We start from the raw sequence: 144,179 nt of genomic DNA, 5'->3' as shown, positions 1-144,179 counted from the left end.
TTTTGTATTCATCCTTCTAGAATATAAATAGTGATATAAAAATCAAATAAACTTACATTCACTTTGTGGGAGTTCATTAAAGAAACAGACACGAAAGAAGGGGGGCACATGGGTATGCCTACTTCTTGCCTGAATGTCTTACCACAAACTTTACAAAATGTTATCAAAGAGGAAGTCAAACATTTCACATATTGTTTTTCTTTTGGGCATTTGCTTTCATTTTGGACAAATTGGCCTGAACCTATGAAGTATATACTGAAGTTCTTCCTTAACTTTGTTTTGGGGTAAAGTGGTGTACATTGTTGAAAAATCAAATGCTTTTTGACAGAATTGAACCTGGTTCTTTTCTGAGATGGTAGAATGTCAAACAAATCTTTTTAGTTTTGAAAATCCACATGGTATTAATACCACTTGTCTGAAATACTTTCTTTGAATATAAGGAAACTCCTTCTTTGATTGTATTAAGGATTACGGTTAACCGTTGAGACAGGGATTTGGTGGTACATTTGCTGGACCCAGCAAAATATATCTCTTTGTATGGATTTTTATGGAGCCTCTAAATCAAGTACAAAAGTGGAATTCCGTTCCGTTCGACATTCCTGTTCACAAACATCCGTGACGTTATGTATCAATCCACAACTGACGGATGGCATTGCCTCAGCTCATCGTGTCATGTTTCTGTTTATTCCTGCTATCTTTATTCAAGATGAGATCGATCCCATGTATTCTATTGGTCAATTTGTTCAGCAAATAAAAATATATTGGTACTGAGTATGATTGAGGAAAAGGATGTGACCATGGACCGGCAAATCAGGAACCGAAAACCTAACATTGTTGCAATGGTTGTTTTGGTGAATCCAGAGAGTTTCAAACTAAGATTTTATCGTTGTGATATTATTATTCGGCGAAACAGTAAATTACAAAGTATGAAATTTAAAGAATTGAACGTCGTTAAACCCATCCAAGCTGACGTTCAATTCTTAAAAGAATTCACACAAAGTACTAAAACATTGATACACGAACTTGACCAACACATACAATATCAATTTTCTATATGTCCTTTATATTGCTACTCTATTGTCCAGCTACGCACATTCACGACAGACTAACGGGATCAGGTGGTCAGGCTCGCTGACTTGGTTGATGCATGAAATCGTATCTCAACTGCGTGGATCGATGCTCATGTTATCAATCACTGGATTGTCAGGTCAAGACTCGATTATTTACACATCGCCGTTATACAGCTGGAACATTGCTGAGTGCGTGTTAAACAACAAACAAATATTCGCAACATGAAGACTCCACAGATGTAAAGACTCAAACCAAAGTCTGCCATTGAGCCAAATAGTTTGAACCGATGATGGCGTTCAATTAACTATATCCCTAAAAAGCCAATGATAATACATACCCTTCTCTTCTGTTGTTCTTTGACGAGAGTGGAAGGGTTGGCCTTATGGAGGAAGCTATACAGTTCGTTGGAAACATGCCCTAGTTTACTCTGCCTCACAGGGTTGGTATTGCAGATGGTGATTGTTGGAAACGGCAAGGGACTGAACCCCAGGCTGACGGACGTTTGTTTAGGCCAACTGTAGTAGATCTGCATCAGGTAGGTCAGGTGATAAGACAGCATTGCCAAGGACGTCATGAGGAGACAACTCCAGATTATCCTGGCATACCAGCTCCTTGAGGTACTCAGGAAAGATACACCTTGCATAGATGTTCTCTCTGCAAATCGCTTCACAATAGAGCGAAGGGACTTCCCATTGGAAACCTGGTCGCATACATCTATCGCCATTGTGTCGGACTTAAGTTCCACTGACTCGAACAGGCAAGGCAAAGCTGTGTCAGACACAGCGGCTTCACCCGATATTCCCGATATATATAGTACCTTTCATGCACGGATAGTGCTCGATAAATTAATAAGTCGATGTTGTAAACATAGGATCTAATAGTAGTACCAAACGTTTAATTACTTTCAATCATTGTCATTATCCAGGCATTGCTAATTGAGATCGTGTTGCTGTCGATTATCCGTATTTGCACAATGTATAGTCTGTCACGATTATGGGTGACACATGTTGGTGTTAAACCCAACATTGATATTCTTAACAACGACGACGTAAATTGATTATTTACCGAGTGCTCGAGTCCCGCCTGTAATGTTCTGTTTTTGTCACACAAAAGTTTTAGACAACGAGGTACTCACACGGTCGCTATGTTTACAGCATATCCTGCTGAAGCTCTGCACCAGATACATAAACATGCATTAATGTGTTTGAATCTTACATTACATTGTTAAATATTACATTAGGCACCTCATTGATGGTTTTACGTTTATCGACAATGTGCATATTTATACAACGCTAAATCCACAACCTAAAAATTACCTGAACTTTTACCCCGATCGATGGAACAATTTGCACTCGATTTCATTCTCAGCTCCATGAGCGGTATAGAAGCCAAGCTGATTATCGGCGTTTTGGGGTTAACAGTCACATTATCATCTCATCCAACTGGGTACTGCTGGTTGACCAAAGTCATAATTCGAACAAAGTCACTTGCCAAAGGAGACACCACATGTGCCACATGTAGTTCAGCGTATGGCAGGACCGAAGCCCGAAACTGTCAGTAGTCAAACAGCCCAACGCAGTCACCCATCCAGCTACTCTCCGTGACCTACATTGCTGAACGTCACTTGATTTGTAACCTGTCCGCTGTGCACGGGACCACGTGCAACCACGCACATGCATTTATTAACAACATTATTATTTCTTTTATTGATAGCGTCGAATAAAATATGAAAACTAAACCAATGACACATCAACGGAGGCATTCAGAGCAGGGCATAGTTGACGTGGTCAGCGGGGCCGGAAGACTTTCCATGATTCAGATACATAAGTATTGTGAGCGTGAGCGTGACTAAATAAAAACTGATTCATTGTCAGATATGCTCGAATGAACTACTGTGTGAGTGAATTTGGTCAAATGGCCACTATTTCCATTCCGTGTCATCTTAATGGAGGAATAAAGGTAACCTAATGTATACTCCACTCCAGACATACCTATAATTCATACCTGGTTCTATATAGCTGATGTATACCCCACACCAGGAATAACTATATTTCATGCCTTGTTCTATATAATTAATGTATACTCCACTCCAGGCATAACTATAATTCATGCCTTGTTCTATATAACTAATGTCTACTCCACTCCAGGCATAACTATAATTCATACCTTGTTCTATACAGGTAATGTATACTCCACTCCAGACATAATTGTAATTCATACCTGGTTTTATATAGCTAATGTATACCCCACTCCAGACATAACTATAATTCATACCTGGTTCTATATAGCTAATATATACCCCATGTCAGGAATAGCTATAATTCATACCTTGTTCTATATAGCCAATGTATACCCCACTCCAGACATAACTATAATTCATACCTTGTTCTATATAGCTAATGTATACTCCACACCAGGCAAAGCTATAATTCATACCTGGTTCTATATAGCTAATGTATACCCCACTCCAGACATAACTATAATTCATACCTTGTTCTATATAGCTAATATATACCCCATGTCAGGCATAGCTATAATTCATACCTTGTTCTATAAAGCTAATGTATACTCCACTCCAGGCATAACTATAATTCATACCTTGTTCTATATAGCTAATGTATACCCCACTCCAGACATAACTATAATTCATACCTTGTTCTATATAGCTAATGTATACTCCACACCAGGCATAACTATAATTCATACCTTGTTCTATATAGCTAATGTATACCCCACTCCAGACATAACTATACTTCATACCTTGTTCTATATAGCTAATGTATACCCTACTCCAGGTATAACTATCATTAATACCTTGTTCTATATAGCTAATGTATACCCCACACCAGACATAACTATAATTCTACCATGACATTGACGAATGCTTGATTCTGATTGGTTCAAAAGAAGTTTCCTTTTTGCTACACAAACTTCTTTCAGATATACTAAGAATTTTCACAAAAAACGTGCGTATGAATACATAGATAGCCTACATATCGATTAATAGAAAATTGCTGCCGATCGATCACCCCCATATGAACTGTAAAACATATCTATATTTCCACTAAAACACGCTGGGTCTCTAATACCAGCCAGGTCTCTAATACACGCCGCGTCAAGGGCTCTCGCAAAATTAATAATGGATTAATTAATGGATCTGAAAGTCCATCAGAAAACACTCCCCTTCGAAAGTCCATGAAAACAATGTCCCAGCTGAAGTGACAACTTATCAAACTTGATGAAATTCATTTCACGATCCACTATTTCTGTGACACAAATGTTTAAGTTCTGTCACTATTTGGCTTTTGATCCGTGAAATCTTAGATTTAATAAGTCACCCCATGCTGATTCTTCGTTTCAAAATATCCGGCTCGTCTGCAGCCTAAAAAGCGGCTGTTCAGTCATACTCAGTCACATTGGTCATAATATGGATATACCAGCAGGCTCGATCAATCCCAGATAATCTACCTGTTAATGTTGAACCACATCATAGATCAGGGTGGTCATCTTGCTTCATTCTATAACTCGTTACGGAGAATGTAAACACGGATTGTCAGCCAATGACAGCTGTGAGGTGTGAGTAACCGTGATGTAGGTCAAGTTCTGCAACATCCAAGTTCGGGGTGGAGAGGCATTTATTTTTATTTTATTATTGTTTACTGGGGATAATTGCTAACTAACTAATTACACTTACACATGTTTAATGTATAATAGAATGTTAACTCATAACGTTTGCTGTAGAAATATATTCGTTGAGCATTTTAAAACCTTTTTCTATTACCAGTCACCCCTACAATAGAAATGATGGGATGCTCGATTTCCAAGAAATCACCTCTCTCACAAAATTCCGAGAAATGACCGTCAGTCCACAGTGTACACCAAAGTACAACAGTTTGGTAGAAATTAAAACATCTCTCTTTGGACTAAGTTTGGAGTGTTATTTGTCAACTTATTTTGAAAAACTATGTGTTTTGAACACTTTTTATGAACTACTTACGACTATGGTGTTTTTAATCTTGATACCTCTCGATGTTTTTACTCTAGATACCCCTTTAAAATTATAATAAAGAGGTATCTATTCTACACTCGGACTACATCAAATTTAAAAACACTGTAGGTTTATCTCCTATTCATACCTCGTTATATATGAACTGATAGTCCAGGGAAGGGAAGTGTAAAGAGACGTGCAAGGGAATGTGTAAAGGATGTGCAAAGAGGAGTGTAAGGGGAAATGTAAGGAGGTGCGTAAAGGATGTGCAAAGAGGAGTTTAAGGGGAAATGTAAGGAGGTGCGTAAAGGAGGTGCAAAGTGGAGTGTAAGGGGATGTGTAAAGGATGTGCAAAGAGGAGTGTAAAGAGAAGTGTAAGGGGGTGCGTAAAGGATGTGCAAAGAGGAATGTAAGGGGATGTGTAAAGGATGTGCAAAGAGGAGTGTAAAGAGAAGTGTAAGGGGATGTGTAAAGAATGTGCAAAGGGGAATATAAAGGGAAGTGTAAGGGGATGTGTAAAAGATGTGCAAAGAGGAGTGTAAAGAAAAGTGCAAGGGGATGTGTAAAGGATGTGCAAACAAGAGTGCAAGGGAATGTGTAAAGGATGTGCAAAGAGGAGTTTAAGGGGAAATGTAAGGAGGTGCGTAAAGGATGTGCAAAGAGGAGTGTAAGGGGATGTGTAAAGGATGTGGAAAGAGGAGTGTAAGGGTGTGTGTAAAGGATGTGCAAAGAGGAGTGTAAAGGGAAGTGTAAGGGGATTTTAAAGAATGTGCAAAGTGGAGTGTAAAGGAATGTGTAAATTGCCGTGATATTGCTGGCATATAGTTAAAAGCCGTGTAAAACCAACTCACTTACACACTATAGCAAAGCGACCGGACTGTGATGGAAGCCAGAAGTAGATCCAAACATGGGCTAAACCTGACATAAAAATAGTCATGCAAGGCGCTCCCTGATCAGTGTGAGTTTTGTATTCAAGAAGATCCGGGGTAGAATAGGTCTTCAGCAAACCATGGTTGCCGTAAAAGGCGACTATGCTTATCGTAAGAGGCGACTAACGGGATTAGGTGGTCAGCCTCGTTGCCTTGGTTGATGCATGTCATCGTATCCCAGTTGCGTAGATCGATGCCCATGATGTTCATCACTGGATTGTCTGGTCCAGACTAGATTATTTACAGACCGCCGTCATATAGCTGGGACATTGCTGAGTGCGGCGTTAAACAGCAACAAACAAACATACAAACCAAATCCATTTCAGAAGCTGTAGTATTAGAAAAGTCAGCCTTCATTATCCAGTATTCTGTCAGTTTCATCAAAAATAAAAACAACAAACTGATATCGACTATTGTTCACAGACACATATTCCAAAATTTAAGAAATAAATCATCCTATTTTATTGAGAAAATGCAGGTGCCTGTTGTTCAAGCAATGGTGGCAACAAGAGACGTGATAGATGACGGGTGATGAGAACTTGAATGACGGGTCTCAGAATGAGACATTTTACAAACGCTTCAATGCACAGCATCCCTACAGGCTGATAGAAAGTACGATCTGGCTCGCCAAGTATTCGGAAGGGTTGACATTTGGTCAAGCTTGGGATGATGGCATTGCGTTTCAATTTGTCTAACGATTATTTCTAAACATTTTGGACTAAGAAATAGTGGTATCCGTTTTAAAAATAAATAAATATGAGATGGGTGTACATTCGAGGATCAACTCTTCAGGATTTCGGGGACAACAAATCGTCCCCAGGAGAGAAGATGATGTAAAGAGTTACCCCCCCTAAAGCAATTCTCCGTTGATCAAGGTATCTTTGCCCAGGGCTTGAGTTTTGTTTCGTTCTTAGAGGTTATTGATAAACCGGGTTCTTGAAGGCTACTTTGTATGTTCTGTCTCTGAGTGAGTGAGTATGGTTTCACGCCGATTTTAGCAATATTCCAGCAATATCACGGCGGGGAACACCACAAATTGGCTTCACACGTTGTACCCATGTGTGGAATGGAACCCGGGTCTTCGGTGTGACGAGCAAACGCGGTAACCTATTTAGCTAGCCCACCGCCCTTTTCTATCGGTGAAGTGCACTACACAAAGAAAGGTATTTCTCGAAACATTAAACCTTTTTACTGACGTCTATATTGTCACAGACCCGTGAAGATCCGGGGTCTTCAGCAAAAGTCACATTTAGAGTCACAGAGCCTGACCACCCAATCTAGGAGTCGCAGAGCCTGACCACCCAATCTAGGAGTCACAGAGCCTGATCGCCAAATCTAGGAGTAACAGAGCCTGATCACCAAATCTAGGAGTCGCAGAGCCTGACCACCCAATCTAGGAGTCACATAGCCTGAACACCCAATATAGGAGTCACATAGCCTGACCACCAAATCTAGGAGTCACAGAGCCTTGACCACCCAATCTAGGAGTCACATAGCCTGATCACCAAATCTGGGAGTCACAGACCCCTGACCACCCAATCAAGGAGTCACAGAGCCTGAACACCCAATATAGGAGTCACAGAGCCTGATCACCAAATCTAGGAGTCATATAGCCTGACCACCAAATCTAGGAGTCACAGAGCCTGATCACCAAATCTAGGAGTAACAGAGCCTGACCACCCAGTCTAGGAGTCACAGACCCCCTGACCACCAAATCTGGGAGTCACAGAGCCTGACCAACCAATCTAGGAGTCACAGACCCATGACCACCAAATCTAGGAGTCACAGAGCCTGATCACCAAATCTGGGAGTCACAGAGCCTGACCACCCAATCTAGGAGGAACAGAGCCTGACCACCAAATCTAGGAGTCACAAAGCCTGACCACCGAATCTGTGAGTCACAGAGCCTGACCACCAAACCAAGGAGTAACAGAGCCTGACCACCCAATCAAGGAGTAACAGAGCCTGACCACCAAATCTAGGAGTCATAGAGCCTTACACCAAATCTAGGAGTCACAGAACCTGACCACAAAATCTAGGAGTCACAAAGCCTGATCACAAAATCTAGGAGTCACAGAGCCTGATCACCCAATCAAGGAGTCACAGACCCCTGACCACCCAATCTAGGAGTCAAAGAGCCTGACCACCCAATCAAGGAGTCACAGACCCCTGACCACCCAATCAAGGAGTAACAGAGCCTGACCACCCAATCAAGGAGTAACAGAGCCTGACCACCCAATCAAGGAGTAACAGAGCCTGACCACCAAATCTAGGAGTCACAGAGCCTGACCACCCAATCTAGGAGTCACAGACCCCTGACCACCCAATCAAGGAGTCACAGAGCCTGACCACCCAATCTAGGAGTCACAGACCCTTGACCACCCAATCTGGGAGTCACAGAGCCTGACAACCCAACCAAGGAGTCACAGAGCCAGACTACCAGATCTAAGAAGTCACAGAGCTTGACCACCAAATCTAGGAGTCAGAGCCTGACCAACCAATCAAGGAGTCACAGAGTCTGACGCAGTATTAGTTTATACCTATATATCTATGTGGTGGGGTGACCTTGTGGTTAAAGTGTTTGCTCGTCAAGCCGAAGACCCGGGTTCGATCCCCCATATGGGTACAAAGTGTTAAGCCCATTTCTGATGTTCCCCGCCGTGATATTGCTGGCATATTGCTAAAAGCGGAATAAACAGACCACGGCTTTTCATTTTATTCCACACTTACATTTTTTGGAGTTGGCGATTCGCAAACCAAATTTAGAAAACGCCCAGCTATAGCCTTACGTTAAACGTAGTATGACTATAAAGCGCTGACTTACGTCCTTCGGTATGTGTGTCATATGTAGTATTGTTCTACAAGGAAACAGGCAGGTCAGCTTGCATCTCTCCATGTGAATTCACTTACACCATTCAAGGAAACACGTCAACAACATGTGTTTGTGGTGCAATGTCATGCTGTAGGCGCCACATTACACCATACGACGCAAGATACCGCGAGATGCGTTACCCGCTGAGTGAGTGAGTGAGTGAGTGAGTCGTTGTGTCGCACAACGTTATACAAGCCATTCACAAAAAAACATGAAAGAATGTTAAGCAAACATGAAAATTTATTCAGGTAATTAATAATGATTAGAGACCTTTTAGACCTAGCAATATCTTCAAATGAGAAAATAATGATAATAATAATGATAATAATAATAATAATAATAATAATAATAATAATAATAATAATAATAATAATAATAATAATAATTTCCAATTGAGCTTGATGTTCCTGACAAAAGTCAGTTCACAAAAGATATATACCGGGTCATGTACATTTTAGATAGTTCAAGGATATCCCGTATTCACATATATATGTTAACAAAATACTTCTGGAACATAAATACTTATTCTGTAAACATATTACGATACACGGAAGACACACACGTACGTACTCGACCGAAACCTTCCTCGTGACACTGTCCCTCACTTTGAAACTGAAACACGTAGGAGTCACAGAGCCTGACCACCCAGTCTAGGAGTCACAGAGCCTAAACACCCAATCTGGGAGTCACAGACCCCTGACCACCCAATCAAGGAGTCACAGAGCCTGACCACCCAATCTGGGAGTCACAGACCCCTGACCACCCTTTTCAAGAAGTAACAGAGCCTGACCATCCAATCAAGGAGTAACAGAGCCTGACCACCAAATCAAGGAGTCACAGAGCCTGACCACCCAATCTAGGAGTCACAGACCCCTGACCACCCTTTTCAAGGAGTCACAGAGCCTGACCATCCAATCAAGGAGTAACAGAGCCTGACCACCCAATCAAGGAGTCACAGAGCCTGACCACCCAATCTAGGAGTCACAGAGCCTGACCACCCAATCTAGGAGTCACAGAGCCCGATCACCCAACCAAGGAGTCACAGAACCCTTACCACCAATCTAGGAGTCAAAGAGCCTGACCACCCAATCAAGGAGTCACAGAGCCTGACCCCCCAATCAAGGAGTCACAGACCCCTGACCACCCAATCAAGGAGTAACAGAGCCTGACCACCCAATCAAGGAGTAACAGAGCCTGACCACCCAATCAAGGAGTAACAGAGCATGACCACCAAATCTGGGAGTCACAGAGCCTGACCACCCAATCTAGGAGTGACAGGCCCCTGACCACCCCATCGAGGAGTAACAGAGCCTGACCACCAAATCAAGAAGTCGAAAGACCCCTGACCACCCAATCAAGGAGTAACAAAGCCTGACCACCCAATCTGGGAGTAACAGAGCCTGACCACCCAATCAAGGAGTCACAGACCCTTGAAAAAACCCATATGTTGACAGTGTCTGAAGTATCAACGTACACATTCGGCAAAAACACATATGTTGACAGTGTCTGAAGTATCAACGTACACATTCGGCATAAACATATCTGTTGAAAGTGTCTGAAGAATCAACGTACACATTCGGCAAAAACACATATGTTGACAGTGTCTGAAGTATCAACGTACACATTCGGCATAAACATATCTGTTGAAAGTGTCTGAAGTATCAACGTACACATACGGCAAAAACACATATGTTGACAGTGTCTGAAGTATCAACGTACACATTCGGCAAAAACACATATGTTGACAGTGTCTGAAGTATCAACGTACACATTCGGCAAAAACACATATGTTGACAGTGTCTGAAGTATCAACGTACACATTCGGCATAAACACATATGTTGACAGTGTCTGAAGTATCAACGTACACATTCAGCATAAACAGAGTCTGCAATATCCACATTCACATACAAACAGACAGCGTTGCCAACACTCACGATAATGGAGCTTTAGTTGACATATACAGTGACAACATACACCATACAATAACATCATATAGAGGACAGGGTCTGCATATAGAGGACAGTGTCTGCAATATCAATATACACATTAAAATATACAGTAAACTATGGTTATAACGAACTCAAAGGGACTACTATTTTTAGTTCGTTATAACCGTAGTTCGTTATAAGCATATATACAGCATAACTACAGCAAATAGTCGGGACTAAAAAGTTAGTTCGTTATATCCGTCAGTTCGTTATAAGCGTGTTCGTTATAACCGTAGTTTACTGTACATCATATGGAAGACTGTGTCTGCTGTATCCTGATAACATGTGAACAATTTAGAAATCCATGGTGTATGTGAGTTGGAATTAACTATTCCAGTTACATCACGGCGTGTCAGCTTAATGTGGGAGGAAAGCCCGAAGTGATGCAGGTCTCAGAAGTTTACCACTTCGGTGAAACCCACGAGCACGGGTATGGTGCTGACAAACCTAGAAACATAAACGTGGCGAACCGGGATTCGAACCCACAATCATAGGTTTCTGGCGCGCCCAAGGGACGCAACTCTGCACAGCGAATCGCGGCTCCTTAGACGATATGTTTTTTATGGTTCGAGTTTCGTTTGGAGGGGAGTATCGTTGTTTGACAGGATCAGTTTCTAACATTCACTGTGCTTCCTTTCCTCACATTAATATTACGCTCACTCAGCAATACTTTTGTTGAGGCTAAATGTCATCTCAGAGATGGTTTATCTTTACTTTAAGTATAACTATCCTCCATGACGCTATCCTTTTTTTTTAACCACGACCATTCCTGAAATACCACGACAGACACTACCATTCTGTCACGATTGACCTTATCCCAATGTTTGAGACCCGTGAAGATCCGGGGTGGAATAGGTCTTCAGCAACCCATGCTTACCGTAAAAGGCGACTATGCTTGTCATAAAAGGCGACTAAAGGGATCGGGTGGTCAGGTTCGCTAACTTGGTTGATGCATGCCATCGATCCCAATTGCGTGTATCGATGCGCATGATATCAATCACTGGAGTGTCTGGTCCAGACTCGATTATTTACAGACAGACGCCATACAGCTGGAATATTGCTGAATGGCGCGTAAAACAACAAACCAACCAACAACCAACCAATCTTTGAAATCAGCCTAATCCTGAAATACCACGGTTGACGCTATACCAATGTTTAAAGTACACCAAGTCTTGAAAACAATACCATGATTGACCTATCCTACTGTTTGAAACAGGTCCAAACCTTTAAACATAACGACGAATGACACTATCCCACTGTTTGAAACGGGCCCCAAACTGAAAAACACTATGACTGACGCTATTCCACTTTTTAAAAGGCGTCCAATCCTGAAATATCACGATTCGTGCTGACCTACAGTTTCGGTCTGGAGGTTTTCTGAGGCCCCTTTGTGAGTGATATCCAAGACGTGTTACATCCCACATACATATTACGAGGCACCCTTTCTATTAAAACTGTCACATTAATTATATTTATTTAAGAGGATTCTGGGTTGTCGTTATCCTTATTCGTAACGTGGGTCTTGTGGCTGGGACGTTGTGCAGAGTTGCGTCCCTTAGTTATGCCTCGATCCGCTTCAAACTCACCAAGGGTCAATGACCTTCGTCAAGGTAGACGTTCTTGGCACATGAAGCTGACACAAAAGGATATAAGTGAAGCACTGTTCAAAGCACTGTTCGACATTGCCTTATCGTAAGACTAAATATCACATTAAAAACTCGTCGACACATAACACATACCATTCATTCACTCTGTCACATTGGTATTAATATGTTTAGACTTCCACTCATGGCTCCACATTCAAATTCTATACCCTAACGTGATTGTGGGAAAACGTGTCTGAGATTTAATACGTTGTCAGATACCACAACCAGCACCGTAACTTCTTTCAGTGGCATTTAGAAGTTGGTGTGATGAAGTAAGACAAGTTCTATGGATGAACAACTTCTTTATTACAATTAGTGCGACGTTTCGGTGTAGAGCCTAACACCTATTAAGCAAGTGCTTGACCGAAACGTCGCAAAATTGGATTAAAAAAGTTGTCCATCCATAGAACTTGTCTTACTTCATCCAGCACCATGTCGGAATGTGAAAGGGATATATGGACAGTGGATGTGCTATCCAGTGCTACGTGTTTGGAATCTTGTGCTTTACAAACCCTAGTGTCTTGTAATAAGAGTCATCGAATGTGGACTCTCCGTCAAGCTCACGCTTAGTCCTGCTAAAGTACCACTCGTCCATGCACTGGAGGGCGGCCGGCTGGTAGTGCAGGTGAAACTTGTTGGCAAACAATTCCTTCCTCTCGGGGAACTTGGCCAGATCTCCTACCCCGAATATACAAATTTTTCGGACATACTTGCCCTGACATTCTCCACCAAATATCTTCCCCCCTTCCCACACCTTGTATCGGGCCAAGAAGGGTTTCTTGACAAGATCCGTCTCAGGCTCACCTGAAAAGAGAACGTCACACTATGTATAATGTTTGGTAGGCGACTGATGCCGGTGGTGGAATTGTGAATGGAACGGGCAGACGGGGACAACCCGGGATCAGTAGGTCCTGGAACGAGTGGAATGGTAACAGTAGAGGTCCCAAGAAGGGGAACCAGGGTAGGGGGTGAAGTTTTTAGAATGAGAACCAGTATTGGGGAAGAAGTCCTAAGTCCGAGTACTAGTATATGAGGGGAGGTCCCTGGAACAAGTACCACTATATCAGGAGAGGTCCCTGGAACAAGTACCACTATACCAGGAGAAGTCCCTGGAACGAGTACCACTATATCAGGAGAAGTCCCTGGAACAAGTACCACTATATCAGGAGAAGTCCCTGGAACGAGTACCACTATATCAGGAGAAGTGCCTGGAACAAGTACCACTATATCAGGAGAGGTGCCTGGAACGAGTACCACTATATCAGGAGAAGGAGTTGAGGTTACAAAATGTTATCAGGGTAGGAGTTAAGGTCACAAAATGTTATCAGGGCAGGGGGAGAGGTCACATAATGTTATCAGGGTAGGAGGAGAGGTCACAAAATGTTATCAGGGTAGGAGGAGAGGTCACAAAATGTTATCAGGGTAGGAGGAGAGGTCACAAAATATTATCAGGGTAGGAGGAGAGGTCACAAAATGTTATCAGGGTAGGAGGAGAGGTCACAAAATGTTATCATGGTAGGAGGAGAGGTCACAAAATATTATCAGGGTAGGAGGAGAGGTCACAAAATGTTATCAGGGTAGGAGGAGAGGTCACAAAATGTTATCAGGGTAGGAGGAGAGGTCACAAAATGTTATCAGGGTAGGAGGAGAGGTCACAAAATGTTATCAGGGTAGGAGGCGAGGTCACAAAATGTTATCAGGGTAGGAGGAGAGGTCACAAAATGTTATCAGGGTAGGAGGAGAGGTCACAAAATGTTATCAGGGTAGGAGGAGAGGTCACAAAATGTTATCAGGGTAGGAGGAGAGGTCACAAAATGTTATCATGGTAGGAGGAGAGGTCACAAAATGTTATCATGGTAGGAGGAGAGGTCACAAAATATTATCAGGGTAGGAGGAAAGGTCACAAAATATTATCAGGGTAGGAGGAGAGGTCACAAAATGTTATCAGGGTAGGAGGAGAGGTCACAAAATGTTATCATGGTAGGAGGAGAGGTCACAAAATGTTATCATGGTAGGAGGAGAGGTCACAAAATGTTATCATGGTAGGAGGCGAGGTCACAAAATGTTATCAGGGTAGGAGGAGAGGTCACAAAATGTTATCAGGGTAGGGGGAGAGGTCAAAAAATGTTATCAGGGTAGGAGGAGAGGTCACAAATTGTTATCATGGTAGGATAAGAGGTCACAAAATAATATCAGGGTAGGAGGAGAGGTCACAAAATGTTATCAGGGTAGGAGGCGAGGTCACAAAATGTTATCAGGGTAGGATAAGAGGTCACAAAATGTTATCAGGGAGGAGGAGAGGTCACAAAATATTATCAGGGTAGGAGGCGAGGTCACAAAATGTTATCATGGTAGGAGGAGAGGTCACAAAATATTATCATGGTAGGAGGAGAGGTCATAAAATATTATCATGGTAGGAGGCGAGGTCACAAAATGTTATCAGGGTAGGAGTTAAGGTCACAAAATGTTATCAGGGCAGGGGGAGAGGTCACATAATGTTATCATGGTAGGAGGAGAGGTCACAAAATGTTATCAGGGTAGGAGGAGAAGTCACAAAATATTATCAGGGTAGGAGGAGAGGTCACAAAATGTTATCAGGGTAGGAGGAGAGGTCACAAAATGTTATCAGGGTAGGGGGAGAGGTAAAAAAATGTTATGAGGGTAGAAGGAGAGGTCACAAAATGTTATCATGGTAGGATAAGAGGTCACAAAATAATATCAGGGTAGGAGGAGAGGTCACAAAATGTTATCAGGGTAGGAGGAGAGGTCACAAAATGTTATCAGGGTAGGATAAGAGGTCACAAAATGTTATCAGGGTAGGAGGAGAGGTCACAAAATATTATCAGGGTAGGAGGCGAGGTCACAAGATGTTATCATGGTAGGAGGAGAGGTCACAAAATATTATCATGGTAGGAGGAGAGGTCATAAAATATTATCAGGGTAGGAGGCGAGGTCACAAAATGTTATGAGGGTAGGAGGAGAGGTCACAAAATATTATCAGGGTAGGAGGAGAAGTCACAAAATGTTATCAGGGTAGGAGGAGAGGTCACAAAATATTATCAGGGTAGGATAAGAGGTCACAAAATGTTATCAGGGTAGGAGGAGAGGTCACAAAATGTTATCAGGGTAGGGGGAGAGGTCAAACAATGTTATGAAGGTAGGAGGCGAGGTCACAAAATGTTATCAGGGTAGGAGGAGAGATCACAAAATGTTATCAGGGTAGGAGGAGAGGTCACAAAATGTTATCAGGGTAGGAGGAGAGGTCACAAAATGTTATCATGGTAGGATAAGAGGTCACAAAATGTTATCAGGGTAGGAGGAGAGGTCACAAAATGTTATCATGGTAGGAGGAGAGGTCACAAAATGTTATCCTATAATGATGGAAGATAAAAAATTGCTCGTTCTGAAAAAATAATATCGGTTGCGCCATCATTCAGAGAAAAAACTTCAAGTCTTGGCGAGCTGATGTATATGTCGTTTGGGAAACGTACCTTGGTAGGTTCCTGGTATTTTCAGATGTGGATTATGATTTAGTGTTGCAAAGAACGTCTCGTCTGGAATTTTGGTTCGTTTCAACCACGTGAGGAGGTCATTAGCTACGGGGTCGTGAACGATGTACTCCACATACTGACGGTTAGCGACGATGTGTACGGCTCCCTTTACTGCCCGGATGTTGTGAGGAGGACGTCCGGCGTTGCCCCATCGGGACTTTCGATCTGGCACTCTGGTTAAGAAGAACACACGACTGCACACTGCATGACACTGACTGTATAACGCTGACGGTAAATATCTAATTCAAGACATTTGAGGCTAGAAGTGACACGGTGTTTCATTTCTTCTTGTCATGGTTGCTAAGCTCTGATATCTACCAATACATAGCAACGAGTCCCTCCTTCAGTAACGTTTTATCTAGAATTTCAATTCCGTAATTTCAAGTTCCATATACGGCTGTTGGTTTGATTAATCCAAATGCAGTTAACTACGTATATAACGAACATATTTTTTGGTTCCGACCATTTGCTGTTTATACATGTATATATGCTTAAAGCAAACTACGTTTATATTGCAATTGGTTAAAAAGTCAATCATATAAAACAGATATAGTTTTAGGACCATGTTATGACCGATGTCATTACCAACAGGGTTAGAAATAACCGAGGTAAAAAAAATCGTATGTGCACTAGTGAAATATCATTTCTCGCGCACCAGGAATGACGTCATTTGACAAATTGTTGTGCATTTTTCTAAAGGAGAGCTTAACGGATTAAGACATAACGTGTAATAAGGAAATATATATTACACTCACGTGTGTGTCATACTGATTTTACGAAACATAAAAATTATGTATTACCCACGTTCTGGTTCGGGAAATACAAGAATTCTGACACTCGTTTCGTAAAATCAATATGACACACATGCACGTATAACAGTCTCTATATGGTGGCGTGTTATGGTGAGATGAGGTGAGGTGAAATTGGGTTTAACGTCGCGTCCAAGATTATATAGCGACGTGCATGCACGTGTGTGTGTGTGTGTGTGGCTGCTTGTACTAGTCCGGACTGATGCCGATATATAGTTCTAGCTCACTGAGATACCATGCCGCAGTTTAACATGAATACCCCACTCAGACACAGTATACTGACTCCGAGCCGACCAGTCCTTGTTTCAGCCCCTTAATGCCGAGCGCCAGACAGGGTAACAACAAGTACCATCTGTTAACGTCTTTTGGTATGACGCGTCCGGGGATCGAACCCGGGACCTTCCGCTCTCCGGGCGGACGCTCTACCACAAGACCACGGAGGCGGCTGTGTCGTGTTATGATATGTAACACATGTACATTAAACTGGACTTAAGGTATGCAATACGTTATAACTTTGTGATGTAAACCATTATACTATACAACACTGATACATGTATTCCTCCATTACCATGATAAGGGCCCAGATTCGATTCCCAGCATGTGTACAATGTGTGAATCGAATGGTTACCCAACCGTGATATGGCTTTGGCATTGCTAAAGGCGGCGTTAAGCCCTACTCACAGCGTCACCTGCATATAAATAAACGCGGCAAAACTATTTCCATAATTATATGAAATATCTCCATAAATCACTCACATAAGAGTGAGTGAGTGAGTGAGTTGTGTTCAACGCCGCTTTTAACAGTATTCCAGTTATATCACAGCTTAGATTCGGAGGAAAGCCCGAAGTGATGCAGGTCTTAGACGTTTACCACTTTGGTGAAACCCACGAGCACGGGTATGGTGCTGACAAACCTAGAAACATAATCGGGGCGAACCGGGATTCGAACCTACAATCATAGGTTTCTGGCGTGCCCAAGGGACGCAATTCCGCAGAGCGAATCGCGGCGCCTTGGACAACTGGACCACTAAGGTTCCCAAAACTGTAAAGTGTCAATATTGTCTTACCTTTTAACGGTCCCTTCAATGTCATTGGCGCCATCGTACGCCTTGAGAATCTGGACTAGCTCCATGTTGGTCTTGAGAGGGAACTCCTGCCCCGTGAGGTTGATAAGATAACGCCACTTGTGTTTCAGCAGATCCTGCATGCACACCAGCTCTGGTTCCAGGACAGTGAACTTTCCCCACCTCACAGCCACCGACCGGGACGACAGGAAGACGTTGGGCAGACACGTGGCCAGTGAGGTCACTGAGTCACGAACCCCCGAAGAGGACTTGGCATCGACGTGGATGCAGTACACGTTGTGAGGACGGTAGATCGCTCGAAGTAAGCGTTCGAACTGCTCGAAGTCTTTGTACATGAGAACAGTAAATGCTATGGGGAATTCAGCCTCGGTTTTCGAAACCTCTTGTATATAGAGCCTCTTGGATAGGAAGTCATTGCAGCTTGTACCGAGAAGTGAATATTGTTGCTCGGTTTCATTACTTCTTGTAACCAGTTTCGCTCTTGCTATTTCTTCTTTGTCACCTTTGAACAACTTGCTGCAGTTGACCCTTCCCGGACTCATTACGGTGACCAGCCTCGGTGGTGGGAGGATATCCCAGACCGACAGTCCGTATATTAGGAACACACAAACTGATGACGTCAGTGATGCCAGAAGGAGACGTCTGAATATTCCCCCCGGACCCATCTGTGATCTGGAATTGGTCAAAGTATAAGGCTGGACGTGTTGCTTAAGAAGCATTACCTCTTTATAACGGCGGCAGAATATTTAAAACTGCTGAGAAATAATTATGCTTATTTTATAGCACAAGCACAAACACACACACTAGCACAAACACACACAAATCAACAACCAAACACACACAAACACACACACACACACACACACACACACACACACACACACACACACACACACACACACACACACACACACACACACACACACACACACACCACAAACGTGCATACACGTCTCTAGGTGCAATCATCTTGAACGCGATGTTAAACCCCATTTCTCTCACCTGACCTCAGAATGTCGTGGCATCGGTAGCCAACTTTCATTGGTTGTCGTTGCTCCTGTAGTGCGCTGATTGTGTACACTGTCAAAATGCGCTCTTTCTATAACTACAAAAGCTCTATCTTCCTTTAAACTTCGTCAGTTGATAATCCATGTATAAGTTATAAACATCAACAACAAATTGTAGTTCGCTTGAAATTACGTCCTACGTCACCATCTGTCAAAAGTAAATATACTCAAGAACATGAAGTGTACGGAAGCCCTTCAGGACCACTTGTTTTTTTGTTTTTTTTTATCTTGAAATGTCAACATAGCATCAGTAAGTTGAAATTTCAAGATGCTATGTTGAATTTTCAAGATAAATACGTTGAAAATTCAAGTTTAAATCTTAAAATTTCAACTTATTATCTTGAAATTTCATGTCCATTATCTTGAAATTTCAACTTGGTATCATGAAATTTCAACTTAGTATCATGAAATTTCAACTTAGCATCTTGAAATTTCAATTTAGCATCTTGAAATTTCAACATAGCATCTTGAAATTTCAACTTCGGATAAATTTCAACTTAACATCTTCAACTTTCAACATAGCATCTTGACATTTCAACTTAGTATCTTGAAAATTCAAGATAATAAGTTAAAATTTTAAGATACAAACGTTGAAATTTCAAGTTATATTCTTAACATTTCAACTTATTATCTTGAAATTTTAACCTTACTACCTTCAAATTTCAAGGTGAAAAGATATAAAAACAAATGTCCCTTAAAGGCTTCGGTATGGTGCAGCTGTAAAAGCTGAAAACCAATACCGATTACAATGGTATGGAGAACATGCCAAAGCAAGGCTAGCTTAATGACGTGTTATGCATATTAGAGTATGAAGAAAGTGACACCTCATATGGTCTTATCAGTTTATCTCTTCTAGGCAATGAAAATAATTTAATTTCACAATAACCTGTGTGAATAGCACAACAGCTGATAGGCAGAATTTTGGATTTGTTTAAAATTTATTTTTTTAAAGCAATAAATTCTGTATTCAAATGTTTTAAGTTGGTACACGGGCTCGAGGTCACGGGGACCCTTTGAGAAAGTTATTGAAAACTCTTGATAACACACCGTTTGTAATTATGAACAAATATAGGTACACCAAAAGCTTTCAGCGTATGTCGGTATAAAGCTGTTAGCAATATGAACACAGCCTGGGCGTAACGAGTCACGTGTTTTTAGGTTGAAGAAAGACCCTGGTGTGAAATTGAACAACAAAGTCAATACCGTTGATGCAAACATACGAATATTGTGAATATCAATATCATTAACTATAAAAGGAAAAAAAACAGGATGGACATCCGAGAGAGATGAGAAGGTGAAAGGTGTGTGGTAGAGAGGGGAGGAAAAGGAGGCAGGTATATGGTAGAGAGATGAGGAGAAGGTGACAGATATGTGGTGGAGAGATGAGGAGAAGGTGACAGGTATGTGGTAGAGAGATGAGAAGAAGGGGACAGGTATGTGGAAGAGAGGGGGGAGAAGGAGACAGGTATGTGGTAGAGAGATGGAGAGAAGGGGGCAGGCATGTGGTAGAGAGATAAAGAGAAGGGGACAGGTATGTGGTAGAGAGATGGAGAGAAGGGGGCAGGCATGTGGTAGAGAGATAAAGAGAAGGGGACAGGTATGTGGAAGAGAGGGGGGAGAAGGAGACAGTATTTGGTATGTGGTAGAGAGATGGAGAGAAGGGGGCAGGCATGTGGTAGAGAGATAAAGAGAAGGTTGCAGGTGTGTAGTAGAGAGGTGTGTAGATGGGGACATGTATGTGATAAAGAGGTGAGGAGAGGGTGACAGGTATGTGGTAGAGAGGTGAGTGAAAGGAGACAGGAATGCGGTAGAGGGATGAAGAAAAGGTGACAGGTATGTGGTAGAGAGGTGAGTAAAAGGAGACAGGTATGTGGTAGGGAGATGAGGAGAATTCGACAGGTTTCTGGTAGAGAGATAAAGATAAAGGGACAAGTATGTGGTAGAGAGGTGAGTAGAAGGGGACAGTTATATGGTAGTGAGAGGAGGAGAGGGTGGGAGGTATATGGTAGAGAGATGGGGAAAAGGTGGCAGGCATGTGGTAGAGAAATGAGGAGAGGGTGACAGGTATATGGTAGAGAGATGAGGAGAAGGTGACAGGTATGTGGTGGAGAGATGGAGAGAAGGGGCAGGCATGTGGTAGAGAGATAAAGAGAAGGTGACAGGTGTGTGGTGGAGAGATGGGGAAAAGGTGGCAGGCATGTGGTAGAGAAATGAGGAGAGGGTGACAGGTATATGGTAGAGAGATGAGGAGAAGGTGACAGGTATGTGGTGGAGAGATGGAGAGAAGGGGCAGGCATGTGGTAGAAAGATAAAGAGAAGGTGACAGGTGTGTAGTAGAGAGGTGAGTAGATGGGGACAGGTATGTGGTAGAGAGATAAAGAGAAGGGGACAGGTAAGTGGTAGAGAGATGAGGAACAGGGGACAGGTATGTGGTAGAGAGGTGAGGAGAGGGTGACAGGTATGTGATAGAGAGATGGAGAGAATGGGGCAGGCATGTGGTAGAGAGATGAAGAGATGGGGACAGGTATGTGATAGAGAGGTGAGGAGAGGGTGACAGGTATGTGGTTGAGAGAAAGGAGAAGGTGACAGGTATGTGGTAGAGAGATGAGGAGAAGGAGACAGGTATGTGGTTGAGAGATAGGAGAAGGTGACAGGCATGTGGTAGAAAGATGAGGTGAAGGTGACAGGTGTGTAGTAGAGAGGTGAGGACCAGGGGACAGGTATGTGGTAGAGAGATTAAGAGAAGGGGACAAGTAAGTGGTAGAGAGATGAGGAGAAGGTGACAGGTGTGTATTAGAGAGGTGAGTAGAAGGGGACAGGTAAGTGGTAGAGAGGTGAGGAGAAGGAGACAGGTATGTGGTAGAGACATAAAGAGAAGGGGAAAGGAAAGTGGTAGAGAGGTGAGGAGAAGATGACAGGTATGTAATAGAGATGTGATTAGAAGGGGGCAGGTATGTGGCAGAGAGATAAAGAGAAGGGGACAGGTAAGTGGTAGAGAGGTGAGTAGAAGGGTACAGGTAAGTAGAAAAGAGTGGAGGAGAAGGTGACAGGTATGTGGAAGAGAAATGAGGAGAAGGTGACAGGCATGTGGTAGAGAGATGAGGAGAAGGAGACAGGCATGTGGTAGAGAGGTGAGGAGAAGGGGATAGGTATGTGGTTGAGAGATGAAGAGAAGGGGACAGGTAATTGGTAGAGAGGTGGATAGAATGTGACAGGTAATTGGTAGAGAGGTGAGGAGAAGGGGACAGGTATGTGGTTGAGAGATAAAGAGAAGGGGACAGGTAAGTGGTAGAGAGGTGAGGAGAAGGAGACAGGCATGTGGTAGAGAGGTGAGGAGAAGTGGATAGGTATGTGGTTGAGAGATGAAGAGAAAGGGACAGGTAATTGGTAGAGAGGTGGATAGAATGTGACAGGTAATTGGTAGAGAGATGAGGAAAAGGGGACAGGCATGTGGTAGAGAGATAAAGAGAATGTGATAAGTTAGTGGTAGACAGATGAGGAGAAGGTGACCGGTATGTGGTAGAGAGATGAAGAGAAGGGGACAGGAACGTAGTAGAGAAGTGAGGACAAGTGACAGGTATGTGGTAGAGAGATAAAGAGAAGGGGAGAGGCATGTAGTAGAGAAGTGAGGACAAGTGACAGGTATGTGATATAGAGAGGTGAGGAGAAGGGGACAGGTATGTAGTAGAGAAATGAGTAGAAGCGGAAAGGTATGTGGTAGAGAGATGAGGACCGGGGGACAGGTTTGTGGTGAGGATATAAAGAGAAGGGGACATGTAAGTGTTAGAGAGATGAGGAGAAGGTGACAGGTATGTGGTAGTGGAGATAAAGAGAAGGGGACAGGTAAGTGGTAGAGAGATGAGTAGAAGGGGACAGGTAAGTGTTAGAGAGATAAAGAGAAGGGGACAGGTAAGTGTTAGAGAGATGAGGAGAAGGTGACAGGTATGTGGTAGAGAGGTGAGGAGAAGGGGACAGATAGGTGGAAGAGAGGTGAGGAGAAGGGGACAGATAGGTGGAAGAGAGATAAAGAGAAGGGGACAGGTAAGTGGTAGAGAGATGAGGAGAAGGTGACAGGTATGTGGTAGAGAGGTGAGCAGAAGGGGACAGATAGGTGGAAGAGAGATAAAGAGAAGGGGACAGGTGAGTTGTAGAGAGATGAGTAGAAGGGGACAGGTATGTGGTAAAGAGATGAGGAGTAGGGGACAGGTATGTGGTAGAGAGATGAGTAGAAGATGGCAGGTATGATGTAGAGAGGTGAGGAGAAGGAGACAGGCATGTAATAGAGATGTGATTAGAAGGGGACAGGTATGTGGTTGAGAGATGAAGAGAAGGGGACAGGTAAGTGGTAGAGAGGTGGGGAGAAGGTGACAGGTATTAATGGTAGAGAGATAAAGAGAAGGGGACAGGCATGTTGTAGAGAAGTGAGGACAAGTGACAGGTATGTGATAGAGAGGTGAGGAGAAGGGGACAGGTATGTAGTAGAGAAGTGAGTAGAGGGGGAAAGGTATGTGGTAGAGAGATGAGGACCGGGGGGCAGGTATGTGGTGAAGAGATAAAGAGAAGGGGACAGGTAAGTGTTAGAGAGATGAGGAGAAGGGGACAGGTAAGTGTTAGAGAGATAAAGAGAAGGGGACAGGTAAGTGTTAGAGAGATGAGGAGAAGGTGACAGGTATGTGGTAGTGGAGATAAAGAGAAGGGGACAGGTATGTGTTAGAGAGATGAGGACCGGGGGACAGGTTTGTGGTGAGGAGATAAAGAGAAAGGGACAGGTAAGTGTTAGAGAGATGAGGAGAAGGGGACAGGTATGTGGTAGTCGAGATAAAGAGAAGGGGACAGGTAAGTGGTAGAGAGATGAGGAGAAGGTGACAGGTATGTGGTAGAGAGATGAGGAGAAGGGGACAGGTATGTGTTAGAGAGATGAGGAGAAGGGGACAGGTAAGTGTTAGAGAGATGAGGAGAAGGGGACAGGTAAGTGTTAGAGAGATGAGGAGAAGGGGACAGGTAAGTGTTAGAGAGATGAGGAGAAGGTGACAGGTATGTGGTAGTGGAGATAAAGAGAAGGGGACAGGTAAGTGGTAGAGAGATCAGGAGAAGGGGACAGGTATGTGGTAGAGAGATGAGTAGAAGGGGACAGGTAAGTGTTAGAGAGATGAGGAGAAGGGGACAGGTAAGTGTTAGAGAGATGAGGAGAAGGGGACAGGTAAGTGTTAGAGAGATGAGGAGAAGGGGACAGGTAAGTTTTAGAGAGATGAGGAGAAGGTGACAGGTATGTGGTAGTGGAGATAAAGAGAAGGGGACAGGTAAGTGGTAGAGAGATGAGGAGAAGGGGACAGGTATGTAGTAGAGAGATGAGTAGAAGGGGACAGGTAAGTGGTAGAGAGATGAGGAGAAGGTGACAGGTATGTGGTAGTCGAGATAAAGAGAAGGGGACAGGTAAGTGGTAGAGAGATGAGTAGAAGGGGACAGGTAAGTGGTAGAGAGATGAGTAGAAAGGGACAGGTAAGTGGTAGAGAGATGAGGAGAAGGTGACAGGTATGTGGTAGAGAGGTGAGGAGAAGGGGACAGGTATGTGGTAGAGAGATGAGGAGAAGGGGTTTGTAATTGGTAGAGAGATAAAGAGAAGGGGGCAGGTGTGTGGTAGAGAGATGAGGAGAAAATGGCAGGTATGATGTAGAGAGGTGAGAAGAAGGAGACAGGCATGTGGTAGAGTGATGCGGAGCAGGTAAGGTAAGTGGTAGAGAGATGAGGAGAAGGTGACAGGTATGTAGTAGAGATGTGAGTAGAAGGGGACAGGCATGTGGTAGAGAGATAAAGAGAAGCGGGCAGATAAATGATAGAGAGATGAGGGGAAGGAGAGAAGCATGTAGTAGAGAGATATAGAGAAGGAGAAAGGTATGTGGTAGAGAGGTGACAAGATTGTTACAGACATCAGAGGATGAGGAATAGACTCACCAAATGATGGTACACTTGTGAACGTCTGTGAATGCTCAGAAACTCCACTTTAATGTACGAAAAGGCAGAGTACCACAAGCACATCACGTCTCGCAGTCGGAAAATCCAAAACCACGGGGAGAGCCAGGCATCTACTTAAATACATTACCGCACGAGCGGCAGGGTAAGGGTCGAATCGGTATAGTAATAGCAGATGCTATGGAGAGGGGAGGGGAGTGATGATGCGGCAGATGTAGCCATCATTTAACGGTGGGGGATAACGATAAGATTTAATTGAAAAAACACCTTCAAGGGGCGGGGATAAAAATATATAATACAAATATAACATATCTGACATAACTCATCATAGTTGGACAATTATACACAGTGCATAATGTGGTATAATTAATAACAGCATTTATATGTATAAAGTAATTTGTAATGGACAAGTAATTGAGGCCTTGGGCTTTTATCGATATAAATATAGTGTTGCAGAGATTTCTTGAAAAAAAATATTTGTGTTTCGAACTATTGAATCATGGCACAAAAAATGCAGATTTAAAACCCCCCAAACATATTAGAGTTTTAGCTTTGTGTCAAGGATGGGGTGTACGGGCCGATGTGTCAGGAGTGGGGGTACGCAGCCGATGTGTCAGGAGTGGGGGAAGGGAGTTGATGCGTAAGGGGTGGGGACACACAGCCGATGTGTCAGGAGTACTGGTAGGGAGTTGATGTGTCAGGGGTGGGGGCACAGAGCCGATGTGTCAGGGGTGGGGGTACAGAGCCGATGTATCAGGGGTGGGGGAACGAAGTTGATGTATCAGGGGTGGGGGAACGGAGTTGATGCGTCAGGGGTGGGGGTACAGAGCCGATGTTTCAGGGGTGGGGGAACGGAGTTGGTGCGTCAGGGGTGGGGGGTACAGAGCTGATGTGGCAGGGGTGGGGGTACAGAGCCGATGGGTCAGGGGTGGGGGAACGGAGGTGATGCGTCAGGGATGGGGGTACAGAGCCGATGTGGCAGGGGTGGGGGTACAGAGCCGATGTGTCAGGGGTGGGGGTACAGAGCCGATGGGTCAGGGGTGGGGGTACAGAGCCGATGTAGCAGGGGTGGGGGAACGGAGTTGATGCGTCAGGGGTGGGGGTAGGGAGCCGATGTAGCAGGGGTGGGGGTACAGAGCCGATGTGTCAGGGGTGGGGGTACGCAACCGGTGTATAGGGGGTGAAGCTACGGATCTAATGTAGGCGAGCCAGTTTGTATCCCATGTTCATGTAAACTATGTATTGTTTTGTTACGTGTGCCTATGGCCACATTAACAGGATAAACTTCATGTATATCACATAATCTCTGAAGAAAGACATGTCTAGGTAAAAGGTTATTAGCAAGATAAACATGACTTTGTCAATTATCGATTCATAAACATAAAAATCTTTGGAAATACAACAGTTACATTTTCAATTAAATGGTGACGTTTACGTACACTGTAACACACTGAAAATGCATATTTGAATTGTTTTTAATATTGGGTTTATTGTCCACAAACATCAAATTTAGTTGTTCTGTGTAGCCATGCATGAAGTGATAACACACAAGTCGTGGTCGTTCGGGTTCGAATCTCGTTCGATGCGTTACTTGAGCACAAAAACACATCATGTTTAATGTTTGAAAACATGATTATGCGTTTTCATTGTGTCTCAGTGTATAACAGTATTAATTTGCCCCTAAGCATCCAAACCAACAATCAAAACACAAAACCAACTTACCTAAACTAAACTAAACTAAACACAAAGCCAACTTAACTAAATAGCTAAATATATTTTACATACACAACAAATATTGCCGTGTATTATTTAAAAAAAAAATCAAACTTTCTCAAATATTGTTGGAACTGTAAACGGCAATGTTTGACATTGTCACATTGAAGAAATACATGTGTCAAATTTTCTCCTTTTTGGGGGGTTAAAATGTCTTGCGTCAGTACCTCCTTTATTCCATCGTCAATATGTAATTTCTAGTGTAAACTGTTCAGTGTATCTACATGTATTGAAATTGTAACAACTTTACATGTTTTACACATTTTCTCTTCTGTGGGAAGAATTTCCCCCAAGTAAAAGAAAATCACTAAATGGGTTTTGTCGCTCATTAGAAACGGCTGATCATGAGATGCCATCAGCTGCCACCAGGTTATCAGAACAACCTTTAGATGCATAATTATATTAAAGACATTATCGTTATTTCCCGCGTCATAAATATTGCCAGCACACACAGGCAGCGACCATTCAGCCACTGAATAGTTGGTTGGTTGGTTTGTTGTTTAACGCCGCACTCACCAATATTCCAGCTATGTGACGGCGGTCTGTATACAATCGAGTCTGGGCCAGACAATCCAGTGATTGACATCATGAGCATCGATCCACGCAATTGGGATCGATGACGTGCATCAACTAAGTCAGCGAACCTGACCACCCGATCCCGTTAGTCGCCTCCAATGGGCCACTGAATGGAAGTCCGACAACTGGTAGCCTTGATCAGGTACTTTGTGTACTAAGCTCGTTAGTGTGGCAATAAGGTGATTTACTCTGAGCGTGTGCGTTCGAGTCCCAGATGGGACTCCACCAAAAAAAGTACAAGCATTTGTACTTTACTAAGAAAGTATCATCCCTAATATAACATATGTAACACAACTCAATTAAGGGATTGTCTGGTTGATAGTCCTTTTATTTAGAATGTGTAGCAGTGCTAAGTCTGCGTCCTCTGCGACCTGGGGTAGCGTCTCACATGAACACAAACGACAGGGTGTGAAGCTGATGTCGTTTACAGAGCATATGGGTGTTGACAGTATGTATGTACGTCAGCCAGATTTGGTTAAACCCGTGCTGGTAACGCCGGTGGTGTACTACGACACACACACGCACGCACGCACACACACACGCACGCACGCACGCACGCACACACATACATATACACACAAATACATATACGCACGCACGCACGCACGCACACAAATACATACACACACACACACACACACAAAATACATATACGCACGCACGCACATAAATACATATACACACACAAATACATATACCCACGCACGCACACACACAAATACATACACACACAAATACATATACGCACGCACGCACACAAATACATATATACACACACACACACAAATACATATACACACGCACGCATACAAATACATATACACACACAAATACATATATATACGCACGCACGCACATAAATACATATACACACAAATACATATACGCACGCATGCACGCACACAAATACATATATACACACACTCACACACACAAATACATATACACACGCACGCATACAAATACATATACACACACAAATACATATATATACGCACGCACGCACATAAATACATATACACACAAATACATATACGCACGCACGCACGCACACACACACAAATACATATACGCACGCACGAACAAACGAACGAACGCACGCACACAGACGCACACATGCACAAATACATACACACACACACACACACACACTCGGCAAGCGTTGCAGTGACATATCTAATGTATCCATTGATATCTCACATGTCTCTGTAAACTCCCATATGATGACCCACTCACGGAAGTCCACAACAGATACTAGTATGTAATATACTCGGAACTGAAGGTATCCGTCCTCAGGAAATAACACTCACGTGAAGCTGTGTCAAAGAGACAAGAGATTGGACCAGGGACGCGCTGGGGCAAAGAGTGCCGTGACACAATGCAGTGTGACAAATATCATGTCATAATAATAATAATAATAATAATAATAATAATAATAATCATAATCATCATCATCATCATCATCATCATCATCATAAAAATAAAAATAACAACAACAACAATAACAACAACAACAACAACAACAATAACAATAATAATAATAATAATAATAATAATTATTATTATTATTATAAATGGTATTTAACTAACTGAAAGGCAACAAGGTCATACAACCTTACTAAGTAACTAATGAAGAACTAATCTCAATTAAACGGCATGTCCATATTCAAAACTATATTATCCTGCGACATATGTAAAGTGAGTGAGTGAGTGAGTATGGTTTTACGCCGCTTTTAACAATATTCCAGCAATATGGCGGCGGGGGACACCGGAAATGGGCTTCACACATTGTACCCATGTCGGGAATCGAACCCGGGTCTTCGGCGTGACGAGCGAACGCTTTAACCACAAGGCGACCCGACTGCCCACACATATGTAAAGACATACAAGACGTGATTAAATGTAAGCATGTTTTGGATGTGTTTAAGTCCTTAACGGAATAAACCGCCTCCGTGGTTTTGAGGTCCGGGGTTCGATCCCCGGCCGCGTCATACCAAAAGACGTTAAAAGATGGTACTTGTTGTTACCCTGTCTGGCGCTCGGCATTGAGGGGCTAAAACAAGGTCTGATCAGCTCTTCAGGTGTAATGTAAACTTTAACTTACATTGTGGTCCTAGGCGACGCACAACCGAAGTATTTGTGGCATCATAATGTCTGTGATGTAATTATTCCCCCCAAATAAGTGAAGACTGCTAAATACAATGTTTATTCCTAATACAGGATATTTACCATCCTCAAACACACTCACGTGATAACCTCTCTCTCTCTCTCTCTCTCTCTCTCTCTCTCTCTCTCTCTCTCTCTCTCTATATATATATATATATATATATATATATATATATTGAAAATGTTCATGCGGCAAGAGTGGTCTGATTAACCTAGTAGAATTAATGATTCATACGTTAAATCAAACAGAGAAGCAATAGAAAGTATATCGAGTTTGTTTTTTATGCGACTTGTGGAGAGCGTGATGAGCTTGTAGGGACCTGGTTGGTGCGTGACGTTGACGTTTCTGGGACGTGTGTGCCATCTGACAGTAGACTGCGCAGCGGTAACAGCCTCGTGTGACGGGGGCCCTACCGTGGGGGGCGTAGTGTAATGCCAGGTAGCTCCCCCGTACACACAGTGGGTCGCATCTGGCGGGGCCTAACGACATGTGCAGGGACCGTCTGACCGCAGGAGGGGAAATACGGACGTCATTAGCCCCGCCAACACACCATGTGTTAATGCGTGTCGAAGTGCATGTACATTAGTATGGGGTTGGAAAGAAGGCTGAAATCCTGCTTATGTTCAAGCAGTTTAGCGTATTATTAGAAATACAATTTCGGAAACATATTGACCACCCCTCGTTATTGACCACATAAATGTAACGACCAAAGTAAATTTTAATACCTACATACATAGATAAATAATTATTTAAAAAGGTATGTCTTCCGTGATCTCTCTCTCTCTCTCTCTCTCTCTCTCTCTCTCTTCATATATATTTCTACGATTCATTAAGTCAATGAAGGCGTCATTTAATGTCAAAGTCTGTTGTCATTTTGTTTACATTTCGTAGTTTATCGGAAACCACGCGAAGTAATAATTATTTAAACTTGAGCAACAAATACAAACTCTTCCGTGCGCGAAATACATACATGTCGGAAAGCGCAAGTTGAATTCCCAATTTAAGTAAGTACAAACTCTGCGTGACACACATATGTGTCTGGTCAACACATATGTCTTGTCACTGCCAGGCTGCATCTGAACTTTCTCAGCTATTTTGTTGAAACAATTTACAGATCAAACACGAAAATTTAAATGTCATTTTGTGGTATTCGAGGGGAAACGTGTAGGTCAAAGGTCCTAACATGCTCGGGGGTATGGGTGGCCCAATCGTCTAAGGCGCCGCGATTCGCTGTGCAGAGTTGTGTCCCTTGGGCACGCCCGAAACCTATGATTGTGGGTTTGAATTCCGGTTCGCCCCGATTATGTTTCTAGGTTTGTCAGCACCATACCCGTGCTCGTGGGTTTCACTGAAGTGGTAAACATCTGAGACCTGCATCACTTCGGGCTTTCCTCCCACACGAAGCTGACACGCCGCGATATAACTGTAATACTGTTAAAAGCGGCGTTAAACCCAACTCACTCACTCACCTAACATGCTCAGCAACAGAGACCATATAATCTATTATATAGTCTCTGTCAGCAACAAGCAGCTTGCTGTTATTCATCATGATTCTTCAGTGATTGAATACTTTCATTATCGCTTTTCCTTGTAACCAGAACAGTATACATTAGCGATACTGTGCCAGGTCACTGAATGATGTCGACAAGCGCATCAATTTATATTTTGTTCTTCAAAGTATATGCATTTTCAGGGCATACTATACCACGGACTTGTATATTGTATATCATATAGGTCCGTGACTATACTGAGGTGAAAAAAAGTATTCCCAGTTTTTTTCATGTAATGAAAATCGAAAGAACTGTTAAATTCGAATATGTCTAGTTAATCATCATCCATATCTACAACTGTTTGTAAAGAGTAATCTGTGGCTGGGTAATTTTATGTAAAAATAATTGACGAATGGGGTAAGAACTGAATTTGTAACCACATGACCCCTACTTTGTTTGAAATGCTGTAAATTTGTGCCGAAAAAAAAACAAATTTATTGATTTCTGTTGTCCAAGATACCCACCAGTAGTTGTGTATTATGCAACGTGTAAACATTTTTTTTTAAAAACAAATTGTATTTAAAAGAATATAAACCATGTAGAGACATTCTTGGGGTGCTGACTAAATTCCAGAACAGTTCATTTTATGAATATAACGACGGCCTGTTGAGCTTGGAAAACGAAGGCACTTATTGTCAGCTTCCTCCTTTAATTGTGTGAATAAATGCGTGTATATTTTCAAACGCTGATATTATAATTAACTAATTCTAAAATTGCGTTTTGTTTCAGAGTAGAAAGAAAGTGATTTCTGCGTGTACATTTATCCCCTTTCAGATATTTTCAATTGATAATCAAACATATGATAAAATTAATTGAGAGGTGACAACAACAACAACAACAACAATAATAATAATAATAATTGAACCTCGCACTGTGAACACCGCCCACTCACCCCCACCTGCACACCCACAATCATCACAAACAGCGCAAATACTAACAAAATGTACTAATTTATCAACAGCATATGTGGCATACACACATATCATACCTATTCGTAGGAGACAGAGTGTTAAAAAGTAAAGTCTTGTATAGTCTAGAATGTCACTTAAAATATGTGTCTGTTAAATACAGGTTGTTTTACTTACCAAGTCTTTAAAATGTCTCGTGAACGAGTGTAAAGGAACAGCATTCGAATAGTGAGCAAATCAATGCTGGGTCCTCCAGAGTCAGGAAGTGTTGACGGTACCGACATACGCCGCACAGCCGCTGGCTGCTGATGAATGTCAAATGGGAAGGAAACCTAACTGATTTGTCAGCATAACACCAGACTTTACAGCAACAGGTTTTGTGATAATCCCTTGCTCAGTGTGATGTCCTAGGGATCATATCTGACGGCTGAGATAAAGGCTCCTACTTGTGGTCGCTGTTGGTTTATCACAGTTTTGAACAATATTTCAGTTACATTGTATATCATGTCGTGTCGCTAATACTCGCGAGCGCGTGGATGGTGATACGAAAGAATGGATCAGCACATATGACTGGATCGAATAAAAGCTCATAAATTCACGGAGAAAACGACTTTATTCTACTCTGAACCCAATGCTCCTTCTCACAAACTCGTCTACACAGGGACATCCTCCACCAACCTCGTCATCAACAGTACAAACCCCAAACCCCAAACCTCCTCTCCAATGACACCACCCTCCTGTACACTGACACCACCCTCCCCTATACTGACACCACCCTCCCCTACACTGACACCACCCTCCTGTACACTGACACCACCCTCCTGTACACTGACACCACCCTCCCCTACACTGACACCACCCTCCCCTACACTGACACCACACTCCCCTACACAGACATCACCCTCCCCTACACTGACACCACCCTCCCCTACACTGACACCACCCTCCCCTACACTGACACCACCCTCCTGTACACTGACACCACCCTCCCCTATACTGACACCCCCCTCCTGTACACTGACACCACCCTCCCCTACACTGACACCACCCTCCTGTACACTGACACCACCCTCCCCTATACTGACACCACCCTCCCCTACACTGACACCACCCTCCAGTACACTGACACCACCCTCCCCTACACTGACACCACACTCCCCTACACTGACACCACCCTCCCCTACACTGACACCATCCTCCCCTACACTGACACCACCCTCATGTACACTGACACCATCCTCCCCTACACTGACACCTCCCTCCCCTACACTGACACCACCCTCCCCTACGCTGACACCATCCTCCCCTTCACTGACACCACCCTCCCCTACACTGACACCACCCTCCCCTACGCTGACACCACCCTCCCCTTCACTGACACCTCCCTCCCCTACGCTGACACCACCCTCCCCTACACTGACACCACCCTCCCCTACACTGACACCACCCTCCCCTACACTGACACCACCCTCCCCTATACTGACACCACCCTCCCCTTCACTGACACCTCCCTCCCCTACACTGACACCAACCTCCCCTACACTGACACCACCCTCCCCTACACTGACACCACCCTCATGTACACTGACACCACCCTCCCCTACACTGACATCACCCTCCCCTACACTGACACCAACCTCCCCTACACTGACACCACCCTCCCCTACACTGACATCACCCTCCCCTACACAGACACCACCCTCCTGTACACTGACACCACCCTCCTGTACACTGACACCACCCTCCCCTACACTGACACCACCCTCCTGTACACTGACACCACCCTCCCCTACACTGACACCACCCTCCTGTACACTGACACCACCCTCCCCTACACTGACACCACCCTCCCCTACACTGACACCACACTCCCCTACACAGACACCATCCTCCCCTACACTGACACCACCCTCCCCTACACTGACACCGTCCTCCCCTACACTGACACCACCCTCCCCTACACGGACAACACCCTCCCCTACACTGACAACTTCCTCCCTTACACTGACAACTTCCTCCCCTACACTGACACCACCCTCCCCTACACTGACATCACCCTCCCCTACACTGACACCAACCTCCTGTACACTGACACCACCCTCCTGTACACTGACACCACCCTCCCCTACACTGACACCACCCTCCTGTACACTGACACCACCCTCCCCTACACTGACACCACCCTCCCCTACACTGACACCACCCTCCCCTACACTGACACCACCCTCCCCTACACTGACACCACACTCCCCTACACTGACACCATCCTCCCCTACACTGACACCACCCTCCCCTACACTGACACCACCCTCCCCTACACTGACACCACCCTCCCCTACACTGACACCACCCTCCTGTACACTGACACCACCCTCCCCTATACTGACACCCCCCTCCTGTACACTGACACCACCCTCCCCTACACTGACACCACCCTCCTGTACACTGACACCACCCTCCCCTATACTGACACCACCCTCCCCTACACTGACACCACCCTCCAGTACACTGACACCACCCTCCCCTACACTGACACCACACTCCCCTACACTGACACCACCCTCCCCTACACTGACACCATCCTCCCCTACACTGACACCACCCTCATGTACACTGACACCATCCTCCCCTACACTGACACCTCCCTCCCCTACACTGACACCACCCTCCCCTACGCTGACACCATCCTCCCCTTCACTGACACCACCCTCCCCTACACTGACACCACCCTCCCCTACGCTGACACCACCCTCCCCTTCACTGACACCTCCCTCCCCTACGCTGACACCACCCTCCCCTACACTGACACCACCCTCCCCTACACTGACACCACCCTCCCCTATACTGACACCACCCTCCCCTTCACTGACACCTCCCTCCCCTACACTGACACCAACCTCCCCTACACTGACACCACCCTCCCCTACACTGACACCACCCTCATGTACACTGACACCACCCTCCCCTACACTGACATCACCCTCCCCTACACTGACACCAACCTCCCCTACACTGACACCACCCTCCCCTACACTGACATCACCCTCCCCTACACAGACACCACCCTCCTGCACACTGACACCACCCTCCTGTACACTGACACCACCCTCCCCTACACTGACACCACCCTCCTGTACACTGACACCACCCTCCCCTACACTGACACCACCCTCCTGTACACTGACACCACCCTCCCCTACACTGACACCACCCTCCCCTACACTGACACCACACTCCCCTACACAGACACCATCCTCCCCTACACTGACACCACCCTCCCCTACACTGACACCGTCCTCCCCTACACTGACACCACCCTCCCCTACACGGACAACACCCTCCCCTACACTGACAACTTCCTCCCTTACACTGACAACTTCCTCCCCTACACTGACACCACCCTCCCCTACACTGACATCACCCTCCCCTACACTGACACCAACCTCCTGTACACTGACACCACCCTCCTGTACACTGACACCACCCTCCCCTACACTGACACCACCCTCCCCTACACTGACACCACCCTCCCCTACACTGACACCACCCTCCCCTACACTGACACCACACTCCCCTACACTGACACCATCCTCCCCTACACTGACACCACCCTCCCCTACACTGACACCGTCCTCCCCTACACTGACACCTCCCTCCCCTACACTGACACCACCCTCCCCTAAACTGACACCTCCCTCCCCTACACTGACACCACACTCCCCTACACTGACACCTCCCTCCCCTACACTGACACCACCCTCCCCTACACTGACACCTCCCTCCCCTACACTGACACCACCCTCCCCTACACTGACACCTCCCTCCCCTACACTGACACCACACTCCCCTACACTGACACCTCCCTCCCCTACACTGACACCACCCTCCTCTACACTGACACCACCCTCCCCTACACTGACACCTCCCTCCCCTACACTGACACCACACTCCCCTACACTGACACCACCCTCCCCTACACTGACACCACCCTCCCCTACACTGACACCACACTCCCCTACACTGACACCACCTCTCCTACACTGACACCATCCTCCCCTAAACCGACCCCACCCTCTCCTACACCGACACTTTGCTTTTACACTGACCCCCTTCCTCTACACTGCCTTTTTCATCTCTCCCCTGACTACAGCCACGAGTATCACTGACCATGCTACTACCCACCTCTGCACTGTCTCCATCTTCATCTCCGACCATGCTGCCTCCAGGTTTCCCCTTCCTCACCCTCAAGATGCTAGAGGCTGGACGTGCCTCAGGTCTGCCTGTGTAGTATTCAATCCACAACTACACAAGGAGTCACAATGACCTTATCCTGTTACAGTATCATCCCATTCAACATTAATATTTGTGTTATCTGCTCGAGCATTTCCATATCTGTCACACTATCTTTTGAAGGTCAGGTTCCCTCAATGTTCTAGATATGCAACAATACTAGCAAAGACAGATGTCGTTTTGACAGCGTCGGACACACACACCCATCAGTTTCCTGCAACTGCTTGGCCATTTGTCGACATCTCAGCACGTTGGAGTTGCTTAAATGAGTTCCTGCTTTGCCAAAATCAATATCTTTATGTCCATGGGTTCCCCAATGAAACATTATCGATCTGCGTGTTCTCCCCGGTGTGGATCTTCCCGGCTCAAAACGCGTCATTCGCCAGCAAGGTGCATTGATGTCCAAACTCAGACAAGAAAGTTCTTTTTAGTCAAAGAACAGGACGTCTTCGTCACCGCGATTTGTGCAAAGCTTTTCATGGTTTCTTCCGCCATCTCGACATCGGGTCATCACGGCACACGCTTTGCAGTTTTGTTCGCCCTCCCCCTGGAATCTTGGTTAGATGTGTAATTACCAAATAATTTCCCGTCTCATTACATTCCTGATTACGCTACCTAGTTACATGTCTAATTATCAAATAATTTCCCAGTAATTACTGACATGTCTGGTAATCTGGCCTCCTAATCGCATGTCTGGTCACCTAACCTCTTTATGACATGTCTGGTTATCTGACCTAGTGACATGCCTCCTTGTGAGATGTCTGGTCACCTGACCTCATAGTTAGATGTCTGGTTATCTGACCTCATTGTGACATGTCTGGTTACCTGACCTCCTAGTTAAATGTCTGGTTATCTGACCTCTTAGTAAGATGTCTGGTTACCTGACCTCCTAGTTAGATGTCTGGTTACCTGGCCTCCAAGTGGCATTTCTGGTTTATCTGACCTCCTATTGACATGTCTGGTTTATCTGACCTCCTAGTTAGATGTCTGGTTACCTGGCCTCCAAGTGGCATGTCTGGTTTATCTGACCTCCTAGTTAGATGTCTGGTTACCTGGCCTCCAAGTGGCATGTCTGGTTACCTGGCCTCCTATTGACATGTCTGGTTTATCTGACCTCCTATTGACATGTCTGGTTTATCTGACCTCCTAGTTAGATGTCTGGTTACCTGGCCTCCAAGTGGCATGTCTGGTTTATCTGACCTCCTAGTTAGATGTCTGGTTACCTGGCCTCCAAGTGGCATGTCTGGTTACCTGGCCTCCTATTGACATGTCTGGTTTATCTGACCTCCTATTGACATGTCTGGTTTATCTGACCTAGTCACATGTCTACATTATCATACCTAGTGACATGTCTGGTTTATCTGACCTCCTATTGACATGTCTGGTTTATCTGACCTAGTCACATGTCTGCTTTATCTGACCTAGTCACATGTCTGCTTTATCTGACCTCCTATAGACATGTCTGGTTTATCTGACCTAGTCACATGTCTGCTTTATCTGACCTAGTCACAGGTCTGGTTTATCTGACCTAGTCACATGTCTGCTTTATCTGACCTAGTCACATGACCTCTTAGTGACATGTCTGGTTTATCTGACCTAGTGACATGTCTGGTTTATCTGACCTAGTGACATGTCTGGCTATCAGACCTAGTCACAGTTCTGATTATCTGACCTCCTCGTGACATGTCTGGTTTATCTGACCTAGTGACATGTCTGGCTTATCTGACCTAGTGACATGTCTGGTTTATCTGACCTAGTGACATGTCTGGTTTCTCTGACCTAGTGACATGTCTGGTTCTCTGACCTAGTGACACGTCTGGCTATCTGACCCAATTAAAGGTCTGGCTATCAGACTTAGTCACAGTTCTGATTATCTGACCTCCTCGTGACATGTCTGGTTACCTGGCCTCCTGACACCAGAACTTCGGCATGACGAGCGAACGCTTTATCCACTAGGCTACCCGATCGCCCATCTGAAAACCTGAATCTAAATATTGAAACATCTGAAGCGCGAGGCATCTTATTGTTTTTATAAGGTATTTTTTTTTTTTAAATAATCAGCTGACTAAGGCATCTGCGTACATTAACTTTGGATGTGTGGGTTATACGGAAAAAAAAGTAGGCATGGAAACACATTGCGATTTGCTTCGCGTCTTGAGTCTGTGCAAGTTAGGCGAGTGGGGATGAAAGTATGACTAAATTAGTATGACCTCATGAGTGACGACCTGTTGGTTGGTTTGTTGTTTTACGCCGCACTGAGCAATATTCCAGCTATATGACGCCGGTCTGCAAATAATCGAATCTGGACCAGACAATCCAGTGATTGATATCATGAGCATAGATCCACGCAATTGGGATCGATGACATGCTTTCACCAAGTCAGCGAGCCTGACCACCCGATCCTGTTAGTCGCCTTTTACGACCAGCATAGTCGCCTTTCACGGCCAGCATGGGTTGCTGAAGAGCTATTCTAACCCGGATCTTCACGGGCCGTTACGACTTGTCTCTTGTGAAACCAGGTTCAAATATCGCACACTTCATTAATGACTGTTTCAAACCCATCTCCGAATACGTTGTTATCCCCATGTCTAAATCGTGTACACCAATCGAAGAACGTAACTGTGCTTTAGATAAAGTTAAATAAAAATAAATATATACCGAAATTAAATAATCTTTCAAAACATATTCATCTCTTCGACTTTAAGGTCGCGATTCACAATTTGCGCGTGCATGTTCATGCACGGATTATTGGTTGTGTTTGTTGGGAGCATGACACTCACACACGTGTTTTTTTCTGAATGTGAACAGCATACAATTATTGTTTAGCTTTCAGGTGCTCATTATAACACTTTTGTTGAACCGTAAATAACGCTTCCGCAGTGCCAGGACTTGCTGAAAATCAATGTATACGTGCCGTGGATATGCTGCAAACAGGAATGGCGCAAAACGAAATTGTCAGACATTTAATATACATCGAAACATGATATAATCTTTTGGAGACGCTATCTACAGCAAGGCAACATTCATGACCTGCCACGTGCTGGTCGTCCAACAAGACAACCATATTCGGTTGGTGCATCTACGGAATCCCCAACAGAACGTGTCTTGGGATGAGATGGTATGGTGCTTACGACAGGACCGGAACCTGCTGGTAATGTCAGATCATTTGAACCATGACCTGCAACATTCATGACCTGCCACGGGCCGGTCGTTCAACAAGACAACCATATTCGGTTGGTGCATCTACGGAATCCCCAACAGAACGTGTCTTGGGATGAGATGGGTCGCTACCTACGACAGGACCGGAACCTGCTGGTAATGCCAGATCATTTGGGCCAATCTTCGGCTGCTTTTGGAACAACACCCCCAAGGCTTCTTTCAAACATTTGGTGTCTTCAATGAGCCGCCGCTACCTCGACTGTTTCAACGCAAGTGGTGGTCACATCCGATATTGACATTGTTAATTGAGTTGCTACACCACCCCTCTTTTTGGGGTTGTCGCTCTGTCTCCAGCTACCGGGTTAGGGTTTCGTCAATGATTTTGTAATGATAAAACATTGACCAGGCGAATGAACGAATATCATATTATTTTCATAAACATAACATTTACATAACTTTATATGAAGCAGTTACCTTTTTCCGTTAGTATAAACGAAACCACATATTCATGCTTATTAACCATGAATTCAAACAATATCAGTTATTTACGTCATAGTCGTGTCAATTCGATCATTTTACTTTGCATCATTGGCATGTCTGCGTGAAATGTCCGTGTATGAAACCAAGCTTACTCACCATGAACAGCAACACCATCAGTTGTTTTAATCTTTTTTAATTCATGACTTTTACGTGTCGATTAAAGACATCTCAGTTGAATCTATGCATAACATCTTATGAATTACTGCGGTCAGCCGGGGCGTGCTTAGGACATAGCTTCCTTATACCAGGAAAACTCGACATGGTGATTATTGTTTTAACTTGTTTACAACAAAGTAATGTGATTTGTTTGTTTGTTTGTTTGTTGTTTAACGCCGAACTGAGCAGTATTCCAGCTATATGACGGCGGTCTGTAAATAATCGAGTCTGGACCAGACAATCCAGTGATTGACATCATGAGTATCGATCCACGCAATTGGGATACGATGACATGCATCAACCAAGTCAGCGAGTCTGACCACCCGATCCCGTTAGTCGCCTCTTAGAACAAGCACAGTGGCTTTTTACGGCAAGCATGGGTTGCTGAAGACCTGATCTATCACGGATTTTCGCGGGTCCAAAGTAATATGAAATCCGTATTAATACGGCTGTGCGTCAAGGCCGCCTGTGTTGATTCGCAGTTCACTTGGTGTTTGGCGTCACGTAACAGTATGTAGTAACAGTAAAACACTGAAGGAGAGTGAGTGAGTATGGTTTTCGCCGCTTTTAGCAATATTCAAGCAATATCACGGCAGGGGACACCAGAAATGCTGAAGGAGAGGATGCTTGTGTGTGACCCGTCGTGCTTACACGTTGGTTTGTGAAATATTAAGGCAGCCAGGCAGGCATTGAGTAACAAAACAGACGGTTATCCAACGTTTCTTTGCCCAAATTCAACAGACGTTGGGCCGACGTCAAAACAACGTTTGCCCACCCTAAGAGCTACCGTTGGCCCAACGTCTGAATGCTTGCTGGGTATAATAGCAAATAATATATTTTACCAAAGCCACGAAACAAAGTATGTATTCTTACGGTGTTCCCCAAAAGTAAATATGACAGCAGTAATAATTTAGGAATTAATTATTTAAAAAAAAAATCACTTATGTAAATATTTCTCGTCTGCTGTCTGCTTGGTGGGCGCAGCTAGCTTGCTTTGAATGTTTTCCAGTAGTATCATGGCGTGTGAGCTAGATGTTCAAGAAAAATGGTTTACCATGTTGAAATGCATGCCCTGATATGGTAGTGACAAACCAGAAACATGATTCAGGTGAATCCGGGATGTGAACCCAAGATAATAGGTTTCTGGGGCGCCAAATGAGCGCAACTCTGCACAGCGAGTTGCGGTGATTTAAGAGTGGGCTTTTTTTTACTCCTCTCCATTTTTTACAGATAAACATTAGGAACATATTGTTGATAAAAGGGACCAAAGTTCTCAAAGAAATTATTTTGTTGTGGCATAAATCTCAAATTGTTCAGGTTTCATCGTGTCCTTGTGATATTTTGATATTTGTGTCTTATCAAATTTCCATGTGTTTAACTTTTAGGTTCATAGAAACTTCGCCCAGACTCAGTTATTTACAGACCACTGTCATATAGCTGGAATATTACTGAATGTGGCATTAAACAAACAAACTAACACTTTTTCAATCAATCAGCAACGCTGTATCTTCGTCAATGTGCACTGCCTGGAGACTGCATTGAGCAGATAATTTGATCGAGGTCTTCCATTAAGTTTAATAGGTATGTGTATGTTGTATCTTTATTACAGATTATGTACTACTTTCTAAAAATGCAAGAGTGTCAATAATATCGTGTCATCCCAGACACTCCCCAAGTCCAAAAACCAAAACACAGAATAACTTGTTTTAAATATATTTATGATATAATTTCATTCATAAAACAGACTGGTCCATAAATAAAATTTCCCAGTCTTTTGTCCTTAACGTTAACATAGGAGAACATAATGACAACAAACTTCTGTGTTCCCTTCATCAAAGTATTCCAGCTTGTTGCTTCTGATTCTGAGCTTCAGTCAGGTATGCCATTATCTCTTCATCACAGGTCCTGTGGCTGTCCCCAAACGATGGCCCTGACCTGAACATGTCCCTGACCTGAACGTGTCCCCTGCCATTTTGCCCTGATGGCACCCTGATCTTCACAGTCTCTCTGATGCCTCAGTGACCTGAACATGCTGCTCTAATGGCTCTTCAATCAGAGAAGAAACATTCTGCAAAGTTCAGCTGCCTGCCTCCGTAGATCTAAAAGACCTATTAGAGATGCTCTGCACATAAGTGCTAGATTACTCGGGCTTTTTGGTCTGGTCTGGTCTGGTTGAATAACTTTCAGAATACCCAGAATGCCATCACAGAAGCATTTGGTGAGCTCAGCAGAACTCTACCATGAGGAGGCAGTTGCTGACCTGACCTTGGAAGTGATCAGTCCACATTCAGCCCAGGGTGTCATCAAGTAGTCCTAAATTGGTGACATTACCATGAGGAGGTTCTTGCCAACATTACCCTCAACATCCTCCTGTATTCTTGGAGGTATCTTATCACATTCAGTCCAGTCACTTATTGACTTATTGACTTATTGATCATCACAATAGTCCTCTCCACAATAACATGGTGGGTCCAGAGACAGATTCAGCCTCAGTCCTGTCTATCACATACCATATAATCATCCTGATATGTTCACTCTCTTTCTCTCCATCTATTTCTCCATCTGTCTCTTTCTCTCTCGCTCACACACACACGTACTGGGTCCACGGGGCAACATTACATGAATGTCAACTTTGACATATGCAGACTAAAATGTACTAGTGGTCAAATCTTTTGATTTGATATAAGTATATATTTAAGATTTTAATTCACATTGCCCTAAGTATTTTCTTCCTACAATAATGCTAGCAATGACAATGTTCAGCCCTCCTGATTTACACCAAATTTGGTCTATGCTGCTGGCGTCATCGTCTCAGTTATCATCCTGACATTGATGCAGAAGTCAGACAATCAGTCTGTTGACCCTTCTTGTACGACAAGGAAATATTAGGACTGTGTTCAGTCTATTCTGCTGGCATGGGTGTCAAAGCTAGGTCTTGGGACCTATTCCAGTTCAGTCTACAGTGCTACATTCTGGGACTAAACACGGATTCAGTCTGTCCTGCTAGCACTGATGTTTAAGGGAGAATTTGGAACTGTGCTCAATCTATCCTGGTAGCACTGATGTAAGGGCAGATGTTAGGACTGAACATTGATTCAGTCTACACTGCTAGCATTGATGCACTGATCAGCAGTTGGAGCTGAGCAATGCTACACAAAGTCACAGAAGCAGTTAACAGAAGCAGCCCAGACAGACAGCTGATGTCACGACTGCTTGCAGGATCCGAATGCAAATTTACTAGAGCTCTTCCCTTTTCTTTTCTTTGGCTTAGAGTTGGACTTGGAGTTCTCTGTCTGTCTTGTTGCCATATCCTGCTTGTCATTCAGTGCCCCTGCATAGACAAGATATGACACAATGTTAGTGAGGGAGTTAGTTCAACACAGGTTTGACTTCGTATGAGATTTTGTTTTGATTGTTTGTTGTTTAATGCTGCATTCAGCAATATTCCAGCTGCATGACAGCGGTATCTAAATAATAAAATCTGGACCAGACAATCCAGTGATTGATATCATGAGCATTGATCATGACATGCATCAACCAAGTCAGAAAGACTGATCACCCGATCCCGTTAGTTGCCTCTTACAACAAGCATAGTTGCCTTTTACGGCAAGCATGGGTTCTGCAGACCTAGGATCTTCAAGGGTGTGACAGTTTCCTGAATAGGCTGCCAGAAATTACAAGGTGAAAAGTGACCTCGTTCTCCCAATCTCAACATGCTGCCAGAAATTACAAGGTGAAAAGTGACCTCCTTCTCTCAATCTCAACATGCTGCCAGAAAATACAAGGTGAAAAGTGACCTCATTCCCTCAATCTCAACATGCTGCCAGAAATTACAAGGTGAAAAGTGACCTCATTCCCTCAATCTCAACATGCTGCCAGAAAATACAAGGTGAAAAGTGACCTCATTCCCTCAATCTCAACATGCTCAAGACAAGTTAAACAAGATGTTACATAATATCACTGAAAATCTCCATATTTTGAAAGATTGCCAAAAGTGAGTAACAACAGCATGATATGCATCATAGCATGTTAACTGTGCAGCATAGAAGTTGCAGCAACCCTGTTCACATACAACTAATATTTCCTCATATTTCATAGTCTCATTTACAGTTCTACACACAAGTATTATTATTCAAGTTAGGGGCTAATAGAAATCATAGACGTTTACCACTTTCTAAAACACACGAGCAGGGGTACAGTGCTGACAAACCTAGAAACTTAATATAGGTGAATCTGGGATTCAAATCCACAATTAAAGGTTTCTTGCACACCTGTAAATGATGCCACTCTGCATAGCCAGTTGTGGCGCCTGAAATGATAGGCCCCCCCGAAAGTGTCTTATTTCAATACATCAGCAATATTTGAAGTCCGACCCAATGGTGATCTCCAACAAACAGCTGCTACATAAAATAAAACTAATCGCTATCACTTATCAGATAGATATAAAAGATAACTCTTGATATCTAGACAGCCATAAAGTTTTTATATTTGTTTTCAATTATCTCAACCTGCAATCATATTGCCATTATAAGGCTTAAAAAATAAAGAACTGTTTCTCAGGCAATGTTATTTGGAAATATAGTGCAGGCGGGCAGTGTTTTTTTGTTTTTTTGTTATCCAAACTGGTATGTAACCAAGTAACGGTTGTGTAACCAAATAAACAATTGTGTACAATCAATCTGGGAAAGGGTTCCCTTCATAAATGTATTCCTTGATGAGTAAAATACTGGAATACAGTATTTGACATCCCATTTGGACTTGGGAGTATTTAAAGATTTTAAAAAAAAAAAAAAAATGGACATAAAACGAATCATACAGCAAACTTGATGATGCGGGCGGTGCCTGAGAACCAAGACTATTATTTTTTTAGCCTTAATGAGCTGTTTCAAGTTGGCTGTACTGACCTTGACCTTGATGATTGCCTGCCACAATGACAGCGCTCTCCAGTTCTTCCTCCTCTTCTTCCTCACTTGGTGTACCGAAGTGGAGATCCTCTAAATATGGCACCACAGTCATACTCCTCATTAAGTCGCCATCTGAAGATGCAGATAAAAACACGCGATCCTCCACCTTGGCGTGTTTCCGCTTGAACCACCTGGAAACAGACCAAATATCTCAGATGGTAAGGGTACACGGCACAACGAAATTCCATCAAATACCGTCTTGATAAACCATTGTTAAGTTTATAAGAATGCTTCTAAAACTGTTGATGGGAGGAGTTTCTCACCATGCTAATATCCTCCTTCTTTATGGCCTTCTTACTGGTTTGTGTGCAAAAGATTTCAGTATAATGTATCCTCTGTATGCTTAGTAAGAAGATGACTATACTGTGTTTTTAAGTAGAGCTAGTTTATCAGTAGAATTAACCATACTAAACTGAGGTGAGGTGAAATGGGGTTTAACGTCGCGTCCAAGATTGTTGCACTTATATAGCAACGTGCATGCACGTGTGTACGTGTGTGTGTGTGTGTGTGTGTGTGTGTGTGTGTGTGGCTGCTTGTACTAGTCCGGACTGATGCCGATTTATAGAGCTAGCTCACTGAGATACCTAACCGCAGTTTAACATGAATACCCCACTCAGACACAATATACTGACTCCGAAACGACCAGTCCTTGTTTTAGCCCCTTAATGCCGAGCGCCAGACAGGGTAACAAGTACCATCTTTTAATGTCTTTTGGTATGACGCAGTCGGGGATTGAACCCCGAACCTTCCGCTCTCCGGGCGGACGCTCTACCACTAGACCCCGGAGGCGGTCATACTAAACTGAAAATGGAACTGCATGCACAGTGCGAGGTTTCAAATGTTAAATTTAGTGCAGCTAAACCTACAGGTAAACTAGCTCTACATTGAAAACACAACAAGTTCATCTCCATTCTATCATGACTAAATAAAATGCGAACTCTTTGGTGTCAGCAAATATATTTCAGTGAAGCAGCATGGGCTAAGTCCAGTGTTTTGAGTGGGTTGTCGATCTGAATAACAGCCTTTAAACAAAATATGCTCAAGCAGTCTTTTACACTTTAATACTTCACGTGAACATATGACAGGCATAACCTCGCTGCTGTCCCCAAAACTTGAAATATATTCTCTTTGTAGATATCTATCGTTTTATCCGCACACATCCTTTGAAAGGCATTCTCATTAAAATCAGATCTTCTAGCTGCTGCTAAAAGATCAGACAAAGATCAGAGGACATTCCATTACAGGTCATGCAGACTGACCTTTTGCGAACTCTGACAAACCAATGGAATTACTGACAAAAAGTTGACATTAGCCAATCAGAAGGCAGCTTTCTCGTGCTTTACGGCACTAATTTCAAATTGGCGACTACGCTTCGAAACATACTTTGACAAATTCTCGCTTAAAAATATGAAACCTGAACAAAAGAACATTCTCGAATGGCTAATAGACGGTCTAGATTGTATAGATTCAGTCGTTAAGCCCGTAACTATCGTTCGGACTACCCCGTTTTAAAGTTTTTGAGGTTGCATGATTAGAAAACACATTCCGACTGTCACTTTCATGATCTGGTAAGCAACACTCTGATTGGTTCGATGAAAGGTCGTTCTGACATTACCCCTATTGGGATGTCCTCAGATCTTTGTTTAGCGGTAGCGAGAACTAAGATCTGATTTTAATGAGATTTTTTGAAAGGTGTAGTAAAAGCAACTTTGCATTTTGTAACCTATAATTTTCTATATAATTATTAAAAAAGTCCCCAATGAACAATAAGGTAAAAAGAAGTACTACTCTATAAATGAATATAAGCTACTCATGGTAGAATAATGATTGAACCATATTATTTTCTTTGCTTGCTTATTTGTTGTTTAACGCCACACTCAGCAATATCTCAAGCCCAGACCAGACAATTTAGTGAGCAATATTATGAGCAGCAATCCACGACATTGTGCTACGATAACATGCAAGCAACCAATCAACGAGTCTGACAACCCTGTTTATTAATTTCCAATTACACAAGCACAGGTTGCTGAGGACTTATTCTAAGCTGGAAGCCCAATGGGGTCAAACCATGTGAAATGCAAAAATGTCGCTGACACTGCATCTTCCTGAGGCAAGGGAGTTAACTGACTATAACAGTCCAGTTTCCAACCTTGCCAAATTAGGTTGGAATTTTTTAGTTATATTTTGGCTGGACTAAAGAGTCTGTGCATAGTCCAATCAAACTGAACCGGATGTTGCGTAACAAAATCAATATCCGGTTCGTAAACTGGCGTGCAGATTTTGGTTGGTTGCAGTATTTGCAAAGCATGTGTACTACCAATTTAGCATCAACAGATATTTTCCAAATCTTTTCATGCTTTTAATCAAGGTTCTCACGTGATCTGATGCACTTCGCGATGTGAGACTTGTTTTATCACAATATAGATTTTGATTATCTATTAGATTGTCTTGACTGATCGCCATTCTGTTTGAAGCAAATGCAAGTGATAAGAGTGGTGGAATCTGATAGGTCAATAGGAGGAACATAGAAGGGACATAACTTGTATTAGCCTCTGGTGGCACTACGATCAAGCCCAGAAATTCCAGGCTAGTTCGGCAAGGGTGGAAACTGGACTTTTACAGTCAGTTAACTCCCTTGCCTCGGGAAGATGCTGACACTGTACTTTGAGAGAACAAGGAGACATGGGGTTGTGTGTGGTTCTCTGGCCACTGATCAGTTACTGCAGGTCTCAACTTACTGGTGTTGCCTGATCTGTGCTATACTGAAGCGATCACTCGCTTTGTACGCCAACATTCCTGCAACAGAATGAAATGAATGCATGAGTCTTCAAGTAGCACAATTACCCACACACTGACCTCCAACAGGCTAGCACTGCCACATTTGTCACTGAACATGACAGACACACATCATGGTATTGATGAACTTCTCTATACTCTTTTAAAAAATACATTTGAACAGGACAGAAAGTGAGGAGTGAGTGAGTGAGTTGGGTTTAACGCCGCTTTTAACATTATTCCAGTTATATCACGGTGTGTCAGCTTAATGTGGGAGGAAAGCCCAAAGTGATGCAGGTCTCAGAAGTTTACCCCTTCGGTGAAACCCACGAGCACGGGTATGGTGCTGAAAAACCTAGAAACATAATTGGGGCCCACAATCATAGGTTTCTGGCATGCCAAAGGGACGCAACTCTGCCTAGCGAATCGCGGCGCCTTAGACGACTAAGCCACCCGTGCCCCCTCAGAAAGTGAGGAGGGCTCAGAGTATTTCAGTGATCAGGTTACATGATGGCATGTCAGCCTATTGTGAGAGGAAAGTGACACTGGCCATGATTCTAAAACACTTGGTGAAAGCCACGAGCAGGGGTATGGCTGGTTGTAAGGACCTTCACACCTCATCATGCTTATCACTAGTCCAGCATGCAATGACAAAATTAATATTTAAATTTATTTGCACTGTTGCCAATTTTTGTGAAGTGAACTGGATAACCTTTTGTATTCTTAATTATCGACCTGGTCAGATTATTGCCATTCAGTAATGATAAACACCTCAAGCCTATTTGCTACCACTTGTTTGTTTGGTTGTTTGTTGTTTAACGCCACACTCAGCAATATTCCAGCTATATGACGGCAGTCTGTAAATAATCGAGTCTGGACCAGACAATCCAGTGACATCATGTGCATCGATCCACGCATGGGATCGATGTTGCATCAACCAAGACAGTGAGCCTGTCCACCTGATCCCTTAGTCGCCTCTTATGACAAGCATAGTCACCTTTTACGGCAATCATGGGTTGCTGAAGACTTATTCTAATCCAGATCTTCATGGTTGTGCTGCCATTAGTTTATTTGGGCAGTTGCATCACCATCTCTCACCCCACAGTTACTTCCCTTGGACCAGAGATGTTCACTCACACAAGTGTTCTTGGATTCAACAGCTATTTTGACATGTCATTAAAAACAAGAATGAAAAAAAATGCTATTCAAGCAAATGATTGTTCCAATCAACAATTCCATATATTTATTGTTAAGCTTTTGCTAAACATAGAGCCGACAAATCTGAATAATAACAAATCGGACATTAGTCTGATGTAACATATAAACACAAGCACCTACCATTGAGAAGCTCCTTTAAACTCTCGTCTACAGTGTCAGGAACTGTGAACTGGCCTTTACCAATATTCTCGAACAGTTTATAGATATTGTCACCTTCAAATGGATATAATCCTGTTGTTATGTTGTACCTGAAAGAAGAAACAACAAGAAAGTGAACATCCTTCCGGACGAAGACAAGAAAAGAGATTTAATATGTTTGCATTTAATGATAACCTTTGCACAAGAATGAGGTGTGTGTGCCTGCCCATTTTATAGTTTTTAGTGCTTGCACACCGAGATACCATGCCTCAGTTCAATGTGGATACCAACTCAGACACAGTATACTGACTCCGAGCTGACCAGTCCTTGTTTTAGCCCCTTAATGCGAAGCGCCAGGCAGGGTAACAACAAGTACTATCTTTTAACATCTTTTGGTATGATGTGGCCAGGGATCGACCCAAAAACTTCCACTCTCTGGGCGGATGCTCTACCACTAGACCACGGAACCGCAGAACGAGTGACAGATTGTTGTTTAACGAGGCAGTCAACAATGTTTCAGCCACATCGAGGCAGCAGGAAAAAAATGAAGATGGAGCCTATTGTTCCAATATTACCAAGGCATCAGTCATGGTTTGATTGTTGCATTTAATGCTTCACTCAGCATTATTCCAGCCATACAACGGCAGCGTGTAAATAATCAAGTCTAGACCTGGCAATCCAGTTATTGATATTGTAAGCAAATAGCCACACCATCTGGGTACAATGACACGCAATCAACCAAATCACCGATCTTGACCTCCCCTGATCCAGTTGGTCACAGTGTTTGAAATAATTTAAAAACCCCAAAAGACAGTAGGGCAGGTGACTCATAAATGTTGCCTGCCCATCTTCAAAGTAACCTGCCCGCATTCAGACATCATAAATATTGAAAATTCGCAAAAAAACAAGAGACAAATTACATCTTGATTCAGTTGAAATAATGCAAACAATTACTTGAGAATCTACAAAGAGTTATAATAAAACTGAATATGTAAACAGTCTTAAAATTATCTGCCAGAAATTCGGGCAGGTTGGGGACAATTTCATCTTGCCCGACAGAAAAGTTACCAGCCACCGACAGGCAGTTATTTCAGACACTGGTCGGTCGCCTCTGACGACCAGGACAGGTTGCTGGGGACCTAATCTAACCCGGACTCCTCACAGGGTACAACAGTGAGGCTCCAGCATACTACTGTTCAACTTACAATGTTACCCCTGAGGACCACACATCCACCTTGAAGCCAGCAAAGGAATCATCACCATTAGCTATCTCTGGGGGTTGGAATGCTGGCGAACCTTGACTTGTCTTGCAAGTATCATCTTGGGAAAATACATCTAATTTCTGCAATGGAAAATTAAATCTTTAGACAACGTATCACAAAGGGTTAACGCAGAATATCCACTTTACTGTGTGCTACATCTTCTGTAATCTGGCAGCCACTGCATCTGGGAATCATGTGCGGACCCAGGTATTTTTGACAATTCTTCCTTTTTGTGATAGCTTTATATATATGTTTACGAAAAGATCAAACACATGACATGTATTAAATAAGATGCTGTGTGTCACAAGCCAATATGAAGCCATCATTAAAATTTTTATTCTTGCCTTCTTATCTTTCCTTGTTGAGTAATCTTTAATGTTCATACAATATGATCATATCCCATATATATGGTCTAATCAAAGGTCTATCTGACAAATTCAAGATAATTCATCTAAAATTTCAGGTTTGTGCAACAAGTCTTAATTATGTCATTCTGTTACCAACACAGCAGATAGGTATGTCATTTAACAGACAAACATACTGTGTTTTCAATGTAGAGCTAGGTTACCTGTAGATTTAACCCCGCTAAATTGAATTTGAAACCGAACGTGCAGCGTGAGGTTTCAAATGTTAAATTTAGCGCGGTTAAATCTGAATAAACAAAATATGGTGCTGTATATACTCAAGCAGTTTGTTTACTCCGTAATACTTCACTCTAACATATGACAGGCATTGAAACCATATAAGCACGGCAACTTGGTAAGCTAACATGAGGTGGCCATCCCGTAATAAAACAAAGCAAGCTTTGCAAGGCTTTCGCTCTACATCTCACGTCACCATTATGACGTCATATCGCTCATTGTGACGCAAAATATATGACGTCACAGTCGTATATATAGAAAAGCGCCAAAATTTCAAGCTCTCTGTTGTCTCCAAAACGTAAATACATTCCCTTTGTTGATTCCTGTCGTGTTTTTCTGCACGAAATGTATTGCCACACATTCTTTGAATACTAGTATTGTAGTGCATCTGTGCATTTTGTAACCTGTAACTGTAGATATAGTTATTTAAATATGCCTACCGACAATGACTGAAAATAGTACTATTCTATGAATATTAGCTTCCGCGGTGATGCGGCCGTCAAACCAGCTGTTTCAATCAGAGGGGGTTTATTGTGATTTAATAGCCTCTGATTGACCAATCAGAATCGAGTAAATTCCAAATTCATGGTAGAATAATGTGCATCTCACCTCTGCCACGCCCAGGTCTGTGATCTTCAGAGTTTCATCAGTGGTGAGCAGCAGGTTTCCTGGTTTGATGTCCTTGTGTATGATGCCCTGACTGTGCAGGTACTCCAGACCCTCCATCAGCTGACAGAAGTACCTGCAACATCACACAGTAGGAGGAGTAGGGGTTAACACAGTAGCAGTAGGGGTTAACAGTAGTAGCAGGGTTTAACACAATAGCAGTAGGGGTTAACACAGCAGCAGCAGGGTTTAACACAATAGCAGTAGGGGTTAACACAGCAGCAGCAGGGTTTAACACAATAGCAGTAGGGGTTAACACAGCAGCAGCAGGGTTTAACACAATAGCAGTAGGGGTTAACACAGCAGCAGCAGGGTTTAACACAATAGCAGTAGGGGTTAACACAGCGGCAGCAGGGTTTAACACAATAGCAGTAGGGGTTAACACAGCAGCAGCAGGGGTTAACACAATAGCAGTAGGGGTTAACACAGCAGCAGCAGGGTTTAACACAATAGCAGTAGGGGTTAACACAGCAGCAGCAGGGTTTAACACAATAGCTGTAGGGTTTAACACATTAGCAGTATGGGTCAACACAGTAGCAGTATGGGTCAACACAGTAGCAGTAGGGTTTAACACAGTAGAAGTAGGGGTTAACACAGTGGCAGTAGGGTTAACACAGTAGCAGTAGGGTATAACAGTAGAAGCAGGGTTTAACACAATAGCTGTAGGGTTTAACACATTAGCAGTATGGGTCAACACAGTAGCAGTAGGGTTTAACACAGTAGAAGTAGGGGTTAACACAGTAGCAGTAGGGTATAACAGTAGAAGCAGGGTTTAACACAATAGCTGTAGGGTTTAACACAGTTAGCAGTATAGGTCAACACAGTAGCAGTATGGGTCAACACAGTGGCAGTAGGGTTTAACACAGTAGAAGTAGGGATTAACACAATAGCAGCAGGGGTTAACACAGTTGCAGTAGGGGTTAACACAATAGCAGCAGGGGTTAACACAGTGGCAGTAGAGGTTAACACAGTGGCAGTAGGGGTTAATACAGTGGCAGTAGGGGTTAACACAGTAGTAGTGGGGTTAACACAGTAGGAGTAGGGGTTAATACAGTGACAGTAGGTGTTTACACAGTGGCAGTAGAGGTTAACACAGTGGCAGTAGGGGTTAATACAGTGGCAGTGGGGGTTCATACAGTAGCAGTAGGGGTTAACACAGTGGCAACAGGGGTTAATACAGTGGCAGTAGGGGTTTACACAGTGGCAGTAGAGGTTAACACAGTGGCAACAGGGGTTAATACAGTGGCAGTAGGGGTTAATACAGTGGCAGTAGAGGTTAACACAGTGGCAGTAGGGGTTAATACAGTGGCAGTGGGGGTTCATACAGTAGCAGTAGGGGTTAACACAGTGGCAACAGGGGTTAATACAGTGGCAGTAGGGGTTAACACAGTGGCAGTAGGGGTTAATACAGTTGCAATAGGGTGGGACACAGAACACGAGCAAATGCTTTAATCACAAGGCTACCCCGCCGCCCCGAGGTCAAACAGTGACATCATGAACAGGCATGGATCTAGTTATGGTCCTTACCATCACACAAAGTTTAAGCCCTGTGCTCTGTGGTTCTGAACAAAATCATACTTTGCTCTAAAATTGGATTTTTTAAATATGTTTACACACATCGTTTGAAAAAAAAATAGAATGTCTTCATAAGGAGGGAAATTGCATGCCAAACTCCAGCTTCGTCAGACAGCATCAGAGGAGACAATACCAAAGAGCATGCTTAAAGGTCAAAGCTATTTCCACTGCAAAGGTCAGTGTCTCAGGGTTACTGGGTGTCACATGGTCATGAAGCACTGAAATAGTCTGTCACACAAACAGAGACTCCTCTTTGATGTGCTCGCCATGACAACGGAAGCAGAGGACCAGCCAAGGGGTAACTGACAAACTAGTCAAACTGTCAAAAACACAGATCTGTCGTCATGGACAGTTCACGTCTGCTTCAACTTGGGTCTATATTTTTCCTATATCAAAATGTGTAGGATGGTAAAACTTTGCTCAGACCATCATAGCGACAGCCTCTCCCAACGTTGCTTGATGGTTTTCTTTTATTAGTCAAGTTTGGTTTCCATGGCAATCAACTGCAAAAGCCCATTTTTTTTCAGGTCTCATTGCATGCAGATAATGGTGGCAGGCTTGTTTGCAGTGGTGTCAAAGATATGTTTTTCAAACTGTGCACCTACAATGATTTTTATTACCCAAGACAGCATTATAACTCTGCCGACACCAACTATTGTCATGATTTTGCTTTAAAGGTTGAATCAAGGTCAAATTCAGTATATTGCAAAACATGTTACAGAAACATCAAGAGTGAGTGAGTGAGTTTGGTTTTACGCCGCTTTTAGCAATATTCCAGCAATATCACGACGAGGGACACAAGAAATGGGCTTCACACATTGTACCCATGTCGGGAATTGAACCCGGGTCTTCCGCGTGGTAGGCGAACGCTTGAACCACTAGGCTACCCGAACGCCCCTATAAACATCAGGAACACACTAACTACACTTGCAAGTTTCAATTCATTTTGAAAAGGTTGGATCACATTTTTGTGTGTACATTTTAGCAACACTATACAATGTTTTTACTCATACAATGTCTGAGAGAACACTGAATAACAGATATCGGGAAAGTCAAAGGTTGCAACCGTATCAAATAGTTACCATGGTTACCCTGGGATCCATTATATCATGTCTGGGTCCACGAAGTCATTACCGACTCCCCAGGAGGCCTATTCATGAAGCCGTCTTAGCGCTAATGAAACCAAGTCAGTGTTAGAAATAGACATCGGCCCGTAGGCCCGAGGCAAACAATCTTGTTCTCGGGCTGAGAGGTTTAAATTTCAGCAGACCTTACAGTCTGCAGGTTATTTAAGTAATTATTTGTTAAGCATTATTTAAGTAATGTGATAACAAAACTTTTATATTAATAAACAGTAGGATAAGACCATCCAAATGGTGTATGACATGTCGGAGCAAAGACGTTTTCCAAGGTGATAATTTCCTTGATAAATGTTGGCTTCATCTATCACTACAGAGTGTCTGGGGACTTGGTGTGATAGCAGTAAAAGCTTCTGGTTGACTGGTTGTGTTTTGTATTTTATATTGCAAGAGTATATCTCCCTGCTTCATGTAAAATGTTTGGGCCTACAGTATTTTGACTTGGCCTACAGTTTTTTAAATGTGCTGGCCATTAAGGCTCTCAGTTTCCTCTGCTGAGTTTCAGACACTCAACTAAGTTATTTTAAGTTTTGGAGAAAAATTAAGACAAGGTCACGTCTGTCTTAGGAGCTTATGACAAGTACACTGGCAGCCAAAAGATAGTATATTGAATCGTTCTACAGTATGGGTCTACTGTATCAATTCTGACCACAAAACTGAGTGTTTCTCACTGGCAATTTCAAAACAAAACAGATCATAGCAAACACCTATGAAACATTGCATTTACCGATTATGACTTGATGATGCTGTAACAAGATATAGCTCAACAATCATTCCATACAAAATGTTTCGTAAAACTGCCCCGTAGTTAAGGTATCATAAGGACCAGTAGAAATGTGCCATTTTTCTCGTCCTGATAGATAGTTTCCCTTTTGCTACATGAGAGATCCTAAATCGGAAGGGTGTGAGATATTACAAGTATATCGGTAAATTGAGGTTCATTCTTTCCACGATACGTATTACAATATCATTTTTTCATTTCGATATATCGAGTGATTTCAAATTTGGATTTTTATCATGTGTTTAATGTTAAATACTTGTCAAATGCCTTCGCTGCCAAGGTGCAAGCATCCTGACCCCAAGATGGCTGCATATTTTTTTAATGAGTAAATATTATGTTGTACCAGCATCTTGTTTTGTTCCGTTTATGAACGCAGTTCAAACCTTACTGTATCAGATTGCTTCTGAATTAAATTAATTTAGAATTATACAGTATCATGACACATATCACAATATGTGTATTGTAAAATATTGTGATACACTTTAAAACTCCAATACCCATCCCTACTGGTACCAAACAGGAGACAGCTTACAGGACATTAGGGTGATACACAAACTGTGCGATCCTATACGTATCACGATACCTCGTTCATGATACAAACGCATCACGATACTTGTATGTGCTCTTATCTGGGGTGCGTTAACCATCTTTTTCATACACAGGATAGTCAAATACCTGGTACACTGACGGTTTACACTTTGTAGTGTCAAGTATGGTGCAATGGATGAAAATATTTACTTTTTCTCTACTAAATTTCACTACTAATTAGTATTTTGTGCAACAGCCATTAAAGTAAACATTTAACATGTTTAGTGAGTGAGTGAGTTTGGTTTTACGCCACTTTTAGCAATATTCCAGCAATATCACGTCGGGGGACACCAGAAATGGGCTTCACACATTGTACCCATGTCGGGATTCGAACCCGGGTCTTCGGCGTGACGAACGAACGCTTTAACCACTAGGCTACCCGACCGCCCCTTTAACATGTTTAAGGTACGAATCTATATTTTTTACTTAGTGTGCGACTGTGATCGATACTTGTATCGGGAAGTAATATATCGTGATCCACCGATGCATTAGTGCATCGCCCCTTCACTACAGGCTATAACAAGAAAATCCTGACCATACAACAATGAAACATACAAGCTTACAGAATATTTACAAAGTTCTATCATTATTTCTTTCCTGTGAGTTTCAATGATAAAATAGCAGGGCTCTATTTAAAGAACTTGACTCAACTTGCACAGGTGACGAAACCCAAAAATTTATCAGCATGATCAAAGTTGAAACTTAGATGCATAAACTAGTCCAAAGATTTAAAATCTCAGCTCTTTGACGACTGTATCACAATTTAAATAAATTAATGACGTATTGCTGCAAAACACAGAAGGAACGTGCACATAATGTTGAAGTACCCACAGTTTGATGACAAAACACACAAAATAGGGGTCAGTGGTGTAGCAGTAGCCCTTACAACATATAGCAAAATCCTTAAAAATGGCAAATTTCCACTAGTCCTTATGATACCTTAACTATTGGGCAGTTTTGCAAGGTTGGTTTGTTTGTTGTTTAACGCTGCACTCAGCAATATTCCAGCTATATTCCAGCGGTCTGTAAATAATCGAGTCTGGACTAGACAATCCAGTGATTGATGTCATAAGCATCGATCTATGTAATTGGGATCAATGACATGCATCAACCAAGTCAGCGAACCTGACCCCCCGATCCTGTTAGTCGCATCTTACGACAAGTCTAGTCGCTTTTTACGGCAAGCTTGGTTTGCTGAAGACCTATTCTACCCCAGATCTTCACAGGTCAGTTTTACAAGTGCTACAGGACTAGAGCCAATTTCTCATGCTGTGTCTAAAGCTCAAATGTATTGAATGAGTTCAAAAATCTTTGTTCAGTTATAAAGTAAGGGGAAGTCAGACACAAATTTGAATTTGTTTTACATGCACTTGGTGCACGTAGGCATAAATATCAGGTAGCACCTCTTAAAAATAGGTTGTGATGGTGCATGTTATTATAGCTAAATTGAGCCCTGAATAGTCATCTGTGATTTTCGATGAAAAGAATGTTGTAAAAGATGAGACCCTGTATATATCTGACTTCAAGTGGATTGGGGGGTAGAATAGGTCTTCAGCAACCCATGCTTGCCCTAAAAGGCGACTATGCTTGTCGTAAGAGGCGACTAATGGGATCGGGTGGTCAGGCTCGCTGACTTGGTTGATACATGCCATCGTATCCCAAATGTGTGGATAGATGCTCATGATGACGACCACTGGATTGTCTGGTCCAGACTCGGTTATTTACAGACTGTCGTCATAGAGCTGGAATATTGCTGAATGCGGCGTTAAACAACAAACAAACAAACAAATCTGGTGGATTGGACACTTTGGGTGGTAATTGCATGGGGCCTTTACTGGGCACAGGGACAAATCTTTGATGTCCTCTTATCCTAGAATGGATGAAAGTGCTGGGAGATACAATTGTCTAGGCAACTGGTTCTTCGCAATGAAATCTGAAGCCGAGATTGGCGATGCTTGTTCATCACCGTCAAATCTGGCACTAATGAAGTCGAGGGCATGGACTTATGACATTCTGGCTGCTGTGGCTGGTGCCAGGAGAAACAAGGTTTCTTGTGTCAGATGATCGATGTCAGCTTCTTCTAGCGATTCATAAACATCACTGGTTAGATGTTGCAGCACTATGTTACTATGTTTAAATCCCAAGCTGGGGCTCTAAACTTTTTCTGTTGGACCTCAACATTGTCGGATTACATTAGGGCTATTAGTTCAGAAACCTCAGCGTGTTGTTCTCCGTTAGCCATGGCTAAGACAGAGCTAATGGCTCCGAGATAAATTCCTAAGGTTGAACCCTTGAGATATCTTGAGCTCCGTAGAGAACATAAGAATTCCGACACTTGTGGTGAGGTAGCTTTGGCTGCTGTGAAACTTTTTTCTCTAACGAACTGGTCAAATTTCTTCCACTTGTCATCGTTCAAGTTCCTTGTGGTTCTGCAAAGTGCTAAGGAACTAAGACTGCCTTAGCTGCCCTGACAGAGTAACCTTGTCTTGTGAGGTAGTTAGTAATATGCTCCGTGACGCTTGTGAAGATCAGGCGGTGGATGAACTTGTTTTGAGTGTGGATGAAGACGCAAATTTGGCCTGATCGTGAGCTTTAGAGTTGGCCTTCCTGCTGTGGCAACAAGGTCCGGGAACCATGTTCTCGCCGGCCAATATGGGGCAACCTACAGCAGTTGAAGGTTCTTTGTTTGAATGATCTTCAGCAAAACCAGTGGTATGAGCTGGTGGTGGGAATGCATAAGTGCGAAGCCCCTCTGACGATATTGCCAACACACCAGCCTGATTATCTGGTACTGTGGAGACGAAGGTTGCAATCTGTTGAACCTGGTTGCAAATAGGTCCACTGATGGACAACCTCCTTCCCTTGTCGCCAGTCGAAATGCTTTGGGATGGAGCATCCATTCTGTTGGCGATGGTACTGATGGTTTGAACCGGGCGTCTTCTAGAACATCGGACGCTCCTTGGATGTGACTTACTTTGATTTTCAGATTCAGGCTGTCTGTAACTCGTACAGCTAGAATGTCAAACTCAGAAGGGTTTCCAACCTTGTTGTGATTCGAAAGGTTTATGTAGAAAGTCACAGTTGAGTTTTCTGAATTTATCATTAAGTTCTTGTCTCTCAATGAGACATTGCTTGAATTACTGCCTCGAACTCTAGATGGTTGACGTGGAAGAGCTTTTCTTCTGCAGACCACAGCCCCGACGAGTTGAGGTGAGTACCACATCCATGGAGTGAGGCGTCTACAAGTAGATGTTGATTGTATTGAGGCACGTTCAAGTAAGTTCGTCCGCAAACGTTTGACTTGATTGTAAATCATTTTACATGTTTTTTCAGGGACATGGAAAGGCCAAAGAAAGAATGTCTCGACATTGTATCAAGTGGTGCTAACTTATCATCGATGCAGTAACCTTTGCTCCTTGAGGCCGACATCAAAGAATAGTCTTCATCAATCTTCAAGGAAGACGGCTCTGCCGTATAATGGAAACTTCTTGGCATTGAAATTTGGTGTCAGCAAACCCTGGGTACGGGTAGCCTTGGGAAAAAAGAAGCATCAATGCTTTTGGCTATCTGTGAATATGCTTGATCCGTGGAATTGCCAAGGTGTCAATCAGCAACACACATCAACATCAAGTGATCCTCATAGATGGATGAAAAATCTTCAGACTGAGGTGTCTTCTCTTTAAAGTCAGGTTCAAAGACATCCTTCTCTTGGAGGAGGTATTAAGTTTTGCAGTTAGAGAACGACGTGACGGCCGGGGAACCCCTTCAGTGTAAGCCGAAGACGGAGAAGACTGCGTCCAGATTATGCTCAGAGGCTGCTGCTGTTGCACTGCTGGTTGATGAAGAAGCAGACGCAGAGTGCTGCGGAAAAAGAGAAGGCTGCGCTAACTAAGATTGTTATGTGAAGGTAAACCTTTGTGCGAAGGTCTGTGGCTGCGTGAAAGGTTGAGATTGTGTGAAAGTCAGGGGTTTGGCGAACCTCTCACACCACGCGCAGGTATCTTCAATCCCGGATATGTTCAACAGGGAAGGCTTCATGCAATAACTTCGGCTTCGTGGAGGTGTGAGACTCCAGGAGGTCAAATAGGGACTTCCTTTTCTTCGCCAAAAAAATTGGAAATTCTTGCCAGGGTCGGAAGATGAAGTCGGAAACTTCTTTTCTAACTTAGCATCCAAGACGCTCTTCAGTAGACAGTGGACACTACAACTGCCGACAGATGAAGTTTGGGCTGAGACGACAGGGGCGGTCTGTGACAAGGGAAGATCCATCTCAACTAAATCTTCTATGTCAAAACTGTTATTCAAAACCCTTTTCTTCATCTGAAGTAGGGGATGGTTAGTCTGACGCTCTGATGACATCTTCTTCGCCTCCTTCTTCTTCTCAAGAGGAGCGTGAAGAATCTCTCATCCTGTCTATCTTCTTCCTCTCCATATATTCAACAAATTCTTCATCAGCTAAGGGGAAGCAGAAATCGCATACATTGTCTGCAGTACAGTTGTGATGCGAACAAGTCAGGCAAATGGGGTGTGGATCGCGAATAAAGATATGCAGACGGCACATGTTTTCATTATGAAAAATAAAACTAGGAAGATTCAAAAGGCCAAAAGAGAAAAATTCCTTGCCAAAATTCAAAAATAATTGTTCAATATGATGAACGAATGTTTTGGAAAGGTTATCTGAACCAAAAGTTAATCGGAAAGGCCAAGTTGAGTCAGGATGTTTCGGATTACAAGAACACAGAAAATTCTCAAACAGCCTGCTGGGGCGAAAATAAGGGAGTAATGAGACTGGTTGGTCACATGTTTCCGGTCATCTTCCCGAGGCAAGTGAGTTAACTGACTATATAAGTCCAGTTAGGCTGGTATAATGAAGTTACATTTTGGCTGGACTAACGAGTCTACGCATAGTCCAATCAAAATTGTGCAACGATATTGAAATCTGCTTCGTAAACTGTAATGCAGATTTCGGTCGAATGCAGGATTTGCAAAGCATGTGCACCGCTAACTCGTTGTCAAGAGATATTTTCAAAATCTTTTCATGTTTTTAATTAAAGTGCTCACAGGATCTGATGAACTTTGCGATGTAAGACTCGTTTTATCACAATATAGATTTTGATTATCGATTATAACATCTTGACTGTGCATCGCCATTTTGTTTAAAGCAAATGCAAGTGATGCGAGAGGTGGAATCTGATTGGTCCATAGGAGAGACATAGAAGGGACATAACTTGTAATGCCACTGGTGGCGCTACGATTGAGCCCAGGAATTCCAGCCTAGTTTGGCAAGGCTGGAAACTGGACTTTTAAAGTCAGTTAATTCTCTTGCCTCGGGAAATGGTTTCTGGTGAGAGGGGTGCGTTTTGGTGAGCATTGCGAGATGCTTTCTGTTCATTGGGAACGCTGCACAAGACATTTCCACTACGTTTCGGGAATAAGAAGAGAAAAGCAAATTGGTATGAGTCAGGATAAAGTAAACTTAAACATTATCAACTGATATCATCTGAATTAAGCTGACTTCTCACCTATGTGCTTGCCAGAGTGGGAGCTTCTTCTTCGGGGCTTTCTCCAGCATTTCCTGCAGCTCCCCAACACAGTATTCCATTACTAGGTACCTGTAACCAAGGCAACACAATATATAAATACTGCAGTCTCACACACAGTATTCCATAACTAAGTACCTGTAACCAACGCAACACAATATATAAATAAGGCAGCTCTCCGACACAGCATTCCATAACTAGGTACCTGTAACCAAGGCTTCAGTGTGGGACATGACTAAAGCCTCAGAAACTCCCTGGAGTCAAGCTGATGATCATCTTCCTGAGTCAAGGGCATTAACTGACTATAAAAGTCCAGTTTCCACCCTTGCCGAACTAGGCTAGAATTCTGGAGTTACATTTAGTCTGAAATAATGAGTGTATGCATAGTCCAATCAAAATCTTGTTTTAAGCAAGTGCAAGTGATATGAGAGGTAGTTTCATCACAGTACATCCTGTAGGTGATAAACAAATAAAAACAAAACTGTACAAAATTGTGATGTGCATAGGTCATTGACTATTGAGTCAGAGATGCAACTTCGCTCTAGCTTACTTACCAGAGTCAGTATGTATAAAGTTAAGGGTATCCTAAGGTCTTGTAGTTGTAGATTTTCAGGCTTATCAGGGTGTGTTATATAGTTGTTAGCACTATCAACATTATCATGATTATAAGGGCTAGATAATGTTTTTATATTAAGTTGTATCCCTATTTAGCTAATGCCATACAGTTATGATTACATGAATGTAAACAATGGAATCATGATTTACATACAATTTCTGTTTTTCTTCATTCTGTAAAACATCCACCAGGCCAATGATGTTTTTGTGATGAAGTCGTCGTAAAAGCATGATTTCTCTGAAACACATACCAAAAAATAAGAAAACAACACAATATTTTCTAAGCACAAAACACAAAATTATTCATGACTTAATTAATATAAGTTAATGATACATAATATTCTGTTTACTCTTTATACATTGCTTTGTAGAAACTAAGCTATGTTCATTTGTCTGAAATTAAAACAAAAGCATTAGTTTTGCACAATTTGATATATCGTAAACAACAAGTGGTTTCCTATATTCAGTATGATCATGATCATGCTGGTGAATCTTGGGATTATTGGAGGTAGATGATCATTATTTTGTTTGTTAATGAAGCAGCACTCAGCAATATTCTAGAAATATGACGGTGGTCTGTAAATAATTGTCTGGATCAGACAATCTAGTGATTGACATCATGAGCATCAATCTATGCAATTGGGATACGACGACATGTATCAACCAGGTCGGTGAGTCTGACCACACAATCTGCCTCGTTTAATTTAGACACGGAGAAGGATGAATCAAGTTTTGAATTCTTTCTGAGATTAATGCATCTGGAAACCCACAAGTCAAAACCTCTATGAGCTTCTGTGCCTTGAGGGATATTTTATAGTCATTGATCATTGTTGATATATTATCCCCGTATATTTTGCAGCAAAATTAATTATTTTACTTGTAAATAATGTGAAAGCGTAGTTTGTCTGGCTGCATTTTTTGAGTGAGTAAGTGAATGTTGTTTGTATTTTCTACTGTTCAGTCAGTCCGTAACATATGAAAAAGTGAGCACTTAGCAGGCCCATCACTGTCAAGCAAATTGATTTAGCCTGGACTGATCTCGTGCTTCAGCATGAAGTTGACGAGCAAGCTGCAGCATGCAGATTTATTTAGCCTCTGGGCACTGCATTACATTTAGGTATCCGGTACTTTCCGGTACCTTTTCTGCTTTAAGATCTCTACTTGGTTAAGATATCGACTTCCTATCTTAGTATTTCTATATGGTATGGGTTCAAACAGGATTATCTGGTGCAGAACCAATTATTGACATACAGCCTTCATATATAGTTGAGTGCAGCTAAAACAGCGAACAAACAATACATAAATCATGTATATGATGTAACAGTCAATTTTGGGTCACTGAACAGTTCTCGGTTATGAGAACCTCAAAACAAAACCAACAGTTCTTATTATTATGATTTTGATAAAATAACTTGTGTCATCGAGGCTGTCAAAATACTTCTACCTCTGGACATTCTGCTCCCCGTTTGGGATTTTCCTTAATTTCTTCTTCTTAAAGATTTTCACAGCCCTCCTACATAGTGTGTGTGTATCTAGCACTTCTTTTACTTTTCCGTACGACCCTTCTCCCAGCATGTCTCCCATGAGGTATTTGTCTATCAACTTGGCTCGTCTGCGTCGAGGTTCATATATAATCTGGTCTGAATCCACCCGGTGAAAAAATACATCTAGTGGTTCATCGTCATTGATAAAGTCAATAGGATCCATATTGTGCAGTGCACTATGTCGGTAATCCTCTTCGAACGCAGGAATAATGTCGACAAGTTCATGGTGAGCCATCGTTCAATGAAATGTGCTTGCACTTGTTGTTATTCTCATTACATGTTTGGGAGTAACAATCCTATGATCTGAAAAGGAAATGCGGCCATATTGACTCTAATGATATCGAGGTTCCTTGGTCACATGATCACTAAAGGGAAGCAACTTCGCCCGAACGGTTATCGTTTTATTTACAAATGTGAAATACAAAAAAACAAGTTCGAGTCGTCATATCGCATTGATATTAATTATATTTTTGCGGAAAGGAAAAAGGCAAACAATTGAAGCAGTGTGTTGCTGTTATGAACCTACCAGTCGAAATACAAATGAATTGAGCTGAAACACTTTGCTATGTCGACAGTGTTGAACACTGACTGTTTTCAAGAGAGGAACATCATTGGATAATTACTCGAAAACTGAATTGTTTTTATCTCCCTTACTTTTCATAAAACCTTTAAAGATGATATTGATAAACTGTGTTTCAGCCCTGCTGTCTTATTGTTGACTGACAAACGTAATCAAAAAGGCTTTTCTGTTACACCTTAGAAAAGCGCTAGCGTGCATGAACTTGGTCAAAATGTATCTTCTATAATATCTTTGCCAAAATGACAAAATCTAAGGTTTCTAGGTACACCCACCCATCTACCTATATTTTTCATAATTTGCAATTCTCAAATTCTTAATAATGTTAGACATCTCATTTGTTTTCTTTGGTGTATTTGAAGCAAATATGGTTCAATTGCGAAAGTTGACTTTATAGTGGAGTAAAAATCTAAATTTGAATGCTCATTTAACATTGAAAAAAGATTTGGAACACAACAGTCTCAATCAGTTTTATTCAGTACTTAAAAGGCCACAGGCCTATAGTACAATGCGTATTTACATGTAGGTGACGTGGTTGTTAACTAACAATTCCGTTTCTATGTGACATCGCGTGATAAACATATGTTGACAGGTTACATAACATAGCATCATTAGATGACGTTAAAAGATCTACAAACTTATGGACATTCGGGTGTACAGAGTCGAAAGACGGCAAATATTTATCACGTAAATGACTGTAAGCTTGACATACCAGTAGAAAGTGAAACTCATCTTGTATTGAATTTGTGTTACACAATGTGCATTTTCTGTCGCTTCTATCAGTGTGATTATATCTACCAGTCTCTATATACAGGTTGTGAGAGGAACATCTAAATCGTGCTAGTGCAATTCTATTTTTTTTTAACTCAAGTTTACAGAGGTACGCCTCAATTTCAATATTACTTTTCATGATTCTATAATATAAACATTTATTTGATTTGGACATTGATTCTAACCATTCTAACCACAACAGTCTTTAACTCTTTGTTGAAATTCTAAAAAGAGATAATGAATATAAACGGCACTTTGATTTATCCATACATAATTAAAACCATATGAATAAAATTATGTCTTAACATTTGAGGCCCATGTAATTCTGCCTTGCTCGTCCAATCTTCTCAACACGTCGTTACATTGCTTTGGATATCCAGTATCCGGCATACATACAAGTTTACACCAATACTTAATGCATCTGGTGAATGAATCGCAATACAGTAAACTACGGTTATAACGAACACGCTTATAACGAACTGACGGATATAACGAACTTACTTTTTTGTTCCGACTATTTGCCGTAGTTATGCTGTATATATATATGCATATAACGAACCACGGCTACAACGAACTAAAATTAGTGGTCCATTTGAGTTCGTTATAACCGTAGTTTACTGTATATGTTACGCCGACCACACTTAAATTAGCTGCAGTAGTTGAAGATTTGCCAGCACCTAGAACATATTTAAAATATTTTACATGAAACTGTTCCAATGCCTCCCCTTTATATGCCAACCCCATACCTCGGATGAATACACCAGAATGGGTTTTATTTGAGAAACAAACATTTTTTAAGAGAACGGCGGGAGCAAGATTTTGTACTTTCGACTGTAACTGTTTTAAAGGAAAAAGGTAATAGAGGTTTGGTGATGACTAACCAAGGGACCTGATCAGGCGAATCTTGAATTAAAACTCACGGACATCGCTGACGAGGTAGAAGTCAATCTCGCCCGCTGGGCCACCCACATTCACCCACAGGTTTCATAATGTACCGGGACGACGTCATCATGAGGTGTGTGAGTGAGTGAGTTGGGTTTAACGCCGCTTTTAACAGTATTCCAGTTATATCGCAGCGTGTCAGCTTCATGTGGGGTTACCATTTCGCTGAAATCCACGAGCACGGGTATGGTGGTGACAAACCTAGAAACATAATTGGGGCGAACCGGGATTTGAACCCACAATCATAGGTTTCTGGCATAGCCAAAAGACGCAACTCTGCCCAGCGAATCGCGGCGCCTTAGACGACTGGGCCGTCCGTGCAACAACAACAACAACAACAACTGGTGAAAGCATGCTTTATCAATTTAACGTTTACAGTACACACCACCCACAATTAGTTAAAATAACCCGTGAAGATCTGGGGTAGAATAAGTCTTCAGCAACCCATGCTTGCCGTGAAAGGCGACTATGCTTGTCGTAAGATTCGACTAACGGGAACGGGTGGTCAGGCTCGCTGACTTGGTTGATGCATGTCATCTATGCCAATTGTGTGGATCGATGCTCATGATATTAATCACTGGATTGTCTGGTCCAGACTCGATTATTTACAGATCGCCGTCATATAGCTGGTGTGCGGCGTTAAACAACAAACAAACAAACAAACAAAACGTCACTTTAACCACCAGATAAGTTTAATTATACACTGATGCATTAATCTAACACATCTTAACATTTGCATTTGCTTCAAACAAAATGGCGGTGCCCAATCAAGACGATCTGCTCAATGATCAGATCTATAGTGTAATAAACGGGCCTTATCCCGCGAAGTGCATCAAATCACGTGAGCATCTTGATTAATAGCATGAAAGAATTTACAAAATATCTGTCGACGCTCAGTTGGCGGTACACATGCTTGCAAATCCTGCAGTCAACTGAGATCTGCACGTTGAAATCCATGTTGTTTACGAACCGTAACCAGCCCCTTGCTGATTTTAGATGTTGAATACTGTGTATATTCTTGTAACTCGGTGTTTGTGTTTTGAGGATTTCATAATCCAGGGTCCCGTTCGACAAAGCGATCGTAGCGCTAAGACGACATAGCTCCCATACTTTAGCAAATACTTACATTCGTAGCGCTACGATCGCTTTGGGGAACGGGCCTCATGTTAGTTTATTTGATTTGTGTATTTCTTATACTGTATATGGTGTTGTACATATTGTATTTCTTAAGATGTGTTAGATTAATGCATCAGTGTATAATTAAACGTCGCTGGTGGTTAAAGTAAAAGTAGGTAAGTAAACTACGGTTATAACAAACTAAAAGGGACCACTAATTTTAGTTCGTTATAACCGTAGTTCGTTATAAGCATATACAGCATAACTACAGCAAATAGTCGGGACTAAAGAGTAAGTTCGTTATATCCGTCAGTTCGTTATAAGCGTGTTCGTTATAACCGTAGTTTACTGTATTGCAACTATCTGTTCAGTTGGTTGTATGTGGAATTTATTCATTTAAATCTAAGCTGTATCGTAGTACATCCATACAGTATGTTATCTAGTTAAATGCTGTATTACCAGTATAAACTTTACTTAACTAAATTATATTGGAAACTAGTCCGGACTGATGCCGATTTATAGTGCTAACCCACTGAGATACCTTGCCGCAGTTTAACTTGAATACCCCATTATACTGACTCTGAGCCGAACAGTCCTTGCCGAGCGTCAGACAAGGTAACAAAAAGTACCATCTTTTTTGGGGGCATGACGCGGCCTGGGATCGAACCCTGGACCTTCCTCTCTACGGGCGGACGCTCTACCACTAGACCAAGAAGGCAGTCCCTTAACCCTTGAGTTGAGTTGAGCTCATTGCCACGCAATGGTACAGCGGGGATATAATTGTATAAATCCATCGTTACATATTTTATTATTTATATTGGTAATATGGACATGAATCATGCATGTAAATCGAATTTATTCATGGCTACTATCTAAGTCTACTATTTATATTGGTATTCAGATAATTACGTGTAATCATGGAATAAATTTATTTATATCTTCATGGTTATATATATGTGAGTGAGTGAGTATGATTTTACGCCGCTTTTAGCAATATTCCAGCAATATCACGGCGGGGGACACAGGAAATGGGCTTCCCACATTGTACCCATGTCGGGAATCGAACCCGGGTCTTCGGCGTGACGAGCGAACGTTTTGACCACTAGGCTACCCGACCGCCCCGTTATATATATGGGTCAAACTTATGGTTGCTATATAGTTATCCTTCTAAACTAATGTTATGTGTGAATGTAATGTATTCACAGAGTATTCACAAATGACATTTTGTATATAGTTATTCAGAAATAGTTTACAACCTGCTATTAATATTTAAGAATTTATTCATGCCAGTGCTGATAATATGAAGACATGTAATTGTGTGTAATTTCTACGAAAGCTTATTATTATTTTTTGTGACAAAAATCGTTTGATGTTTATATTATATTTACAGGCTATATTATTATTATGATTATTATTAACATGACTGTCATCTGAACCGCCCAGCCAACATCTACATCATACCCGCTACTACATACACGCTATACTACCCGCTACTACATACCCACTACATACATACCCGCTACTAGATACCCAATACTACATACCCGCTATATTCCCTGCTACTACATACCCGTTACTACTTACCCAATACTACATACCCGCTACTACATACCCGCTATACTACCCGCCACTACATACCCGCTATACTTCCCGCCACTACATACCCGCTACTACATACCCGCTATAATCCCTGCTACTACATACCCGCTACTACATACCCGCTATACTCCCCGCTACTACATACCCGCTGCTATATACCCGCTACTACATACACGCTACTACATACACGCTACTACATACCCGCTATACTCCCCGCTACTACATACCCGCTATACTCCCTGCTACTACATACCCGCTACTACATACACGCTATACTCCCCGCTACTACATACCCGCTATACTCACTGCTCCTACATACACGCTACTACATACACGCTACTACATACCCGATACTACATACACGCTACTACATACCCGCTATACTCCCTGCTACTACATACCCGCTACTACATACACGCTATACTCCCCGCTACTACATACCCGCTATACTCACTGCTCCTACATACACGCTACTACATACACGCTACTACATACCCGATACTACATACACGCTACTACATACCCGCTATACTCCCCGCTACTACATACCCAATACTACATACCCGCTACTACATACCCGCTCTACTCCCTGCTACTACATACCCGCTACTGCATACCCGCTACTACATACCCACTATACTACCCGCTACTACATACACGCTACTACATACACGCTATACTACCCGCTACTACATACACGCTACTACATACACGCTATACTACCCGCTACTACATACACGCTACTACATACACGCTACTACATACCCGCTATACTCCCCGCTACTACATACCCGCTATACTCCCCGCTACTACATACACGCTACTACATACCCGCTACTACTTACACGCTACTACATACACGCTACTACATACCCGCTGCTACATACCCGCTATACTCCCCGCTACTACATACACGCTACTGCATACCCAATACTACATACCCAACACTACATACACGCTACTACATACCCGCTACTACATACACGCTACTACATACCCAGTACTACATACCCAACACTACATACCCGCTATACTACCGTATACGTATTGTACGCCGCTTTTAGCAATATTCCAGCAATATCACGGCGAGGGACACCAGAAATGGGCTTCACACATTGTACCCATGTTGGGAATCGAACCCGGGTCTTCGGCGTGACGAGTGAACGCTTCAACCTACGAGGCTACTCCTGAGCGATTATTGCAAACACTGTTATGTTAAAAGACATTGAAACTGTGTTCAAAGAAACATCTTAATCATTTCGTTGACCCTGGGTCTAAGAGGAGTTGGGTCTGGAAGTTCTTTTGTCGTGGAAAGATAAGTTTATCGGGATTCCAATCCAGGACTGTGATCATTGGTTTCTCTGTGCCATGATACCTCAAGCATAAGATCTGTAGCACACACATATACAAAGGCTTTCCTTCCTTTTGTCATGTTGATACGCCGTTCAAAGCCCGTTAATACCAGCTCATTTAATGATGACAGGGTGCACTGCTGGCCCAGTCGTCTAAGGCGCCGTGATTCCCTTTGGTACGCCAGAAACCCATGATTATGGGTTCGAATCCCGGTTCGCCCCGATTATGTTTCAAGGTTTGTCAGCATCATGTCAGTGCTCGTGGGTTTCGCCAAAGTGGTTAGCGCCAGAGACCTGCTTGACTTTGGGCTTTCCTCCTACATTAATCTGACACGCCGTAATATAACTGCCACTCGCTCACTCACTCACTCACTCACTCACTCACTCACTCACTCACCCACCCACAAGTCCTACAAAGTTGTGTGGTAAATATCATACCCTGACTTGCATACATCTGTCCGTAGCCCTGATGGTATGCAGGGAGGATGTACACCATCAGGGCTAGAGCAGGTGTACGCAAGTCAGGGTAAGATGTATGCCACCAGGGCTACTGGCAGGTGTATGCAAGACAGAGGAGGATGTATGCCATCAGGGCTACTGGCAGGTGTATGTAAGACATGGGACGATGTATGCCATCAGGGCTACTGGCAGGTGTATGCAAGTCAGGGTAAGATGTATTCCATCATGGCTACAGGTAGGTGTATTCAAGACAGGGTAAGATGTATACCATCAGGGCTACAGGCAGGTGTGAGTATGCAAGTCAGGGTAAGATGTATACCAGCAGGGCTACAGGCAGGTGTATGCAAGTCAGGGTAAGATGTATGCCATCAGGGCTTACAGGCAGGTGTATGCAAATCAGGGTAAGATGTATGCCATCAGGGTTACAGGCAGGTGTATGCAAGTCAGGGTAAGATGTATGCCAACGGGGCTACAGGCAGGTGTATGCAAGTCAGGGTAAGATGTATACCATCAGGGCTACAGGCAGGTGTGAGTATGCAAGTCAGGGTAGGATGTATACCATCAGGGCTACAGGCAGGTGTGAGTATGCAAGTCAGGGTAAGATGTATGCCATCAGGGCTACAGGCAGGTGTATGCAAGTCAGGGTAAGATGTATACCATCAGGGCTACAGGCAGGTGTGAGTATGCAAGTCAGGGTAAGATGTATGACAGCAGGGCTACAGGCAGGTGTATGCAAGTTAGGGTAAGATGTATACTATCAGGGCTACTGGCAGGTGTATGCAAGTCAGGGTAAGATGTATACCATCAGGGCTACAGGCAGGTGTATGCAAGTCAGGGTAAGATGTATACCATCAGGGCTACAGGCAGGTGTATGCAAGTCAGGGTAAGATGTATACCATCAGGGCTACAGGCAGGTGTATTCAAGACAGGGTAAGATGTATGCCACCAGGGCTACTGGCAGGTGTATGCAAGTCAGGGTAAGATGTATGCCAGCAGGGCTACTGGCAGGTGTATGCAAGACAGGGTAAGATGTATACCATCAGGGCTACTGGCAAGTGTATGGAAGTCAGGATAAGATGTATGCCACCAGGGCTACAAGCAGGTGTATGTAAGACATGGGAGGTTGTATGCCACCAGGGCTACAGGCAGGTGTATGTAAGACAGGGGAGGATGAAAGAAGAGAGTCTTCTTATGTTTCTCGCGTACATATGTAATGAGGAGAGAGTTGATGATGTCTTTCACTTGCATATGTAACGAAAAATGAGTTACATATCCAAGGAAGAGAGAGATGATGTTTGTCTTACATACAGTATGTCATGAATAGAGAATTGCTGGTGTTTCTCGCTTACTTGTCTAATGGCGAGAGAGGGTTGCCGGTGTCTCTCTCTTACATATCTATTGGAGAGAGAGTTGCTGATGTATTTTGCTTACATTTGTACATTAGTGTGTTGTGTTTCTACAGTGATGTCGGCACAACTGAAGGATTACTAAACGAAGAAGTTTATTGTTTTAGAAATAAGGTCATAGACCCACGCACATAATAATCATTTAAATACTATTATACATTTAAGCGACAAATGACATAATCGTTATTATACTAACAACGTTTTCCTAGCTAGAACATTTCTAGAATAAACAACACACCCATATAAGGTATTATTTTCCTTACACATTAGTAGCTGATTAAATGTAAGCTTATTTAGTCAATCAGCGTAATAGGTGTACTGACGTCAGACATTGCCAGGTATCCCTTGACGAGTGTCACAACACACATCACACACATCTATGTATCTGGGAATGAATGTGTACGTTTGCATAACGACTACTATCACGTGGCGTATAAAATACATTAAAAAAGGATCGACGACAGTTTCTTTAATTCACATTTAGTCACATGAAAATGTTCTGCCAACGACCATTGCTCTGCTCTGCGAGGTGGCTGTCCCCTTCACCAGTTACACAAGTCTGTCAAGCAGCAGGACACTCTGACGTAGGTAGTGTCCTTGGCCTCTTTGATCATGGCGCACAGGTCGGGGTTGATGCAGCCATTGTAGTTCCTGTTCCTACCTTCACTCCGCCAGATGTCCGCGCAGATTTGCTGTGAGGAACAGAGCACACACATAAACCGTCGGTCTAAGAAAAGTATACACTTGAACACTGGACTTGACCCAACAATTTCAAACGTTATCAAAACGCTACTAGGTTGAAAACAGTCACCGGAACACTGCAAGCGTAAGGTCCAAAACACAATTAGGATACCCGTGTCAAATACATCACCATCGAATAACTATTTCTTGTTTGTTTCATTTCTAGCCACCATCAAGCAGGGTGTATATTTTCTTTTGCGACCCGTGAAGATCCGGGTTAGAATTGGTCTTCAGCAACCCATGCTTGTCGTAAGAGGAGAGAAACGGTATCGGATGGTCAGGCTCGCTGACTTGGTTGATGCTATCACCGTATGCCATTTGCGTGGATCGATACTCATGACTTCAATGACTGGATTGTCTGGTCCAGACTCGATTATTTACAAACCGCCGTCACATAGCTGGAGTGCGGCGTTAAACAAACAAACAAACAAACAAACAAACAAACTTTTGCCCGGCAGATTACACTGAACAGCATGGGAGCGGGTACAGCGGCTGAAACGTGATGGCGTCACGTGGTCAACAGCCAACGGGCTGGCTAACGGAAAACCTACTTTACAAATTCAACAGTATGAACCCACAATTCCGAAAGAAATTATTCACGTTTCAGGTCAAATTCAATATTAATCATTTTTTTTGTATTTTAAAGAAAACACGAAATGCTTAAAAGTGTCAAGAGGTTCACTACAGTGATCTGACAATACGTGTGAAACCACCGTCCGAGTCTTTGTTTTTTCCCCACACTGTGTTGTGCAATGACTGCCAGGTTGTTGTTAATGTACCAGCTGTTTGCTTCCTGAATATAAAGTCGGGGTGTGGCTTGTCACACGCCTGTACTTACCCCCGGGGCACACACTTCATCCATGTAGACACAGTTTTTGGTTTCGCTCGAGAAGGAACAGGCGTTGCACGTCAGGGGGTCTGAAACAACGCATAGCTGGATTTGAGGATATATAACCTGGTGTGGATGTAGTCATCACGGATCGATATGGTGTTCAAAAAGACCCGTTTTAGTGTCTGTAAATCCACTATCAACGCCATCATGGTGTAATTGCTCAGTAAACTGCTGCCATGATACCCGCTTAACCCGAACCCCTACCACACCCACCCACACGCGCACCCACACTTACAACCACACCCTCAACCAAACCCCTACCATCCACACCCATCCTCGCGCGCACCCATACCCACACCCATACCCACACCCATACCACCCGCCAACACACAAACACACCTATACCCACACCCATACCACCCGCCAACACACAAACACACCTATACCCACACCCATACCACCCGCCAACACACAAACACACCCATACCCACACCCATACCACCCGCCAACACACAAACACACCCATACCCACACCCATACCACCCGCCAACACACAAACACACCCATACCCACACCCATACCACCCGCCAACACACAAACACACCCATACCCACACCCATACCACCCGCCAACACACAAACACACCTATACCCACACATCCACCCACACCCACACCCACACAGACGCCCGCTCCTACAACCACACCCACACCCTCACTCTCACACACATCCACCCACCCCACCCCCCACCCCTCAAATCAACCCACACCTACACAACTCTGTGTGAGAGCCTGTGACGACTGTTCCATGTTCCTCCCTCCAGCCCGTGACCCCCCCCCCCCACCCCCACCCCACCCCACTCCACCCCCACCCATACACCTACCGCCGGTGTCCTTCCTCTGCTTGAGAGCCTCTGACGGCTGTTCCATATTCCTCCTTTGTATTGTCTTGAGACGTCTGATGCTTCGTAGTACGTTGATGCTGGCGTCGTCCGACAGCTGCAGTGAACAGAACAGAAGATTGACTGAGTTTACACCAATTTACAATTAAAAAATATTCAGTTTCAGGGAGAATTAATGATGTCATACACAAATTCAGTGTTATTTTCATGTTATTTAAAGGCGATGTGCACTACCGCGTGCACTTCCAGTTTTTACCAAGCGTAAAAAGTTACAGGTATTAAGCAATATCAAATTGGATTGTAATCAGAATTTGAATAAATCAGTCATACTTAAACGACATTATTGCGCATTACATCTACAGTAAACTACGGTTATAACGAACTCAAAGGGGACACTAACTTTAGTTCGTAATAACCGTAGTTCGTTATAAGCATATATACAACAAATGGCCGGGACTAAAAATAGGTTCGTTATAGGGTAGTTAAGCGTGTTCGTTATAAACGTTGTTTACTGTACTATTAATGAATACACAGTACAGTGTCATACCTAAGAAACAAGAAACATATATTGAGTCATGAGCAAGGGCGAATCCAGCATTAAGGGTAAGGGAGGTGAGATGGGGGTGGGGGTGGGGGTGGGGGTGGGGGGTGGGTGGGGATGATGGCTTTTTCTTCAACACACTACATTTCGTTACAAAAGGGGGATTGGGATCGTAGTCGAACAATGACATCGAACAATGACATCAATATAGATAGAATCCTAAGATATACGCTTGAACAAGCTACGAAAACTATTCACATCGTGTATGAGATACCATGTCAGCGCATTATATGGGCAGAGGACGTAGCGCCATCTCCCTGGTATTGAAAGCATCGTTTAATCAACAGTTTGTTCCTTCTTCTCCTGCCGATGGTGACGGAGAAGCCAGGGCCTGCGCATGTGCATGTGTGAATGCTTGGCGCGTGGTGTTCCTGGATATCATTATTAAAAAATAAAAATGTAAATTGGCTTTATTTTGTTACAAAGTAAGTCAACGTGATTACTCACCTATCATTCATGGATATTGCAATTGGGCCTTAAATGTTTGGTCAAGTCAGTATATATAAAGTATAAATATATTTATAATGCTGACAGGTCAAGGGCCTAAAGTACATGCTATACAGTAAAGTGTGTATATAAAACTATTAAGTAGCATATTTGGAACTTCTTTGTTTCATTGCAGACCACATGTACATTGACAGTTATTTCGTTATTTCCTCATTGTTACTTGACAAATAGGGGGCACAGGTGGCCCAGTCGTCTAAGGCGCCGCAATTCGCTGGGCAGAGTTGCGTCCCTTGGGCACGCCAGAAACCTATGATTGTGGGCTCGAATCCCGGTTCGCCCCGATTATGATTCTAGGTTTGTCAGCACCATACCTGTGCTCGTGGGTTTCACCGAAGTGGTAAACGTCTGAGACCTGCATCACTTCGGGCTTTCCTCCCACATGAAGCTGACACGCCGTGATATAACTGGAATACTGTTAAAAGCGGCGTTAAACCCAACTCACTCACTTACTTGACAATAATAAACAAGAATTGTATACTGGAATAACGAATAGAATATTTTACGATGACCTGATTTCTGAGATCAGCAAATAACGGACACATTGATAAGAAGAAATATTCATTTTCTACAGTGAATAACTCATTCTGCGTTCTCTTAATATCCCCACACGTCTTCTCGTCACAATAAAGAATTTGTGAGAGCTATATCTGCTTATTACACACGCTATTCGAAATGTTTTCACCGTGACTTTAAATAAATAGTGATTCTTCAGAAACTATTTTAAAGACTGAATAACTTGATTGTTTATTGGATAATGATAGAGAGCATTGCCAGTTTTGAATGTGGTATCGTTCAAGAACATATGATCCCTTACCGTATTCGACGTAATAAGCGCCCCGCTCTAATAAGCGCCCACGGCGATATTTGCTGATATATTGGCTAGTGAACAATCCCAATTAACACCCCTTCCGATTAATCAATGTAGACAAGACTCATTTGTTCGTTTATAAAACGCACTCGTGTGTTATATGCACCCTTATTTATGGGCAATTAAATTCTGGAAAATATATCTGTGGTGTATGATACGCACAGACTTTTCTTTTGCATCATTTCAGGCTGTCAGCATAAACTACGAAATTTACAATCTTTCAACTCAATCTTTTTTTTCTCACCAAAAATATATTCTAATAAAAGAGCCCCCTATTTCTAATTTTGAGAGCGTCCCCCGGCGCTTATTACGTCGAATACGGTATTTCGTTTTGTATGTCCACGTGACTTGGACTTGCGGCTTCCTTTATAAAAAAATATATAATATATTATTTCTGGTGGTGACTTTACGAAGACGTTACAAGAATGCACCTTGGTTAAAAAGAGCCTTATAAACCTTTTTACGTAAAATGCATTGAATCTTGGCTTTTAGTTTAATTTGTATGAGCGACGTGTCATAAAAAAAACATAAAATTTTTGACAAAGAAATCCAACGAAAAAATCAAACAATACATATGGTTCCCGAACGTCTCCAAAACACATCGTCCGGGTGAAGCATCATGTCAAAAACTGGAACCTACCTGTTGACTGTCACAGAGTACCATGGCAACACAACCGAAAAACACCGCCACTTGAAGCATTGTTCCAGTTCTGATAGTCTCCAGCTCCGACTGACGTTGATATTCGTATCTCTACAGCAGAACTCACTAACTCTCGCCAACGCCGGTCTGACTGAACACATAAACGACAGCCCACACGGACTAGCCTGTGTTTCAACAACGTCAATCATAATTTGCAACTTCCTATCAACATATAGGAAATCAGTCTAATTTACATTAAATAAAGGATAATAACGGACATGTCCATTAGGGCGTGTTTTGATGGACCTTAAAGGTCATACCCGTCACCACACAACACGACCACGCTCTGAACAGCAAGTCCCGTTATGTTGCAACTTCTATAACAGTATCATGATGTAGGATAATACATAAAAAAAATATAAATAATTTAAAAAAACAATTTCAACACATTTGTTACATTAACAAACAAGTTTGACGTTTAAACTTTAAGTTAGTTTTAAACCTGTAATGAGTGTCACGTCATTGCCAAAGCGGACGATATTGAATTTATCAGATGCCATTCCGTATTTACTGTTAGATAATGGTCGTTACGTGATGAGTCACATGAATTTATTTTGACGAGTTAAAGTGCTTGATTTACATCTTGGAACGTTTTGTTTCGTTCACATGACCTTTAGTTCCCGGAGGTCGGCATGTCGATGAGCGCGGTACAAGGTTCTCGATACCAGACAGCGTGACGTTCCGCTTACCACTATGGGTCCCGTGAATATCCGGGTTAGAACTGTTTTTCAGCAACCCAAATTGACTTAAAAGGCGACTGTTCTTGTCGTAAGAGGCGACTAACTGGATCGGATGGTCAGGCTCGCTGACTTGGTTGATGCATGTCATCGTATCCTAATTGCGTAGATCTATGCTCATGATGTCAATCACTGGATTGTCTGGTCCAGACTCGATTATTTACAGACCACCGTCATATAGCTGGACTATTGCTGAGTACGGCGGCAAACCACAAACAAACAAACAGACAAAAAAAGTTCAGCGGCCGAAATCAACCTCCCCCAAAAGACCGAATCAAATCCAATTGCTTAAAGTTGCAACACAAACGATAAACTTTGACATAGACATATAAACCTGGAGCCCAAAACAGCACGTGTCTTCTGAAACCTCGATAGTCGACTTGCCATATCTAATAGACCAAACTGGAGTTTAAAAACCATATAGACGTCGGACCTGTCCCAAAATTACAAATAAGGTTTGGCTTCCCCTATCCAGTGACTCACACTGACTTCCCCTATCCAGTGACTCACACTGACTTTCCATATCCAGTGACTCACACTGACTTCCGATACCAAGTGACCCACACTGACTTCCCACACCCAGTGACCCACACTGACTTCATAATACCCAGTGAGTGACTCACACTGACTTCCTATATCAAGAAATTAGTGACTCACACTGACTTCCAATATTCAGTGACTCATACTGACTTCCCACACCCATTGACTCACACTGACTTCCGATACCCAGTGACTCACACTGACTTCCCACACCCAGTGACTCACACTGACTTCCGATACCCAGTGACTCACACTGACTTCCCACACCCAGTGACTCACACTGACTTCCTATACACAGTGACCCACACTGATTTCCTCTATCCAGTGACCCACACTGACTTCCCATATCGAGTGACTCACACTGACTTCCCCACACCCAGTGACTCACACTGACTTCCGATACCCAGTGACTCACACTGACTTCCTATACACAGTGACCCACACCGACTTCCCCTATCCAGTGACTCACACTGACTTCCCATATCCAGTGACTCACACTGACTTCCCGTATCCAGTGACCCACACTGACTTCCCATACCCAGTGACCCACACTGACTTCCCACACCCAGTGACTCACACTGACTTCCCACACCCAGTGACTCACACTGACTTCCCACACACAGTGATTCACACTGACTTCCCACACCCAGTGACTCACACTGACTTCCTATACCCAGTGACTCACACTGATTTTCCACACCCAGTGAGCCACACTGACTTCCCACACCCAGTGACTCACACTGACTTCCAACACCCAGTGACTCACACTGACTTCCCACACTCAGTGACTCTCACTGACTTCCCATATCCAGTGACTCACACTGACTTCCCACACCCAGTGACTCACACTGACTTCCAACACCCAATGAGCCACACTGACTTCCAACACCCAGTGACCCACACTGACTTCCCCCACCCAGTGACTCACACTGACTTCCTATACCCAGTGACTCACACTGACTTCCTATACCCAGTGACTCACACTGACTTCCCACACCCAGTGACTCACACTGACTTCCCACACCCAGTGACTCACACTGACTTCCAACACCCAGTGACTCACACTGACTTCCCACACCCAGTGACTCACACTGACTTCCCACACCCAGTGACTCACACTGACTTCCCACACCCAGTGACTCACACTGACTTCCAACACCCAGTGACTCACACTGACTTCCCACACTCAGTGACTCTCACTGACTTCCCATATCGAGTGACTCACACTGACTTTCCACACCCAGTGACTCACACTGACTTCCCACACCCAGTGACTCACACCGACTTCCAACACCAGTGACTCACACTGACTTCCCACACCCAGTGACTCACACTGACTTCCCACACCCAGTGAGCCACACTGACTTCCCACACCCAGTGACCCACACTGACTTCCCACACCCAGTGACTCACACTGACTTCCTATACCCAGTGAGCCACACTGACTTCCAACACCCAGTGACTCACACTGACTTCCCACACCCAGTGACTCACACCGACTTCCAACACCAGTGACTCACACTGACTTCCTATACCCAGTGACTCACACTGACTTCCCACACCCAGTGAGCCACACTGACTTCCCCACACCCAGTGACTCACACTGACTTCCCACACCCAGTGACTCACACCGACTTCCATCAGTCGGAGCTCTCAGTGCATGACACACACTCACTATACCGCTATGTTATGTGGGACACGCTGTGCAGAGCTCTCAGGACACGACACACACTCACTACAACGCTATGTTATGTGGGACACACTACACGAAGCTCTCAGCACACGACACACACTCACTATACCGCTATGTTATGTCGGACACTTCATGGAGCTCGGAGCACATGACATACACACACTATACCGCTATGCTGTTTTGGACACACTGCACGGAGCTCTCAGCACATGACACACACTCACTATACCGCTATGTTATGTGGGACACGCTGTGCGGAGCTCTCGGGACATGACACACACTCACTACAACGCTATGTTATGTGAGACACACTGCACGGAGCTCTCAGCACATGACACACACTCACTATACCGCTATGTTATGTGGGACACACTGCACGGAGCTCTCAGCACATGACACACACTCACTATACCGCTATGTTATGTGGGACACTTCATGGAGCTCGGAGCACATGACATACACACACTATACCGCTATGCTGTTTTGGACACACTACACGGAGCTCTCAGCACATGACACACACTCACTATACCGCTATGTTATGTGGGACACACTGCACGGAGCTCTCAGCACACGACACACACTCACTTTACCGCTATGTTATGTAGGACACACTGCACGAAGCTCTCAGCACATGACACACACTCACTATACCGCTATGTTATGTGGGACACACTACACGAAGCTCTCAGCAAATGACACACACTCATTACACCACTATGTTATGTGGGACACACTACACGAAGCTCTCAGCACATGACACACACTCACTTTACCGCTATGTTATGCGGGACACACTGCACGAAGCTCTCAGCACACGGCACACACTCACTTTACCGCTATGTTATGTGGGACACGCTGTGCGGAGCTCTCAGCACATGACACACACTCACTATACCGCTATGTTATGTGGGACACGCTGTGCGGAGCTCTCAGCACATGACACACACTCACTATACCGCTATGTTATGTGGGACACACTGCACGGAGCTCTCAGCACACGACACACACTCACTATACCGCTATATTATGTGAGACACACTGCACGGAGCTCTCAGCACATGACACACACTCACTATACCGCTATGTTATGTGGGACACACTGCACGGAGCTCACAGCACACGACACACACTCACTATACCGCTTTGTTATGTGGGACACGCTGTGCGGACTTAGTGCTATGTCTGTATGTGGTGGCACAGTGTTGCCTCGCGCGATTTCCAATAGTACAAGTATCATAACTTAATTTGTTACCCACAATATTTTGTTTGTCTGTTTGTTGTTTAATGTCGCACTCAGCAATAATCCAGTTGTGTGACGGGGGCCTGTATATAATCAAGTGAGACAATCCAGTGATTGATATTATGAACAACGACCTACGCCGTCGGGGTACGATGACATGGACTGACCCAATCCCCAAGCCTGACCTTCCGAACCATTTAGACTGACCCACAATGAACGATGTTAGGAACTACATATAGTGTAATGGTTAAGCAGCTGTAGCCAAATATTTCTGATCCATATATATTTCTGCCTGTAGGTACACGATCATGAAAACATTTAAGAAAATGGCATACTTTTAACACGACTAACTCTAAGTCGGGAGCTGCGCCGGACGGAAGGGTCACGTTTCCCCGTGAAACTCTCCAAGTTCAAGTAGCGATGCTCGTGTTACCAAGAGAACGCACAGGAAATCTCGAGACAGACCTCTTGGCGGTTGCCCTCAGAGAGACAGAGTTGACCCTGACATTGCAAGCCTGGGATGTATATGTCTTTGCATTAGTGTTTAACACTGGTCAGTTCTATTTCCCTGAGCGCCTGGCGGTGATGGGATTTTGCTCATGACAAATCCGTCAAGTTGGGTTCATCAATGCACAATACCGACGGAATATTTTGCAAGAATGTCGGGTTCTAACTGACGAGGATTGAATGTTTTAGTGTAAAATCTTTCAATCACACCAGAGGATTCACTTTCATTATGCAGTGGGCAGTTTGTCTGACATTTATTGCTGTGAGCTGGTCAGTAGGATCCTGTCAAGGTAAGACCAAGGCTGCATGACAATACTGGACATTTCGAGGATTATATTCTTTATGAATCACAAATCCACTTTTAGTTTCATGCAAACAACCAAGAGCCAAAATGTTAACGTTTATAGTATATATTGCGTTATAACCTTTCAGAAGACAGACTTGTTTAACTTTGTCGGATGTGGTTAAATTGTGGCTTGTGAGAATGTCACGAAATCGACACCATTTGAAGCAATTACGATTAGTTTACAACCTATCATATTAATTCCTGGCAGGAAATAGAAAAAAAGTATCACTGTTTGTTTATTGTCTTTTCAGCGATATTGTATGTATTGATTTTCTGCCAAGAACGTTAATCTTCCTCTGAACCTCAAATACGCCAAGATGGCGTCGCGGGATATAGCTGTCAAACGTCACTTCCGGGTTGTCAACTGTCGTGTTTCCGGTTTGCCTGATGCAGATAATTATGTATAATAGCTATAGATTTCAATTATTGGCTCCGGACAACACGTGGCAGTAGGTGCAATCATTTGCTCTGAGTTCCGACTAGACGAGCATTTGACATGTCAGTCATTAGTAACCAGTTCTTCTCACAGTGTAACAAGAATATAGCTCATCTCGCGGAGTCTTCTTTTATTTAAAATATGCATGTACATGTTTCGATTTTTTGCAGATGTGTAGTCAATAAAATGATGTTGTAAAGATGTTGTAATGTTGTAAAGCCCTCCCGAACTAACGTTCAAATTGTTGTGTGTTCTATCTTTTATATCTTCTATAATCTCTTCTGAAATGTCAAGCCACGTTTTTGTCAGCCATGTTGAAGAGGCGTTATTTGTTCTTCAGCCAGTCTGCGTGTTTTATTTTAACTGACATTCAGCAAACACGTGGTATTCGTAATTAGACGAGTAACATTTGGGCGTAGTTTGACCTGTATATAGCCAATAAGACTTAACTTAAGTGTTTTACATAACTGAATTAGATGTATATGTAGGTAATATTGTAGCAGGGCGTGGAGTCATCCCACAGATGACATCCCTACTTTGTCAGCTTGCGGACGGGTCTAACCTCTTTGGTCATGTGGACAAGGCGTCCGACCTGTCATCAGAAGGTCCTCGGGTCGAACCCCATCACGGGACTCGGACATTTTATGACCGCTACAATATGTTTTGTGTGTATTTGATTTTAACATTGTTCACTAGGGTTTAATTTGGAATATTGAATGGTACTGATAATATCATTTCTGGCAAGCATTATCCCTGTGCCGTTGTGAAAGATAACTGGTCAGGGCGTTTGCAAGATGATCCTATGTTGTGGTTTTGGCGTGGTTTTAAACATTCTCCTCAATTTACCCCCAGCTGATCTAGGTTTATTATATTGTTGACGTCTTTTCTCTGAAACCACCAGGTTATGGAAGCTAAGACTGTGACTACATGTGTGCATCAATGGCATAGCCACTGCATCTGTTTTAGAAACGTTTCCCCTTGCACATGCTGCCAATGCTTGTATCATTCTGATATTGATATGCACCAAGTATGCGGATTTGCTCAAAGATTTGTGAATGTTTTTATATTAATTGTATGTCATATGTTGTAATGTAGTCATAACCAACCATTCTACACGACAAAGCATTCACAAATCATTGTGTTCGTAACTTATAGAACAATGTGTAATTTATAACGTACCTCTACATACTTAAGAGTGAGTTTGGTTTTACGCCGATTTTAGCAATATTCCAGCAATATCACGACAGGGGACACCAGAAATGGGCTTCACACATTGTACCCATGTCGGGAATCGAACCCGGATCTTCGGCGTGACGAGCGAATGCTTTAACCACTAGGCTACCAAACCGCCCTCCATACTTAAGAAGACACCTGGAGCTACAGAGCCCACGATTCAACGTCCACACTCATTTCTGACAGTGCAATATTCCATGAAGAATACCATTAATTTCTTATATTGTACCTTCAATTCCGCAACCATGGCACTTAGAAACACATAATTTTCATTCGAAACATCTAAAAAAGAGTATATTCATTCTATAAACAAAAAACATATCTATCTTAAAGATTAAAAAAACGCTACAGTGGAGCAGCACGTCTTCTCATTCATTAGATAAATAGAGATGGTATTTCTTACGATAGCGTGAAATCACATTCCAAGCCTAAAATAACTCAGGAAGATAAATCAAATAAGTTTATGCCTCAATAACACGACCGTTGGTTTAATACTTTTCAATTGAGTCAGTATGGTTTTACGCCGCTTTTAGCAATATTCCAGAAATATCACGACAGGGGACACCGGAAATGGGCTTCACACATAATACCCATGTCGGGAATCGAACCCGGGTCTTCGGCGTGATGAGCGAACGCTTTAACCACCAGGCTACCCGACCGCCCCTACTACTGTTCAAAGCTGCTAAGATTTGCCTCACTCATTCTGTGTTCAGGTCAGCTCAGTATCAGCGCCGACGCCATCTCCGGGAGCGAGGTGTACGTCTCATGGGACACCCTAGGGGACCAGGAGCTCCAGGACTTCCGGTTGTCCTTCACAACCAGCCAGAGCGACCCATGGCTACTGCTCAGCGTCTTCCCTGGGATCAGAGGCTTCCGGGTCATGGACCTTGACCCTGGGGAGCTCTATTACTTCCGGGCGCAAGGTCAATTGGGAAATGAGAAGGTCACGGCTGTCACGCATGTCAAGACTCCTCCTTATGGTAACGCTAATTTTAACCCTTAAGCTGGCGACTGTATTGAAACAGTGTCCTTAATTGAAGTGCAGTTGTTATTTAGACGAACATTTTGATATAATAATAGTATGCATCTGCATTAATTTTCAAATTAAGTTTAAACTTCAAATCATCTCTTTCATTACGCTTTAGAGCCTAAACAATATAAAAATGGCTGATTTATTTTAGCAAGTTCTCGCAAGCCGTCCAATGTGACGGTCATCAAGGTGAGAGGCGGCGTCAAGGTCAACTGGTCAGCGGCAGATAACAAGGATGTGCTTGGTTACGTCGTGTCTTACGTCCAAGTCGACAGCGACAACGTAGCTGTGGAACCTGTGGCTCGCAAATCAGTATTTGGAAAACCAGAAGTGGTGCTGGACTTTGAGAATGGGGCGCGTTACAAGGTGCAGGTACGATATCGGACCCGTTATGGTGTGGGAGACTTCAGCTTACCTACTTTCATCGGGGAGAAACTGCCAGGTAAGTGCATAGTTATTGTTGTATCAGGCAACGTAATCGCCGCGCATCTTTTCCATGAATATCAGGGTTAGACTTGGCCATGAAAAAAAACATGCTTGTCTCCATCCGTGAAGCTCCGAGTTAGACTTGGCCTTCAGCAACCCATTCTTGTCGTAAGAGGCGACTAACGGGATCGGTCATCAAGCTTGCTGACTTGGTTGATGCATGTCATCGTATCCCAATTGTGGAGATCGATGCTCATGATATCAATCACTGGATTGCCTGGTCCAGACATATAGCTGGAACATTGCTGAGTTCGGCGTTAAACATGAAACAACAAAAACAAACAAAACAAACAAACAAAACAGTCTTAATATTTCAGTAAGAAACATACTCGTAGGGTAGCCTGGTTTTGCTCATCACACTAAGAATGAATATTATGGTAAATGCATAATATACCAATTTCATTAAAATCAGATCTTAGTTCTCGCTATCGCTAAACAAAGATATGAGGACATCCCATTACGGGCCGCGTCAGACCGACCTTTCGCGAACTTTGACCGACCAATGGAATGACTAACAAGAAGTCGATCGACTATAGCCAATCAGAAGGCAGCTTAATCGAGCTTTACGGCACGAGTTTCAAACTGGCGACAACGCTTCGAAACATATTTTGACACATACTCGATCAAAAAATTAAAATTTGAACAAAAGAACATTCTGGGATGGCCAATAGATGGTTTAGATTGTATGAATGCAGACATAAAGCCCACAACTGTAGTTCGGAATATCCAGTGTGTTGCACGATCAAAAATCACCTTCCAACTGTCACTTTCATGATCTGATAAGCGATGCTCTGATTGGTCAGATGAAAGGTCGTCCTGACATGACCCGCAATGGGATGTCCTCAGATCTTTGTTCAGCGGTAGCGAGAACTAAGATCTGATTTCGATGAGATTGATAATATACTAGTTTCATCTCATACCGTTGATGTTTCAGACATATTTTGTTTTTTGATTAAAGTTAACCCTCAGATGAAAGCTAAACCAGGCACCAAGAAGGTAGTTGCGGGGAGTATGGTGATGATCACATGTGCGGCCATCGCTGACCCCGTCCCGACGATCACGTGGCGCAGATCGGGCCGCACGGTCAACTTCGACAAGAAGCGTTTCTCGGTGGCGGAGTCTCCTGGGGCATCCACGCTGCGGATACACCATGTCCTGCCGGAGGATAAAGGCCCCTATGTCTGTCTCGTCAACAACAAAGTCGGCAGATCCATTAAGGCAAGGGCTGTTCTCAAAGTAGTAGGTAAGTACATCCTTATTCTTTATTCGTGTCGCACCGTAGGCCATCGACCTGTTGTACATTTAGATAGTCAGGTCCACAATGGACATTAACGAGCTTCTAATATTCATGGCATGGAATATATATAATGAGAGGTTTTTCAAGGTTTCAGCATGACATATGTTAAATGTTAACAATATGTTAAATTTATGTAATGTAGGATGGACACGATATTTTCCCGAAAAATATTTATGTCTAAGATTATTGTATGTTTTACAAATTAAAGGAACATGGTATTCGTTTTCGATAAGACCAATGTTACAGATGTTACAAAGTATTTGGTCTCTTGGGACGTTGGGATATCTACCCACTTTAATATAGAGTTCTAGTGTATGAGAACTACAACGAGTGCGGGAGAGTGCAGTCCGACATTTATCAATATTGATATTTAGAAGATACGGTTCAACACAAAAAGTAATAAAAATAATGAATAGGAATGGATGTTACTAGCAATATCCGAATGCCATTCTTGTGAAGATCCGAGGTAGAATAGGTCTTCAGCAACCAATGCTTGCCGTAAAAGCGACTATGCTTGTCGAAAGAGGTGACTAACGGGATCGGGTGGTCAGACTCGCTGACGTGGTTGAAGCATGTCATCGTATCCCAATTGCGTGGATCGATGTTCATGATGTTAATCACTGGATTGTCTGGTCCAGACTCGATTATTTACAGACCGCCGTCATATAGCTGGAATATTGCTGAGTGCGGCGTTAAACAACAAACAAACAAACAAACACAAATTCAAATACAAATAGATTTGGATGAGGGACTGATTGGTTTTCCCAAACTTAGCCGTAACCATATTTACATAAGGTATTTCTTAACCTTGGATACCCAATTAATCTTGCCATTTACAGCTTCTAAACAACAGATTATAGCTCTTTTTTGGGTAACGACTACTAGGCATAGCTATAATCTTACACCAATAGGTAATACAACACTTACATGCTGAAGGGGCGGTCGGGTAGCCTAGTGGTTAAAGCGTTCGCTCGTCACGCCGAAGACCCGGGTTCGATTCCCGACATGGGTACAATGTGTGAAGCCCATTTCTGGTGTCCCCCGCCGTGATATTGCTGGAATATTGCTTCAGCGGCGTAATACCATACTCACACACACTATAATGCATAGTCTGTCAGTAACTCATGCTCTTTTGGGTTACAGCAGGGATACCTGCGCCCCCATGGGAACATTATAAGTCGTTGGGGCGGTCGGGTAGCCAAGTGGTTAAAGCGTCTGCTCGTCACGCCGAAGACCCGGGTTCGATTCCCGACATGGGTACAATGTGTGAAGCCCATTTCTGGTGTCCCCCGCCGTGATATTGCTGGAATATTGCTAAAAGCGGCGTAAAACCAAACTCACTCACTTACATGCTGAAATGTATAAAGGATATGAATGTATCAAGGGGACACCATTAGGAACAGACTTCTGATCACCCGAGACGTACATGCCACTTTATGCGGGTATCTAACTGAGGTATTTAGTTTGGGGTCTAGGGGAATTAAAGCCTTCTGTTTTAGATCCAATGTTAAAATATGGATGTCCAAAGCTACAAAATTTGTAGCACTCTGGATAAAGCACTTTACTGCAAGTTGCGCCACTAAGATTGTGCAAACTCAGAGGTAGTTTTTCAGATTTGGAGTATCACAACTGAAACGGACCTTGTGCGGGTGTGAGAAGGTCGCTAAGCTTTTGGTTGTGCATTGTATTTTTTTAAATGATAACGTAGGGACATTAGTTTTAATTGGTACCAAATTATGAAATAGAAACATTAATTTGAAATCATACATACGTGGATATAGTTAGTTTTCAGTTTGTATGCGTAATGGGTGCACGGTTCGCGTCAAGTAAATGTCGTAAGACGAGTTCTATGGATGAACAACTTCTTTATTACAAAACTAATTGTAATAAAGAAGTTGTTCATCCATAGAACTCGTCTTACTTCATCACTCCAACTTCTAAATGCCACTGAAAGAAGTAAATGTCTATAGATGTATTCCCAGGACTAACTGAATTAACATAATAAGTTTAGCACTACGTCATAACCTCTTCGGACCCTCTAATTTTGTCTTATTTTTTTTCGTTCAGGTAAAAGGAAAGGATACCCGCAGTTAACATTGCAACCTGAGTCATCAGAATTTGAGGAAGGAGAGAACATGACCTTCAACTGCAGAGGTCAAGGTCGCGGTAAGATGCGATACATGTGGTACAGAGATGGATTCCCAGTCACCGAAATGCCTCGATACGTCGTTGACTCATCAGGTGAGTGAGTGTGTGAGTGAGTGGGTGGGTGGGTGAGTGGGTGGGTGAGTGAGTGAGTGAGGGAGTGAGGGAGGGAGGGAGGGACGGAGCGAGCGTTAACGCAGCTTTGAAGAGTATATCTCAAAAACATCACAGTCCGAGATGCAGTTAACGTTTACCACTGTGGCAAACCCACAAGCACGGACATGGTGCAGACAAACCACAGATGAGGGCGACTCCAGGATTTGAACCCACTACCGTCTAGGAAGGAATCTATCACACCTTAGCGGTGCATCTCCACACAACACAGTCCCTTGCAAGATAAGTAAATTCCAAATTAACCAAGAATGTACATTGTATATAGTACCGATTGACTTGCATTGGCGTCGTGTTCCAGGATATTTGACCATATACAGACTGACGAAAAACGACAGCGGAGATTACATCTGTGAGGCAGCCAATAACATGGGTTCTGTGTACTCCATGGAAGCAAATCTCCAGGTAATAGGTAAGGTTGTGTTGATACAGGTCAGTTATGTGCATGACGTAACGCTCTAAAACTCAATATCTGACTCTCTTGACATGTCCTTTGGGATATTGTCACAATAAATAGAGAATCTCACCCGAGTGTCTTTTGATATCAAATATATATCAACACGAGATATTTATCATCCAACATCATTCGTGCATTTTCAGTTTGTAGACAGTGATAAGGCTTAAAAGTGTAAAAAGTACTGCTAACAGCTTCAGTAGCAGAGCCATTACTGATGTCATTTGATTGTAACGTTATGGTAACAATTGATCTCACCCAAGCGATATATCCCCTGGGAGTCAGTTTGGGATGACAATAGACGTTATGGTACGTGTCATTGTTTTGTGTTGTCATGATGAGTTTCTTTTTTGTCCGAACAGATCGTTCGATAATCGAGCCGGCATCTTTCAAGGCCGCTGAGTTAGTTCTGCGTGTACCGTATGGTGGCGCTGTGAACCTCACGTGCGAGGCAAGCGGAGATCCCGTGCCGTTTGTCAAGTGGATTCTGGTGAACGAGCAGACGACAACAACAGAACGCCAGGGTCGATATGTTCTGGCCTTGACCAATGTCCACACGTCCGGAAGTTACCAATGTCTGGCCTCGAGTGGAGAAGATACCATCACACAGAACTATGAAGTCATCGTTGACCTTCCGGGTAAAAATAAATACAACTGAAGCCATCATAACATTTCAAAGTCCTTATGTAGAACAGCATTTGTTGCTTGTCGTTAGATCGATGCTCATGGTGTCAATCTCTGGATTGTCTAGTTCAGACTCGATTATTTACCGATCGTCATATAGCTGGAGAATTGCTGCGGACGGCGTTAAACAACACCCAAAAACAGCACCCTCAGTGATATTGCTGGAATACTGCTGAAAATTATTTTAAATACAACTTCAACGTCTTAAGTAGGCCGATTTAATTTAAATTACTTGGTTTACAGATCCGGCGACCTTAAGTTTCACAAATATTGAACAAAAATAAAGTCTTCTTTTCTTTCTGGCGAAAATAATTCAAAGTAGGTTCAAACGGAAGAAGCCATTTGTCTTGAGTTGAATATACAGTTTTTACGTCTTTCTTTTGTCTCGCCTTTTCTTTGTTTAAACTACCCAACAATTATATTATTATATTATTAATAAATGTTTACCATTTATATGGTTATGTCTTTTCGGTCTTTAAGGTTACACAACATTCCCTGAGCATAAATCACCAGATCACCAGTACATCAGATAATTAAAAATATGCCTAAAGAGATCAGCTAAATCCATTTACTGTGACTTATAATTATAGTTTGATCGTGATATCTTAATATGTGATCATGATATCTTAATGTGTGATCGTGAAATCTTTATATGGGACATAAACATCAAAATTTGTGATCGTGCTATGATAATGTGTGATCGTGATTTTATAATGTGTGATCGTGATTTCATAATGTGTGAACTTAATATCTTAAGGTGTGATCGTTATTTCATTATGTGTGAACTTAATATCTTTATTTGGATCGTGATATTTAAGGTGTGATCGTGATTTCATAATGTGTGATCGTGATTTCATAATTTGTGAACTTGATATCTTAATGTGTGAACATGATGTCGTAATGTGTGATCTTGTTATATCAATATGGGATCGTGATATTTTAATGTGTGATATTGATATCTTAATTTGGGATCGGGATGTCGTAACGTGTTATCTTGATATCGTAATAACATATCGTGATATCTCAGCCCTGCCGCAGCCTGTCATCTTCACGTCACAGAGGCTGGATGGGGGAGCGGGCTTCATCCGATGGCGAGCAGCGGAGGAGGAGCAGGGCAGCTATCCCGGAGTCACGGGCTTCACCGTCAACTACTCCCCCGTAGACGCGTCCGACAGGGTCATCGATGCCCCGAAACATTCAGTGTCCCATGATGCCTCCGACAGGAAAGACCTGATGCCATGGTTACAAGGGGGCTATCGGTACAAGGTCATGGTTCAGGCTGAAGGTCAGGCCGGGTCGGGGCCCCCCAGTGAGCCAGCCTTTATACCAGCAGTCGGTGAGAGCCTACACCATTTCCCAGCAGCATATTCGTAAGCATTACACAAACCGTGAGATGCACCAATAATCCGATGCTCATGCTGTCAATCACTGGATTGTCTGGTCCAGACTCGATTATTTACAGACCACCGTCAAGTAGCTGGAATATTGCTGAGTGCGGCGTCAAACAACAAACAAACAAACATTCATCATCCAGTGCACACCCATTGGAGATATCGAAAATTGAGATCAGGTGATATCTATGGTGAAGTTATCTTTCCTGATCATCGATTGACATAGTAGGCGTTAGGGTAGGTATTCAAATTACAATGAAGAGAGACTCTCTTTCAGAAATTTAAAACAAATCCGTTTTTTACTAACAGTGTGGCGAGGTATCCTTCAAAATAGTATTCGGAAGGAGGATCTTTAATTGCGTGCAATGCCAAAGTTCCATTGCTTGAACGTCACAGCACAACAACGTTAAAACGTCCTCACGTGTCAGCATCGTCTATGAAAGCATCTTCCCCATCAAGCCTAAATAGTGTCTGTTAAATCAATGATAGAGTGTGATGCTGGATAATTAATTATAACTCTTGTGTCAGTCATGTCAAAAGTATCAACTTCCGAATAAAGTAGTGGTACTACTTTTGTCGGCTCGTGATGATATATTCAAAAATACATGGGGATAAGATTCCTGATATGGGCATCTTCCCGAGGCTAAGGCGTTAACTGACTATGAAAGTCCAGTTTTCACCCTTGCCGAACTAGGCTGGTATTTCCCGGCTCGATCGTAGTGCCACCAGTGGCAATTACGAGTTACGTCCCTTCGATGACCCTCGCTATTATCGCTTGCATTTTCTTCAAACAAAATTGCGGCGCCCAGTCAAGACGATATGATCGCTAATTAAGATCCATATTGTAATAAAACGGATCCCACTACGCGAAGTGCATCAAATCACTTGCGCGCCTGGATCAAACACATGAAAAGATTTGCAAAATATCTGTCGACGCTAAGTTTCGGGGAACACATGCTTTGCAAAGCCTGCAGTCGACGGAAATCTGCACGTTAAAACCCATGTTGTTTAGGAACAAGATGTTTAGTTCGTCACGCGATTTTGATAGGGCTTTGCGTAGATTAGTAAGTCAAGCCTAAATGTAACTCAAGAATTCCAACCTAGTTCGGCAAGGGTGGAACTGGACTCTTACAGTCAGTTAACCTCCTTGTCTCTGGAAGATGGATATAGGCTGCATATGAATGATGTATAGTCTGGTGACAAGTGTTTAAAATTGAGGTATGGGCAAAGGGAAGCAACTCTCCTTCAATTTTAGAAGTTGCAAATTAGAGTTATCTCCCTTGATTATGGAGCAGACGACTTTTCCTGATATATGTCAGAAATGAGTGCAGAGGAGAAAAGATGTATCTATATTAAACGTTTAATCATATCAGAATGTGGAAAATGCCCCTTCCTTCCTTCAGGTCAGCCCGAGATTGTCATTTCTCCTCAGCCTCTCACCATCTCCAATGGAAGCAGTGCCATTTTCCACTGTAGAGCATCCGGGAAGCCAATTCCTCTCCTGTACTGGACAAAGGGAGGCAATCGTATCAACTATGACAACTTCCGCTTCAAAATGAAGGTGAAGGATGGCTACAGTATGCTGCGGGTTGACGGCGCTGTACCTGCAGACTCCGGCACATACACCTGCATCGCCGCCAACAACATCCTGAGGCTGAGCGTGTCGCAGGCAGCTAGCTTAGAAGTACTGCCAAGAGAAGGTCTCACTAACAGTTATATATAATTCTTTCAGGACGACTAGAACCAAATATGATTGGAGTGAGTGAGTATGGTTTTACGCCGCTTTTAGCAATATTCCAGCAATATCACGGCGGGGGACACCAAAAATGGGCTTCACACAATTTACCCATGTCGGGAATCGAACCCGGGTCTTCGGCGTGACGAGCGAACGCTTTAACCACTAGGCTACCCGACCGCCTCAATATGATTGGAACGCTTCTCCGCTCTGTCCACATCGAGATTCCGGGGCAGAATAGGCTTCATGTACCCCATGCTGTAACAAAACCGGCTAATCGGAAATCAGGTCACAATGTGGGCGTCATCGTGCCCCATTGCTCATTCTATCAACCACTGGTCTGTCTGAGGGACTCGAATTGCGTCGTAAAACAACATTCCGTCAAACACTCTATAATATGATATGATACCTCGCGTGGGAATTAACAGCCTCCGTCATACCAAAAGACGTGAAAAGATGGTACTTGTTGTTACCCTGTCTGGCGCTCGCCAATACAGGGCTAATACAAGGACTGGTCGGCTCAGAGTCAGTATACTGTGTCTGACTTGGGTATTCATATCAAACTGCGGTGTGGTAGCTCAGTAAGCTAGCACAAAAAATCGGCATTAGTCCGAACTAGTACAAGCAGCCACACAGACACACGTGCATGCAATTCGCTATATAAGTGCAATAATCTTGGACGAGACCTTAAACCCAATTTCACCTCACCTCACCTCTCCATGGGGATTACGTATTAAACTAGGTCCCAAGCATCCTATGCCGGTAGTAAGAGATGCCCAAATGGATCGGTGGTAAGTCTGGGTGACTTAGTTGCGTGTTTGTACCCCGACGGCGTTGATCGGTGCTCATAATATTGATCACTGGATTGCCTGGATTATTTAAAGGCCGCTGTCACATAGTTGGAATATTGCTGAGAGTGGCGTTAAACAAATAAACACACAAAAACCAAGACATTCATCTAGGACATCTTTTATACACTTCAGAACATTCCATACAGTCAGTGTCGATTAACAATAGGACCAGTGCGCAGGCCTCATTTCGCAAATACTAAATTAGATACATGGAGGTAACAAACAATCTATCCAAGCTATTGTCCCAGTGCTGGAGAAGAAAAGAGATGGCTTCATATTTTGTTTTTTAAATGTAGATCTACCCGAAGGGTTCCCCGAGATCTCGGGCGGTCCTCGCCAGATGAACGTGAGTGGCCAACAGTTTCTGCAGTGTGTTGTTGAGGGTTACCCGGATGTGAACATCACGTGGTACAAGGACTCCTATCCAGTTCTAGACTCCTCCAGGATACTCCAAGAACAAGGTTTGTACAGACCCAGCCCCTTGCAGGTCAGATAGCGTGAATATATCAAGTAACCACATAAAGCTATGTCATCTTTTATGGTTTGTGGGTGAGTTTGGTTTATCACGGCTTTGAACTGTATTTCAGTTATATTACGGCGGTCCCGGGAAGATCCGGGTAGAATAGGTCTTCAGCAACCCATGCATGCCGTAAGAGGACACTATGCTTGTCGTAACGGATAGGGTGGTCGGGCTCGCTGACTTGGTTGATCCATGTCATCAAACCCCAGTTGCGTGGAACGATGCTCATGATGTCAATCACTGGATTGTCTGGTCTAGCCTCGATTATTTACAGACCACCGTCATACAGCTGGAATATTGCTGAGTGTTGCGTAAAACATCAAACAAACAAACAAACAAACAAACAAACAAACAAACAAACAATATCACTGCGTGTTAACATGAAACGGGAAAGCATGAATTGATGCAGGTCGTAGATTTTTACCACGTGGTGAAACTCCCGAGGATAACATAATCAGGACGAACCGATACGCGAACCATCGATCATAGGTTCCTGGCACGTTTAAGGGACGCAACTCTTTTGACGTAGCTGCATTTATATACATTTAATCATAAGACGTAGACTGCACTTTCCCCTGTTTTAACATCTATGGTTAATGTATGTTTTCAGGACGACTCTATTTCAACTCGTTATCTCGAGTAGATGAAGGCGAGTACCAGTGTCGCGGCTCAAACGAACAGGGGGATGTTTTCTCCCCCAACCTAGCAGTCACAAAGAGGGGTGAGCCTATTTCCATAGCAACGATGACCTCATTTTGACAGTATCATAATCTCGCTAACATATCAAGAGGATAGAGAAGACCCGTTTATCTGGATCGTATCGTTACTGTAAAATAATGCAGATAAACGACTTGTTAGAATAAAGAATGAATGTTGGGAGTATTGCCCCTAGGAACTATATATACCCTCCAGAACGTAACACTGTTGGGAGTAATGCCCTATGAACTATATATTCCCTCCAGAACGTAACACTGTTGGGAGTAATGCCCCTATGAACTATATATACCCCCCAGAACGTAACACTGTTGGGAGTAATGCCCCTTTAAACTACACATACCCGTCAGAACGTAACACTGTTGGGAGTAATGCCCTATGAACTATATATACCCTCCAGAACGTAACACTGTTGGGAGTAATGCCCTATGAACTATATATACCCTCCAGAACGTAACACTGTTGGGAGTAATGCCCCTATGAACTATATATACCTTCCAGAACGTAACACTGTTGCGAGTAATGCCCCTATGAACTATATATGCCCTCAAGAACGTAACACTGTTGGTAGTAATGCCCCAATGAACTATATATACCCTCCAGAATGTAACACTGTTGGGAGTAATGCCCCTATGAACTACATATACCCTCCAGAACGTAACACTGTTGGGAGTAATGCCCCTATGAACTATATATACCCTCCAGAACGTAACACTGTTGGGAGTAATGCCCTATGAACTATATATACCCCCCAGAACGTAACACTGTTGGGAGTAATGCCCCTATGAACTATATATACCCTCCTGGGCCCACTTGCACAAAGCAATCTTAGCGTTAAGACAATTGTAAGCCTATGTTAACGTATGGGAGTTACGATCGTCTTAGCGCTAAGATCGCTTTGCGCAAGTGGGCCCAGAACGTAACACTGTTGCGAGTAGTGCCCCTGTGAACTATATATACCCTCCAGAACGTAACACTGTTGGGGGTCATGACCCTATGGACTGTATATACTCTCGAAAACGTAACACTTTGGGGGGGAAATACCCCTATGAACTATATATACCCGCCAGAACGTAACACTGTCGGGAGTAATGCCCTATGAACTATATATACCCTCCAGAACGAATTAGATCTTAATGCATATTGGCTGTGAGATGAGGCATGAGTCTGATCCAGTGTGTCACATCCAACTTATTTGTCCTATTTTCCAGCTCCGGCCTCTAACCGCCCGTCAGTGAAGTATGTTCGTCTTACCCCGGGATCAAACGTGAACCTGACGTGTGCTGGGGTGGGGAAGCCCCTCCCCCAGGTCACGTGGATGTACGACGGGGAGGAGATCGACAATGGAGGTAGTCCCGTGCTGCAGGTGATGGAGATCCGAGAATCTCGCAACTACACGTGCGTGGCCCGCACTGAATGGGGGGAGAGTCCTGCCACTTTTGTCCTAACTGTGGAAGGAAAGAGTCGGGGTAAGATAGACGTATGCTGATGAAAAATAATAATCTTCTCGAGTCGAGTGAGTTAACTGACTTTAAAAACTCAGTTTCCATCCTTGTCGAACTAGGCTGGAATTATTGAGTTTTATACTGGCTGGACTAACGAGTCTATGCATAGTCCAATCAAATTCCCGTAACCCAACGATATCGACATCCGGTTCATAAACAACATGGTAACTGTCGTGCCGAATTCGTTCGATTCCAGGATTTGCACAGCATGTGTACTTTTAACTGGGCTTCGACACCTTCCCACAAAGAAGGGACATAAAAAGGGTGTTCTAAATATTTACTCCTTTTGGACAGACTAACAGAAAATGAAACTCATCTTCAATCATATTAAATCACATTGCTCACATATTCTCAATTCTCTCGCTATGTTTCCGTGTCTGCCTTCTTCGATCCTGAGTCTATGAGAGATGCATCTATATCTGGCTGAATCTTAAAATTGATATCAAACAAATAGTATTCTGGGGATATATTTGTCTTTAAAAGCATGTAATAATTGCATTTTTCTGAACTTAAAACATGCGATGACCATTTTTGTATGTAGATTATTATCCTGAAGTCTTTGGTGTATAGATGCTAAAAACGAATCTGGATTGTTAGGTGCACATTGATTATGTTAAACATACCCATAGCTGCATTCATTTAATAATGACATAAAATCATCTACCCAATTGCAAATTCCATGTTTTTCATACAGTAACATCCTATTATATCATAATTTCTTGGTAATCCGTCAATGGGCATAAAAATTAAAAACCGAACAAAAGAACATTCTGGAATGGCTAATAGATGGTCTAGATTGTATGAATACAGACATAAAGCCCACTGTCGTTCGGAATCACATTCCAACTGTCACTTTCATGATCTGATAAGCGATGCTCTGATTGGTCAGATGAAAGGTCGTTCTGACATGACCCGCAATGGGATGTCCCCAGATCTTTGTTTAGCAGTAGCGAGAACTAAGATCTGATTTTAATGAGACTGACATAGACTCTGTGTGTTGTGTGCAGTTGCCCAGGGCAAGCCAGTGATTGTGACCGACACGAACCGTGTGGAGGTGAGATCGGGGCTGGGACTGAATCTGACGTGTGGCACCGGTGGGGTGCCAGTGCTCTACTTCAAGTGGCTGGTGGGTGGAGAAGTCATCTTCCAGGACAACCGCGGGGAGAACATCAACAGCAGCGTCCTCTACCTCACCAACGTCAGGCACGACAAGAACTACACGTGTGTTGCAGTCGGCGCCAGGGAAAACGCCGAGGTAGTTTTCCAGGTGGTCGTCGTTGGAGGTACGTGACGTTGGTGACAGATTGATCATTACACGTGACGTAAGAGGTCACTTTCTGAGTACGTGACCGTCGTACAAGTCGTGGGTAGGTTTGATGGTGATACCGGTTATAAGAGTTACATACCCATCAAGATCCAGGGTGGAATAGGTCTTCAGCAACCCATGCTGGGGTCGTAGGTAGGGTTGATGGTGAAACCGGATATAAGAGTTACATACCCATCAAGATCCGGGGTAGAATAGGTCTTCAGCAACCCTTGCTGGGGTCGTAGGTAGGGTTGATGGTGAAACCGGATATAAGAGTTACATACCCATCAAGATCCAGGGTAGAATAGGTCTTCAGCAACCCTTGCTGGGGTCGTAGGTAGGGTTGATGGTGAAACCGGATATAAGAGTTACATACCCATCAAGATCCAGGGTAGAATAGGTCTTCAGCAACCCTTGCTGGGGTCGTAGGTAGGGTTGATGGTGAAACCGGATATAAGAGTTACATACCCATCAAGATCCAGGGTAGAATAGGTCTTCAGCAACCCTTGCTGGGGTCGTAGGTAGGGTTGATGGTGAAACCGGATATAAGAGTTACATACCCATCAAGATCCAGGGTAGAATAGGTCTTCAGCAACCCATGCTGGGGTCGTAGGTAGGGTTGATGGTGATACCGGATATAAGAGTTACATACCCATCAAGATCCGGGGTAGAATAGGTCTTCAGCAACCCATGCTTGCCGTAAAAGGTGACTATGCTTGTCGTAACAGGCGAGTATCGGGATCGGGTGGTCAGGCTCGCTGACTTGGTTGATGCATGTCATCGTATCCCAATTGCGTGAATCGATGCCCATGATGTCAATCACTGGATTGTCTGGTCCAGACTCGATTATTTACAGACCGCCGTCATATAGCTGGAATGTTGCTGAGTGCGGCTTAAAAAAAACAACAACAACAACAAACTATATGAGTTACATGGGAGTACTTAAAGTATAAACTGACATTTCACCGTTAAATGTGATTGGCATATTATAATTAGTTTATTGCTATCACGAATACAGTCTTTCAGAAAAATGAAGAGTGCACTTACGAAACAACATGCTAGATGATTGCATGTCATTCGTGAAGCAGTTTACGATAAGCCTAGAGTTTTGTTGAAAACATGTCCCCAAATGAAGTCGTTATATGTTTTACTTATAACTATATTTTTTGGGGAGGAAACCCTGCACTGGTTCCGCGTATAAAAGACACATCTATGATGTAACGGTTTGTCGATAAAAGGTATGTGGGCAACCACAATTTTCCTTTATGATGCTATTGGATGCCCATTTGAAACTTTTGTTAAATTTAAATGTATCAAAATTACACCAGTGATTGTATTGGCTTTAATAAATAGAGGATATTTCATGTGTCGAGTGAAATATTATGTTTCTCTTATCGAGTGACGGGGGAAATATCTCCTTTCCCCGTCAATCGATGAGAGAAACATGATATTTCACGTCACACATGAGTATCGTATTTATTACATACTTTTTGTGTAGCTTTTTATCCAGGGTTTTTCCTTCTTCCGGAAAGTAGCTGAATTCTATTGTTGAAAACATCACCTACTGGTATGAAGCAGAATTTGAGTTTTTATTCCCGCATCCCTCGAAATATCAGCAGTGCCATCTTAACTGTTTGAAAATGGGATACGTCAGGATATACTATTGAGGTGAAAACTAAGTGTAGTACTGTACCGTTAGTGATCCCCTCCTATACCACGGTGACAATATAATAGAGGTTCCGCAATAGGGCGCTAGATGTAAGACTAGAGGACTCTTCTGCAGGAGAGGGGGCGCGGGTGGCCCAGTCGTCTGAGGCGCCGCGATTCGCTGTGCAGATGTGCGTCCCTTAGGCACGCCAGAAACCTATGATTGTAGGTTCGAATCCCGGTTCGCCCCGATTATGTTTCTAGGTTTGTCAGCACCATACCCGTGCTCGTGGGTTTCACCGAAGTGGTGAAAGTCTGACACCTGCATCACTTCGGGCTTTCCTCCCACATTACGCTGACACGCCGCGATGTCACTGGAATACTGTTAAAGGCGGCGTTAAACTCAACTCACTCACTCACTCACTTTTGCAGGAGAAACTAACCCCAACAAGCCCATCATTGTCACTAACCCCACGGACGTCTTCGCCTTCGCAAAGCAGCCCGCGACACTTGATTGTCACGCTGAAGGCGACCCTGCCCCTATCGTCACGTGGTACAAGGACGGGAAGAAAGTCCTGACGACTCGGGAAGACCCCCTCTCCCCAAAGGTAATTCTTCTGGGAGGGAAGCTCTTCTTTCTACGGGTCTTCCACAATGAGGAGGTGTCGGACGCCGGTGTCTACTACTGCAATGCTACAAACGTCTTCGGCAGCACCATCAGCAAATACGCCACTTTACAGATAGCCGGTATGTGCTTTCTAGATATTGAGATCCCCTTGTCAGATCATACGTTTGTTTGTTTGTTGCTTATTGCCAACAATCAACTATATTCCAGTTGTATGACGGCGGTCTGTAAATAATCGAGTCTGGACCAGACAATCAAGTGATTGACATCATGAGCATGACTTGTCCATTTTTTTAAAAGATGTATTAAAGACTGAATTCTACGTTTTACTTACGCTTGATTAAGTAGAGGTCTGACTTCTGACCTTTTTGTTTGTTGTTTAACATCACTCTCAGCAATATCCCAGCTATATGATAGCGGTCGGTAAATGATCGTGTCTGGACCAGACAATCCAGTGATTGATGTTGCGAAGATCCAGTCAATCAAGTCACCGAGCCTGATCACCTGATCAATTCGGTCTCCTGTTACGATCGGGGGCACGGGTGGCCCAGTCGTCTAAGGCGCCGCGATTCGCTGTGCAGAGTTGCGTCCCCTGGACACGCCAGAAACCTATGATTGTGGGTTCGAATCCCGGTTCGCCCCGATTATGTTTTAGTGGTAAACGTCTGAGACCTGCATCACTTCGGGCTTTCCTCCCACATTAAGCTGACACGCCGCGATATAACTGGAATACTGTTAAAAGTGGCGTTAAACCCAACTCACTCACTATAAAGCCGAGTTGTAGATGTGCAACACGCACACCAATTACAATGCACTATGTATCAAGTCTAAATCTTGTTATAACCATTCACTGGTTATTTTGTGCGACTTGCTGTGCAGAGTTGCGTCCCCTGGACACGCCCGAAACCTATGATTGTGAATCCCGATTCGCCCCGATTATGTTTCTAGGTTTGTCAGCACCTAGGTTTGTCTAGGTTTGCTCACGCTTACACGCCGTGATATAACTGGAATAATGTTAAAAGCGGCGTTGAACACAACTCACTCACTCACTAGTCCCTCTTGAATCTGTTGCTACAGCCGTCCCACGAATCACCACCCAACCCAAACCAGTGAAGATCAGGCGAGGCGGGAGTGTGAACTTGACGTGCACGGCGGTTGGGCCTCCTCAGCCGCTGATAACATGGCGGCTCAACAACCAGGACTTGCAGGAAGTCGCCTCACAAGCCGGAAGTAACGTTCTGATTCTGCGCAACGTAAAGAGGTCAGCCAACTATACTTGCGTGGCCCACAATACAGTGGGCAGAACACAGGCAGTGTTTCCGGTGTGGGTCGGAGGCTACGAAGGTTAATAATCATGGTTTCTAAGAATTCAATACTATTAAAACGAACCTGATATCGTGTAAGAATGTATTAACAGACTCTTAAGACATTTTTTTCATGTGCTCTAACTGTGTGCGGCAGCTTGATTAGTTGTCATAAGAGAAGGACGGGCATCTCCCTGCTTTATCAATTATTTGTTACGAAATTGGCTTGGAAAAGGTCTATATTCCTTATATTACCGTAATCGACGTAATAAGCCCCCAGGGCGCTCACAAAATTAGAAATAGGGGGCTCTTATTAGAATATTAATTTGGTGAGAGAAAAAACAGAGTTGAAAGATTGTAAATTTTGTGGCTTATGCTGACAGCCTGAAATGATGTAAAAGAAGAGTCTGTGTGTATTATACACGATAGATATATTTTCGAGAATTTAATTGCCCATAATTGAGGGTGCATACAACACACGAGTGTGTATTATACACGAATAAATAAGTCTTGTGTACATTGATCAATTGGAAAGGGTGCTAATTGGGATTGTTCACTAGCCAATATATTAGCAAATATCGCCATGGGCGGGGCGCTTATTATGACGAATACGGTAATTATGTTAGTGGGTGGGTACTTGGGACCAAGTGGATAAGGCCTGCAATTCATTAAAAGTTGCGACACCTTTCTCCGTCAGGATCCGCTAAATGTTGATTTGAATCCTTAATATTGTACATTGTGATGCTTTGGTCAGCAACGGACCAATGGCTGAGACCAAGATGGAAAACGTCAATGTACTGTGTCATTTCGGACTGCCGTCCTACATTAGGCTGCCACGTGCATACATAACTGAAATAGTGTGTAAACGATCCTTCACCACCAGAGCCTCAATGTTCTATTTGAAGAGGGGGCGGTCGGGTAGCCTAGTGGTTAAAGCGTTCGCTCGTCACGCCGAAGACCCGGATTCGATTCCCGACATGGGTACAATGTGTGAAGCCCATTTCTGGTGTCCCCCGCCGTGATATTGCTGGAATAATGCTAAAAGCGGCGTAAACCCTCACTCACTCACTTATACAAGACAAACGAGGGGCACGGGTGGCCCAGTCGTCTATAAGGCGCAATTCGCTGTGCAGAGTTGCGTCCCTTGAGCGCGCCAGAAACCTATGATTGTGGGTTCGAATCCCGGTTCGCCCCGATTATGTTTCTAGGTTTGTCAGCACCATACCCGTGCTCGAGGGTTTCACCGAAGTGGTAAACGTCCAAGACCTGCATCACTTCGGGCTTTCCTCCCACATTAAGCTGACAGGCCACGATATAACTGAGTGTAATACTGTTAAAAGCGGCGTTAAACCCAACTCACCACTACCCCCATGATAAAAGAGAAACTGTTTTTGCTGCACTTAAGTAAACCAGTTGTTTTTCCCTGATTGAACTAGTTGTGCTCCGCGAGGTTGTGCACCTGATCATACATTTCTTCAAACCTTTCAGAGACCAGAAATAAGGCAAAGGTTAAGGAGATTAAGGTTGTTCCCGGGTCGTTTGTAAATCTGACCTGCGTGACCGAGGACCCACAGAACACTATCTATTCCTGGTCAACCGATGGGGAGGACATTCCGGTTTTCGGGGCTGTGCTCGCACTACCAAACGTGCGGAAGTCCGTCAACTACACGTGCAGAGCGGAGAGCCCGCACAAGAGGTCGGAGGCGACGTTCATGGTTGTCATGGAGGCGGAACATGGTGAGAGAAAGCTTTTCTTGATTATTTAAAAAATAAACGACTCGTGGTCGTTGTTTATCTAACAATAAAACACTGTAGCCCTCATGGATTATTCTCACGGCAGTTTTTTATTGTACGACAAACAACGACCACGAGTCGTTTATTTTTTATATATGAGATATCAACATTATGTACAGCATCTTTGATGATGTTGATAAAATGTGCAAGCTTTAAATTACCTTAATTTTAATAAAGATGACTTCCTGAATAGAATTCGACCTCGAAAATGTCGGACAAGTCCATTTTATGAACAGGTGGGTTAATTTTGGCATTTCCCGCATAGTCTCACAATTCTCACGTCGATTTCTGTACCTATTCTCCTAATACCGATTGTCATATCTCTCCCGATCTTGGATGCGATCCTGCTGCGCACTAGAAACTTCCCTCTCACAAATTGCGTCGTCCAAAATATGACGACATCATCAAGTTGCGAGCTCGTGTTAGCATCTCCAGAAATGACGTCACAATAGAACAAGTTTTTATCATGAAATAAACCACGCTTCATTCTTCATTGTTCTTTGCGTTTTATCGCGAAGCTGTCTGTTATAGTGAGATATTGTGAGATACAGTGAGACATTGTGAAATAAAGCGAGATATAGCGATATAATGTGACATATTGTAAATGCAAATTATTTAGTGAGATATTGTGAGATTATTACGCTTCGTTCTTCATTGCTGTTTGGGATTTACTGCGTCATCTTGTATAGATAATGAAAAAATAAACCATGATTAATGGTGTTTTTTCCTATCTTGCCTTTGTTGATGGTTAAAAGTAAAATGCAGAAATGACTGTTTTATGATACGCCTTCTGCCTGCAGCTCTTGTGTTTTTTTCCTATCTTGCCTTTGTTGATGGTTAAACGTAAGATGCGGAGATGAATGTTTTATGATACGCCTTCTGCCTGCAGCTCTTGTGATCGGGGGGACTGAATATGTCGAGGAGTTGGACACACTGTCACTCACCTGTAACGCAACCGGGGAATATGCTGACGTCACAGATCTTGAGTGGTTTAAGGACGGGTCCCGACTAGACGCCGAATCTGACCCTGAGATCCACATCGTCAAGATCAGGCTCCGCGATCACGATCTTCTCACCAGCCGACTCACCATCATTCGCAGCCGGAAGAGGGACACGGGAGTGTACGCCTGTCGAACTCCGAACAGCGGGCACCTGCGGAGTATGGACGTGTTTGTTTTCAGAGGTACATTTCCACAACCTTGACCTCATATACCTACGTTTTGTTTGTTTGTCGTTCAACGCCGCACTCACCAATATTCAAGCTATATGACGGCGGTCTGTAAATAATTGAGTCTGGACCAGACAATCCAGTGATTGATATCATCCACGCAATTGGGATACGATGACATCAACCAAGTCACCGAGCTTGACCGACCGATCCAGTCTGTCGCCTTTTACGGCAAGTGTGGGTCACTGAAGACCTATTCTACCCCGGATCTTCACGGCCCATATACCTACGAGTTGCCCTTCTGTAACGTAGTATTTATATAGTACAGCATATTTGTGATGATACGTATGTGGGCCACTGAATTTGTTTGTTTGTATGTTGTTTAACGCCAGCTTTATAAGGCGGCCTTGAATTAATCTCAACCAGGCATCATGATCCACGAAATTCGAATACAATGACATGCATCAATCAAGTCAGCGAGCCTGACCATCGAATCCCGTTAGTCGCCGCTTACGACAAGCGTAGTCGCCTTTTACGGCAAGAATGGGTTGCTGAAGACCTATTCTACCCGGATCTTCACGGGTCGTGGGGCACTTAAAGAGCTCCAGCCAAAGACATTATATGACATCTGTCCATATACAGGGCCACCTGTTCTAAAACTGTTTTGCTGTTTCATGTCCTAAGTATTTGAGAAACAAATGCAATTTGTCATATTGTGTTTTGTTGTGGCCACCTTAATACACTTTTGACATCATCAACATTGCATTACACTATTAACATTGCAAACATGAGTACAACTGCCTTACAGATAAAGCGTGTGTCTTCATCTGTAATTATGCCTCTCTGTTCATATCCATACTTCTCAAGAAGCGTCATGAATTATTGTTAGATGCGAGGCTAGAACTAGAAGATATATTTATTAAAAACATAGATCCTCCCTCAAGTGTACAAATATTCGTTATGCATTAGATGATGTCACGCCCCACGTGAAGAAAGTGCGAGTTGTCAAGGGAGACTACGTGAACTTGACCTGTGTGACCCCGGGTTCAAGGACAAGTATGTACGTATGGCAGAAGAATGGCGCTTACATCAAAGGTCGAACGGAGTCATTCTTCTCTCTGAACAAGATTCAGAAGTCATCTAATTACACTTGCATCTCCCAGGGATCGGCAGGTGCTTCCAAAGCAACCTTCATGGTCATCGTGGAAGGCAGAGCAGGTACGTACTTTCACACCTACACACACACTCCAAACCACGACGCGTGCATGCATAGTCAGACCAGACCAGACCAGACCAGACCAGACCTGACCAGAACAGACCAGAACAAAACAGACCAGAACAGAACGGAACGGAACGGATCGGAACGGAACAGTTTATTATTCTCCAAACAGCGGCGGTGGTACAAAAGTGTACAAAAGAATAAGCATGTACACATAAAGTATTAATATGTGACAAGATGACAGAATGTCATGCATGGATATATTGTATCTTTCTGTTTTATGTGTTCCTACTACTTTAAATATTTCATCAATAAATCGCGATAAGATCTCTTGTGTTTTGACTGGAAAAACAACTCTTAAATGTTTACAAATTAGACATATTTATTTTGTAAGCAATTGGTACGTATACAGGTCTATGTTTTGACAAAACCTGGGTTCGAATCCGGTTCGCCCCGATTATGTTTCAAGGTTTGTCAGCACTACCCCTGTGATTGTGGGTTTCGCCGAAGTGGTAAACGTCTGAGACCTGCATCACTTCCGGCTTTCCTCCCACATTTAGCTGACACGCCGTGATATAACTGGAATACTGTTACAAGCGGCGTTATACCCAACTCACTCACTTACTCTCATGCAATAAAGAGTATTACATTAACATGTAGAGTATAATGACTGGTCATGTGACGTGAACAGGTGTGACAATCAGCGGTCCGCAGTCTATCACTGTTGGTACCACCGTCAGACTACGCTGCAACGCTACGGGCAGAACGTCGGCTCCCAGTGACGTTGTCTGGCTCAAGGACGGGGAAGAACTTCACGAATCGGATACTGTCATCAAGACAAAGCTAAGTGGCCCGGATGATTTGACGCTATATGCTTTACTAGAAGTGACCAACAGCCAGACAACGGACAGTGGAACATACGTATGTCAGAGCACGCTCGGAGACTCGTCAACCTTCCAGGTCAAGGTCAAAGAAGGTGATTAAATGAGGAGACTTATTTAAGAAAACAAGGGCTAGGAAGGGTCTGCCGAAAACACTACGTACTGACCACAATCTTGTAGATCTTAAAACCCGTAGTGGTTGAAGTGTTTTACGTGTGGCGACGGATAGGTGTCAACAAGCTATGTGCTTCTATTCTTTAACTCTCTCAGGCTTTCCTCCCACAATATGCCGACACGCCGTGATATAACTCGAACACTGTTAAACTCACTCACTCACTCACTTTAACTCTCAAGTATGCAGTTTATCACCACTTGGGGTCTTCTGTTTACCACCTGAAGTGGTCGGGAGTTGGCGTAGCCTGGAGGTTAAAGCGTTCGCTGGTCATGCCTGAGGCGTGTTTAATTCACCACAGGTGTGGGGCGGTCGGGTAGCCTAGTGGTTAAAGCGTTCGCTCGTCACGCCGAAGACCCGGGTTCGATTCCCGACATGGGTACATTGTGTGAAGCCCATTTCTGGTGTCCCCCGCCATGATGTTTCTGGAATACTGCTAAAAGCGGCGTAAAACCATACTCACTCACTCACCACAGGTGTACAGTGAATTTCTGGTGTCCCCGCCGTGATATTGCTGGAACATTGCTAAAAGCGGGTTAAAACCATACTCACTCACTTGAAGTGATCATCCAAGTAGTAGTTTCTCGCGCAAGATTTAGATTTGCACGTCAAGCCACACACTAATCGGGACAAAACTTCCCTGAAGTTACCAATGATTATACTTTGCTGAGAGTTTTTATGTGTGTTAAATTTTCCTATAAAGGACAGTCGCCTAAGCACTACATTGTGTTCACATATATTCAAACATATTGGGGCGGTGGGGTAGCCTAGTGGTTAAAGTGCTCGCTCGTCACGCCGAAGGCCCGGGTTCGATTCCCCACATGGGTACAATGTGTGAATTTTTTTTCTGGTGTCCTCCACGATATTGCTGGAATATTGCTAAAAGCGGTGTAAAACCATTCTCACACACACACCCACTCACTCACTCTACGAACAGAAACCTCTTGTAGTGATGCACCCCATTCTTTAACTGATGCACCCAATTCTTGTACTGATGCACCCCATTATTGTACTGATGCACCCCATTCTTGTACTGATGCACCCCATTCTTGTACTGATGCACCCAATTCTTGTACTGATGCACCCCATTCTTGTACTGATGCACCCAAGTCTTGTACTGATGCACCCCCATTCTTGTACTGATGCACCACATTTTGTACTGATGTACCCCCATTCTTGTACTGATGCACCCCATTCTTGTACTGATACACCTCATTCTTGTACTGATGCACCCCATTCTTGTACTGATGCACCCGTCTTGTACTGATGCACCCCCATTCTTGTACTGATGCACCCCATTCTTGTACTGATGCACCCCATTCTTGTACTGATGCACCCCATTCTTGTACTGATGCACCCCATTCTTGTACTGATGCACCCCCATTCTTGTACTGATGCACCCCATTCTTGTACTGATGCACCCCATTCTTGTACTGATGCACCCCATTCTTGTACTGATGCACCCCATCCTTGTACTGATGCACCCCATCATTCGCCTATTTCGTGTAGGGTCTCTTTGGACCTATTTTCTGTCGACAGATATATCTGGATTTTAAATTTGCTAACGTTCGATGCATTCATCCACGGCAATGAAAATAAATACCTCTTTAATATATCAAATGCAATTCATTCCTGGAAGGCCAGTAATGGTATATGTTCCCATGCAGTGTCGAAAAAGAAAGGCCAGGCAGGGACGAGGATAACGGTACCACCTAAGGACAAGAGCGTTGAAGATGGAGCCGTTGTCAGATTCTATTGCGGGTGAGCACACGGTGTTGTAGTGATGTTTAACGCAACACTAAGCAATATTCCAGATTTATGAAGGCCGTCTGTAAATGATTGAGTCTGGAACAGACAATCCAGTGATTGATATCATGAACATCGATCTACCCAATTGGAATACGATGATATGCATCAACGAAGTCAGCGAACCTGACCACCCGATCCCGTAAGTCACCTTTTACGACAAGCATAGTCGCCTACTACAGCAAGCATGGGTTGCTGAAGACCTATTCTACCCCGGATCTTCACGGTTACGTAGTTGGGCTCGTCTATACGGTTGTATAGGCTACACTGAGGTACAATTTAAACCGTGATGTGACGATTTCTCAGTTGTCTCATCCTTTTTTTAAGTCCAAAATTGCCCTGACAGAATCGAATGTGTATCTCCTTCATAACTCAAACGTTAGCAAATGTTATAACCTTGACAGCATCGCTGCGTTGTGTTATGTAACTGTTATTCACCATGAACCAAAGTTACATACAACTTTGTCTTTCGTTGTCTCCGTGAAGACAGGTTAGGGTTGGTCTTCAGCAACCCATGCTTGCCGTAAAAGGCGACTTTGCTTGTAAGAGGCGACTAATGAGATTGGTGGACAGGCCTGCTGACTTGGCTGATGCATGTCTTCGTATGCCAATTGCGTGGATCGATGCTCATGATGTCAATCACTGGATTGTCTGGTCAAGACTCGATTATTTACAGATTTGGTTTGTTGTTTTACGCCGCACTCAGCAATATTCCAGCTATATGACGGCGGTCTGTAAATAATGGAGTCTGGACCAGACAATCCAGTGATTGACATCATGGGCATCGATCCACGCAATTGGGCTACGAAGACATGCATCAAGTTAGCGAGCCTTACCACCCGATCCCGTTAGTCGCCTTTTACGACAAGCATAGTCGCCTTTTACGGCAAGGATGGGTTGATGAAGACCTATTCTACCCCGGATCTTCACGGGTCGATTCTTTACAGACCGCCGTCATTTAGGTTGAATATTGCTGAGTGCGGCGTTAAACAAACAAACAAACAAACACATATATCCTTGCGTCAATAACCAAACACAACATTGCTGGTTAAAACATTCCAATAGTGTGATCTGATGAATGTGAACATAATGTACATATAAGACGTACCCTACAGCGCCACGGGCTCCTCTGCACTGTCGGTACACTGGGAAACGAAGGGCCGGAGAGTGATCAGCAGGGGTCGCTTCTCCGTGAGGGGAGACAGGGATGAGTCAGTTCTGGAGATCGACCCTGTGGTCCTGGGTGAGGATGATGGACAGGTTGCCTGTATAGCGGACGACAGTGGCGGGCCCACCCAGTCTCATTTCGCCACTCTCACCATCTACGACCATACCAGTGAGTGAGAATATACAGTTTCGAAATTGTTAAGCATCACTCTAGTCAAACAATCCGGACTTCCATGTACCTTTGGGACATCAATTTAATGGGTGGACTTTTGCCTGTTGGTTTTATAAAGCTAGACCATTAAGATAACATGCTGATAAGATAACATAGATGCCCCTCTGATACACAGTATTCTGTAGAATATTGAAGACTCCGGACCAACCTTCCTTGTTTTACCCCTTTTTTTCCAAAGCGCCAGGCAGGGCAACAACAAGTAACATTTAAAAAAACCCATCATTTTGTATGACACGCCGAGAGGATCGAACCACCGATCTTCCGCTCTCAAGTCTAAACTCTCTATCCACTAGACCACGGAGGGGGTCTTAGGTCTTGACGAAATAACACGTTTAGAAGGGTTTTTTTTCTTTATAAAAGTAATAAAGGTTTATATGAACGGGAAATGCCTTTCAAAGCTGTATAACAGTTTAACCAACTTTCTCACTTCGTTACAGCCGTCCCGTTCGACTTTCCCGCCATCACGGAACACCCTGCTCTGCGGGCGGTGGAGCGAGGGCGGACCACTGTATTCCAGTGCGAGGCTCTAGGCACGAAAAACGCCAGCATACTCTGGTACAAGGACCAATTCCCCATCTCCACCGGCGGGCGGTACACGGTATTACCTGGAGGTGGGTCTCGGTGTACATCACTGTCGTGGGTCATCAGTTGTCAATTTGTCGAGGTGGGGTGAAGTAGCGGGTGTCGATACATGGATTTGTTCGTGTCGATACCCAAATTGAAACAAAATGATAAATCTAGATATGTATGTAAAAGAATTTAGTGTGAAACCCACAATTAACCAACAAGTGGTGTACGATCAATGAATGTTTTACAAAATTGCCAAGGTTTACAGATAAATACAAATTACTGCACAACAATTACAATGTCAGTACATAATATATGGTAGTTGAATATTCAATGACAGTATATAATATGATGGCAGTGGTCAGTATCAAATTTAAAAAACAACAACCCAAAACAGTGGTGATAGTAAAAGTCAGTGATAATAATGTAATCACCCAGTGGTCAATCCTCCAGGATGGGCCGAGGCGGAAAATCCAGGGTGATAAGTGATCCTCACACGAAAGCTGGTCTTGATTTGATGAAACGCGAAAGAGACAAGAGACAGGCTCTTTTTCCCTTACATACAGTCAAAACTAGCTTCTTGAAATTTCCACACAGTACCATCACATCACAGAATATTCCACATGTTTCTATAACGCTCTATCTCAGTTAACGGTATTCTGGAAGTTAGCAATCACACGAGCATCAAATATAAGGACAAGGGTACGTTTTATTCCATACTGAAAGGCCTCAGGCCCATAGTACAATTCTGTTTTCGGTAGTGGTTACAGATCCGTTTAACAGGTCATATTCTAATTAACATAGCATGATAAATGAACATTTGCAGATTTGTTAAGAGTATCTTTATCAATTGTTGACGTGGTCGTATTTTGGACTAGCTAACAGAAAATGAAACCATCTTCAATCACTTTTCAACCACATTGCTCACATATTCTGAATTCTCTGGCTCTGTTTCTATGTCTGCCATCTTCGATCCTAAGTTTATGAAAGCTGCATCTAAATTGTGCTAAACTTATTCTAAACCTTTTAAAGTTGATATCAATCAAATAGTATTCTGGGGAAATAGTTGTCTTAAAAAGTTTGTAATAATTGCATTTTTCTTAACTTAAAACATGCGATGACCATTTTTGTAAGTAAATATCCTTCAGTCTTTGCTGTATAGATACTGAAAACGAATCTGGATTGTTAGGTGCACATTGATTATGCCAAACATACCCATAGCTGCATTCATTTAATAGCGACTTTACATCATATACCAAATTGCGGATACTATGTTTTTCATACAATAACATCATATTATAACATTTTCTAGGTAGTCTATCAATAGGCATTTTAAGAATCTTGAACCAATACTTGATAATTCTAATATGTTGAAATATGTAAAGTGGAAGACGTAGTGGACTGTATTCAACATGACATTCAACATGACCCCAGACCTCTGCTCCATATAAAATGAATTGAAGTAATTTGCGTATCAAATATTTAAAAAAAAGTCTCATATGAAAGATCAGTGAAAGTTTTAAAACTATGTATGATTCCAATTAGTATCTTTTTTTGCCTGCATTGCTGCATTACTTCCGCGATAATCTGCCTGTGACGGTTACCCCCAGATATTTATAAGAAATGACAATTTGTAACGGTTCTGTATTTGTAACGGTTCTGTATTTGTAACGGTAACCATTTTTCCCTATTTGATAGTTTATTTCCCTTTTTAAAAACTAACACTTTCGTTTTCTCAGTGTTCACTTGGAGTTTACAATTAGAACAGTACAGCTCCAGTTGATCTATCAAATTCTGTAAACCGTTTATCGTACTAGAGAACAGAACTATATCATCAGCAAAAAGCAACAGAAATATCTTAACAATATCTGGATGCAGCTGTATACCGTCCGTACAATTATCCTTAATTTGTGCAGATAGTTCATTGACGAATCAACAGAACAGGAAGGGGCTAATAATACAGCCTTGGCGAACACCAATGTTACATGTGAAAACATCAGAATATATTCCCCGATTTTTAACACATGACTTTACATTTTGATAAATATTGCTTAATAATTTAACCATTTTGTTACTCACACCATTTGACAGAAACAATGACCACATTATATTTCTGTTTACAAAATCAAACGCCTTTTTGAAATCTACAAAAAATGCATAACATTTTCCACCTTTTCTCTGCGTGTATTTGTGAATAATCGCATTAAGTACGAAAATATTATTTGAGTAGTTGAGACCCCTTGTCTAAAACCTGCTTGTTCTTCCGAAATTTTATCTAATGAATTTGACCAAAAGGTGAGCCTTTTTCTGATAATAGAAACAAATATTTTCCTAAAAACACTCAGAAGGGTAATTCCTCGATAATTGTTTGTATCAGTACATGACCCGGATTTATGTAGTGGAATAATCACACCGATAGTCCACTCTTTTGGGACATAAGACGTTTCTAAAATCATATTAAACAGTAATTCAAGGTATGGGAGTAGAATATTGACAGAATGTTTAAGAAAACTCTGGAATTAAACCATAAATATAGTAACTGCCTCTATCAAATCTCAACAGAAACAATGTAACACAGTTACAATAATTGTTTAACAATAAAATACACGGTCATTTAACAGGATGTAAACGTATTGTCCACACAGAGGGGTCACGTTGATGTGTTGCTGTTGATACACTAGTATCATTGGTCAGATAGCACTTAAAATTACTACTGACCCGTGAAGATCCAGGTTAGAGGTTAGAATCTTTAGCAACTCGTGCTTGCCATAAGAGGCGACTAACGGGATCAGGTGGTCAGGCTCACTGACTTGGTTGATGCATGTCATCGTATCCCAATTGCGTGTATCGATGCTCATGATGTCAATCACTGGATTGTCTGGCCAAGACTCGATTATTTACAGACCGCCGTCATATAGATGGAATATTGCTAAGGGCGGCGTTAAAAAACAAACAAACATTACTACTGTATTTTATCAAACATGTGCTCTGACATTGTTATTGTCTACGTCTTGTCGAAGATCTGTATACATGGTTTTGTAGGAATGTCCTTGAGAGTTTTCTGAACGCTTTATCCATGTACACGGACATCCAGTCCCGGTTAATAGGAACCTTCCGAATACCTATTGCTTGGAACTTCTATTTATAATCATACACATCACTACGTTACCAAGATTCCGTAAATCGTAACCTAGCTAATCTTTACGATGTACTGGAAACGGTACCGTTTGCATTAATATGGTTTGGTCGTTCAATCATTTGTAGTTGATAGATATATAGTGTCTGCTACTACTAACGATGCTTTTCACTTCTTGTTACCTTGGTGACCAGATCCGTTGTGTATAATGTACTACCCTGTGCTCTGTCTACAGATCAGAGAAGTGCCCTGGATGTGTCGGGTGTAGAGACAACGGACGAGGGAGTGTACCAGTGCTCTGTGGAGAACCAGGCAGGCATCGTCTACTCCCAAGAGGCCAGCCTCTATGTCCGGGGTAAGATCACCATAGCCTTCATCTTTATTGTGTACCATCACAGTGTACACAAATTGTCACGAGGTTATTTCAGAATTGAAACGAGAAGGTTAACCCACAAATCCGTACGTCCAGAATAAACTCAGAATTAATTAGTAAATGTCCACAAAATATTAATCAGCGAATCATATTCAAAAATATTTAGGTTTACAATCAAACCAAGTAGACCTTGGGTCAATAAACAATTTAGGCCAGGCCTTTTATATTTTTCGGATTACGGACCCGCCGACGCAAATTTTTGAGAAAATGTAAAAAAATAAATAAATCAGATTTCCATATTTTTTACCCTCCGCCGATAGCCGCGTAGTCAGTTATTTTATTTGTTATCCTCACCTTTTAATACCGCTTTTAACTAGAAAAGAGATACATAATCGATCTTTGTTGATCTCGAAGCCGAACATGAATAGCCTCCCTTGACAATTGTCCGTGTTGTAAGTGGTAGAATTTTTATTGTTACAAGGGGCTTTATCGTCATAAATGGCGGTCTTTTGAGCACAGAATATGTCCATAAAGTATGCCAGAGGCATTCTGCATTAACAAAGTGCATCTGGCTCTTTTTTCTTTTCCCTACACTGGACTTTGGGCTGAAAAATCAGTAATCCTAAAAATAAAGAAGCATGGCCTTCAGTAGAAACAGAACAATAAGCAAGAAGCAGCATGACCCCAGAATATATGCCAGTGTTGTCACAAATGTCCAAATTTTTCACTGTTGAAAATTTTGAAACATGCCTGGCTATTCCCGAATCCGGAATATTGCTGGAAGATGGCAGGAAATCAGTGTTTTCAGATATGTATCTCATCTACACTTGGCAAGATAATAAGGCGGAACTCAGATCGTAAAATGCCTCGAATTGTCCACATGTCGGCCTTGATAAGGGACGGCCAGTTTTCAGAAACTGCCCCATCACGAAACTTCTCGAACGATCAGGTCTGCCATATTTATCAACAACACCCAGAGGCAGCAACTCTAACTTACTCGCCGCTGACCGATGGCTGCCGCTAAAATCTGTCTACGAAAGCACATTTTACTAGTGATTCAATCAACTGCTGCCACTGATAATCATTACACATAAACTTACAACAATCTCTACTTTCACTCAACAAAATACATCCGTCCTTGAGTCTACTGGTCTTCGTCGAATTACGTCCCTTAACCGTGCCAGGATTCGCTGGTTATGTGTTCGAATCACTGATTTGCCCTGAGAAGAATCTTGTCTATCAGCACTATCACAATCTCGTAGGTTTCACAGAGGCGACAGATGTCTAGCGCCTGGGTCACATTGAGCTCTCAAGTCTTGCTTTATTTGAAATAATTTTGAAATCTGTTATAAATCAGACTCGCCAGTCTACATTTTCTTTTTTTCTCCCCTTTTCCGTGACCTAACCACCTGCTATTTGTTTGGTTAATATCATCCAAGGTATTTTCTGCTGGTACATCTTGATTACTTACTGCCCGTGTTTTACGAGTTTTTTCCAAACGTATCTAACGGATGGGACTCAGAAAAAGTAAGAGAAACTGTACTTTACTAAGACAGTGTTATCTCAAACATAACATTGTTACATTTGACCACTTTCTAAATGGAATGTGTGTTTGTAGCGGTCATATATTTATTGCCCACTTGAAAACTCAACGTTGAAAGAAGACGTTGCTGGTATAAGGGTGCGTATGACATAAAAAGGGTTCTCTCCGAGATTGGTTACTATGAAACCGATTCTAAAATCATGTTCATGATAAGTCTTTGAAAGGCATTTAGAAGTGATATAAGTAAGGCTGAGAAAATATGGACGTCAACTTCTTTATTATGAGGAACAATACGCCAGCATTTTTGTCCTGGCTTCCAGTTGCCCATCGCTATCAACTGTCAGCGCTAATATACTGTAACGTTTTGGCTTCCAATTGTCTATGGCTTTTAACCTATCAGCGCCAATTATCTGTTGGCGTCCCTTGTTACGTTTCCACCTGTGTTATGTTATTCCTTTTGCTGTTCTTACAGGTATATATATATGTTCTGTTCCTCATAATAAAGTGGGGGCACGGGTGGCCCAGTCGTCTAAGGCGCCGCGATTCGCTGTGCAGAGTTGCGTCCCTTGGGCACGCCAGAAACCTATGATTCTGGGTTCGAATCCCGGTTCTCCCCAATTATGTTTCTAGGTTTGTCAGCACCATACCCGTGCTCGTGGGTTTCACCGAAGTGGTAAACGTCTTAGATCTGCAACACTTCGGGCTTTCCTCCCACATTAAGCTGACAGTGTTAAAAGCAGCGTTAAACCCAACTCACACACTCACTCCTAATAAAGCAGTTGACATCCATAAATTCTCCTCCTTATGTTCATAATAACATAAATATTATATATAAACATCATTAAGTGAGAAGAATCGCCCCCATTCAAATGACTAGCTGATACCAAAATAAGTTCCGTCCGCACGTGGTGTTATGACACTCTTTTTGTAATGGTGTATTTTTATGAAACTGTTGATCTCCTCTCGGCTTAGTGATACATTTTCTTGTTACAATCACAGGAAGACAGTTTCCACCACAGTTTACAAGGTCTACAGAAAATAAGCGCGTGCGCATAGGCGATGACGTCACTATGGTGTGTACTGCTGTTGGTTCACCTGTACCTCTGGTACGATGGGTCCAAAATGGCCGTCCTATCAACAGAGTGGGTCCAGCCAACGGACGTGACGTCATAAGGTTGAAGAACGTTCAGCAGTCTACGAACATCGTGTGTACTGCAGAGAATCTGCTTGGTAACATCGAATATACAGCTCGGGTGATCGTGGAGGACCCAGACGGTGAGAGCCTGTGATCTTTAAAGATGAGGACTTTGCTCTTTCGTTTTGAGGCAATGTATAGACTATGTTTTTGGCGATATGTTTGAAATCCTGATATATTGTGACCGATCGTGAGACAGTGTGATATATTGTGAAATACAGACTATATAGTGAACTATTGTGTGATATTTAAGAAATAAACGACTCGCGGTCGTTGTTTATCGTGCAATATAAAACACTGCAGGGAGAATAAACCACATTGGATGCGCCCCTCATGGTTTATTCTCCCTGCAGTGTTTTATTGCACGATAAACAACGACCACGAGTCATTTATTTCTTTGATGAGATAGCAACATTGTACAGCCTTTTTAAAGATGTTGATCACATGTACAAGCTTTAAACATATTTACCCGTATTTTATTGATGATGACTCCCTGAATAGACTCCGACCTCCATTTTATGAACGTGGAGGTAAAGTATCGTATTTCCTGCATATTCTCACAACTCTCACGTCGATAATGTGCACCTTTCTCCCAATACCGATTGTCATATCTCTCCTACTTTTTGGATAGAATCCGACCTGTCAATGTCAGACAAGTCAATTTTATGCACAGGGTGATATTTCCTGCTCACAATCCTCACATTGATGACCTGTACTTTTCTTATGTTTGTTTTACTAGCGGTGCCTGCGGCGCCGGGGCAGCCCAACGTGACCAACGTCGGTCAAGATACAGCGACGGTGAGCTGGGCGAACGCAAACAAAGAGGGCATCTCCCCCATTACCGTTTTCATCATCCACGTCAGGTACTGTGTCATACATAGCTGCATGCTGATACACTATAAACTCTATTTCTACATGTACATGCTGATATACTAATGGTATTTTCTATAGCTTCTTGCTGATATACTAATGATATATTCCATAGCTATATGCTGATATACTAATGATATATTCCATAGCTACATGCTGATATACTAATGATATATTCCATAGCTACATGCTGATATACTAATGATATATTCCATAGCTACATGCTGATATACTAATGATATATTTCATAGCTACATGCTGATATACTAATGATATATACCATAGCTACATGCTGATATACTAATGATATATTCCATAGCTACATGCTGATATACTAATGATATATTCCATAGCTACATGCTGATATACTAATGATATATTCCATAGCTACATGCTGATATACTAATGATATATTTCATAGCTACATGCTGATATACTAATGATATATTCCATAGCTACATGCTGATATACTAATGATATATACAATAGCTACATGCTGATATACTAATGATATATACAATAGCTACATGCTGATATACTAATGATATATACCATAGCTACATGCTGATATACTAATGATATATACCATAGCTACATGCTGATATACTAATGATATATTCCATAGCTACTTGCTGATACTAATGATATATTCCATAGCTACTTGCTGATATACTAATGATATATTTCATAGCTACATGCTGATATACTAATGATATATTCCATAGCTACTTGCTGATACTAATGATATAATCCATAGTTACATGCTGATATACTAATGATATACTCTGCAGCTACATGTTGATACACTAGTGATATATATTCTATAGCTACACGCTGAAATACTACTGATATACTAAACAGCCACATGCATATGCTAAAATATTTTGAGCACTGGGATACTGAAGGGATAAGTTCTTTAACTACTACCTGAGATACTGAAGGGATATACTCGATAGTTCCACACTGACATACACACACTGATCAGGTACAGATAGAACAGATGCCCACATCTATACAACTACAGGTCGTTTTCCTTGGTGCTGTTTTCAGCGATTTCAGCGCTAAGAAGATCGTAACTCCCATACTTTAACACAGACTTACGACAGTAGTATAGCGCTAGGGTGATGTTAACTCCCATACTTTAACATAGACTTACGACAGTCGTATAGCGCGAAGACGATCGTAACTACCATACTTTAACACAGACTTACGACAGTAGTATAGCGCTAGGATGATGGTAACTCCCATACTTTAACACAGACTTACGACTGTCGTATAGCGCGAAGACGATCGTAACTCCCATACTTTAACATAGACTTACGACAGTCGTATAGCGCGAAGACGATCGTAACTCCCATACTTTAACACAGACTTACGACAGTCGTATAGCGCGAAGACGATCGTAACTCCCATACTTTAACACTGACTTACGACAGTAGTATAGCGCTAGGGTGATGGTAACTCCCATACTTTAACACAGACTTACGACAGTCGTATAGCGCGAAGACGATCGTAACTCCCATACTTTAACACAGACTTACGACAGTCGTATAGCACTAAGGTGATCGTAAATCCCATACTTTAACATAGACTTAGGACAGTCGTATAGCACTAAGGTGATCGTAACTCCCATACTTTAACACAGACTTACGACAGTCGTATAGCGCTAGGTCGATCGTAACTCCCATACTTTAACATAGACTTACAACAGTCGTATAGCGCTAGGTCGATCGTAACTCCCATACTTTAACATAGACTTACGACAGTCGTATAGCGCTAGGTCGATCGTAACTCCCATACTTTAACATAGACTTACAACAGTCGTATAGCGCTAGGTCGATCGTAACTCCCATACTTTAACATAGACTTACAACAGTCATATAGCACTAGGTCGATCGTAACTCCCATACTTTAACACAGACTTACAACAGTCGTATAGCGCAAAGGCGATCGTAACTCCCATACTTTAACACAGACTTACGACAGTCGTATAGCACTAAGGTGATCGTAATTCCCATGCTTTAACACAGACTTACGACAGTCGTATAGCGCAAAGGCGATCGTAACTCCTATTCTTTAACATAGACATACGACATTCGTATAGCACTAAGACGATCGTAACTCCCACACTTTAACATAGACTTACTACAGTCGTATAGCACTAAGACGATCGTAACTCAAATACTTTAACATAGACTACCAACAGGCGTATAGCGCTAAGGTTGTTATGTACAACATCACCCTGATACGTTCCCGAAGGCTACACGCTGTTACACGTTATTACTGACCTTGTTCCAGGAAGTGCAAGAAGGACTGGCACGAGAACACGGCTCATGACGTCATAGTTAGTGGCGGTGTTCAAGAGGTAGTGGTCAGTGGCCTCAAGCCCGGCACGTGCTACCAGGTCAGACTGACCGCTAAAAACTCGCAGGGAGCAGGGCCCGAGGGGGAACCAAGTGAGAAGTTCTACACTCGGAAGAAGGGTAAGGATTTTTCGAGAGTTTTTAAGTCGAGATTGAAAAATATAATGCTTTGTGTCATGACAAGACCAGACAGAAAACTAACTTATGCAATATTACCATATCATGATAAATGTGCGGGTAATATGAATACTCATGACTCGTTTATTTTGAGACTATTGTAGTGAGGGAGTGAGTGAGTTGTGTTTAACGCCGCTTTTAACAGTATTCCAGTTATATCACGGGGTGTCAGCTTAATGTGGGAGGAAAGCCCGAAGTGATGCAGGTCTCAGACGTTTACCACTTCGGTGAAACCCATGAGCACGGGTATGGTGCTGACAAACCTAGAAACATAATTGGGGCGGACGGGATTCGAACCCACAATCATAGGTTTCTGGCGTGCCCAAGGGACGCAACTCTGGACAGCAAATCATGGCGCCTTAGACTACTTGGCCACCCGTGCTTCCTAGACTATTGTACATCAGTATGCAGGAATACAGACATAATTTTTGTAGCTTTTCAAATTCCCGTTTCCAGTTTCACGTGCCGCTCCACATAATGTGAAAGCGAGGCTGGTGATGCGCGATGGGGGTCTGATAAGCTGGACGGAACCGGCGGTAGTAGATGATACCGAAGCGCTACAGGTAAGCTGGAATATGCCATGGTATATTGGAGGAGTGAGTATTGTATTACGCCACTTTTAGCAATATTCCAGCAATATTACGACTGGAGACACCTGAAATGGGCTTCACACATTGTACCCATGTGGGGAATCGAACCCGGTTAGCGGCGAGCGAGCATTTTAACCACTTGGCTACCCCAGCACTCCACAGGTAGGTTGGTACCTGTCGAAATCGATGATGTTGAATCTCTACAGGTAAGTTGGAACCTGACTGTTTGTGTAACGTCTCACTATTGGTAAACGGCCAACTGTGGGGGCACGGGAGGCCCAGTAGTCTAAGGCGCCGCGATTCGCTGTGCAGAGTTGCGTCCCTTGGCCACGCCAGAAACCTATGATTGTGGGTTCGAATCTCGGTTCTCCCCAATTATGTTTCTAGGTTTGTCAGCACCATACCCGTGCTCGTGGGTTTCACCGAAGTGGTAAACGTCTGAGACCTGCATCACTTCGGGCTTTCCTCCCACATTAAGCTGACACGCCGTGATATAACTGGAATACTGTTAAAAGCAGCGTTAAACCCAACTCACTCACTCACTCTAGGTTTGTCAGCCCCATACCGGTGCTCGTGAGTTTCACCGAAGTGGTAAACGTCTGAGATCTGCATCACCTCGGGATTTCCTCCCACATTAAGCTGACACGCCGTGATATAACTGGAATACTGTTAAAAGCGGCGTTTAACCCAACACACTCACTCCAACTGTGGGCGTAACAACCAATTCACTCACTAACTCTCCTCTGTTCAAGGAATACCGTGTCCTCTACACCATCAACCCTTCCGCTCCTATCCAGTACTGGAACAACATGTCTGTACCACGTGACCAGACATCAGCTCTCATCCGGGGCCTGAGCCAGTTCGCTACGTACACCTTCAGAATACAGGCAACCTACAACGACGGCCAGAGAGTTGAATCCAACGACATCGAATTGTTTATCAAAGATTCTTCAGCTGATGGTGGGAAGACAATTAATCTCAATGAAATCAGGTCTTAGTTCTCGGTACCGATAAACAATAGCCTGAGGACCTCCAATTACGCGTTAGGTCAGAACGACCTTTGATTTGAACAATTAGAACATAGTTTACCAGATCGGAAAAGTGACGGTCAGAATATGTTTTCTAATTATGCAAATTTGAAAAGGTTAACATGGGATCTTCAGAAAAAATCAGCTGTAAATTGATTCCGTCAAAATCATCTTTTATCTCTCGCTTCAATGGGATAACATTTGAAACGGAAGAGACCTCTCACAGTCCGTTGGAAGTACTCCCATACGATCTTGGCCATCTATTAGACAAACCTAAGTTTCTTTTGTTCAGTGTGAATGATATATTTTCAAAGCGTAGTCTGGAACGGAAGTTTCGTGTTTTAAACCAGTGTCATAAAGCTCGAGAAAGCTGCTTGTTGGTTGACTATGTCAACTTTTTGTTTGTGGTCAGTCAAAGTTCGGAAAGGTCGTTCTGTAATGTGATGTCTTCAGATCGCGAAGATCTAATTTCGGTGGGATTTTAATCACTCCCATCTCTTGAAATATTACACTACAGAGTGTGTTTCGTACGAGCCCTTTGCCGGACACCAAGCTATCCAGCTCTTCTTTAGGATTGACAGTCACAAGATCAGTATCATATAACATCCAGGATACACTGATCAAAGATGCCGCATTCTACTTGATTATGATCCTTGATATGTAAACTGAATCGATTTTCTATCAATAGATTTAATAAATAAACATATAGATGTATATGTAGCGCATCTTATCCAGACACACCCAACTCAAAAGCCCTCGGACGTATGTTCTTTTTTAAGAGCATATTCTTAGGTGTTGACCAGGACCCGCTTGCACCAAGCGGTCTCAGCGCTAAGACTATCGTAAGCCTATGTTAAGGTATGGGAGTTGCGATCATCTTAGTGCTAAGGTCTAGCGCTTTGTGCAAGTGGGCCCAGAAGCTGCTGACGTCCCTGGATCAACTGACATCCACTCGAAACTCATCTAAATGTCGCAATGATAAAGCTGAAAAGTGCTCGGTGTAACGCAAAAATGTTTTGCACAACAATCATTTAAATTTATCGTAATGTTGTGAACAATTTCGCGACTGTGGCTCCATCAAGATCAATGTTGGTCGTTGCAGAGATCCAGCTCCGTGTCAGCAACCTAGAGGGGGAGATACTCAGCCCGTCCAGCGTCAAGATCTACTGGAAGAACCCGGTGAGCGTGGAGCCGACGGAGGGGTACGAGTTGTCCATCGACGACGGCAATGATTACCAGGAGCAGATCCGCATCACAGGGGCAGCTAACTCTTACGTCCTTAGCGGCCTCCTACCAGGGGGCGGGTATGTCGTCAGGATCGCCCGTAGGACCAAGTATGGCGTGGGACCACAGACCGAACCCATGAGTATCAGACTCCCCAGCTTCGGTAATCATCATCATATTTCCTTAGTTATTCGATAGTATTCATTGAGATGTAGACAGTTGCAACCTGTTGTCTCAGTGCAGGCTTGTACCTGTTTCAAGGTGGTGAGGTGAAATGGGGTTTAACGTCGCGTCCAAGATTATTGCACTTATATAGCGACGTGCATGTACGCGTGTGTGTTTGTGTTGCTGCTAGTGCTAGTCCGGACTGATGCCGATTTATAGTGCTAGCTCACTGAGATACCATGCCGCAGTTTAACATGAAAACCCCACTCAGACACAGTAAACTGACTCCGAGCCGACCAGTCCTTGTTTTAGCCAGACAGGGTAACAACAAGTACCATCTTTTAACGTCTTTTGGTATGACGCGGCCGGGAATCGAACCCCGGACCTTTCGCTCTCCGGGCGGACGCTCTACCACTAGACCACGGAGGCGGTCCCTGTAAAATAGGAGGTTTAAATATATATTCGAGTGTTGCTTGAAATTAATGTTGAAGAGTTGAACAATGTATCCAGTGCCGATACACATGAGTATTTGTATTTCTTTCTTGATAAGAACTAATCTCACTATTCTCAATGGACACTGTGTGCTTACTGTTTAATTGGCGGTACAGCTGTGTGCTTACATTATCTGTTTTATCTACATGTCTGAAACCAAGTGTAGCAACCATGTGGAAGCTGTGGAAGCATCAGCAACCCATGCTTGTCGTAAAAGGCGACTATGTTTGTCGTACGAGGCGACTAACGGGATCGGGTGGTCAGGCTCGCTGACTTGGTTGATGCATGTCATCGTATCCCAATTGCGTGGATCAATGATCATGATGTTAATCACTGGATTGTCTGGTCCAGACTCGATTACTTACAGACCGCCGTCATACAGCTGAAATATTGCTGAGTGTGGCGTTAAACAACACTTTAACACCGTGTGCGGCGGTAAACAACAAATAAACAAATAAAACATTTGGAAGCGTCAGAGACAATTAAAATAACCAAAACTGACGAGGGTCCTATCACTGTTCCGCGAGACTATTATAAAACACAAGATTCCGTCGGCATCTTCCGGTAACATCTTATATGTATATCTAACATTTCATTGATATTTTTTCTCGTAGTTTTGGAGGCTCCAACTATAACAGACTTATCTCCCTTGAACTCGACCGCGATCATGGTCACGTGGGAAACCCCTCCTTCTGAATCTCCGCAGCTGCAGTTGATTCAGGGGTACGTAGTGTCCGTCGACAACCAGCGACGTCGCGAGAGTCGACGAGTGAGTGTGGATCGTGACGACCGTCAGGCGGTGGTGGAGGGGCTGACGGCGGACACCAGGTACAGTGTCAGGGTGTCCGGCATCACGGATCAGGGGGATGGACCCAGCTCTGACCCACTGTTTGTGTCCACCAACTCCAGAGGTGAGTGAGTCTTGTTTAACGCCGGTTTAGTGATTAAGTGAGTGAGTGAGTATGGTTTTATGCCGCTTTTAGCAATATTCCAGCAATATCACGGCGGGGGACACATTAAATGGGCTTCACACATTGTACCCATGTCGAGATTCGAACCCAGGTCTTCGGCGTGACGAGCGAACGCCTTAACCACTAGGCTACCCGACCGCCCCTACGCCGGTTAAAAAATATTTCAGTCCTATCTCGACTGCCTGTCACTAATCAACCACAGGAGAACCACTGGTGCCAATTATGGATTGTCACGACGACAGTTGGGTGAGTGAATGAGTTTGGTTTTACGCAACCTTTAGCAAAATTCCAGCAATATCATGGCGGGTGACACCAGAAATGGGTTTCACACGTTTTGCCCATGTGGGAGTCGATCCAGGGCCTTCGGCGTGACGAGCGGACGCTTTAACCACTAGGCTACCCCACCGTCCCCGACAGATGGGTATGACACACAATGGGCCAGGCAAACATTGTAATTACCTGATAGTTATTCTCGTTTTGACTTTACCACTAGCATAGCCAATGTCATCCCCGAAATTTTCACTTGGAATCTTTGATGTGTGAATATGACATGACAAAAAAAACCCCAAACAATTGATATCTACAATATTGACCAGTTAGGCTCATTTAGGGTTGTATCCTTCCCAGGGAGCTGAGAATGAAAAATCGAGTGGAGTGGTCCATTGATCCAGGTAATAATGCAGCGCTTCGAGTGTACATTGCGAATGGTGCTGTGCTGTTCATAAGCAAACTATGATGGTGATGATGATGATGATGATTGATTGTTGTTGCTGTTTATATAAAATGGTTCTGAAGAATTATGTAAAGACCGTTTTCAGATTCTCAGGCCCCTATTATGGAAGAAGTTGCCGGCGTCAATCAAACATCCCTTTTCATCCGATGGAGACCTTCGCCCTTCGCCGGGAATGTGGACCCTAAAGGCTACTTCGTGTACATTGAGAAGGTCAAAGCTGGTCCCTGGGACTCTACTGTGCGCTACATCATGGACGTCAGACCCGGCACCAACCACGAGATCGCCATGGGACAGCTGTCCCCGGGAACGAAGTACAGCGTGGAGGTGGCTTGGTACAACAGCGACGGGGAGGGACCAAAGAGTGAACCCATGACAGGGTCCACTACAGGGGAGGTAGTGACCACGCCCATTCCTGACTTCCTCCCCCGAGCCCCGTACCTTGAAGAGGTGACTGCTATGAACGCCACGTCCATCCTCGTCACATGGTGGCCACCAGATGAAGAAATGCCTGAAGGGGAGATCAAGGGGTATTACGTGTACATTGAGCGGATGGCAGGCTCCACTTGGATCCCGGAATCCAGGTACCAAACCAATATTCCCCCAGAGGGTCAACTGTTTATAATAAGTTCTCTAAAACCAAAGTCAAGGTACCGCGTTACTGTCAGCGCCTATTCTGAGAATGGAGAAGGGTTAAAGAGTGACCAGCTGGTCGTGGAGACCCCGAGGATCGACGAGAACATGGGTCAGGTCAATCCGAAAAGATCCGGATCTGTTACTCTGCCAAGTCCTCCTGTAATGGATGAAGTCAGCGCCATCAACGTCACTTCCGTTTCAGTCAAGTGGCGGCCTTCCCGCGCAGACACTGGGCCTAACGCCGGCAACATACACGGGTACTATCTGTATGTCGAAGTGATGAATAAAGGGAAGTGGAAATCGGAGTTTAAATTCGAGACTAACGCACTTCCAGCAGGACAACAGTTGACAATAAATGGATTAGAAAGGAACCGGAAGTACCGCATCCGGGTGTCTGGATTTGGTCCTGCTGGGGAAGGATCTCAGAGCGAGGCTATGACAACCGAGACAACAGAGAGTGAGTTTTAGACTAAAAAAGACACAGTTTTATTTTAATATATTCAGTTTGTTTCTACAATGCTCCTATTCTGACATTGCAATAATTAATAACTTGAAGACGTCTTCCAACTGGTATCTCTTGCACTGGTAAACACTGGTAAACACTGGTAAACACTGGTAAACACTTGTCTTTGTAGGCATTTAGAAGGTGGAAGAACATAAAGACGAGTCACATTTATGAATAATAACTTCTTTATTGTTTATTGACGTTTCAGGGCTGCTTCGTGCCCCTTTATCAGGTGAATACTGAGTGAGGTATTAAGTTTGTATATTTATCTACAATCGAACCTCATTCGTTATCTCGAATGTACCGATATCTCGAATGCACCGATAACTCGAACCTGTTCTCCGGCCCAGACCGCCTTACTATATAAGTGTTCATGCATCGTTATCTCGAATATCCGGAATCTCTAAGTTACAACACGGTTCCGCTAGGTTCGGGATAACGGGGTTCGATATATATAGGGTGTCGAAAGAAGCGGCTAACGGGATCGGGTGGTCAGACTCGCTGACTTGGTTGATGCATATCATCGTATCCCAATTGCCTACATCGATGCTCATGATGTCAGTCACTGGATTATCTGGTCCAGAGTCGATTAATTACAGACCGCCGTCACATAGCTGGAATATTGCTTGGTGCCGCGTTAAACAACAAACAAACAAACAAAACGTTTACTCAGTATTCACTTGAAGTAGCCCTGCAACGTTCTTACAAACAATAAAGACGTATTCATTAAAACGTCATGATTTTGGTAATCACACGCACATGTCTTTGTCGCATTTCTTGATATATGTTATATCATCTATTTCCAGATGTAGTTCGTGGTAGAACAGAGGAAAGGTAATTCATATTCCCTACGTTGATACCGATGTCAAAGGTCTTTGGATGAATGTTAAGACATTCTATGCACGTGTTTCAATCATTACACGTGTCCCGATTAGTACATTACTAAATTAAGTATTTACTTTGAGTTTGAGAACAAATTCAAATGGAAACTATTTAAATCTCAATATTAATCTCACAACTAAGTCTCACGAAACACGTTTCAATACTGACTGCTCCAAGTTTGGGTCGATGTTACCGAACCGAGCCGAGCCGATTCGAGTGAACCCGCACACAATAGAGTCATGTCCCCTGTCCGTGTTCTTTCAGAGAGCAACCGCCATCCACTGGCTTCTGTCAGATCTATCTGGGCACCATCTGCTCCCGGTACCTGCGCAATAAGAGCGTCTTCGTTACATCCCGGTTCGAGCAGTCCCAGAAGGAAGACAGGGTCATAGGTAAGAGTTAACGTCGGTAGCCGTTATAGCATAGGTCATTACACTGAAATAAAGACTTGCATTTTTAGTGAGCATAGCAGTCTGACCAATCTCATTAAAATCAGATCTTAGTTCTCGCTACCGCTAAACAAAGATCTGAAGATATCCCATTAGGGTCACGTCAGACCGACCTTGCGCAAACTTTGACCAACCAATGGAATGATCAATCAGAAGGCAGCTTTCTCGTGCTTTACGGCACTAATTTCTAACTGGCGACTACGTTTCGAAACATATTTTGACAAATTCTCGATTACAAATTTGAAACCTCAACAAAAGAACATCCTGGAATGGCTGATAGATGGACTAGATTGTGTGGATTCAGTCGTTAAACCCGTAACTATCGTTCGGAGTTAAATGTTTCGAGGCTGCTTGATTAGAAATCACATTCCGACTGTCACTATCATAATCTGGTAAGCGATGCTCTGATTGGTCGGATGAAATGTCGTTCTGACGTGACCGCTAATGGGATGTCCTCAGGTCTTTGTTTAGCGGTAGCGAGAACTGAGGTCTGATTTGAATGAGATTGCAGTCTGACAGACGTTTTGTCGGATAAAACTGGACGAGCGGTGGTCTGATCTCAAACACTGGCTTGGTCTAGTCAATACAAGAAATAATCTATCCCCATCTGGAAACATATATATTATTATTTTGAAGAAAAAAATGCCGGGTCATGAAAGTGTTGATGCCGGGCGTCTCGTAGAGGATATACGGTTTGTGTTTTAAAATCTATGTTATTCTTTACCAGTGGTCTTTGAGTAGTATAATAAACATCCCAAGAATAAACGTCAATTCATTTAAAACACGACTCCACACTTCGAATGTTTGTTTGTTTGTTGTTAAATGCCGCCATATTCCAGCTATATGTCGGGACCATACAAACCCGTGATGGATATTAGGAGCAAAGATCCTCGTTATTGGGTACGATGACACGCATTTAGCCAAATCACCGAGTCTGACCGCTGGTCAAACATAGGCTGCTGGGGGATCTAATTCCCAACGGAGTAACGTATGTTCAAAGCGCATGACAATATCTACGTATGTTTAAAGCGCAAGACAATATCTACGTATATTCAAAGCGCATGACAATATCTACATACGAGGGGTTTTCATTAGATTTCCCCTAAACCACTTGGGGTTATCATATTTGGTTGAAATTTCACATGTGTAATGATACATGTATCTATGGGTTATGTCTGAATTTGCAGCACCGAACTATTAATCTTACCACTTTTACAGGTTTTATGATCGAGTAGGGTGTGACAATGGAGCCAGTAGAATACCGAGCAGTGATTAGGTTTTTATATTTGAAAGGTCGCACACCAAAAGAAACTTTCGATGAAATGAAAGCAATTTATGGGGAAGATGCCCCATCATATGACGTTGTTAAACACTGGCATCGCCAGTTCAAGTGGGGTCGGACATCTGTGGAAACAGCTGCCATTCCTGGTCGCCCCCATTCAGCCATTGATGAGGACACTATCCATCAAGTGGAGACCGCCATTTTGGCAGACCTACGTATAACTGTTCGCCAGATAGCACAAGATGTCAAGATCAGTGTAGGGTCTGTGGAAAAAATCATCCATGACAATTTGAACATGCATAAGGTGTCTGCACGATGGATTCCCAGGTTGCTCACACCTTTCCAAAAGCAGGAACGAGTCAATTGCTCAAAGGATCTTTTGGACATGTGCCACAAAAAAACAGGCAAACGTTTTTGACAGACTTATCACACAGGATGAAACATGGGTCCATCACTATGATCCTGAGACTAAACTTCAGTCGATGCAATGGAAGCATGTGGAGTCACCACCCACAAAAGAAGGCACGTGTCCAACCCTCTGCAGGCAAGGTCATGCTCACGGTGTTTTGGGACCAGCACGGAGTAGTGATGATGGATTTCTTGGCAAAGGGTACCACAATTACAGGAGCTTAATATGCTTCACTGCAGTGGAAATTGCGGGACGCTATCAAGCTTAAGAGGCGTGGCATGCTGAGCAAGGGTGTCCGTCTCCTGCAAGACAATGCTCCAGTACACAACTCTTATGTTGCCCAGACAGAAGCGCGGTCCTGTGGCTATGAAATCCTTCCACATCCTCCTTACTCTCCTGACCTTGCACCATCTGACTTCCACCCCTTTCCAACCCTGAAGTCATTTTTGAAGGGAAAACGTTTCACAGATGATGAAACACTGATTTCTGAAGTCAAGTCCTGGTTTGAGACGCAAGATGAGGGCTTTTAGAAGCGAGGCCTCCATAGTTGCATAAAACGATGGGAGAAGTGTGTAACTCTTGGTTGTTCCAATGTGGAGAAAGACTTATACCTATGCCAAGTTTCATTCCACTAGGACCATCGGAAGTGGGTCAGGGGAAATCTTTAATGAACACCCCTCGTATGTTAAGAGCGCATGACAATATCTACGTATGCTCAAAGCTTATGTCATCATAACCCATGTAAACTGATCAGTGTGTATTATAATTGCATTCTGAACTCCGTGGAGAGTATTCCGCCCAGCTGGTTCTAATAATTACGCAAGTATCGCCATGAGTCGACGTCAGCGACTATTTCCAGATAACCTAGTTGAAATACCGACAGTTAACTAGATGTATCACTGACACTGTATTGGCTCTTCCAGCTGCCGTGACATACATAGGCAACCGCCTGAATCAGAGGTGTGCCAACCTGGCCTTACAGACCGTGTGCTACACAGCGTTCCCCCCCTGTACAGCGATCGGCAACGTCCCCACCCCCCGGGCTGTCTGCAGGGAGGACTGCTACTCCATGGACTCGCAGTGCCGGGATGAGTTGGCGCTCGTCAGAGCCAACCCCCTCGTCGGTAGGTATCGGGCAATCATTTGGGATACGATGACATGCATCAACCAAGTCAGTGAGCCTGACCACCAGATCCCGTTAGTCGCCTTTTACGACAAGCTCGTCAAGATATGGCTGAAATATGCCGATGTGAAGTAAAGCATAAACTCACTCACTCACTCTTACGACAAGCATTGGTTGCTGAATTCTAACCAGTCTGTATAATATAAGTTAATATATAATGCATAATGAGTATCTGAACAGCATAATTGACAAACTGGTCTACATTTGAACCGTCAAAAAGACTACGTTTGCGACTACACAAAGGTGTATGGTAGTAAGTTGTCCTGGTTACCCCCCAGGCGATGAACTGGTCCCCCAGTGCAACACCCTCAGGACCAGCAGCGTCTCCTCAGGGGGCACATGTGTGCGGGTCATCACAGGTCTCGCCCCGGGGTCCGGGTTTGGGTCCAGAAGAGGAGAGTCCAGAAACGTAGGTATGTTAAATCGGTATCTAACTTCCTTAACTTGTATATTACTCAGAAACACGCATACATATTACAAGCAGTGCTCTTTAAAAATATCCCCACGCTCTACTAGTACTTACACAGACCAAAACAAACATCAGGAAAATATTCGCCCTGCACATGCAGACACCTACATACACAGGAACGAACGCTCCAGACATGATCAAAGATATACAGTAATACCTTGCATACACATACTACTCTGATTCTTATATTGACAAGGTAGAGGTAAATAACATCAAACAGGTGATAAAGCAGTATGTTTGTTTGTTTGTTGTTTAACGCCGCACTCAGCAATATTCCAGCTATATGACGGCGGTCTGGAAATAATCGGGTCTGGGCCAGACAATCCAGTGATTGACATCATGCACATCGACCCCCGCAATTGGGATACGATGACATGCATCAACCAAGTCAGCGCGTCTGACCACCCGATCCCGTTAGTCGGGTGGGGTGGGGTGGTATTACTTTATTTCTGTTTAAATTACCACCTAAGACAATAAAAAGATCTTAATTGTGCATCCCCCCTTTTCAAAAAAGCTGTATCCGCCCATGCGGGGTATAATAAACATTACCCACCTGTTCGTAAAATATTATTGTCCGACATATCCGAGGTCGGTTTCTATTCCGGGAGTCATCATTTTTAAAAATTGGGTAAATATTTTTAAACGTTGTACATTTTGAAACGCCCTTAAAGAGGCTGAACAGAATGTTGATATTTCCTCTAAGAAATAAACGACTCGTGGTCGTTGTGTATCGTACAATACAACACTCCTATACGATACCAATCTGCTTGAAGATCTGAGTCAACTCCTTTGCAGGTCGCGTCAATCTAAATGAAGTGGTTTCTTTAGCCAATGGGATGTCAGTTTTCTGACCCGATTCGGTCAATTTCTTTACAACCTCAGGAACGGTATTGTGTATAAATATCTTCAACATACAGAGCGCGGTCATTATTAATATCCTCTCGGACTGCCCGTTTGTATTCGCTTTCGAGATACATAAATAAGATATTCTGCTCTGAGTCCTTCGCTCGCTTGTACAGTGAATTTAGAAGCTTCAACACAGATGGGTTGATTATAAGGTCAAGTGCCGTTTTTTTATATCTTCATGCAGAGATGTGTCTTCTCGGGGCAATACGTCTGAGTGTAATGAATTTGCGTGAACACCTCTCACACACAACACATAGCTATACACTGTAGGCTGTTTCCAGATTGACATATCTATACCAGAGTCTCTGTCTATGTTACCAGTCCCGTCCAGCCCCCAGCGTCTAGCGGTGAATCCCGTGTCTCGCTCCCCCTACCGCGTCCGCCTCGTCTGGATGTCACCCCATAAGCCTAACGGCGACATCACCGGCTACGAGGTTGCATGGTCCACTGACGCGGGGGACACGTACAAGAAACTGCTGCCGGCAAACCAGCTTGTCTTCGAGACCAAGGCCTTGTGTGAGTGCTCATCTCCTCCATTGTTTTTTGTTTTGTTTTTTGTTTAACGCCGCACTCAGCAATATTCAACCTATATGACGGCGGTCTGTAAATAACCGAGTCTGGGCCAGACAATCCAGTGATTGACATCATGAGCATCGATCTAGGCAATTGGGATACGATGCCATGCATCAACCACGTCAGCGAGCCTGAGCACCCGATCCCGTTAGTCGTCTCTGACGACAAGCATAGTCGCCTTTTACGGCAAGCATGGGTTGTTGAACACCTATTCTACTCGGATCTTCACAGGTCTCAGATTCATTGTCATCTCCGTGGTTGTTGCAGTGCCGTGTGCATTTCAATAACTAGGAAACGTAGTTCTATCAAAACTTGAACTCTTGAAATTATTATCATCAGACGAGAATTTGGATTTTTCTGAAAATTAATACATACACCAAACATGTGCATGAAAACATGGTTCTGTAATCTGGTATTGGCTCAGCTCGTTAAGAAAACGTGTTTCGGCGACGAGGCTCGTTGGCGTTTATCCCTCAGGTGAACCCTACACGTACTGTAGACAAGGATTATAGTTGGGCGAATCAAACGTTAAGCCCAACGTCTGCGGATCCTAGCAAATACGCATCTCAGCACAGCGAGTTGTGGCTATCAATCCACTGGGTCATCTCTGCAACATGTTTCACTGTTTGAACGAAGTATTAGAGAAAGAACTATGTGGCTCTATTATTACAGACGACTGTAGACAGTGGTTGCGGCTGTGTAGAGTATGATGCAAAGATGGCAGTCAAGGTACTTGTATATATAGAGTGCATCAACATCTTTCAGATCGAGGCTTGCGCTACGAGTTCGAAGTGAGAGCTATGAACCAAGCTGGGATGAGTGAGCCAATCAGAGCAGCGCTCGACATTCCGGAAGGAGGTAATATCACGTGGTTGTTTTGCTATGTTCAGTTCCGTAATACGCAGGTGCTCCGGTATCCCATGGTTGTCGTAAGAGACGTTTGGCATGTCGAAACCATTTCTGTGGAAAATCGCTCAATTAGCACCTTAAGCGAGACCTTGCGTGTGACCTAAGGTGTTCGAAAAGTGAGATCTTAAAGTGAGACCTCAAGGTGAGATCTCAAGTGAGACCTCAAGGTGAGATCTCAAGTGAGACCTCACGGTGCTCCAAAAACAAAACCTAAAGATTCGATCTTAAGAGAAAACCTCAATGTTGATTTTAAGGTGAGAACTCAAGGTGATACCTCATGTGATACCTCAAGGTGAGATCTTAAGAGAGAACCTCAAAATCGTCTTAAGGTGAGACCTTAAGGTGATAGTTTAAGTGATACCTCAATGGTATGTCTTAAGTGAGACCTCAAGACGTTCCCAAACGAGACCTCAAGGTGATATGTGAACAGAGATCATCAACGTGGATCTTAAGGTGAGAACCCAAGGTGATAGTTAATGTTAGCGCTCAAGGTTAGATCTCAAATGCGATCTCAAAGTTAGATCTTAAGGTTAGACCTATTGTGAAACATTACAGGGGTGCCTTAAAAGAGACCACAAGTGAGACCAAAAGGTGCTCAGCTGAGACCTTACCTGTTATATAACATAACTGACAAATAGCCTTACTCTCAGTTATAGCAAAGCGTGTCAGTTTGATGCCAAAAGGTTTCACTGTTAAGAAAACAAGGACTAGTGCTAGTCTGTCAACTAGACCCTGAAAGAAATATATCCAATGCAGCCCATGCAAGTCTATAATATTTGGCAAGTCTAGGTTACTGCAGTATCGGGAACATGAAGAAAGTCTCTTGGTTCCAATCTATTCTATGTTATAACTATAATTTAACAACTGTTTTTACAGTAAATTATGGTCATTTCAGAGACTAGATGTTAGTCTAGTGTGATGCTAAAATTCTAAGGAACATAAACAGGGCGGGTATGGCCTTCGAAACAATGATCAGCGGATCCATGTACGGGGAGGGGACACAACTCGTCACCCGTTCCAACATTACCTCTCGTGTATACAACACTATGTATGTACATACAAACATGAATGTTTCAGTACCAATGGGCGCCCCCCAGAACGTGGAGGGGTCAGCTAACGCTACCTCTATACAGCTGACCTGGGACCCCCCTAGTCGCGCCCTCCTCAACGGCCGGCTCGGGGAGTACGTGGTGACGGTGTACCTTGCTGACAGCCCCTCGTCTGACCAGACCTTCCAGGTGGGCAACCCAGGTCTCGTCCTACAGAACGTGGAGCCAAGGACAGAATACGTTTTCCAGATCGCTGCCAGAAATAGGGCGGGTGTAGGGCCATGGTCCCCGAAGGTATCCGTCAGGACAGGCTGATGGCTCCAGGGAGATAACTCTCTTCGAAGGACATTCCTACGAGTTCGTTTGTGTATAGGGGTAGTGCTAGAAATTGTCATGATTTTCTTGTCAGGTTTCAAAGACACCTAGACAAAAAACTAATGTAAAAGGAAATATATTTTCTTCAAGTGTAATACGTAATGTATATAATTGTGCAATTGTTTATAATATGATAAACAAACGTTTCGTAATTCAGTATTGTTGATTTTAATGAAAGTATCCGGTCAATAAACGTTTCTATGGAAACAAAAACGAGACTGCCGCATCTCCCCGGCAGGTGGTCACGCTAAGGGAGACCACTCATATGATCAGATGTACCCCCGTGTCAGTAAGTGAGTGTGGTTTTACGCCGCTTTGAGCACCAGAAATGGGCTTCACACATTGTAACCATGTCGGGAATCGAACCCGGGTCTTCGGCGTGACGAGCGAACGCTTTAACCACTAAGCTCCCCGACCGCCCCACCCCCATGACATGCTTTAGGCTTGCAATATAGCGACACACGTTCACAAGTTTAATGCACCAGCTGAACAATTGCAAACAGTAGCTCTGATAACTTCCTGAGCGAAATCCAAGAACTCAAAGAATTATATGAAACCACATTTTAACCTGACATTTCTTCTGCCTTTTTGGACTGTAGCTCTGACGTAAACATCCATTCTCAGACGATACTTTATTGTGTAATATAGAAAAACAAACAATAACTCCACTTGAAGAGATGAGTGAGTAAGTGAGTGAGTTTGGTTTTACGCCGCTTTTAGCAATATTCCAGCAATATCACGGCGGGGGACACCAGAAATGAGCTTCACACATTGTACCCGGGTCTTCGACGTGACGAGCGAACGATTTAATCACTAGGCTACCCGACCGCGCCTTGCGGAGATGACATACGCGCAGTTAGTTGATGATTAATTAGATTGAAGACTGTTTGGTAATTCCAAGTTTGTTACTAAATCAGTAGCCCAGTAGCCCAGTGGGGGGGCCAGTCTTCTAAGGCGCCGCTGTGCAGAGTTGCGTCCCTTGGACACGCCAGAAACCTTTGATTGTGGGTTCGAATACCGGTTCGCCCCGATTATGTTCAAGGTTTGTCAGCACCATACCCGTGCTCGTGGGTTCACCGACGTGGTAAACGTCTGAGACCTGCATCACTTCGGGATTTCCCCCCACATTAAGCCGACACGCCGTGATATAACTGGAATACTGTTAAGAGCGGCGTTAAACCCAACTCACTCAATCATTATTCTGTGGTGTTCTTAGAAGGGTTTAATCTATGTAAATCAAAATCCGTTGCAATGACTCGACGTTAAAACATCCAGTAGGGAGCAAACTCACGGTGACGTAACAATTGTACACGAATTTAAATTTCTTGTTTATTTTGACCAGATTACAACATGGGCTTTCACATACTATTGCTAACAAATAGAGCAAGGCTATAGATCAGTGGACATGAATTGCCAAAACAAAGTGTGTGTGACAATACGACCAAGGTTTGAGGATGTTGGGTATTTATTTCCACATCAAAATGTCCCTTTTCTGTACTTGATTGATTTCAGTCTAAGTTAACTAATGTACGTTGTGCCTTTGAAACAACTCCGGTTTCAGCTCGCCTGGCGTGTGCTCATCGTCGTGAACTCCTGTCTATCAAATAGTATTTGAAACTGGAACCCGGAACCAACAAGAATTAGGCTAATGATGTTGTTCCTAATTGTGTTGGGTATGTGATTTGCGATTGGTCTCGTGCAAGGTCTGAGCAACTTGACACACATTTGGCTGATGCCTCTGCGAATTCGGACGGGGTTCCTTATGGTGGGTCATATTGCCTTCATGATTTACCTTCTCAAGTGTGTGGAGGCTTTTATCGTCCATGTGGGCCCGAAACTCTAATACTATCCAACCAATCCGTGAAGATTCCGGGGTAGAATAGGTCTTCAGCAACCCATGCTTGCCGTAAAAGGCAACTATGCTTGTCGTAAAAGGCGACTAACGGGATCGGGTCGGATCGGATCGGTCGTGGTCAGGCTCGCTGACTTGGTTGATACATGTCATCGATCCCAATTGCGTGGATCGATGTTCATGATATTAATCACTGGATTGTCTGGCCCAGACTCGATTATTTACAGACCGCCGTCATATAGCTGGAATATTGCTGAGCGTCGGCGTTAAACAACCAACCAACCAACCAACCAACCAAGATGCATTCCCACTATAGTGTAGGCATTCGTCGATACACAGGGTAGCTAAAGGAATATTTAATATTGCTGTTAATAGTTGTTCAATTAGGGATTGCACTTAAATACTCTATAATGACATACCGTTTCGAATTGTGCTGAAAAACTATTGAAAAATGCCATATTGCGAAATGTGAACGCACAATCAGACCAGATAGATCATAACACCGTACCATTTTTGTGTTACACATACTTTGCATCGCATGAAATTTATTGTACATTACAATGTTGCCTGTTAAGTACGTACTTAGAACGATGCAATGTCATAGGTAAAAAGTTATAGTGAGTGCGTATGGTTTTATGCCGCATTTAGTTATATATAACTGTATGACCAGTCGTCTAAGGCGCCGCAATTCGCTGTGTAGAGTTACGTCCCTTGGGCACGCCAGAAACCTTTGATTGTGGGTTCGAATCCGGGTTCGCCCCGATTGTGTTTCTAGGTTTGTCAGCACCATACCCGTGATCGTCGGTTTCACCAAAGTGGTAAACGTCTGAGACATGCATCACTTTGGGCTTTCCTTCCTCATTACGTTGGCAAACTGTGATATAACTTGAATACAGTTCACTGCGGCGTTAAACCCAACTCACTCACTCATTAAGAATCCTGAGTTTCTGTTGCCAAAACGATTAAATATGCTCCACCTGACGAGCCAATTCCATAGCAGATGGGTGGAATCCGCCTTTGACTGTTTCGCATGTACACACAAACATTAGCCTTATCTGTCATCCGTGAACTTCCATGTTGAGAAAAAAACATACGTCATTTTGTTTTAATGATTCCCAAAGGTAATGTTTTCAAATTTATAGACGTAAACTCAAACTGTTTTGGGGACTACTGGAATGGTGGCTGTATCACGTTCCCTCGCGGGATTGCTGTATAATTACAAGCCTTAAACCGACAACGAGCGGAGGAGATTAGATATAGCGCATAATTTCCAAACTCAATTTGAGGGGAATGTAATAAACATGTTATCTTTGTAGCACACTAAAAATATTCAACCGACAAAAAATAAGGGAACTAATGATATGCATGTGGATATCGTTGAGGTGTACATGTTCAATACCGTGGCGTTGCATCTGAACGCAACATCTAATCACAATGAAATGTCACATCATGCACGGACAGCACGTGATGCACGTGCACACAGAAACCAAAATGTGTTCGCCCGAAGGGGAACTCACAATCACTTATGCAGGCGAGCTAAGCACACGCTTAAAAATATCTCAAAGGGATGTGTGGCAGAATAAGTGTAATTCCTTGACTATGGGACAAGTAACGTTGAACGGGCGGGGTTGCAAATGACACTAGGAGTCCGTTCCACAGCGCTAAGGTCACCGTAACTCCCATACTTTAAAATAGACTTACGACTGTCGTTGCGCAGCGATCGTCCTGTGGAACGGGACCCAGGCCGTTACAGGCCTAAAACGACAACACCTAGACAACACCGTCCGATTACATTAATCGCACTACGCAATAGATTCAAATTTAATCCTGTTATAAATAGAAAGACAAAGGAAGGTGAATTTCAAGTTAAAACTCGGCTCTATGCAGCCAGTCTGCAAAGCAAGGCGTCATATGAACGGTGTCACCATAAGACCTTACCAAAAGGCGGCAAGGATTGGGGTGGACAAGGCAACACCAGTGACAGGATGTGCGCCAATGGCATTACACCGTATTTACAGACGAATCAAGGTTTTGCCGATTCACAGATAGCGGCAAACATTGTTAGCGACGTAGCGGCGAACGGTATGCCAAGAGAACAACTCTTCACCATGATCGGTATGGGCGCGGCAGTGTCATTGTGTGGGGGTATCAGACATGAACTGTTTTTGTTATTTGTGAATGGACAATGACTGGTCAGCGATATGTTGACGAAAATGTACTTTCTGTCACCGATTACTTCCGGCGAGAAGCCATACGGGCCCGCTAAGTCCCCTGACTTGTCCCTAATAGAGCATATGCGGGAGATAACGTACTGAAACCTAAAGGATACACAGGAAATTAAAGCTACACTTGGTCTGACGCACATGATTGCCAGGGACAACAGATATGGCAGCAAACTGTGTTACTGGATGTTCAATATAAGAATGTTTGAAGAATTTAAAATAGAGTGGATTACTGCCTTGGAATTACCCCAACAGCAAATTAGGACAGGAGGCCACACGTTAAGAATATACTGTACATTTACTTTTAAGGATAAGTACGGCATTGAACTATATCGCCAACGATCTCAAAGAAGCAATATTTCAAAGTTGAGAAGTGGTGCAGCACCTCTTAGAGTCGAGACAAGACGCTCCACCAGTCAATACACCTCTTGGAGAGAGAGAACTAGTTCGTCTTGTAGGAAGGAAACAGGAGGGGAAAGGAGGAAGTAAGACTCAAATAAATCGTCTTTCTGTCTGTTTGTCTGTCTGCCTGCTCGGGCGGAGAGTGTACGCGAAACACTAAGCACCAGCCAAAGTGGCCCAACTCGGGGTAGCTCTTCAGGCGGAATGGCGGGCAATATCAACGGCAACCATACGTCTTCAGCAAACTATGCTTGTCGTAAGAGGCGACTAACGGGATTGGGTGGTCAGGCTCGCTGACTTGGTTGATGGATGTCATCGTATCCGTATCAGTGCTCCCAATGTCAGTCATTGGATTGTCTTGTCCAGATTCGATTATGTACACACCGCCGTCATAGAGCTTGAATATTGTTGAGTGCCGCGTTAAACAACAAACAAATAATCAACACGTTGTTCGTGTTGTAACAGACTTTTGAAACAGCATAACAATACCATGGAGCCACTGATGGCTGTTTCTCCAGATTTCTCTCCCATGGAAAATGTCTGGGATGAGATAGAGCGACACTAACGACACTAACGACAGGACCAGAACAAGCCAGTAACGTTTGTTCATTTTGGACAAGGGGCGGTCGGGTAGCCTAGAGGTTAAAGCGTTTGCTCGTCACGCCGAAGACCTGGGTTCGATTCCCGACATGGGTACAATGTGTGAAGCCCATTACTGGTGTCCCCCGCCGTGATATTGCTGGAATAATGCTAAAAGCGGCGTAAAGCCAAAACTCACTCACACTCGCTCATTTTGGACAGAACCTTGGTTGACATTTGGAAAATACAGCCCAGTCTCTTTTTAATCATCTGGTGTCTTCAATGCATCGCCGCTTGTGACCTAGTTAGTGACTGTTTCACCTGGTAAGGGGAAGGTATGTGACCTAGTTTATGCACGTGTTCAGCTAGAGCAGGGGCGGTATGTGACCTAGTTTATAAACGTGTTCGGCTAAAGGGCGGAGAAGGCTCGATCTGGTGTATATGAGAGTTCATATATGGAGCGTGGATGGATTATGACTTAGTGTACAAAAGTGTTCAATTTTGGGGAGTGGGGAGGGGGAGGGGATATGACTTACAAATGTTCATACAGAAAGGGTGTGGTTGCGTAGCCTGGTGGTTAAAGCGTTCGCTCGGCACACCGAAAACCCGGGTTCGATTCCCAACATGGCTACAATGTATGAAGCTGCAATGTATTTACAAGTGTCCAAGTAGAGGGGCGTTACTCTGTCACTAAGTGTATAGAAGTGTTCATATACTAGTATGGGGGTGACTTAGTGTATACAAGTGTTCATGTACAAGTATAGAGGTGACTTAGTGTATTCAAGTGTTCATATACTAGTATAGGAGTGACTTAGTGTATACAAGTGTTCATATACTAGTATAGGAGTGACTTAGTGTATACAAGTGTTCATATACTAGTATAGAGGTGACTTAGTGTATACACGTGTTCATATACTAGTATAGAAGTGATTTAGTGTATTCAAGTGTTCATTTACTAGTATAGGGGCGACTTAGTATATTCAAGTGTTCATATACTAGTATAGAGGTGACTTAGTGTATTCAAGTGTTCATATACTAGTATAGAGGTGACTTAGTTTTATCAAGTGTTTATATACTAGCGCAGGGTCGGTGGGTTGTGACTTAGTGAAAACAAGTGTTTATATCGGGATGGGGAATGGTTTGTGACTTACTGCATACAAGTGTTGTAATAGACCGGTGACGGTATGTGACCGGGGATGTTCATCAACAAGTTGGTAGAGACGTAAAGTTCTGCCTCATCTAACTGATGTAGACTAACATAAGAAAATAGTGAAGTCTACAAAGGCGAGTCAGCTTCAACGAAGATAATTGCGCAATCCATCAATTTCCGTCATTTTTTCGGAGGGGGTGGGGGTGGGGTGGGGGGTGGGGGTGACGATGGGGGCGTGGGGTGACGGGGGGGGGGGGGGGGGGTGACGGGGGGGGGAGGGGAGGGGAATTCACGTACAGTACAGTCAGTCAAGAGATACACAGTAATGGAAATGTATGCCAAGGTCGTCTTTGGGATCAGGCCGCTCTAACACGTACTGTAGCCGTCATCATCATTCTCACAGTAAAAGTTGGCATTCCATAGACGCACTCAGCAGGAGCACGCCCTGACTGAGTCAGCTGAAACAAAGGCCTGCTACTGTCAAGCGTCGAGTTTCCTTCGCGACCAAGCCTAAGTTTCAAATTATGCACAGTTAAATAACATATTGATATTATTCCATTAATCTTCGCCAGTAAAGCTTGTCACTTGCAAAGGAAGGCAGTTTAACTCTACTCGGATATATTTAGATACCCATAATGTGAGTTGCTGGATTTCCTTATTGTCCATATCTTTGTCAAACTTAGGAATAGAACATTCAGACAAGTAGAAGGTATCATGTACCTAGCATGAACATTATATCCATATTTCATAGAAAGACACATGCTAGTAACAGATAAGCTTATCAATCAGGGTTTTCCCCGTCAAAGGCCTGGTCAAGTCATTCCAGAAAATGTGTTTGAGACATTCAGAGTGAGTGAGCATGGTTTTACGCCGCTTTTAGCAATATTCCAGCAATATCACGACGGGGGACACCAGAAATGGGCTTCTTCACACATTGTACCCATGTCGGGAATCGAACCCGGATCTTCGGCGTGACGAGCGAATGCTTTAACCACTAGGCTACCCGACCGTCCCCGAGACATTCAGAGGAATGTACTGAAAAATACACGTTGCTTGTCATCTTATTGTTCGATAATTCCTAGTGTTACTGATCACTTGATTGTCTGGACCAGGACACCGTCGTATGGCAAGTGTATTGCTGGATGCGGCGTTGAGTGACAATCAAACACTTATATTTTTACCAAAATTGTGTGAATGGTGGTGTTACCAAAGATAGCTTTATACCCTTTTCGAGAACACCTGCCGGCTTCACTTTTTCAGTAATCCTTTCATATGATCTTCATTAAATTTAAGCACAATAGAATCTGTTACGCCAGTTAATCAAGACTCTGATTATTCCCTGGTATTGGCGTCTTGAATTAATCATCTCCAGTGCCGCAGCTTGTCTGTTTTCCCTCAATAATATAATTGTCGTGGGAATATTCATACGCGCAGATGGCATATGGAAGTACCACAAAATGATTTAAATTCAAATTACAAAAGGGTTCGAATTAATGCTGAGAATATGATGACACCAGGTGTTCGTAGGAGTGTGTTGTTGCGATGTATGTTCACAAAGCAATCTTAGCGCTACGACGCTAGTAAGTCTAGGTGGAAGTGTGGGAGTTACGATCGTCTTAGCACTGAAAGGCTTTTCGGAACAGGGCCTGATGCGTGTGAATGTCAAACAGGACATTCCTCACACGACTAAGTCCAAGCAGAGACATGGGTGCCAGTGTTTGTTTGTTGTTTAACGCTGCACTCAGCAAAATTCCAGCTGTATGACGGCGGTATGTAAATAATCGAGTCTAGACCAGACAATCCTGTGATTGACATCATGATCCACACAATTGGGATACGATGACATGCATCAACCAAGTCAGCGAGCCTGTCCACCCGATCCCGTTAATCGGCTCTTACAGCGAGCATGGGTTCCCAGTCGTCTAAGGCGCCGCGATTCGCTGTGCAGAGTTGCGTCCCTTGGGCACGCAAGAAACCTATGATTGAAGGTTCGAATCCCGGTTGGCCCCGATTATGTTTCTAGGTTTGTCAGCACCATACCCGTGCTCGTGGCTTTCACTGAAGTAGTAAACGTCGGAGACCGGCACCACTTCGGGCTTTCCTCCCCATTAAGCTGACACGCCGCGATATAACTGGAATATTGTTAAAAGCGGCTTTAAGCCCAACTCACTCACTCACTCACTCACTCACTCACAGTGATGACCCGCGTCACGCTACACAGGGCTGCTTTCTTCAGACACCAGGATTAGCCGGTAGTTCGGACTGATTATGATTATTGCAAATGGTAACATTATACAGCCTGCATCACTTCGGTATTTCCTCCCACATTAATCTGTTACGTTGCGATAATAATGAAAAAGTGCCCTAAGTGGTTTTCCACCATCTTACTCACATCATAAATCTCCGTGAAACAATTATTCTCAAGTTATTCATAGATGACGATCTTTTCAGCTTGCGGCAAATCAGTGGTCCATTTGACAACACAGCTTACCCCATTGATATATTTTCATGAACAAACTTTAATGTAAATAAATAAAATTCTTTATGTAATATGAATGAGTAAGGTGTGTTTCATGCCTCTCGTGGCAATATTCCAACGTTATCATAGAAACCAGAACTTCACACATTGCGCCCTTATGAAGAATCGATACCGAGCCTTGGGCTTAACGAGCGGGCCACGTAACATTTCCTCACAGAATGTGAATACTACTCTGATCTACTATATGACTATTCTCATTTGTTTACTCCAATACATACTTGTCTAAGAAGTTTAACCCCAGAAGACCAATTTATATATGTTATGCAGAATGATAGTCTAGCTATTCCCCTAGCCGCAGTTGTTACTGCTATGTATAAAAGAAGAAAATGTCAACTTGCATTGTAAATAGTGCACTTCTGATCCATAAGTAATTGTTATTCTTCCTTATAGGATTTAACCACATGTTTATACAAGTCTAAATATATTTAGTTT

The 144,179-nt window shown here is 43.3% G+C and overlaps 6 protein-coding genes across 8 annotated transcripts in view; 2 read left to right on the top strand and 4 right to left on the bottom strand.

The window, feature by feature from the left end:
* The window catches only part of LOC139480214 (degenerin-like protein unc-105), a 15,417-nt gene extending 13,616 nt beyond the window's left edge, over window positions 1-1,801 (bottom strand). The window contains exon 1 of the mRNA XM_071263245.1: window positions 1,409-1,801. Within this exon, the coding sequence (XP_071119346.1) occupies window positions 1,409-1,795 (387 nt within the window). The 5' untranslated portion in view covers window positions 1,796-1,801. The remainder of the gene's footprint in view (window positions 1-1,408) is intronic.
* An 8,944-nt stretch (window positions 1,802-10,745) lies between these two features.
* On the bottom strand, window positions 10,746-36,470 carry LOC139478566 (beta-1,3-galactosyl-O-glycosyl-glycoprotein beta-1,6-N-acetylglucosaminyltransferase-like). Of its 3 annotated transcripts, none has more exons than XM_071261099.1 (4): window positions 36,134-36,470; window positions 17,923-18,612; window positions 15,987-16,219; window positions 10,746-13,299 (listed from the first exon to the last, which is right to left on the bottom strand). In XM_071261099.1, exons 1-4 carry the CDS (start codon window positions 36,154-36,156, stop codon window positions 12,977-12,979), a joined length of 1,269 nt encoding a protein of 422 aa, XP_071117200.1. In that variant the 5' UTR covers window positions 36,157-36,470; the 3' UTR covers window positions 10,746-12,976. The 3 variants fall into 3 exon arrangements, with proteins under 3 accessions (XP_071117200.1, XP_071117201.1, XP_071117202.1); XM_071261100.1 differs by lacking the exon at window positions 36,134-36,470 and adding an exon at window positions 32,129-32,220; XM_071261101.1 differs by lacking the exon at window positions 36,134-36,470 and adding an exon at window positions 24,960-25,058.
* Window positions 36,471-41,850: 5,380 nt separating this feature from the next.
* On the bottom strand, window positions 41,851-63,872 carry LOC139478538 (serine/threonine-protein kinase STK11-like). The gene is made up of 9 exons (XM_071261033.1): window positions 63,443-63,872; window positions 62,153-62,236; window positions 61,366-61,455; window positions 51,704-51,836; window positions 50,397-50,533; window positions 49,174-49,301; window positions 47,799-47,856; window positions 45,001-45,191; window positions 41,851-43,427 (listed from the first exon to the last, which is right to left on the bottom strand). Exons 1-9 carry the CDS (start codon window positions 63,775-63,777, stop codon window positions 43,300-43,302), a joined length of 1,284 nt encoding a protein of 427 aa, XP_071117134.1. The 5' UTR covers window positions 63,778-63,872; the 3' UTR covers window positions 41,851-43,299.
* An 8,346-nt stretch (window positions 63,873-72,218) lies between these two features.
* LOC139479840 (uncharacterized) lies at window positions 72,219-77,019 on the bottom strand. The gene is made up of 4 exons (XM_071262734.1): window positions 76,854-77,019; window positions 74,220-74,334; window positions 73,344-73,423; window positions 72,219-72,456 (listed from the first exon to the last, which is right to left on the bottom strand). Exons 1-4 carry the CDS (start codon window positions 76,911-76,913, stop codon window positions 72,307-72,309), a joined length of 405 nt encoding a protein of 134 aa, XP_071118835.1. The 5' UTR covers window positions 76,914-77,019; the 3' UTR covers window positions 72,219-72,306.
* A 526-nt stretch (window positions 77,020-77,545) lies between these two features.
* Window positions 77,546-79,490, top strand: LOC139479592 (uncharacterized). The gene is made up of 2 exons (XM_071262431.1): window positions 77,546-77,567; window positions 78,625-79,490. Exons 1-2 carry the CDS (start codon window positions 77,546-77,548, stop codon window positions 79,488-79,490), a joined length of 888 nt encoding a protein of 295 aa, XP_071118532.1.
* Window positions 79,491-81,626: 2,136 nt separating this feature from the next.
* Window positions 81,627-135,114, top strand: LOC139479102 (hemicentin-1-like). The gene is made up of 38 exons (XM_071261868.1): window positions 81,627-81,923; window positions 84,362-84,628; window positions 84,830-85,120; window positions 86,123-86,407; window positions 88,529-88,702; window positions 89,079-89,189; window positions 89,594-89,869; window positions 90,943-91,251; window positions 92,710-93,006; window positions 94,189-94,353; window positions 95,023-95,133; window positions 96,338-96,595; window positions 97,639-97,914; window positions 100,017-100,331; window positions 101,287-101,553; window positions 103,002-103,250; window positions 104,197-104,490; window positions 105,445-105,693; window positions 106,386-106,670; window positions 108,415-108,508; window positions 109,669-109,889; window positions 110,390-110,563; window positions 113,891-114,010; window positions 116,571-116,846; window positions 117,506-117,629; window positions 119,935-120,119; window positions 120,633-120,739; window positions 121,519-121,726; window positions 122,897-123,181; window positions 124,290-124,586; window positions 125,465-126,469; window positions 127,324-127,351; window positions 127,664-127,791; window positions 130,463-130,663; window positions 131,001-131,135; window positions 132,419-132,613; window positions 133,436-133,528; window positions 134,657-135,114. Exons 1-38 carry the CDS (start codon window positions 81,863-81,865, stop codon window positions 134,941-134,943), a joined length of 8,703 nt encoding a protein of 2,900 aa, XP_071117969.1. The 5' UTR covers window positions 81,627-81,862; the 3' UTR covers window positions 134,944-135,114.
* Window positions 135,115-144,179: the final 9,065 nt, after the last annotated feature.

The sequence above is a fragment of the Haliotis cracherodii genome, unplaced genomic scaffold (assembly GCF_022045235.1).
Source record: "Haliotis cracherodii isolate W230 unplaced genomic scaffold, xgHalCrac1.p SCAF_4, whole genome shotgun sequence".
NCBI classification, from domain to species: Eukaryota; Metazoa; Mollusca; class Gastropoda; order Lepetellida; family Haliotidae; genus Haliotis; species Haliotis cracherodii.
This window is presented reverse-complemented; position numbering and strand designations above follow the sequence as displayed.

Coding starts and splice junctions, on each gene's coding strand:
- LOC139478538 (XM_071261033.1), bottom strand. CDS start 63,777: ATGGCTCACCATGAACTTGTCGACATTATTCCTGCGTTCGAAGAGGAT. Junction 50,534..51,703: donor CAGACCTGGGCGTGGCAGAG/GTGAGATGCACA, acceptor TTTCCATTGCAG/AAATTAGATGTATTTTCCCA. Junction 43,428..45,000: donor AGGCAATCATCAAGGTCAAG/GTCAGTACAGCC, acceptor TTGTCTATGCAG/GGGCACTGAATGACAAGCAG.
- LOC139479592 (XM_071262431.1), top strand. CDS start 77,546: ATGTCGATGAGCGCGGTACAAG. Junction 77,568..78,624: donor GTCGATGAGCGCGGTACAAG/GTTCTCGATACC, acceptor TCCTATACACAG/TGACCCACACCGACTTCCCC.
- LOC139479102 (XM_071261868.1), top strand. CDS start 81,863: ATGCAGTGGGCAGTTTGTCTGACATTTATTGCTGTGAGCTGGTCAGTA. Junction 91,252..92,709: donor AGCCTTTATACCAGCAGTCG/GTGAGAGCCTAC, acceptor TCCTTCCTTCAG/GTCAGCCCGAGATTGTCATT. Junction 133,529..134,656: donor GCTCGACATTCCGGAAGGAG/GTAATATCACGT, acceptor TGAATGTTTCAG/TACCAATGGGCGCCCCCCAG.
- LOC139478566 (XM_071261099.1), bottom strand. CDS start 36,156: ATGAAGATGGAGACAGTGCAGAG. Junction 18,613..36,133: donor AAGATGGAGACAGTGCAGAG/GTGGGTAGTAGC, acceptor GACCAATTCCAG/ATCACAGATGGGTCCGGGGG. Junction 13,300..15,986: donor AATACCAGGAACCTACCAAG/GTACGTTTCCCA, acceptor TTCTCTTTTCAG/GTGAGCCTGAGACGGATCTT.
- LOC139479840 (XM_071262734.1), bottom strand. CDS start 76,913: ATGCTTCAAGTGGCGGTGTTTTTCGGTTGTGTTGCCATGGTACTCTGT. Junction 74,335..76,853: donor TACTCTGTGACAGTCAACAG/GTAGGTTCCAGT, acceptor TGTTCACTGCAG/CTGTCGGACGACGCCAGCAT. Junction 73,424..74,219: donor GCAGAGGAAGGACACCGGCG/GTAGGTGTATGG, acceptor GCGTTGTTTCAG/ACCCCCTGACGTGCAACGCC.